Source organism: Cyrtonyx montezumae, unplaced genomic scaffold (genome assembly GCF_038088225.1).
Source record: "Cyrtonyx montezumae isolate F1298 unplaced genomic scaffold, pur_monq_1.0 scaffold_3, whole genome shotgun sequence".
Taxonomy (NCBI): Eukaryota; Metazoa; Chordata; class Aves; order Galliformes; family Odontophoridae; genus Cyrtonyx; species Cyrtonyx montezumae.
The window spans coordinates 124,056,576-124,200,754 of NW_027072034.1; the positions used below are offsets into that span (position 1 = coordinate 124,056,576).

General features: G+C 42.0%; 2 protein-coding genes across 7 annotated transcripts; both read left to right on the forward strand.

Moving 5' to 3' along the window:
• The first annotated feature begins 24,556 nt into the window (after positions 1-24,556).
• OSBPL8 (oxysterol binding protein like 8) lies at positions 24,557-100,847 on the forward strand. Of its 6 annotated transcripts, none has more exons than XM_065743260.1 (24): positions 24,557-24,569; positions 49,640-49,742; positions 54,846-54,882; positions 59,195-59,332; positions 75,595-75,665; positions 79,407-79,487; positions 80,358-80,459; positions 81,620-81,823; positions 86,398-86,482; positions 87,250-87,421; positions 89,250-89,484; positions 90,719-90,903; positions 91,687-91,768; positions 92,325-92,423; positions 92,848-92,944; positions 93,242-93,340; positions 94,680-94,777; positions 95,979-96,068; positions 96,616-96,752; positions 97,016-97,201; positions 98,720-98,807; positions 99,253-99,355; positions 99,912-100,017; positions 100,198-100,847. In XM_065743260.1, exons 2-24 carry the CDS (start codon positions 49,701-49,703, stop codon positions 100,331-100,333), a joined length of 2,673 nt encoding a protein of 890 aa, XP_065599332.1. In that variant the 5' UTR covers positions 24,557-24,569; positions 49,640-49,700; the 3' UTR covers positions 100,334-100,847. The 6 variants fall into 6 exon arrangements, with proteins under 6 accessions (XP_065599332.1, XP_065599333.1, XP_065599337.1 ...); XM_065743261.1 differs by having other exon boundaries at positions 59,198-59,332; XM_065743265.1 differs by lacking the exons at positions 24,557-24,569; positions 54,846-54,882 and having other exon boundaries at positions 49,643-49,742.
• Positions 100,848-103,629: 2,782 nt separating this feature from the next.
• Positions 103,630-105,787, forward strand: BBS10 (Bardet-Biedl syndrome 10). Its single transcript, XM_065741348.1, has 2 exons — positions 103,630-103,805; positions 103,887-105,787. Exons 1-2 carry the CDS (start codon positions 103,630-103,632, stop codon positions 105,766-105,768), a joined length of 2,058 nt encoding a protein of 685 aa, XP_065597420.1. The 3' UTR covers positions 105,769-105,787.
• Positions 105,788-144,179: the final 38,392 nt, after the last annotated feature.

The window sequence follows — 144,179 nt, forward strand, 5'->3', positions numbered from 1 at the left end:
AATAATAATTAAAACAGAACAGTACTCTTAAGCTGGGGAAAAAATCAGTGGAATCAAAATGAGCAAACTTCTTAGAATCCATATGTAATATACCATTATTTGTATATGGTAAATATTTTTTATTCAAAAAAGAAGTTACAGCATTTCATTGCAAGAATTGGGAGAAATCCAGACTGCTTATGAGAAGCTGTAGTGACTGTGTACAAACAAGAGATGAAAGATTTCAGCTTGTCATTCATGATATATTCTGAAAACATACCATGAATCATCTGCAAGTAAGCCTGATGCTGACTAAAGCCAGAAGGGGAGTGTAGCCTGAATTTCCTGCAAAGGATACAAAAAATGTGCTCAGAACTTCTACCTCTGGCTTTGGTTTACTGCTTAATATTCCTTCTATGGGTCTCAGACTAAGGATTGCTTCCTTGGATCAGTGAAAAAACTAGGGGTGCATGAACATATATTATTTTTGCTGAAAGGAAGTAGGTTTCAGGAAAGATCATTTATTTTGTAAACTGAAATAAGCCATGGAAATGTTGAGTAAACTTTAGACCACAACATCTGAAATCAAATGCGACTACATGCAGTTTGAGAAATCACCTGACAATTAAAGTTAATCACATAAGTAGCTCTGGTAAAATTGGATGAGTGAGGTGGATCTATGCTGTGCACAGAGAGAGGAGAGCCTGAGTGAGCAGAGAACAGCCCCCAGCTGTGGGAAAGTTAGCTGTCCCTGAACAGTGATACTGAAGCACCTTTGTTAACAACTTTAACAACTAATTTACTTTTTTTCTTGTATTTAAATAAAATGTACTTACTGAAGATTGAGGGAAAAAAATAATAAAAGAGCACTGTTCCAATAAAGTAATAATCTCAAAACTCAGAGTAATTATTATTTTTTTTAACTGACATTATAACTCAGAAGCAATCATTTACCCAAGTTATGGTGATTATGTTAAATGTCATTAATCATGCAATACAAAATTGTGTTTATTAATGAAGCCTGATTCTGTAAACAATGCAGACATCACTCTTGAATACTGTGTACTTAATTGGGGTCTGGTTTGAGAAGTTCCCCAGCTGACAGTGAAATAGGGCCATCATTACCCTAGATGGAACCTCACCAAGGCAGTAAACCACAAATATCTTGGCTTCTCATGCACTTAAGGGAATTGGAATTCATCTATTGAGACTGATATATGGAATATGCAAGTCAAACAAAACAAAAAGCCCTGCTTCCAAAGCCATGCCATTGGTTCTCATAATGGTCTATGACTCCAAATAAGTTCTGCTGTGTACTCTAAAGCATTTCCAGTCTGACTACTGCTGTTAAAATGGCAAGATTTTCTTCAGAATCTCATCTGCTGCTTTACTTGTTGTATTACAGACCAGATCATAAACAAAAAGCCTTGGTAAAGGAGAAAATTGGAAGAACCAGCACCACCTTACAGAGGATCTGTTAGAGAACGCTGTAAGTGTGCCTAAATAAAATTCGTCTGTTGAGAGAACAAGAAACCAATGGTACTTCCAACACATAAGGCAATAAAAGCATTGCTCATTGCCAATAGTTTGAAACTGTATGCATGTTCAAGAGGATCCAGCAGAGAGGAACTTTCTGACAGGATGGTAAAATAGCAGTTTATCTCAAGCCACAAGGGACCTCTGGAGGTCACTTGGTGAAGCTGCTGGCTCAGGAGAGATACAGTTAGATCAGGTACTGCTTAGAGTACCATCAGGTCTTGGACATCTCCAAGGGCAAAAGCCCATGATGCCCAGAGAACCTGTTCCAGCACCTGAGTTCCCTCAGCCTCAGAATGCAGCTCTGTTGAGCCCAAGGCTCAGTCCAAAGCTGAAGCTTTTGCAGGGAATGGAGCTGGTGTGACAGCCACAGCAGTGCTCCAGCTACCAGTATTCCCTTACTGAGGACTTTGCAAACAAAATTACAAATGAAGCCAGGTATTTTAATGGGGACTAAAAAAAGGAAGGCTAGAAGTGCATGGCTTTAAGAAAGTCATCTATTTGAAACCTTTGTAGCACAGAAAAGTGTAAGATTTCTGGATAGCTTAATATTTGTATGTATATAATGCTTTAATGTTAAACTATAGAGTTTATGAATATTCAAAAGCAATATACAAAATGTATACAAAATATACAATATACAAAATAATTACATTTTTTGTTTCTTATATGGTGTTTGTCATTCTCAAGACTTCAACCTAGGTCTTTTGCCTCAGTACATAGCAAGGAAAACCTTTACTAAGTGAACCAAACTCCTAATCAATCATTTCTGCAAAGGATGGGATTGCATGGGCACTCATTTCCACCAAGGCATCATGAAAATCTCAGTAATTATCACATTCTTACAGCTGTGGGATCCTTTCCTTCTGGTATACGTCTCACATGGAGCAGAGGAGATCTGCAGCAGGCAGAGACACTCCAGAGTCACCAATCCTCCTGTGCCTGCAGCAAACCTGATGATGCCAAAACTGCTATTTAGCAGCTGCTGAGGGTTAATAATTGCACAGTTCCATTGCAGTCATTCTCCTGCTGGGCCTAGGTCCTGGCAAGGTAATTCACTGACCCTGGGTGTTAACTCACTCCTGGCCCAAGGAGCTGAACGTGGTTCCCTCTGCTCTCTGCTGGTTATCCCTTGCTGCTGAGTGCTGGCCTTACAGCTGACACCAGCCTCCCCATGCCCAGCAGCTTCCTATTGACAGGACAGCCTGCCTTCTGACAGCTATGTGGAGAATGGCAGTGGTGCAAACACCACACTCTTCCCTGTGCATTAAGGACTCCATTCATCCCTCAGGGCAGACTGTGCTCAGCACGCACCTATCTGCTTCCACCTCAGGAGATGATAGCAGCCTGTGGCACAGATCCAATGCAGAGCCTGGTCCCCAGACTTGCTGTTCCCACACTGTGAGATGTAGAAGCATTCTGCAGGTCATTTCATTGTTGGTGTCTTGTTCCATTCGTTGGGGGATCATTGCAGGACAGCCCATCCCTTGCTCTCATTCCCCACGTTCTTTCCTTGGTCCAAATTTGTTCAAGAAATCACTTACTTGTCAGGTTTGTCAGGTTCTCTGAGTCTTTCATACATATTTTCTCAGAGAAGCACTGATGAAGGAGGCAAGGCCGCAGGTTTAAGCTCTTAAGGTTTAAGCTCAGGTTTAAGGGCTGCAGGGCGCAGTTGAAACGTGACACAGGGACATTCCCCAGTGAACAGAAGTGCCTTCTGGCACCATGCTTACTGCTGGCTTTTAGTTGACTGAGTTATCAGGTTGTGTTTAACAACAGTGGTGGTATTTTCAGTAGTCAGGTGGTTTCTGTAGCTACTGTTGTAGCAGAACAGTTTATGCTTGATACTGCCTGAATGAATATGAAGTTTAAATTCAACTGTTAAATTCAGCTGAAGCTGTGGGTGAAGACTAAAAGCCATCACGGTTAAAAACACAGTCTGCCAAGTCTCCAGAATTATCCCAGTTAGAAGCTCAGGAGTCACCTCATGCAGGGCAATTTCACAGAATCCCAGAATGGCTGTGGTTGGCAGGGCCACAGTGCCCACCTGCTCCAACCCCAGCTCAGCAGGGACACCCCGAGCAGGGTGCCCAGGCCCATATCCGTGTGACGGCTAAAGAGCTCCAAGGAGGAGAGGCCTTACTCTCTTTAGGCAGCCTCTGCCAGTGCCCCAGTCCCTTGCTCATCATGGCAGCCCTCCATTGGTCTCTCTCCAGTATATTCATGTCCCTCAAGTACTGGGGGCCCAGACCTACACAAAGTACTCCAGAATGCCATTTCTCTGCAAGGTTAATATTTTCCTCCAGCATAGCTTTGGTGAGAAATATCCTTTATTAGCTGCATATTTTCAAGTAAGTTTGCCATTTGGCTTTTCTTTATACCATCTTTGCTAGTTAAGTACCACTGTGTTTTACTCTGTTGAGCACACGCATCAGCTCATTCTACCTGTTGAGCTGTGCATTGGCCCAGCAGAGCCCCAGCCAGCAGTGGCAGCAACCCGAGTGCCAGACTTCACTCGGAGCCATGGACTGCCATAGGAGATACTGCCAAGCTCACACTATCTCTGTATAATTACAGCTTTTAGTGCAGTGGGGTGTGATTAGCTGGAGCTGTAACTCATTTAGTACACTGTAATTACAGCGCACTCAGCCTCACAGTCAGTTTTGACCTAGAAAGGATGCATTTCTGGGGTTATTTTTAACAAACTGTCAGCAGTGCTCATGGGTACTGCCAAGCCTCACAACAAAAACATTTGCATTTCGACAGGCACTTGACAGTCTCATTAGTGGATGCCAGCATCAAACGTGTTTGGATATCCCTGAGTACTCTGCTTGTTGCTCTCATTTGTGTGCCTCTACCTGTCATTTCAAGACTGTCTCTTTTAGAAAGAGATTCCCAGTGAAGTGAACCTCAGACAAGTGCTCTGTTGGACCACAGTCACTGCAAAGGGTTCTACTTTAAGAAATTGTATACAAAAGAGTGATTTTATGTAACTCTGGCATTGAAGTCACTTGCCGATTTTTGATCAGAGTTATCCAAAAGATAAAACACAGTAAGTGTTGGAGTATGGACAGCAGACAAGCTACGGGAGCTGCACGTGGGAAAATTTTCCTATGCTTAAAAGAGTCTTCTGGACAATCTCACTCCTCTAGGAAACGAATATTCTATGTTCAGACTAGTATGGAGTATTGGCCATGGATTTTAAATCACACATAACTGAAAACAATGGCCTGAAATACCATGAAAGCCTGGTCTGCTTTCTCTTGTTGCTTTGTATGCCTTCAGGCAGGGATGCAGATGTACTGACATGGATGGGATGGAGTTCTTCTGCAGCAGAATGTGTAACAGACATACTGCTTCTGTTTCAGAAGACACATTTCACCTTTGCTGACATCAAAAATCTCCTCTCCTTGCAAGAAGTGGTGCTAAAAATCAACTTCACTGGAGGTGACCTTGCTGTAGCTGGGTGTTCTTGGCTGGTGGGGCAATGGGGGAGCTCAGCTGCACGCCTGCATTTCTTCCAGAGTGATGCAAGGACAAGCAGCTTACACTGGAGGCAGCAAGCAGATCTTTCCTATCAAGAAGTTAACTGCTCCTTTGTGTGCCACGCTGAGCCCTCTAAGTTCTCTGAAGCTCTGCCACTGTTTATGCTTGATCCCTTTGTCCAAAGGTGTGCAGAAACCTCTTCGCAGCAGGTGGAGGTGTCTGATGTGTTAGCAGAGTACTGCCTACACCAGGCCGTGTCTGCCTCAACCCAGGGTTGCAAAGCCAAGCTGCTGCGCTTCCCTGCACAAAGAAATCAAAAGACTGCTGTCAGGCAGCCTGCCAGGGAACCTGAAGTGTGAGCCAATGACCTCCAGAGCTCCTCTTCGAGCTGCGTGTTCCTGTGCATGCTGAGCTGCCTCTCCAACTAGCCAACAGCATCGGTGCTGCTAACTGCAACAGGAAAGCACTGTGAGCCTGCTGCAGTGACATTATGATAGATGGTGGCTATGGGAGAGGTATTCACCTGCCATCCACCTGCCAACACAGTTTGCACTGTTTGCACATTGTTACACCACTCTTACATGCTCCAGTGGGAGTCTTCCTTCTAACAAAAGCGTGTTCCCCTCTAGTCCAGCGTCTGCTGTTTGAGACATTATTGACAGAGGTCCCACTAAAATGAATGAATAACTCAACAGAGAAAGTGTGAGAGGGCGAGGTGAGATATTACAAGACCAGTGAGTGTTAATTCAGACAGTGCCACCCATTAGGTGCCATTTCAATGACTTTTCTTCATCTTTCAATGACAGATGTACTCTTTGAAGAAAAATTTAAGTATGAGCTGTATCTTGGTGCAAGGTGATATACTAAAGTCAGCAGTTTTGCTGAGTGAGGTCAGCTTCTCAAATGTTTAAAACAGTTCTAGAAATGTGGTTTCTGCAGCTTAACTGCAAGGGTGACAAACTGAGACTTCTGCAGCTGCACTCAGGTCCCTCTTCGGAACGGGATGTCCTGAGTAGATAAACTCATCTCCACAAGTGTTCACAAATCTGGCAACTAGGAAACTGACAGCAAAATTAAATAAAAAAGAAAGAAATTATAAAGATAATAAAAAGATGATTTCAATTTTCTTTCTAGATCTGAACCAGCAAGCATGCAGCACGGATGAAGAAACTTAAGGTGGGAAACCAGGAAACAAGAGAAAACATGAACACACTGAGAAGAGGACTTGATTTGAATGGATACAAAGATGGGAACTCACTTCTTACCCTGTCTTTTTCTCCTTTTCTCAGTCCCCAGAATGCTGAATTTTCATCTATGCTGTGCTCCTCTTAATTGTCAAGAGAAGGTACCCAGAAGTCAAGTTAAGTGCCTGTGAGAAAAGAAAACCTGTCCTGGCATGAGGACGGAGCTGGGATTTCAGGAACAGCCCCTGCAGTATGCAAACTGGTGGCTGTCTTTTCTTCAGCCCATCTTCTCAGCACACAGCCCTCTGCTTATCCCATTTCTGAATTTCCAGCTCCCAGTGCTGAGGGCACATGTTTCTGACTTGAGGTATGTGGATCCAAGGTATTTGAAATAAGAACCAACACATAAAAATGTCCTTCCTAGCTTGTATCAGGAATGTTGTGGTGAGCAGGACTAGGGAAGTAATCTTCCCCCTGTGCTTGGCACTGGTGAGGCCTCACTTTGAGTACTGTGTTCAGTTTGGGGCACTTCAGTACAGAAAGGACACAGAGATGCTGGAGCAGGTCCAAAGAAGGGCAACAAGGCTGGTGAAGGGCTTGGAGAATATGCCCTATGAGGAAAGACTGAAAGAACTGGGGCTGTTTAATCTGGGGAAAAGGAGGCTGAGGGGAGACCTTATTGCTCTCTTCCAATATCTGAAAGGTGCTCACAGCAAGAGCAGGGTTGGTCTCTTCTCACTGGTGACAGCTGACAGGATGAGGGGAAGTGACCTCAAGTTGCACCAGGGGAGGTTCTGGTTGGATATCAGGAAAAACTTATTTGCAGAAAGGGTTGTTAAGCACTGGAATATGCTCCCCAGGGAGGTGGTTGAGTCACCATCCCTGACTGTGTTTTAAAACCATCTGGATATGATGCTCAGGGACATGATTTAGTGGAGGGTTGTTAGAGTTGGGGTAGTGAGGTTTGGTTGTGGTTGGACTTCATGATCTTGAAGGTCTTTTTGAACCTATGTTCCTATGATTCTATGACAGACTACTTATTTATGAGGGTATCAGGAGCCTTTTAAAAGAAGCAACTTTTATCTTCTTTGTCCATTCTGCCATACATAACACTGCACCAAGGCCCTCATAACATGTAACTGATGAAAGCTACTCTTTCCCCACCTGAGTGTTCCCAGGTATCATCTCAGACCATTGCAGACTGACTGCTGTATTTCCTGCAATCCTTTCTCTTGGCATGAATAAGAATTTTCCCCTAATAAAGGAAGCAAGTGACTAGTGCATCTGCCCTCATGCAAATTGTCTTCTCTTCGTCATTCCTCTGGAATAGATTCCATTTCCTCACTCAAGTTCCTCTGACTTGAGTAATGAGACATCTTATTCAATGTCTTGTCAGCTCTCTGCCTTAAGTTTTGCTTTTTAATGAGCTGAGAGTGTCAGATGATTAGCACGCTCCAGTCACTGCTGCAACTATCCATAGTTTCAAACAACAGTACTTCACTGGTGCCAATTACAGATGTTCTCCTAATTTTCTCTTCCTTGGCACAGACAGTATCCTACTACCTGCTGACTTCACAGAAAGCTCCTGTGAATCTCTCTCTCCCCAGCAGTTCCGACCCAATCATGCACTCTTCCCCAGGAGGAGTCAAACATCTCCATCACATCACTTAATCACTCCCTGATTTCCTTCACCATGAACAAAGTCATCCTTGCTCTCTGCTGCATGCAGGACTCAGCCCTGGCACTTGCTTCCCATGCTCTTCCCTGGGGAAGGGCAAGCACACATGGCATGGACACTGCTTTTCTCTGCAGAGAAGGAGGGCTTTAGCCCTGGGCTCAGAAAGCTGACACCGCAATGAGAGAATGGGACATGAAGGCTCCCTCTACCCACACAAATAAAGACTTTATTTCAAATATGAGGAAACAAAAAGACTAAAAAGCACAGGTCTTTTAGACTACAACTTGAAGTGTCTTCTAGCTTGGCTTTCCATTTCTGAGTCTTTGGTCTGCCCACAGAAACACCCTGAATTCAGAAAGGGTTAAAAGAGACAGATTTCTTGGCTGCATTAAGTGAATCATTGATTTTCTGTACTTATACTGCAATCTTCTGGGCATATCGGTTTTAGTCCTGTATCTGCACATGAATACATGGTATTTCTCCTTACTCACATCAGTGGTGTAACTGAGCTATCCATCAGTGTCACATTTGCTTATGGATCTGGTTATCACTCAGCCAAACATGTGCTCCAGGGAGGAGTCCTTTTGGCAGACACGGCTTTTCTTTACAGACTGTGCCTTGGCAGAAACTTGCTGCTAATTTAGCAATAATTGTCCCTTTCAGGCATGTGTGCTTCCAATTTATCTTTCCAAGGTATCACATCTTTCTTACTCCTTGAAACTTATGCAGGCATATAACCGAAGGTGCACAGGTAGATGGAAATAGACTAAAGGCACTTTAGAGAGTAGCATAACCACAGCATCCAGCAGATGCTGGTGATTCAAATTGGTTTCTGTGGTAGATGGAACATGGTAGATGCTTTGGGTTGATGCAAAATGTTTAGTCCCAAATAAAATGTGTGGTCATGATAGAACCCAAACAAGCAAAAAATAAATAAATAATAAAATAAAATAAAATAAAATAAAATAAAATAAAATAAAATAAAATAAAATAAAATAAAATAAAATAAAATAATACAATAAAATAAAATTGAATTAAATTGAATTTTGATTAAGTCAATTAAATTGATTTTGATTAATTTCGAATTAAATTGAGATTCCGATTAAGGTGTAGAGGGCTGGACAGGACAGGACTGTCAATACTGAACAAACATAACTTCCTCTGATGGAGTAATGTGGTCTTTAGTTTCCAGACAAGGAGAAGACATTGGTAGAAGATGGTGCTGCTAGACCTTAATGAATCTGGATCTGTTGTTTGTTAAAGCCTGGAGTGGTCACTCAGGGATCTGCCAAGAGCACTACATTGCTCTTTATTAAATTGAGTAATGTACACAAATTCTTCGCCCATCTGTACTGAACATTCAGGGATTCATACTGGATCACAGCATCATAGTTGTCATTGTAAAGCCTTTCCTCCAGGGATCAAAGAACTTCAGAGTCACTCGTGAGTAAGACCTGACAGTATTCCTCTGGCAGGAGGAAGGAAGGAAAGGTGAAGTGCAGCTTCAACAGTGAACAGGACCGCTTTGAGCTCCATCTCTCACTAAAAGCTGTGGTGGATATGCAGGTCCATTTGCCATTTCTCATGAGGACCTTTTATCAGCAGCAAACAAGACACAGCAGCTGCAGGAAAAGGTGCCATGCTTTGATATCCTTTCCCAACAGGAGCACTGCTGCTTTTGAAACCTCACTCTTGACCATGGGCTATGTGCTCCATTCTCTGCTGCATGGGGCAATGTTGTATTCCCTGGTCCAAAGGCACATATCTTTGTCCAAAGAGCTGAGCCTGGCACAAGGATCAAAGGCTGGGCAACCTCACATATAAGTTAGACACATAAACAGTACAGTTTTGGCAAGCCAGTAGCAGAACCTCATTTTTCTTCCATATATTCCTCATAGGCATAACTAGCTCAGATGCCCACTGTGAAGAGAATATGTATTTGAGAATGCTGGGGCTCTATTCAGCTTGTCTTTGTCTCCAGTTGGACCTGTGGGTTAGCAGCAAGGATGAATTTTCTTGTGGTCTCACACAGGGTACAACAGAGCGTCTAACCAGAGTGTTACATGCTAGAGTCCATTTCCACTTCTCTCTTCGTTCTTCCCTTTTCTTTCTCCACTTCCCCTTCCATCTGGGTAGTTAATTTTGTTTAGTCTTTCTGCAAAGAGCTCTACACAGAAACAGTAACGAAACTACCAGTGCCCTGTTAATTGAACTCCCTTCCTTTGTTCACTGTGCCTGGAGCACTCTGAAGTGAAGGGAGAAATTTGATGATTTTATCGATGACTGAACATTACCGGTTCCTCTACATTCATAGGTTCATAGGTACATTATGTTGGAAAGGACCTACAAGATCATCAAGAGTTTGCTGTTTCTGGTTGTTAAGGGCTCATGAGAGCACCTGTCATCTTTGTGTTTATTTTTACTAGTCCTAACTGGTCTTATATTTTAAATTACTTTCCTATTCCCTGCTCTCTGCTCTGCCTCTCAGTGTCCAGATGCTTTGAGCAACATCTTTATAGCTCTAATTTCTTGGTACTCCCTCTTCTGTTTCTCATATCCCCCTTCTTTATAATTTCTAGTACTGTTCCATTACAATTATTAGGAATTTTTCCTACTTCCCATTTTGAAAGTAGTTTTTGGTCTTTCATTGTGACACAATCACAGTTACTTTTCCTTAGGAAAATTTGTTTTTCAGCATAATAGACTCTTTCAAAGCACCTGAAAAAGCCAAATTCCTTTTCTTTTCCCACCATTAGATCGTATTGGCCTTCTCACAGCTTCAGTCTTCTTTCTCAGTGCTGTCCTTTTTCACTCCTCTCTGCCACCTCCTCATAACTCCTGGCTATTCTCCAGTTCTTGTCCCGCTGCTGGGATTGCTCCAGGAGAAGGAACACAGGAAATCCCTGTGGGACAGGCCTGTTGCTCTTGGCCCCGGTGTCAAGTACCACAAAGCCTGCATCAGACAGAAGCAGCTGCTGCAGGGCTTTTAGTCCCTGTGCTGCAGTTTGGGCAACATATGTGCTTGCCACAGATCACATTTCCTGGGAATATGGGTACCAAGCTCTGACATGTCTTTATGGAGCACATATTAGCTGAGCTACCACAGAGATTTATAACCTTTTCAAAATGCGCTATTGTCAGGAGACATGAAAATGGCACACTTCCTGACATGAGGTCATCCCCTTGCCAAATACCGACTTCCATCTCTAAAGCAGGAAGGGACTACAGAAAATTTTATTTTTAGTATGGACCAAAAACTTCCATTATTCTTGTTCTCAGAGATGTGTCTTGCTGATTTCTAAAGTACTGTTGAATTTGCTTACATTTTGGTGCTGCTTTGACAAAAGAGGAATATAAATGGCTACTTACGAACTCCTCAGATCTTTAGGCAGCACAGAACTGGTCTCTATGCCCCAGTCTGGCCACATTAAGTGCTATGCCAGCATTTCTGGTCCCTGGGTGACTAACATTAGTTTCTTGAGGCTTTGCCAACCCACCTCATGTAAGCCACTATAAGCTGTTCATGGACACAGAAACCATGGTCAGGGAGATGGAAGTGACCCTTTTGGAGCTCTCAGTATGTCCAGTGTTTGCTGTGCATTGCTGTAGGTGATATCTGCCATGTTCTGTGGTCACCAGGCTACACCAGGGTCAGGGCGTTCCCAGTGACACCGGCAGTATCCAAGGTTTTCATTCAGTGAGGCCTAAAACAGCAGAGATCCTCCAGTGAGGATCCTGAGACAGGGTAGGGGTGCCTTCCCCCTCCATTTATCCCTCTTTTCTTTCTACCAGTAGACTTTATCATCTTCTCAGAAACACACTGCCTGAAGCCTTCCCATCTTCTCATCACAATCACATAAAATCCCATCTCCTTATTTACAGGAAAAAAAAAATAATAATAATATTAGGAAATAACTGGTTGGCAGTTCAGAGATGTACCTTACTACCTGGGGAAAATAGAAGTGAGCACTCAAATAGTTCTTTCTGTTCATGGTCAACAACTTTTCCATGAAACCTTGATCTGTGAATCCCGCTGTGGCAGAGAAGAAGATCTGAAAGAGAGGAATGGCAGCTTCCTCCAGCATCCCACCACATGGCTGGCATAGGCCTTGGGAGGTAAAGCCTTAAGGAAGGGGTGCCTGGATGGAAACTATACACTACCAAAGAGCATCCACGGCCAAGAGAAATCAATTTGGGACCTCAGGGCAGAGCAAAGATCATAGGATCAATAAATATTATTTCTTCTGGGGGATATTCTTCCCAAGTCACTCCCTCTGTGAGCTCTGGGAGCTCCTTCCTTCTTCCTGCCTCCACCAGCATCCTCAGACAGAATGAGACACCCCCTCCAGTTCTTCATTCCCCCACTTGTAGAGAATGGTTGTGCTCACAGCCATAGGGCCCAGCAGGAGAAGGGCCAGCAAGCTTTCTCATCAGTGGTTATGCCCAGAGGAAACAGCAAATACACTTTCACCCTTCCTTCTTCTGGTGAAGAGCAGTAAATTGGTTTTTATTTGTTGGTTTGGCTGGTCTGGCCAGAAAGGAGATCCAAGCAAAGCCAAGGCTCTGCACTCTGCAGAGGTATAGCAGTCACAATAACAGCTCTAGGCATGCAAATATCAGGCCACAGCAGTGTCCTTCAGATTGTATGTGAGCTTCTCACTTCCCAGTATAGTCAGTATATGGCTTGGATCACAGACCAGCTCTGCATCTAACCCTATCTGCTGGGCTCTGAAGCTGTTAACTCCTGCTGTCTGCCACCTCCCATCAGCACCAGCACACAGCAGAAAGGTTCAATGTTGTTCTTGCTGTTGTGGAAAGCAGCAAAATCTTCTGTGGCATATTAGTGCTGCTGTAGGTGCAGAGGCAACAGATGGAAAATAGGTTTCGATGCTCTAAGGACATCCATGATGCTCCAGAGATTGCAGATAGCTGCAAATGTTTACAGTAAAAGCAGCAGGAAAATTATTTGGAGCCTCTTCACCTACCTAGAGCTGGCAGAGTGACTTGGCCACCTCCTACACATCACCCTTGGCAGATGGTTGAATACCTATCCATTCTGAAGTTGTTAATTCAGGGAAGAGCACGGAAAACCCTGAATTCTGCTAATCTGAAAATTTTAAACATGCACAAAAGATAGAGGGTAAGGCTCACCCAGAAACAAAAGAGCATTAATAACACCTCTACATCCATAGAGATGAATTAATTCTTCCCTACCCTCACCACATATGGCTCAGCAGAGAAACAAGAAAAATGAGAGAGCTAACTTTTAGCGACTTAATCTCTGTCCCACTGACCTTGATTTTGAAAAGAATGCACGTGCTCATGCAGAAACTGCACTGCCTTGTTCAGTCCTCTCTGACTGCCTTCTTGAAGAGTGGGAAAACGTTTTTGAATTTCCATCTGTTTTAAATTCTGCTTGCATTGAGAGAGCACAGACAGAAGCTTTGCCTTTCACTGCAGTTTCAGTGAAGTTCAAACTCAAAATGTGAAATAGTCTTCTATCAGGCACGTTTTCTTATCTGATCTCCCTAAGCTGTATGTTAAAGCTGTGTGGGAAGGTGCTTTCACCTGTATTATGGAAAAGATACGACATGTAGTGTAAACCTCAGCTACACAGACTACTGCTAGCAGACATGCCAGGTACACACTTCTTCCAACATCTTAATTTTATTATCCCAATTCCCCTAGAATTGTAGGAGTCTACAAGTGAAAAAAAAAGGTTGGAGATAGCTTTTCAGAGATTAGGATTTGGGTGATTTTTTCTTGCTGCTGCCTGACTGTAGCTGAGAAAATCCTGCCATCTGCTGGAGAAAAGAAAACCTGCTCCTATTTCCATATCTGTAATTTCATCTTCCTGCATGTCACGTGCCCTTGTCTCGTTTTTGCTTTGGTTCTCCATTTCTTTGTTTCATTACCCTATGTGCACAGCAGTTTGGCTGTGTCATTCTGTGTTGGAGTCTCAGATGTTCACTCCATCTTGAACTCCTGCTGCTGTTTCACAGACATAGCCTCACCTCATTCATAGTAAGTAGAAGTTTTGTGTGGGGACAAAAAAAGCTGACTTCATCCTACATTTGTTACTTCTTGAGGTATAAGGTGACTTGATCCAGTGTGTTTCTGAAAAGCATGCTTTTCATGCTGGCTGGAACAGGTGATGGTCATGCTAAGCCAGGTGTGCCAGCCTGGTGCTTCAACATAGTTCATATGGTGGGAAGGAAGAGCACATTATCTCTTTAGACTCAGTTTTCAAATGCTATTTATAATCAATATACTGTATAAAAGTCCAACTCTTATAGAATTCAGAAATCAAAGGTTTTTAAAAAATGTTATTCATTCTAATACATTCTGTGTGTAAAGTAAAGAAAACAAAAGCAAAGTGACCTATATTTTGAATACTGTTATTCTGCATTGGGTATAGGCAGCGACACCATCAAAAGGAACAGAATGATGTAAGGCCTAATAAGTAGCTGTCTGCATAATGAAACAGTAAAACAAAAAGGAGTGCATGAAAACACAGGAAGGTAGCAAAAGTGGCTTTGATCTTATATATTATTTACCTCTTAGAGTACATAAAACAAAACAGTAGGCTTTGCTCTGGATTCTGTGCATCTTATAACTACAATAAAAATACCAAATCATGCTAAGGGACCCGTGTCTAACAACTTCAAATCCTATTTATGAAAGGTGAAAATCATGAGCAGCTTGTTCCTTGCTGGACAGGCAGGGAAATAACAAAGGACAAGATGAGCTCTGCAATACATCCAAAGGCTCCATAGTTTGGCAGATCATTTTGTTCATAGGGCATTTTCTAAATAAAGGAAGCATGAGCTGCTAGAAAGCGAGATCTCTGCAAGGTCTTATACAAGGCCACAGCCTGGAGCAGTGGTTGTGGGGCACACCTGATGCACAGTAACAGCCATCCAGGAGTTACCATAAATTTCATCCTGACTGAAACATACTGGGCATTAGGCAGGATGTTCTTGTTATCAGTTTGCTCCTGCTGCTGTAGATTACTTTTTTGTTGTTGTTTTTATTTTTTTTCTTCAGGCAACCGAAAAAGATTATAATGCTGGAATTTGCAATGTTTGACAATCTAGTGGAAATGGGCTCTTTTGATGTGAAGCAACATATGGAGATGAAAAAACTGCTAGAAAAATATTTGTTTGCACCAAAATTAGTCCCTCAGTATGCATAAGGTAGGCTAAACAAGAGCATCATAGATTATTTTCTCAGGGAGTGTCAGAAAGTATCAGTGTGGTAAATAATTTAAAAGGCATATACCTAGTTATGAGATGCTATTGTATATGCAGGAGGACATGTGAAAGATGCAGGAAAAAAAAAAAAACAAAAAAACAAAAGCTTGGAAAATTATAATACATAGTTTTATGATGCTTGAGTAAGGATAGAAAATTAACACTAGAAACACCCCTATTAGTTCAGCTGAATCGTGATATAAATTGATTAACCCAGTGTAACACTCCTCTACAGACACCCACATTATTTAATTAGTTGTTATATATTGACTTTTTCTGAGGCTTTTTGTCCAAAAAAAAACCAAACAACAACTTAAGGATTCCTGCATAATGGTCTGCACTGGTCTTCTCAAACTGCTTCTAAAAATGGCATCAAAGTGAGAGAGGAAATGGGCTGCATTCATTTCAGAGATCATAGAATCACAGAATATCTCAAGTTGGAAGGGTCCCATAAGGATCACCAAGTCCTGGCTGCACACAGGACCACTCAAAATCCTGTATCTGAGAGTGCTGTTGAAATGCTCCTTGAAGTCCTGTAGGCCTGAGATCTCTTCAGACAGCAGCATGGTGAGCTGTGAGACTGTTTCCCCATGGCTGCATTGTCTAAGTGGTATAGAGGAGAAAGAAGGTTTAATGTGAGATGGGAAGAAAGGAACAAACCATCAAGAAACCCATAGTGTGCTAGCAAATGGTGCTTGTGCTATGCTACAGCTCAGCCTGGGTAAAGTCTGTTTGCCCACTGAGTGAGGGCACTGTGAACTGCTGGACAAGGAACACGTTCTTACAGGATATCTTCAGGAACACCCTGCTGTCAGAACAACACAGGTCTCTGAAGGACTGGGAGTTAAAAAAACAACAAACAAACAGATTTTTAATGAATAACAGTGATCTGATCTCAGCAGAGGTGAGAGACCAGAGCAACTAGATCTTTTCCTTCATTGAGAGATTTTTCCTGTCATGGGCTACTCCATTAGACAAAGGAGACAAGATTGATGTGGCAGCTGACAAGCCAAGGGCCACATTTCTCTTCCCCTGCCCTCACTGTGTGGCTCCCTGAGATACCTGGAATCTCACACTTATGCATTCAGGGCCAAACATTGCAAACACTTGTGTCATGTATGTCATAGAATGTATGTGTGCAATTCAAGACAGTCTCTACACAGTGCAACTTCAGATCAGGATTTGTGCCTGACGCAGCAAACATATCTGCTCTGGTATAAACTGTCAGTGAGTGACAGCAAGTAACCCTTCAGGGGTCGAAACAAACATATTTTAATAAGCTACATATTGTAGTAGTGATATTCTGAGACTGGAAGCCTTCATTCGGCTTCCAAATCAAATTCAGAAGGTCAGTGTCAATAAAAATGTGTAAAGATTTTTAATTAGGAAATATACCCATAAAGCAGAAATGAGAATTCTCACCTGAGAGCATGATCACCATGTACTTCATTGGGTTCACTGTTACCCACAGGCACTGTGCTTGGCCGTGCTCCATCGAAAGATGTCTTCCTCTCTCTCATGAGCTCTTTTCCTCCCAAGCCCTCACAGTTTCTGGTTAACTCTCACAATTTTCCTGTAGTCTTTTCCCTCAGACTGCATCAGCCTGTAGTGCTCCCTTCCTGCAGCTCAGCCTGTTTGAGTGCTTCCTTCACTTGATGTCTTGCAAAGCCCACAACCATTCTGTGTTTATTATAGCTATTATAGAAATCTAAGGCAAAGACTCAAATACTTGACAAGCAGCATGAAAATACCTCAATATTGCCAGCAACTAAGAAACTGCAGATTCTTTTTTTTTTTTCTGACAGGATGTTATTTATAGCAAGCAGGGAAGCACTGGGGACTGTAAGTGACTCCCGGCCAAGCAGAACGATGGTGAAATCTGTCATAATTTCTGTGCTTGCCATCATCCCCTCTCTCTGTGAAGCACAGAACAATAGGGAGTGAGGATTTCTTGCTTGGTATACCTCAGCCTTTCAAATAGTCTGTTCTCTTCCTTGACAGGAGTTTAAAATAAAACAGGCATTTCTTTCTGCAGGGGAATTGTTGGCAAAATGCTGATGTGTGTGTTTTCCTGAGTGTTGACTTCAGAGCCTTGTGCTTTTTGGCAAGAACCGGGATGAGTTTCCCTGCTACCTCCTGATGAGTTATAATGCCCAAGATGCAGAAAGAAACAGCAGACAGATGGAGCTAGTGATTTATGCATAGTCAGGAACAGAAGATAAGTGAGAGTGTTTATAGGAGCCATCTGCAAGCTTTACGTGCTGATCTTACAGTCTATTCTTTTATCTTCACTTGACACCAGCAAGAGGATCTTTAGTACACAAATGGCAGTGAGTGGAAATGTAGTAAGGTCAGTAGTAAAGAAGGTTTTAAGCTCTCTGGGAAGCATAGCACACCCCAGTTTTCTGCTGCAAGTGGAAAGTCCTGTGGAGGATGCCCCAACGTATGACACAGGCATGCTTATTCGGGCAGAGTTTTCCTATGCTTGAGAAATAGAATGATAAATCCTGTCTTACTTACCCTTTGTTTCCAAATCCTTTGACTTCGTACTTTAATCTTTCCATCAATTAAACAAAACAATAAGGATACTTTGCTTAACTCTTACAGATATTGTGAGGAGCTTTTTAAACTTTGTATCTTGCTTTTAGTGAACCCACACAGTGAATGCTGGTACACTGTTCTTCCCCAAAACTGGGTTCATAATAGCACCCCTTTTATACATGAAAAATAGAAAGGGTAAAAACAGGCCCAAGAGCTCAAGTGCCTCCTTGCTGATGTAAACAGATTTCCAACGAAATCTTAAAAGTTCCCTATCAAGCTGGGACAACCCTGATTTTGATTAAATGAGTTTCAGGAGGTCTTGTTTCCATCCACACATGGTGGTACTGAGGTGCCAACTTAGTGAGGGGAAAAATGTGCTTTTAGTGTTAGAGGCAAAGTGATTTCTGATATTTTCCTTCACCTAAGTTCAGAGCAAGGGAAGCAGCAGAAGGAAGGAAGCTTTGTGCCTCTGAGGCTTTAGGGTAGGATCACTTCCAAAGGCAAGGCATTTTGACAGCCACTCACCAGCCTTGGGGAGCGCCAGGGCTCCTTCTTCAGATGAGGGGAGATGTCTGAGGGTTTGTGAACAATGGGGAAGATGTTTCCTGGAGGCAAGTGGCACAAAGGAGGCTGAAGGGTGACCACCGAGGAGGGCAGAGTGCAGCCACCGTGCTTGGACCTCTGCCTCCCACCTAGGATGACAGAGCAACCTGGAGCAAAACAAGAGGCTGTATGGGGCAGGGAGCGTGCAGCAAAGGAAAGATGTTTCCCCAGGTGTTTGTAATGATTCTTTTCCCCCAGTACCCAAATCAGTGAGCAGAAGTCAGTGTTAAAATCCCCTGAGTGGAATGTTTTATCTGCAATGAAATGCAAATAAAAATCTTCAAACCTAACTCCCTCACCTCCTCCCTGCAGATCCTGGAAGTTCAAAGCTGCTCCGTGCCCTGCCTTCAAGTAATGCCAGCACTGGACTAATTTCACTGAGACTCACAAATGTGGTTCCTTTCCTTCCATTTGTGCAGTCCTACTGGTCTCTGCCCCTCTCTCAGGCAGGCTTTCTCTTTTCCTCACATTTGCATTCAGGTCTCATTTCCGCAGATTTTGTCCTGTATTCGTATGCTTCCATCTGCTGTTTCTTTTCATTCTGTGCTTCACAGCTATATCATTTGTGTGAAGTACTGTGGAGCTGCCAGAGCAGAGAGCATCCTCACAGTCCAGGAGCATGGAAAGTCCTGGGGAAGGGGTGGTCTTTTTTCATTCTGCCCATGTTTATATTTCAGTGTCAACACACGAGTTGCAGTTTGCTGGAGATAATCAGCTAGGCTCAGAATCAGCAATTTTTAGTGATGAATTTCTTTATTCAATTGAACTATTTGCTAAGTTAAGACCTCCATGGGAAAAAAAAAAAAAAAAAAAAAAGACCATGGAATTCTGGTTTTCAGCTTCCTGAGTGCAGTAAGGTAGAATTTGGACCCACTTGCAACTCAGTTGGCAGGGGTGGTTTAATTTCTGAGATACAGAAGGATACAGAGAGGAATCGGGTTAGAAACACGCACTACTTCACTTAAAGCTTCAATCTCAGCAGCCAGCCACAACAGGACTACATTTGTAGCTGTCATAATCAAGCTGAATGGGATTGCTTATCCAGCAATTGCTAACAGGTTTAAGAGCAGGGAGGGCCTTGACTCACTCCAAGTTATAAGCATTCTTTTCTGTCCTGAATTAGGCCACAGATGGTATTCCATCCAGTATAGTAGACATCTGTTGGAAAAACAGGAGAAAGGAGTCAACCCATGGAAAGAATCACAGAAGGACACCAAAAGCCTCGGTAAAAATCCCATTATTGAAGGAGAAGCGAATATTGCCTACTGACTCAGTTAGTGACCAGAAAATTCTCACAGCTTTGGAGGTTCCTTCCCTTCCCTACAAGTAGATCATCTCCTTCGGGAAGAGAGATTCATGACTTTAAGTATTTTTTCTCACATTCTGTGCAAGCTTCTACACTGAAGAAGCAAACAAAAGGGAGAAGTTCTTGAAGAAAAGGCTTCACCTGGAGCACCTTGTTTAAAATGTATTCACATCTTTCTCCTTTCCTGCAGAACTGGCATGAGAAGGAGGAATTATGTCAATGCAACTCCAGCAATGCTACTTATCTGTGTAGGAGTTGCTATATACCCTTGACAAAACATGCAGTATGCAGAGAGATGGAGTATGCTGGATTTACATTCCTCCCACTCTAACATTCCAAGATTTGTACTACTCAGGGTGTGGTAAGCAGTGAGGGTCTATGTGGTAAACTTAAGAACAAACGTAAGGATCAGATAGGACTCCTCGACAAGAGTAAACACCTGAGATAGATGGAAGATGTGGATGACATGGACACCCTGTGCAGAAGACAAGGCTGCATAGTCCCCCAGGTGTAATATTTAGCACCAGCTTTATTGCCTGGGAGGATATTAATCACGTAGCTACTTTTAGACAGAGGAAGAATTTCACCTAGGAACACCTGACCATTACATGTGATGGTGCAGAACCTGTGCTCTCCAACTGCAGAGTTCTGATCTGGCTTCATCAACCACTGTGTGCCCTTGGCCAGAACAAGTCAGTACTGCTACCAACCACATACAGCTGTATGGTAATTGGTAATTGCATTGGTACTTCTCGGCTTCTCTCTCTTTGTTCTCCTCCCCAAGAATCTCCTCGATATAAAGTTCCCAAAACAAACCAAGTTTCAAACCTGGGGAGCAGCTAGCCTGACAGTGCCACTTATGTCTGATACACCTGGTGTTTGCAGAGCGTCTTACAGAAGACTTGAGAAGGTCACTGCTGGAAAGGATTAATTCACACACAGGAAAGAGCTGATTTTCTGCATGAAAAGTACTTTTACATATTGCATCCATTAACCCTTTTATTTTTTTTTCACAGTAACATCTATTAATACAAAGGGTTCTGAGGAGGCTGAGTACAAAGGTAAGCAAATTGCATGGGAGGTAAAATGTGCTTTAGGTCTCCTTGCTGACAAGAACTTCTCAGCAGGATTACTGAATTTGAATCCTACTCATACAGATAAATATAATCTTATCAAGCCCAGTTCAGTGTGCGTGAGAAATGAGAGCTCCTCAACATGGAAGTTGGAAGCTAAAAAGATAATGGCACTCAGCAAGAAAATGGAAGCCACAGAGACATGTGGAGAAAGAGCTTTTCCAAGATAGCTGAAGAGCTGATACAGCAGATGTTTAAAGAGGACTTGTGAGACGAGAACACACTGACAACTGCAAAAAAAAAAAAAAAAATTAAAAAAAATGACAAACCAGATCGGGGTTAAGAATACTTGAACACTGGGGATGCAAAAGAATAAAAATATACTGCTACTTGACAGAATGCCTGAGTTGAATTAAAAACAAAAACGCTATAGTATCATGTCCTAAATAACTAAATATAACGCAAGAAGAGCAGGACTGGCATATTTCATAGAGACAAGCTTAGATCAAAAGGAAGGAAGAAAATATGTAATGGCATTATGGAGTGCCAATGCCTGTGCCAGAATGATCAGCTCTAGATGCTTACAAAAGGAAAAAAAGTGGGGAAAAAATAAATATGGATTGTTATGAATGAGTGGGGGAAATTTATGGATTACTGCGGACAAAATTTGTTTCATAAGGATAGCAGGGACAACTATGGATGAGCTGAAAACAGGAATTACCATAATGCAAAACAGAAATACTTCTGATATTTGCAATAAATATAAATATATATTTTTTTCCTACTGTCTTCTAATTTCAATTAGTACAACCATGCTGACTTTCTATCAGAAAACCGAACCGTTGCTCTGCAGCAGAACGGAGCTCTGTGAGCAACGCTGAGGCCGTCCCCTAGAGGGCAACGGAGGCTCTCTGAAAGATCTCGGAACCCGGAGGCCTAAAAGCGTTTTCGGTGAACATTAACCTACACGTCTTTTGCTATTCTGCCCGGTGTCCGATCACGGCTACTTTTTAGTTATAGCCAAACTTTTCTTAATTGTAATCAATCACATCAACCTTTGTTGTAAAAACCTTTTTAAGCTGTGAAAAACGCGTCCATTCTCTTTGAGAGAGCTAGGAAGCTGAAATTTGTAGCAAGAGCAAGGAAGAAAAGGCTTCCCTGAAAACATAAAACCACTGTTATCCTTCATATTAATGGTTCTTAATACAGGATTTTTAGTTCGTTTCTCAATGGGCTTTTTGTTTTCCTTCTGATTTTGAGAGATGTTTACCCCTACAGATGTGTCAGGAAGCTGTAATATGCCTCAAAGAATGCAAAAAGAAGTCAGGAGGTGCCAAAAGCTTCCTTGCTAAGACTGTAGAAATCTCACTTCAGACTCTGCTGCTCCTTTCAGTCATCCTCTGTTTTACTTTCCCAGTGATGCCCCACGTGGTATATGTTACCACCAGATAATATGATAACCCTCAGCAGGATTACAATGAATTATCCTCTGGTGGCTCTGCAAGTATGTTATCTGAGAACAATGCAAATTTTCTTATCTTCTTCTCTTTACAAAACCTGCTTGTGTTCCTGTGGCATCTACCACTCCTAATCACAACCCAATTGCAAAACAAAACACTCTGCCCTTCTGTTGTTCTGCTTACACTGGAGATTACTTAATCTTGTTTTCTGAGCAACAGCAGAGGATACACAAACCTAGGAAGGAGCTGTAAGGTGGCAGTGCTGTCCTAAGCTCCCAACCTCAGGTGGGGGCTGCTTCCACCAGCAGCTGAGTGTTGTGCTTGGTTTATAATGTACCCCTCTAGGTCACCATTTCGCTATTCCCCTTGCAGGATTTGGGTCAGGGTGGAAAAGCTGTAGGTAACTACAATGAAAGGCTTGCTTCAATACATTATTGCAAATTCTATTCTGTGAAACTGGGCCCTCGCTGGCGAAACCCCTACCCTGCCAACTGTGTTATCCCCTTGGGCTCCCAGCTCACCTCTGGGGAGCAACTTGCCTGTGCTGCTTCCCAACTACCTCAAACCCTAGGTTCAACCTCAAATTCTCTGCACTGTTGCTACTTCAGAGAAAATCAAAGTCATGTATCAAAGATGGAACAGAGCTTGTCCAATTTTAGACAGCAGTTTCCATCTCTTTTTTCCTCTGTCCCCAACTAAAAGCATTGGTAGCTGTGGCCTTCCTACAGGAAATTTGGTCCTTTCCTTTTCTGCTGCCTGGGGCTGTCCATTGCTTTTATAGTCTCAGGCATGCTTCCCAGAAGATCTGTTACAAGCACACGCAATGGAGACAAATGCTTTTACCACTACTCAGCATTATCAGTGGTGCCAGCCATGCATTTCTTTTGCTTGAAGTCCTAATGACTGAAATACAAACTCCTACTATTCATCAGCATTCTAGGTGCTCAAATGTGAAGGTATGTGGTAATTATCTTCTTGCTATAAAAGGTCTGTTAACGCAATTTCTGTGACATAACCCAGGTTTGCGCCACCTTGTGAAACCTATGTCAGCATTTATTCAATTCAGTTGACACCATGTGATCAGAGAACTGGGCTTCTCCATAACACACGCTGTTTTGGCGTGCAGACTGAAATACAAGAACCGTAATGCTAAGAAAGCACTCTAAGAGATGAGTAATAGGAGTTTACAGGTGACCTCCAGGAGAGGCAAAGAGTGCAGCATGGATTCACCCGGCATACTCACTACATGGACCAGCTCCTAGCTAGCTGCCTGACTGCCCAGTGTCATGTTCCTTGCACATCTGACACTGTAAACTGCCTGAGGTTGTACTGTGGGACTTCAGGCACTCTGGTTTTTTTTGTTGTTGCTGTTGGTTTTTTTTTTCTGCAGCTCTCTTAACAGGGCAGGGCAAACACTGTGATTCTGAAAGCAGCTTTAAAAGAACTGCCCTCTGCCACAAGGCCAGAGGCGAGTGAGTCACAAATTACACACCCGACCAGAACTGCCTCCTACTGCCAGGCACAGCCCGTTAGCTTGGCCACAGCCTCGTGAATTAAAGCTGTACAGAGAGAGCCTGCATGAGCACCTCTCATCAGAATTATCCCATCCCGGTGCTTCCTTTGGTGAGTTTCATTATAGCAAGCTTTGTGCAGAAAAACTCCAAATTGTTTCTGAGCATGTAAACAATCGTTCGCTGGATTCTTCAAAGTTTTGTACCTAGCTGAGGGAACAAGCAACCTTCTGTAGCCAGGGATGCATGGGTGTGTTTCTACAGACATATCTGAAAGAAAAATAAGTAGTGGTGGAAGAATGCTAGGCCTTTTAATTAACTCTGCCTATGTGGGGAACAGAGTGAAGATTCCGTGAGCGGAACATTGGCCCGAGATAATGGACTCCTGGTGACACTGACACATAATGAGGTAACAATGAAAAATAGATGGAGCTGAAGATGTACTTTCAGGCTTGGAAGCATTCATCCTTGGACAGTTTCTGCGCCAGTGTTGGGCAGCACTGCATGCACCGAACGTCTTCTGCCTGCACTGACAGCAATTCCTCTTGACATAAGTGGAAAGAGGACGCTCAGCACTTCCAAAGATCACTCAGCAGGGAATGCGCTTTAGCGGCGGCCGGACTCCATGACCTCCAGAGGTCCCTTCCAGCCGCCGCGACTCCCTGCCGCGCTCAGTAGCTCTCCGCCAGTCCTCCCTCGAACCGCCCCGCAGACGCCTCAGCCGCGTCCCCCACACACCCACCCCACTAACGGCGGCCGCGTGACGGGTCGCCACGCGCCTGCGCTGGCGGCGGATGAGGGCATCAAGCGGCGACCGGGCGCGTGCGCGCGGCGGGTGGGGCTGCAGCGGAGCGAGGGGGGCGGGGACGGCGCGGGGGCGGGGAGGGGTCCCGGTGCCGCTCCCGGCCGTAGTGGCAGAGCCGCGCCGCGTCTCCCGCCCGGACCTGCCGCGGGGACAGGTGAGCCAGCGCCGTGGCGGGGAGCGGGCGGTGGGACTGGCTGCGCGGTGCGGTGCGGACTGCGGGGTTGGCAGCCGCCCTCCCCCAACCTCTTCAGGGATGGGGGAGCGGGGCACGGAGTGCTGCTGCCCCTGGCCACGCGTGACCTCACAGAGAAGACCCCACAGAGAAGACCCCGCGCTCCGTGCTCGCGAGCTGCATCTCTGAGCTCCCTTTCAGCTTCTGCGGGTCTTGGCTGCGTTGGTCTCACGCCATTTTTTCCCCACGGCTCCTGAGCTTTGAAGCGCTTTGTTTTCTGAGCAGACAACTTTCTTGAGCACCTTTCCGAGCGCTGGCAGTCTGTTCCAGGAATGGAGCACTCATCTGCTCGCTTGTGGGCGCTGGCTTGATTTTTCCGTCTTGCTGGGGAGTTGCATAGGTGCCGTAAGCACAGTGAGTTGCTGAGACAGATACATTGCTCGTTGCATCATAAGCTGTGTGTTTTTCTTTTCCTCTGTCAAACGCGGGTAAGGGAAAGGGCTCCGTTTAAACATGCTTCCCTGTCAAATTAGTCGAAGGAACTTGTCGGGAAATGACTGTGCAGCTCTTGTGTCCACGCACAGCGGGGAACTTCTGGGGGTACTTCACGTTCTGTGCTCGAGTTCTCATCAGTGTTTGTTTAAACTTGTTAACTTCTACTCCTGGGGCTGCAGGAAAAACTGTTGGACTTGTATGCTTCTCACTGGGAACTGAACCCCGCGTGAAAGGCAGGCTGATGTGCTCGTGCTCTTTCATTAGTTCTTACCATGTTGCCTCAGGGCCTTATTCCTAAGAGAGCTGAGGTGCGGGAATTAGGAGAAATTATTATTTGAGGATGTTAAAGTTTTAGGATTGCTGCATTTTGGAGGCAGTAAATATTCTGTTGAATTGATCAAGAAGGGTGTTAGGGAATGCAGTGCACGAGGCGTCCAACTTTTTTTTGTCTGTCATCATTCTTTCAAGGAAATGCTTGTGCAGCCACCCAGTACAAGAGCTGTGCATGCTTGTGCCCTGTGGAGTTGTGCTTCTGCTTCCTCTGGTAAATCTTTGTGTGGAGCATTTTGCCAACGTTTAATCACTGTGCTGCTATTTGGCTCTCCTGTCTTCTCTGGTGGCTGTCCCACCACCTGCCTCCCTATTGTATTTCACACAACTGTTCTCTGACGCCCCTTGGATTATTTTCTGAGGGGGTTCTCCGTTCTCCCCCATGTGCTATGAAATCTTTGTCATGTTAGGCTATCTGTCAATTATTTTTTCATGTTATTCTCTTGAGCTTTTGTTTTGGAACAGAAAATAAATTTGATACAGAAAACTCATGACATCATACAGTTAACCATTCCACATGGGCCAACTGGCTTTTCCTTTTGAGCCGGCATCAAGCCTTGAGGTACTCACATTTCTCATTAAAAGCAGAACCACAGCAACTTCTAATGCACAACAGACAGGATATTTATAAAGGAAAACAGAAAAAAAGACCTTCGGAGAAGAAACAGCAAGAGCTGTTTTCTAGGAATCAGAGTAGTCAAGGCTAGGCAGTAAGCTGCCTAAAAGTGGGGATCTTTCTGAATTTGTGCTCAATGTCATTCAAGCAGTACAGACAGCTATGACTGCGTTCCCAAAATGTTACTGTGGATATCTTGGCCTGATGCAATGTTGTTTTGTTACAAAGGTCTTGCTTCCATGGCATGACCTGCTCAGGAGATGGGAACAGCTGAAAGCTTTTTGAGACGGGCCCTCACCCAGCCCCCACCATTACAGGAAGCCAAGCAGTGCAGTTTTTCATGTAGGGGATTCAATGGATTGGTGAGGAAGTAAGAAGTCCTGATGCTAAATGTCAAATGGTGCTGTACTGAGTGACCCATAATTCCCCCTCCCCCCTCCTTTCCTATTCTATGCTTGTACTGATGTTGAATTAATAAAGCTTTTTTATTTTGTTAACTATCTTTCCAGTTAACTTTTATTACAAGGCATGAAGCAATAGTTACAGTTAATAGTAGTAATAGTTAACAACACCTAGTTGATTGTCATATAGTTCAGCAGTGTATCTTTTAAAGATACAGTCTTAGAGGTGAGAAAGATTTTTCCTGAAGGCTTTGTTTCCTTTTAGAGGGGGGCTGCTTCTGGATTTAACTTGAGTCATTTCTTTTGCTGTTGTGTTGTGGATAAAGTTGATATCTCTCAGTTTAACTGAGTTTGTCAGTAGTTTGCTTCCTTCCCTCTGCTTCTGCAGCTCTTCCAGTAATGCACAGTGAAAGGCATACTGCTGGAGCCACGCTCCTTGAAAAGGTACAAGCAAATATTGATGCTAGCGTGGCTTTTACAAGTTTTTCAGCTGTTAGGTCTAATTTTAACTAGAATATATATATTTAAAAAAAATTCCTTTGAAAAATTAGCATTTACTTTCACAATCTTTGGAATTAAAGGGAAAGTTTGTTGTTACTTTATGCACTTGCTTTGAGCCTGGGCTTGAATGATCTGTGTCATTTTGGAGATGTATTTTATGAATCAATTTCTGATCAAGGAAATGTTTTCTCTACCTAAAACATCCATTGATTTAAACACAGTAAAAGCAGCTGCTTGTGCTTTCTTTATTGAAAGGAAACACTTGGCCAACTCCAGTAATAGCAAGTTGCATACTTTTCCAGTGGTTTATCTCAGTTATTTCATGTTTTGTCACTTCATGCTGTAGACTTGATGCTTGGTGTTTCAAGGGTTGACCTTCACCTTTAAGAGGAAAATTTATATGCAGTATTCAACCTTATAAGCTGAGAGATGTTTAGGAAACAGTTCTTGTTATAGGGTACTGATAAACAGCAGATCCATTAGTGAGAAGTGTTCTGCTCAAAGTAGATGGTTCTGGATTGTACACAGTTCAAATTCTGCACAATATTTTGCTGTGTTTGTTATAAAACAGTGTTTTATTCCATCTGTACTCTACAACAAGAAAATCTGTTGCAGATGTAACGTATATGGTGGCATAAAAAAAAGCCTCGTGAGAGCAACAAGAAATGTTTGACAGATGATAAGAGGCATTTGGAAACTGAGATTTTCATTTTGAGGAAGTAGCTTGGACTTCTGGTACAAGACGAATAAGTAAGCCTCGTTTTCTTCACACTCTTAGTGGCAGATGTGAGTTTTAGCTTAGCTTGCCTTTTCCCTCAATGTGCAATATTGATCCTCCATCCAGTAAAAATGTTAGCATCTATATCTTTGAAAGCTCCTGAGTATGCAGTGACTTTGACACAAAACTCAAGTGTGTGTATCTGACCTTCCTCTTTCCTAATCAACTGTTTCCATGCTCCATATCTCATCTCATGTTCTCTCAACATCTAAGCTAGAGTAAATTCACACACTGTCTGTACATTCATATATTTTCCAGTGCTGTAGTCCTGTCACCCAGTGTTTGTATTGAAGTGATTCAGATGATGTTGCTGTGGCTGTTCAGTTGAGGTGAGGGAAAGCAGCTGGTTTCTCTGTTATCTTTTCCTTGCCTGCAAACAGAAGCTGTGGTATTCTGAAGACCAGTAGATTGGTTTTTAAAAGGCTTAGAATTCAGAGTGCAGCTATGTTACTCCTAATTTAAACACAATTTTTTTTTTAAGGTCAGTTTTGTTACACATCTTAAGGAAGTGTGTTTGCTGAAGGAATTGAGCATCAGAAGAGAAGTTGGTTATAATGCTCATCGGTTTGAAACAGATAGTAAGCTGCTGGTGCAGTAAACTGAAGAAGACACTTGTCTGGGACTTGGTCTTTGTTTATCTTTCCTTAAGAATAGCTTCAGTAAATTCAGTCACATTTTTCTCCTCCCTCCCACCCCAAGTAACAATACTGGTAGATTATTTACTTGACTCCTCAAATGACAAATGGCAGAACTGGGATTTTCTTATGTACAGTAGGCTTTTTTCTAAGTACCTACATAGTGCCTCATCTCAGTAGTTGGCATATCTTACTCAGAAAGATGTTCTTTACATATCTTAGCTCTTCAAATTATCCATTAACACATAAACAGCGTGTTACTTAAAACTAGGTTATATTAAATAATAGGGGTGTCATTATTTATATGACATTTGGGCAGTGAATGTAGGTTCAGTTGCTGTCAATTTCATGAGTTGCTGAAGGTTCTTGGCACCATTTTGAAGGAGAAATATGATTCATTTTAAGAGACATGAATCACTTTTTGGAGTACACAGCAGGTTCCTTTGCATCAGCTTTTCTGTGGAAGTTTTTTTCTGATTACTGTTAGGGCATGTAGTAATAAGAATACTTTTACAGGCAAAGTGAACCCTCTCCTAGGCAAAGCATGGGCAGTGTTTGTTCAAGCACTGAGGGTTCTTTCTTGCTTTTTTTGGTTCATGTGTTCAGATTGTACGTTCTTGCAGTCTTTGCAGATTTACAAAAGTATGCGATGATGTCATAAATCTGTGATTAGATACTCATCAAGTGGTGCTGAATCAAGAAACATATGTTTATTTGAGAGCTTAGCTTCCCTCTTTCCAGCTGTGAAGTAATGGAGAACATCACGCAGTGTGGGGATTCAGTGACAGATAGAAGATCTTTACAGTGCTAGATGGCTTATTTTTTATCATTATTCCTGTGTGTTGAGCTCTGACCAATGGAGACAGCTGCTTTCAGATCTCTGTTCTCTTTGGTGCAAGCAGCAGTCAGAGAGCTCTGCGTGGTGCACATCTGCCAGAGACATCAGTGCTGTAGGACTGGTCCCTGGGGCTGAGCCTCGGGACTGTCACATCACACTGCCAAAGCCCTGGGGCCGCCGTGGTAGGTAGCAGGGCAGGAGGCCTGTTCTGTGTGAGGTGGGGTGTGCTGTGGAGAGGAGAGCAATGAGGCTCTTCTTTCAGCTTGGCCGCAAACCTTTACCCTTTGTAAAGCAAACACTGTTCTTAAGTGTGGAAAGCATAGCTAGCATATTGTGTAGGCATGGAAACATTTGGGCCAGATAAACTACCTGTCTTTGTTTTGTAGCTGTGGGGGTCAAAACTGCAGTGCTGTATTGTACCAGGGGAATGGCTTTACCATTGTTTGTTGTTGAAGGACTGCTCGGAGTGTGTGTGGCCTAAAGACAAATATTTAATGTGGCCTAGAAGATCAGCAGTCCCTGTTGTCACGTGACATTACCTTTGTCTGATTAGAGCTCCGTTGTAAGGCCTTCAATGTAAGTTTCTTATTGCATTATCAAGAGCTCTTGTGATGTTTCTCTCAGTATTTTTCCAGTAGGAAGCGATCACAAGAGCTAACTTATGTCCTGCTGAGAGCTGAGCTGGTTTAGATAAATGACTGGAGTGGTGTCATCAGCCACTAATAATGCATACTAATAATGCAGAGAAGATATACTGGTTGAAATAAATACATTATTATTCCACGACAATCATGTAATGTATGTACAGGGGTCTGCCTCTGAGTGCTAATCTTTTACTTTCCACTCATTCCCGCTCTCACATGTATGATGGAATAGGGGCAAATCATTTTCTTATTGGGTTCACTTTGTGCTTTTGTCCCTTCTAGAGACTGCACCAGTGTGCTTCCAGGCTTGTAGAAGGAACTCCCAGCAAAGGAGGATAGCAGTGCTGTCTGCTTCTTGCCCACGCTGCCATCCATGCTCTGTCTACTGAAATGGTGCAGCACTTGTGTGCGGGCTTTGCTCAGCACCCCCTGCACTGCTTTGCAAATGGTTGCTGAGCATAATGGTATCTGTGGCCCTGTGGATGGATGGGCAGGTGAAGCTCTGTTGTGCTTCAGTCCTGCTTGATAAAAAGGAGCCTATGAAGCCAGCCAGAGACACTGGAAATGGACCTTCTCTCCCATGAGTGTTGCACATGTACAGTTCCTCTTTTCTTGGAAGAGGCCATTTGATCTGTGCTCTTAACTTTTAAATCTCACTTACACATGGTAATGTTACAGAGCCACAGGACTTCTGTACAAATAAAGGCTGTGCCAGCATTGCTTCTGCCACACGTTTGCCCAGGATTGCAGTGTCTGAAGAAGCTGTGCCAGATGTGACTGCATGATATTTTCCATTTCTAAGTGAACTTCTCTAGAAAATAATATGGTCATCATGATTGTAAGCAGTAGAGGCAGCTTTTGTGGGTATTGCAGAAAACTTCAGCTTTTAAGTCTGTGTTTTATATGTTTATATTATAATATTATACATATAATATATTATTATATATATTGTGTTTTTGAGATATATATAATATCTCAGGTAGTCAGTCTGTTGACTACCCTTGATTATGGCCTGTGTAATTAAAACAACAGCAAAAAAAAACCCAACGAAACAAAACCAAACCAACTGAAAAGAAAACGAACACTGATGACACAAAGTTGAGATGAGTGGCTGATGCACCAGAAAGCTGTTCTGATGTTCAGGAGACCTGGACAGTCTGGAGAGTTGTGTGGAGAGGAAACTTACGAGGTTCATCAAGGGCAGAATGTGGAGCCCTACGCCTAGGGAAGAACAACTGTACGCATCAGTTTGGATTAGGGGCTGATCTGCTTGAAAGCTCTGCAGAGTAAGAGCTGGGTGTCCTGGTAGACAACAGGTTGGCTGTGAGTCATCGGTGTGCCCTTGGAGCCAAGAAGGCTGGTGGTATCCTGGAGGGCATTAAGAAGAGCACGATCAGCAGGTAGAGGGAGATTTTCCTCCCCTCTGCTCTGCCCTGGTGAAGCCATATCTGGAATGCTGCTTATCAGTTCAATAAAGACAGGGAGCTGCTGAGCAGAGTCCAGCAGACTGCCACAAAGATGATGAGGGGCCTGGAGAATCTTGCTTATGAGGAAAGATTGAGAGACCTGGGACTGTTTAGGATGCAGAAGAAAAGACTGAGGGAGGATCTTATCAACGATTACAAATATCCGAAGAGTGGATGCCAGGAGAAATGGGACCAGGCTCTTTTCAGTGGTGCTCAATGACAGGAAAGGAGGCAGCAGGTACTAGCACCCTAGAACACAGGATGTTCCATCACAGCATGAGAAAAATCTTTACTGTGAGGGTGACAGTGCACTGGAGGAAGGTGGCCGGAGAGGTTGTGGAGTAGTCTTTTCTAGAAATACTCAAAATCTGCGTGGACGTTTTCCTGTGTAACCTACTGTAGGGAGCCTGCAGACTACATGATCTCCAGACATCCCTTCCAACCCCCTCAGTACTGTGATTCTGTGGGGGAAAAACAAGCCCCACCCAAGCAAGTAAAACATAGTTAAGTCCATTTTTGGAGTCTGTCCAGAAGAATTATTGTCATTCATTTTGCTTGGGTTTTTTGTTAAAAGCATAGTATCAGGAAGTCTTTCCAGTAAAGATAAATAAAATTTGTGAAGTTTGAAGTCTTTGTCATCTTATTAAATAAAAGATTTAAAAAAAAAAAAGATTTTAAAAACTTTGTGCTAGATGAACTCTAGCATAGAACATAGAAAGGTCACTGTGAACTTGGTGTTGTGGAGGCCTGTTGGTGTTACTGATTTCAATATGCTGCAGCAAAACTGTTAGGTGTAGCACTGTCCACACTAAATAGTGGACATACGCATCCAGGTACTACTTCAGAAGGAAGGATTTATGCTTTGTGTACTGCCTTACTGGCCATCTTTTGCTTGGAGCAAGCTCTTGGCTTGAACAACAACAAAAAAAACTGCCTCAATTTTTTACAGTATGATAAAAAAGAAACAAGCTTATAAATGCTTTGTAATGGGAAAGGTATGCCATCTATCTTTGTACAAAACATTTTTCAAAATCTGTTAGGTAAGGTGCAACTAACACCACTGTGGGCCTGCTTTTCTGCAAACCTTAAAAGCTATGTTCTACTCTGTGGGGGTGTTACTGGACACTCAAGATTTGTTATTATTGTATCATCTGGAAGGCTAACTTAAAAAATACATATGTACTTTAAATACTTGGAAAACACTGATTTTTTTATTTTTTAATTAAGGTGTAGTCCATGTGGAAATTAAGAGTACAGTATCCAGAGGTGTTAGGATGGTAGGTGGAACATGATAAGTGAGGTAGGGTTTATCTGTTTCTAGTGTACTGTTCATAAAAATAAGGGAGTGGTCCCAAGATTGCTATTGGGGGTTGGACTCAGTGATCTCTAGAGGTCCCTTCCAACCCCTACCATTCTGTGATTAGTGTGATGAAAATGTCAGGAATTGAAAGAAGTGACACAGCATACAATTGTTACTAATCTTTGAGTAAGTGTTTGATTCAAGTCTAGATGAAACAAAATTTGTGTATGAGCTGAAGCAGAGTTGAAGTAAGTCAAAACTTAAAAAGACTTTTTGAAGACTTAACTGATATCTAGTAGGATTGAGAAGAAAAAATGCAAAGGAGAAGTTCTGTGGACACTGGTCAGGAACAGGTGTGGACTTGGTGAGAATTCAGTATTTCTATCAGGTCACTCTCTTTTCAGCTGACACTGATGTAATGGAGCACTGCGTATCAGCTACACTGCTAAAACCCGGGGCGAATGCAGTGATAATTTGCCCAGTCTGCCTGGGATTGTTATATGCACTATACAGCCAACATACGGTTATTCTGAGTATAGTAGACCAGGTTCTTTCTAAACTTTGGCAGCGTGTTACATCTTGCTATTGTGGGCTGTACGACTGAGTTACTTAGCATGCATCATAAGTTAATATAGAAGACCTTTGGGAAGGAGAGGGGCCTGTGCATCAGAGTTCTTGTATGAGGTACAGCATCAGTGCTGGTGTTCAGGCTTACATGCTTTCCAGTTCTCTAGATTCCAGTCTCTAAGACACACTGTTCTCTTATGGGGAGAAATTACAATGCTCCATCCTTCTTTGTGGCATATTGCCTTCTTTTTCTGATAGTATTCTTTGAAGTTAAGTGACAGAGGTGGCAGCAGGAGGAGGATAGAGGAGAGCTGTACAAGCCTTACCTGAGGCAGTGTGTTGGTTAATGTAGTGTGACTGCCCTCCTGACCATGCTGCTGGTAGCTGATATGCAGAATGCTTGAGGTGGATCTAGCATGCGTGTCTCTAACAGGGGAATAGCATTTGTCACTGGGGACTTGCACTTGATACAGTGGCTGCACGTACACCTGGTGTACACCTTGGCCTGAGTTGAGACGGTCGTTTTGCTTCTCCTCTCCTGCTCTGCCTGAGCAGGATGCTGAGTGGCTCCTGTGTGTTAGGAAAATACATCTGGGATTACTGGTTATTCTTGTAGTGTATGTCCTGTCTACATCCTCCTGCAGTTCCATCTGCACTGCCTGCTCTGATTTCCTTGATCACTTCTCATCTGTCTTCTGCTTCGGTCTCCTGCACAGATCATGGTTAGATGGCTGCAGGGAGATTTCTGTCTCATCTCTTGTGTCTCTGGGCACCATATGACTAATGGTGGCTTTAGCTATTTTCGGAAGGTTATAGTTTTAGAAGAGGCCACAATCGTAACCTTATATGCCCTCTGGATAGCTCAGGCACTGCGGGGGGCTACTGTTTTGGGGTGAGGGTGATTATTTTTTGTCATGTTCTTGGTTTTTATGAAGGTGGTGTTACTTGCATATGGCATAGAGACAGTGTTACATACTGTTTGCCAGTGATACTGACAGTGCCTGTGGGGCATCTGCTTAACTGTAAGGACTTGCTAAACCTGTAGAACATATTCATCATGTATGAGTGTATATGTTTACATATGTAAAGGAGCAGTGCTAGTAATGTATCAGAAACAGATATCTTTGTCAACTGACCATCATCAGTAAAGAGCTCCTGTTAGGTAGGCCTTTAAATAAGCACATCAGTAGGGGCAGGCTGCACCTGAAGTGTTTCATATTATTTGCAGCTTCCTTTGGAAATAGAGGCTTTTGTGTGGGTAAGTGAAACAGGTTTGCATAACCTCTGTGATGCAAATTGAAGACTCTGGAGATAACTCTTTGTTTTGATTAGTGTCTCTTTAAAAATCTAAATAGGGTTTGCACAGTATGCATGAAGTTGCAGTTCTAAGCCAGTTATTCTGGCTTCAAAATTTATGCTGTAATGTTACTAGATTGACCATTTTATCTGTTAGAGGCTGAAAGACTTGTGTAACAGTACATTTCTCCTGCACCAGAATTACAGTTTTTGTGATCTTTCTTTTATGATCAAATGAATATCTCATCAGTAATAAAAATGCAGTCTTTGTGATTGTGGAGAGAAGCTAATATTGCTGCAATCGTGCTTTGTAAGTTAAAGACTCCAAGCGTATCTTCCTATGAAGATGTGCTGCTTGGTGTTTGTAAAGATGGTACTGTGATTTGATATTGAATTTATACTGAACTGTCCTGACTGTGCTGCTGTGACAAGAGAGTGGATAAGTCGTAGTGCAAACAGCTATGCTACGGTGCCAGAAGTAGAAACTCTTCAGGGAAATAGATGAGTTTCAGGCTTATGATTTTTTTAAAGCAAAATGCAGAGTCTGTTTATTTAAATAACTCACAAATCTTTAAGAGGTTTAGACAAAACTTTGAAATCGTCAACCGGAAATAATGTTTTCCTTCAAAAAAGATTTTCCCATCATTAAAAAAGAAAGCCTCACTGAGGTAAAGGAGCTCCACATAACAAGCTTATGCCTGTCAAGCAAGTTGAAACAAAACAAAACAAAACAAAAGCCTACAGAATTAAAAGCAGTAAGATGCCCTATAAAATTAGAGAAAAACTGATGAAAATAAATCTTGAGTGTACAGGCACAGAATTGTAGGGGTTGGAAGGGACCTCTAGAGATCACGGAGTCCAACCCCCTGCCAAAGCAGCTCCCTAGCCCAGGTTGCACAGGTAGGCGTCCAGGCGGGTCTGGAACGTCTCCAGAGAAGGAGACTCCACCACCTCTCTGTGCAGCTGTGCCACTGCTCCGGCACTGCACTGGGAAGAAGTTCTCATGCACATTTGTGCAGAACTGCCCGTGCATCAGTTTGTGGCCATTTCCCCTTGTCCTATCACCACACACTGCTGAAAACGCCTGTGTAGTGACGGCTGCTTGAAGTATCAACTGTACCCATGTACATTTATCAAACAGTGCTCAGTGTTCTCCTCAATGCATATGAAGACTGTTTTCTTTTGACCTTAATAGTCAGTTCCTTTCAGTGTCATCAACTCCATTTGGATATCAGCCTTCAACAGGAGCACATGCTTTTATGTAAAGCAGGAAATGTATGACAGTGAAACTTGCGATGTGTGAGGTTGGTTTGTTTGTTCTTCATTTGTAGAAGACTTCTCATTTGATCACTGCCAGCCTTTCTGCTCACAGGTTACAAGTTGTGCTGCTTCACATTTAAGTTTCTGTTGAATTCAAACAAACTTTAGTACTTGTTTTTCAGGTTTTTGCATATCTTTTAAACTCCGTTCCTTAATTATTCTGTATAAAATACATTGTAGGATCTTCCCTTCTATTAGTATGTGTACAGAATTCTTTAGATCTCTAAAATTAGTATTTTCTTGTCAATTCTCATGCTGTGAATAGTTAACAATTACACAGTGATTTGTTCATCAGGTCACTGAAGAGCCAGCTCAAAAATTAAACTCCTTAATGGCTGATTCTACTTTTGGAAAAAGACCAATAACTCGTCTGCAGCATGGTCTCTTGCTATTGCTGAGTAGGAATGAGAGGCTTAGGGATCCTGAAACTTTGAGTCTTTCAGTTTTGCTTTTAACTTTAAACTTCAGGAAGGCTTTGTTGCATCTTAATAGTATAAAGGGTAACTCGATTGTTGTTCTTGAGAACTGTGGATTACAGACTGAGGGTTTTTTGTTTATTTTTCAAATCTGAATGTGGAATGTTGTATGGCAGCTGACCTTTTGTAGAAACTGTATGTACAAGAGTGTCAGTGCTGGTACTCATGGCAGAGGAAAAGGAAGCTCGAGTGACAGAGAACTGATATTTCTCCTGATGTACAGTGTCCAGAGTGATAGCTGAAACATCTGAGACTTGGCACGCAAATATGGATTGTTATTCATTGTAGACATTTTGGAGGGTTTCGAAAGAAATGCTTACAATTCCAGCTCAATGTAACACTCAATGTAATTTTGTGAGATTTAAAAAGTGTATATTATTGTTAGATTCTTGTGGGTGAATGATAAATAAACTGTTGCCTTGGAAGATATTTCTGTCTTAAATTCAGACTTGAGAAGCTTAGGTTGTCTCTCCAGGGATGAGTAGCATCTGTTGTGACTCACAGTTCTTGAAGATGTTGGGGGAAGTGTTGTAGAAGCAACCTCTTCCCTCATAAAACCTTTCCCTGAATATAGTTCAGAGTCTTCCTAGAAGTGGTGGTTGAATTTGTCTCTTTATCTCTGAAGTCTGGGAGGGAGAAAGGGAGGGAAATGAAGTGTGACCTGTTTCTTAGTTTGCTTGTTTCCTTTTGTTTTGTTTTGTTGTTGTTGTTGTTGTTTTCATTATTGGACTGAACTGCTCTTTGCTTCCATGTCCCTTCACTTTTTTGAAGCTCATGCCATATTTGTTGTGAGGTGTGTGAGGTCACCTTTCAAAGAAAGTGACTGCTACCAGGAGGTTCAGCATAACAAGATGGTGACCAATGGGCCAGAGTCAACCGACGGAGCTGGACAGTTCATTGCAAAACACAAGAGTTTACTGGGAAGGCCACTGTGTTCTGGGAAGTCTGTGCCATAATTCCAGGGACACTGTACTCCTGTTACCATGATGTGGCAGCCTTCAATACAGAATGGCATGGAAAAAAATTGTGATGTTACTCAATGAGCAGAATTTCATACCTGGCTTGAAATCCTATAATATGAATTTTGAGCTCACGACTTGAAGGGTGGAAAGCAGGAAATGAAAATGATTTGTTTTTCAAGCAAATCTACAGAGTGCTTTTGCTCTTCACCTGTGATAGTGTTTGTATTTTGACATGCAAAGTAACATTTGGTCAGGTCTATCATCTCTGAAATGCTTTTGTAGGTGTTCAGTCATTGGTCTGTGATAAGCTTTTATTTGCTTTGTTATTTAGGGATATAACTATAATCTTTGAATCCCTTCATTATTTGGGGATGTGGTAATAGAACAACACACAGGCTGCTCAAACTGCAACAAAACTGAAATGTTCCTTAAGCTACAGCTGGAGATGCACAAGCATCTGAATTTCATGGCAAGTCAACATGTTTGTTTTATGCAGCCCAATGCTATCCATGCTTTTCATCTAGGAAAGAAGCAGTCAGAAAAATGAAAATTCCAGGTCCATTTGCCTGCCATGATGTTCTGCTCATTTAAAACTGTCAGCCTCAGAAGGGCCATTTCAGTGGTGTAAATCTTAAGTATCTTTCCTTGTCAATACTCAGTCCACAAGACAGAATGAGTAAGGGTGCCCTGCTGAGGGAGAACCAAGTCTAAACTCAGTGTGCTGTGTGAGCTGAGAGCAAGCCATGGCTGCTCTTGATACAACATTACAGATAAGCACAAAAAGGCAAAATCAAACCTTGTAACACACTTAACTCATCTCTCCTTTGTTTCTTTGCCTATTTTTTTTTTCTGTTAAACCTTAGTTTTGATGTGTCTGGAGAATTGTAGCCCTGTATCTACCTTAAGTGTTCCAGGGTTTTAATGGAGATTTGAGCAGTTTTTCAGTTATTTGAAAACGTGATGTAGTTAAGACTTTTCCTTAAACAGCCAACAAATCCTTGATGCTAAGGAGACAATTGTACTTGCTATATTTTTATGGAATGCAGTATGCCATTTTCTAGTCCCAAAGTGTATAGACTACTTAACATTTTAATTGGTTTTCAAGATGAATTCAGCTTCAATGTTCAAGGCCGAACACAGGGTTATGAAGGTTAATTATACTTATCAGCTTTTGCAAACAGTCAGTCTCATTATATATGATGTATTGGCACAGAGCTCATGGTGTGGGGGATGGCAGGTGGCTTTTATTACTGAGTACTCTAGTGTTTGTCTTGTTAGGTGGTTTGAGTGGGTAAATGTCTTGGTTATCTTACAGTCGGTGCTTTAAATGGCATTAAATGTCCAAATGGCTCTGCACTTACAGTCTGGAATTTATGAAGTTAATAGCATTCCTAGGGTTGCCAGATTGTGATTCCATATTGCATGTGTGTAACGGATAATCTAAAGAAATTCCATGAGGAATAAAAGCTTGATCTATGAACATTAAAGACCTTCTGAAACCTATTCTGGTAACGTAAAACATGACGTTGCATTAAGAACTACTGATTTATCTTTTTTTTTTTTTCCCCAACTTGTGATCAATAGGAGGAGAGGGCACCTCTCTTCCTGCAGAGTAAAGGAAGGAAATACTTTGTCATAGGAAAAGTGACACATCTGCAAACATGCCACTTTCATTAAGATGAATATTATACCTTTTCATGACAAGTTGGGGGAAAAAGAAAGCATGTTCATTATGAGACATCTCAGAGAATTCGGAGTACATCTGCTGAACTCAACTGGTTTGTATTTCTGACCACTGATTCCGAACACTCAGTCTGGGCTCTCAGTGAAGGAGCAAGAATGCAGGATGCTAGAATTTTTTAGTTGTCCCTTTTGGCATAGCTCATGGTTGGAAACATCTAGTTCCAGATATGTAGCTGCTTCTGCAGGAAATCTATAAACTGCTATATTCAGTTTTTCTTCTTCTGGCATCTCAGTGCTGTGTTTGAAAATAAATGTCAGACATTGTATACGCCCAAGGAAATGGAAGGTCAGCTATGCCTAATTTGGGACAAACGTTTCTTGTTATGTCTCTGACACCTGAATTGTTCCTACCTAGATTAATTTGCATGATGGAGAATGGAAATTAGTGTTTTATTCTTTTCCTAGATGCTAGACTTCAGAATACATGTGTGAGTGCCCTTCAAGGAAATATAAAGTGTAATGTGACACCTCAGGTGTAGTTAACTGCTATGGCAGAGATACAGGTATCGGATTGCTTTAAGCTAATATTATCTTGGTAGTTAAGCTCTTGTTATCTCAGTATTGGGTGCAATTTTGTATATAAAACTGAACAATAGCATGCTATTAGAAATTAGATTAAGAACTGATGAAAACAGGTTTTGCTGGAGCTCACAAGCATTGCAGTCTTCTGTCTGGGTGCTAACCCTATTAATCCATTTTATGGCAGAACAAATTCTCACTATTGGAGTAGACTAGATGGAAGGGAGGAAGGAGGTACCTTCTCCATTCAAGATTCCTTTGCCTCTGAATGGAATAAACATTTCCTCTTGTTTATTTGTTTGATTCTCTGGAGCATTTTGAAGAACTTCCAAGGATGTGTCAAGGCTTCATTTTCCTTCATGCATCATGAAACAACCTTGCAACTGTGTGTGGGCTGTAAAGAGATAGAACCCTATTATCCCAATCATGGCACACGCTTTGTTTTCTTCTTGAATGTGTTTAATATCTTCTGCATAAGCCCCTGAATGAGCACATTGAATGTATTCTGATAATGTCCTGAAGTTGTTGCTGAGAGTCTTGGTATCTCCTCCTAGTACTGGGGGCAGAAAATATTCTGCTTTTCAGAATTGGGTAGCTTTGGGAACAATTGCATTTAACTTCTGTGCTTGAGGATTGGCTTTGAGCTGTGAAAGACTTGCATTCTACCTTCACCTCTGGCAAAAGCTCTTTTTATGTAAGTTGCTTATTTATTGTAAACAATATGAGCGGTTGCCTGGCTTACGGGAATATCAGAGTTGATTTCTGAGGGCTGTAAATTGCAGGTACTTTGTTACTTGATTATGCTTGTGTCTCTTCCATTGCTGCTTTCAGGGAAGACTCTGTACTTCTCGTCACCTAAAGAAATTCCACAGGGAAGCAGACAATTTGGTGGGTAGAAATGGATAGGGAAACAGAAGGTCTGTCCAAAAAGTAAGAGCTGGGTAACTTGACAAGGTCTAGAATGCCACAGTGTGGTGAGCAACTGCAACACTTAATTTGAATATACTGTTATTACTGTTAGCATTGTTACTTTCCCTTGCTTTTCTGACCCATTGAACTGTCTTTATCTCAGCCCCTGAGTTTTTCTGTCTCTCCCTCATCCCACGGTGAACAGCTGTGTGGTGCTGAGCTGCCTACTGGGTTAAACCACAAAACCAGGTTATGTTGTGTAAGTGCTGTTAGTTCACACAGTCACTAAAAGATGTATGAAATTCCTGAAGCACTTCCAAATCAAAGTTGCTCAGTAGTTTCAGAAAGACAAACTTGAATGTTCAGCACTAAAAGCATTAGTCCTTGCTAAACCCGTACACAGGCAAATATTTGTTCATGACTTAAAAAATAATAAAGAAACAAACCCACAACAGAAAATAAAACTGAAGAACTCTATGGCTGCAAACAGATAGGATAGCACTGACATACACAAGTCCAGAAGTTAGGTGCATCAATTTATTTTAATTAAGCAAAGAAAAAAAAACTTGGCATAAACAACGGAAATCTAAATTAGACTTTCTAAATCTTTTTAATAAACCATGATGTGTAAGCAAGATGCTATCACTGCTTGTTTGAACTGCTGCTACTTTTAAGTTACAATTTCTAGGGCTTTTCCTTTTGCTGCGCACTTCTCTGACCTTTTGCTCTTCCATTCTGTTGTAGGTACTACCTTCTAGTACTGGCTTAAAAAAACCCAAAGGAAGGCCATCTCTTATGTCACTGACTCCATTTTAGTATCAAGAAAAGACAGCTGCTGAGATATGGAAAAGTGAATTGTACCAGAGAGCATTAGGTTCCTGTTTGAAAACACTCACCGTGTTTAATCCTGCAGATCATCCCTCTCATGAAAACCTCGGTCGTAATGTAGCTGTACTGCAGCTGTGCGCAGCTCAGCTGAGATCAGTGTTGAGGCTAAAAGCATGGAAGAGGGCTTGTATCTTTCATTGAAGAAAGTGTCTCAGTTTAGATCTGAAGTTAGTATCAGAGCTGATCTTAACTGAAGTTTCTTTATGGTTCCTAAAAGCAGCATCCAGAGAAGAGATTTCAATTCTTAGCTGTTAAGCAAAGTCCTTGGGTATGGAAAGGTGGTTCTGTACTGGTAGGTCATTGGTAGCTCTGGATAAGGGAAGATGGATGATCTGTTTCAGTCTCTATATTAATGCTATTCCTTGACAGTGCTTACCAATGAGGGGAGAAGAAGAAAAGAAGCTTTACCGTTGTTAGACTTTTGGAAGCCTCTAGTCCAGTTACATTCTAAACGAGTGTAACTAGATGATTACATTGCACTCTTCTTGGGCATGTGCTGTTGAGTCAGCTCTGCACCATTTTGAGAGGTTTTTCACTACATGGAACCACCCACCCATCCCTTCACCTCCTTTTTGTAAAGCTTAGTTCCCTTTTAAAAGGGACAAAAATATATTAAATAAAAAAATAAGTGTTACAGTGGATTTGTCATCCTTTTCAGTTCTGGGAAGTGGCAAAATACACAGTGCAGAGGAAAGATCAAAACTTTATAGTGACTCAATTTTGTAGTAATATTGTTCATTTTCAGAATTTTGTTCTTTTTGCTGTAATGTGCATTAAAATGATTCTTTTCCCTCAACTCTCATGTTAGTCAATAATTACCATTCATATTGCTTTGAACTTGAGAAGCCCTGTTACATTTGGATCAAATTGAATTTGTTAGGGTACAGATATAGAACAAAGAAATAGTTTCTGCTCTAAGGAGCTTACGGTCAAACATTGATGACTGTTAGTAAGGAGATAAGTAAGAAAAGTTAAAATTGGTATTTTTTGGTTAGTTACTCTTGTTACTGGGAAGGACCTCATGTATATATGAACGTACAATACTGTAATTAATTTCTTGTTGATTCCTTCTGCATTTATGTTCTTTGGAAAGGATGTGTGTATGTTTGGGGGTTTTCTGTTACTTTTTAAGTTGGGTATGTTTAGCACATTCTGAGCTTTGGCTTTCATGGCTGGGTGATACTTCTGACTGTGGTATTAATCTGTATTTACTTTATTTGCATTCTCTCTGTTTCTGTTGTCAGGAGTGTACTGAGACGGATTTGATTGTCTTTGTTTTCTTGCAAGGAGAACTGCTGTTCTGTTTTTTAAGGTATCTGAAACTCCTGCAAAGATGGATGATGGACTGTAGGTGAGAAAAGGGGATGATTCTCCTTAAGCAGAGAATTGTGTAAAAGCTTGGATGCAGATGTGGAAAACTATTCTTGTCCATTCTCCGGCAGTTCAGATTTTTTTAAACATAAATGGTATTGCATTGTAAATAATACGTGTTCTAATGTCTGAAATAGTTGCTTGGTACTTGCATTAAAACTGTAAATTTTCTCTTAGAAAGCAAAATACATTGTATGAATGTCTGACCAATTATGCTTTCTGAAATTGATACAAACTGGAATCCTGCTTGAGTTTCCTTGAGTCAGCTCAGAGAGAAGTGATGCTGGCATCAGCTGTGATAGCTTTCATTATAGTCCTGATGATAACTATTCCTTCAAGCAAAGGCACTGCCACTTCAGAAATACTGAAACCTCAGTTTAAGCTGTCGTGTTTTACTTCATTTCCACTAGGTAAACAGCACTCATCTAGTCACACTTCATCGTTCAATTGGCAACTCACTGTTCAGTGATGTGATTCCTTGCAATTAAGTGCCTGTAATCTCAGAATAGCTTTCTTTGAAGCTTTATTCCCTTCGAAGTTGATGGTATTCTAGACCTCCACGTGACCCGTAAAATAGCTGTGTTTCTATGATTGTGTTGTAACTGAGATGTTTATAGGGTTTCATCACTGAAAATAGTATTCTCCTTCATTTGAAGTATTACAACAGACTGTCAGCATCCCTTTGTTTAGGCTTTTTCAGGCCTTATATTTAATATGATTAGTTTTCATAGGCTTTGACCAGTAGGTGTCCATTTTTCTAATGCTTTGGCTCTGTACCTGACAGTAATGTCTATCGAGGGAAAACAAAAAAGATTATATATATGTCCTTTTAGAAGAAACAAAGTTGGATTTTGTTTTGGAAAGTTCCACGCAAAGGAAACTCTGATCTGTCTCAGTTTATCAGAACAGCAACTGATACCACTTTGGCATCAGAAATGGAAGGAAATGTTCTGTCCCCTGTCCATCTTGTCTGTGGAAACATCTCTGCTGTCTTACTTTTCTTTTTTTATTTCAGGAAAACCTTTCAAAAAAGCACTACTTTTTGTTTTTCTTTGGCTTGACTCCATTTGTTTCCTCACTAGTTTGCATCCAGTGTTGGACAGGTCCATAGCTGTAAGCATAGCCTGTGTCTTTTCAAAGCAGTGTGGCAGAGGAGCTCTATGCTGCTGCCATGCTGGATGTACAAGCAGAGAGGCATGTACAAAATCACTTGCCCTAGCTCTGTTGAAGTCATCTGCCTGTCAAGCAGTGTTGTAACATGGCTGGGGTGTGCTGGGAGCACCTCCTGCATATGCAGGCCACTCTGGAAGCAGCTGCTGGAGAGGCCTGGTGGAGGACTGGTTAGCTTGGAGACTAGATCAGCTGTGACCACAGGGGCTGTCCTGCTGCAGCCTCGTACCTGTGTCAAAAACGGGGATACAAAGATGTGAGAAGTGCCAGCTGGCCTCAGCAGAGCACAGGGAATATTAGTGAGAGTGTCTTGGCTTCTCATACAAGCCTTTAACAAGATGAATGTGAGTAGGGTAGCTAGTGTGTGTGTGGCATTAGCAGTAACTTTACAGTTGAGAATGAGAATTTCTAACAAAGAAGAAGGGCAGGATTCCCTAAAATTAAAATGATTGATATTGTCACTCTTCTAAAACGTTTTCTAGATTGTCATCTTTGGACAGCAGAAACACAAGGCCACTGTGCCCCAGGGCAGGGTTCTGAAAGGAAAAACAGCTTGAAAGGTGTCTAACCACTTTGTCACAGTGCATCTTTGTTTTCTTTCACGCGAAGACTGTCCTTGAGCAATGTAATCTCTTTTAAACAATGCTAGTGGTGATAGAACTGTACTTCTGTAAGGTCAGTTTGGCATCCGCTTGGTTGTTTTCGTGCTGCAGCATCTTCAGATATAAAAGTCAAATAGTAGATTTGCCTATGTAACGTGTGATTCAGTCTTCTTTCCCTACATCATCACAACAAAGTAGGACAACTCTGAGTATTTTGTGAAGCTTCATAGATGTTCTCTGTTTCAATTTTTGTAAATGAAAATTAGTAATATTGCCTCTCGTGTTCAAAAGCTGGAGTTAGCCCTCCATAAAACTGGTGTGTGGAGGCAGTGGGACTAATGCTCTGATACCTGGGCACCCTTACGCAAAGAAATACTGTTAAGACTGACCAATCCTTTGAGTCTTGGGAGCAGTCCTGCAAAATGTGCATCATGAAGACTGGGACAGGCTGGGGAGCTTTCAAGTGTACTTGAATGGTAAAAGGGTTCCAGAATTCCCAACATAAGCTCTGAGAGGGTGTTAGCTTTTTTTTACCAGAACAGGGTTGCCCATGGGACGCCTGTTTAAAGAGTAATTCATTAAAGTTGCAGTGGCTGTTCAGAAGCCTGGTATCCTTTTCTTGGCATTCATTGCCATCTACCACTAACATAGTATAGCTGAACTATCAGAACTATGCATCTTCTTTCCAAGTTTTTTCTAGGTGAGAATTCAAGTCTTTCTTAAGTGTTTCACGCTTCTTGTTTTGTTTCCTCCTGAAAACAGCAGTAGAGAAACAGAGGAAAGAGCTTTCTTTGCACATGAGTTGTTTATTCAGGAAATGAGAAGGCAGGTGGTGAAATGTACTCTTTTGAAATGCTTCCTTCCACTGTGCATTTGTTGACTTGAAGTCTTACATGACCACAATATATGTGTGGGGGCACATGTGAGGTATTTGTTGAATTTGGTGTTTAAACTTTGAGGATTTAAATGTTGTGATTCAGAGCTAACCATGCAGTTATTTGGGTACAACTTCCCCTGTATCATCACTAGCTTTGTCAAGCATTTGTATTCAGCCTGACTTTACAGTAAGGGCGCAGAACTAGTGGGTTTATTCAGCTCTCAAATTTCTCTCTTACAGAACTGCAGAGTAAAACCTCTCCCTAGTTCTTGCAAGTTCTTGTTAGCGAGCATAATACGCTTACTTTGGTAGCTGAAGAAAATGTGATTTATTTTTTTTTAACAAGGTCTTCTGCTAACTTATGACCTTTCTGGACAGATGCCATTTTTACCAGTAACTCAGCTTCAGTTTCTGCTTTCTTGGAACTGGTCTCAGCAAACATGCAGTCCTTGGCATGCAGTGACACTGTGCTATGTGCAAGGAGCTGGCCTGATCTGAAGCTTGTTAATAGGGCATACTCAGAGTGTGTATTTGTGAACTGAAAGAGCTGGTGTGTGATCTTGTACTGCATCCAGGGTGCTGTATTTCTTATGGTGCACTGAACTGGGAGATGAACATCTTCTGAGTTTGGTGTTCTTGCATGTCTCCTGCTGGACCAGGAGTGAAAGTACCTTTTCTCTGTCATATGGCTCCTGAATGACACTTGAAATGTTTGAGAGCCTTAGTTTGATTACCCTAGTTACATTTAGGATTTAGACTTCTCAAATTTCTTAAAACTCATCCTATTCCTATTAGCTCTTAATTTTTAAGGAACTTATTATTTTTAAGAGCACCTATACCTTTCTCAAAGGTACTGTTTTAAGCTTTCATCCACACTTTATTGAACTGAACCCACTGATAACCACAGCTGAGAACTGCTTTCATGGGGGTACCTGGTGATCCTGGTGGACACTGAATTGACTGTGAGGGAGCAACGTGCCATTGTCACAAAGGAGAATGATGCTCTGGGCTGCAATAGAGTACTGCCAACAGGTCGAGAGAGGTGATTATTCCCCACCACTCATAACTGAGGCCATACTTGAAGTGCTGTGTCCAGCTCTGGGCTCCCTGGTACAGAAGAGGCATAGACATACTGGAGGGAGTTCTGCGAAGGGCCTCAGAGGAGGGAAAAACTGGAAGAATTGTAACTGTTCAGCCGAAGAAGACCTCTTCTCTTAGTAATCCTGAAAGGAAGATGCAAAGAGGATGGTTTTTCAAGGGTGCCCAGTACCAGGACAAGAGCCAACTGTGGAAGCTGCACAGAGAGGCTGTGGAGTCTCCTCCTTGGAGATCTTCAAAAGCTGCATGGACCATGGGCACCCTGCTGTGGGTGTCCCTGCTGAGCAGGGGTTTGAGCAGATGGACCCAGTGATTCCCTGTACACGGAGTGTTCCTCAGGTGGTACTGTGACTGCAGAAAAGACTTAGGTCAATTCTTACCCTTCCCGATGCCAGCACGAAGAGTTAGGTTTCATTTTTGCTAGTGTGCCTGTCTGTGTTTATTGCCGCACTGATCCTTGAAGTCAAGTAATTACACCTATGTCATCGTAACAAAATTTAGAGTATACTGTTAGCTGATAACCATCTTGGGCATTTAAAGTGCAGTAACTTATTCTAGACCTTAAAGAAGGCAGGTGTCCAACAGATTAGCAGGTCTGTTTTGAGGTCAGAGCCCTGGAGGATGCTTCCCCCTTGGGCAGGCCAGAGCAGCGTGCAGTATCCATTTCAGCATGCACTGGCTGCAGCCCATTAGCAGGTCACAGATGGGGCTGTGTGCTTGTCTACGAGTTACCGTGTTGGAGTGTAAACTGTGATACTACAGCAGATCAAAGCAGCACAGCACAAATGGGATATCTAATGACTGCAGGTGACAGTACTTAAGGACGCAGCTAAAACCTACCTAAATCATACAGCATGCAGAGATTCAAAGAACTTGGTCCGTTGATGAAACAGCAAGAAAACACTGGAAATTAAATTGAGGTGTTAGCATGATAGGCTGTTGCTTCTGTGCTGAGTAGGATCTCCCTTTTGCTTGAAATGTATGCTTTTGAGCAAATCACCTTAGATTATTTTCACAATTGGAGAGAAATAGCTTTATTTTATAGCTTGATTTATCTGTAACAGCTGCTTTAAATTGAGGAATACCTTTCTGAGTGCCTGTGTGTCTGTTGTTTATAAAAGAGATGGAATTAGCTGGGCTTTCATCATATATTTATGTTGAAACAATTTAAATGAGCTCTTCTGGATGTTTAATCCCTTAAGAGGTGTGATTACAGAATAGGGACATCTGTAAATTAAAAAACCCAAGGCAGCCAACCAGACAGACAAACAGATTTCTAGAGTTTGTGTTACATGACAAGAACATCAAAAGCATATCATAAAGGCTTCCCAAAAGTTAAGAAGCTGGTGATGAAACAACACGGGGGAGTGCAGTCTTCAAACAGTTTTGCACCTGCTCTGTTCTTGTGACTGCTCTAATGTGAGCAGGCAGAGCCTTCCCTCCCCTGCAACCCATGTGTGGTGTGCTGGGCTCTGCTGGATTGTCTGCTGCCTGGCCACCACAAAAAGCAGTGAATGCCAGTAAGTGGACATTAGTGTAGGTGTCATGGGTACCACCCTTGGGGCTGAAATGAAGGAATATGAAGAAGTGGCTGCGGTTTTGTGGACTGATGGAACCAGAATGCACCAATAAAAATAAGTCAAAACTATCTGGTAAAAATAGAGATCTGTTTAAAACAGCTTTAGGGTGAGTGTTCCTGTGTCAGGAAAGATCTGTTTATTTGGATAACTGAGCAAGTTGTGCAACTCAGACAGATGACTAACTGCTTTAGGTATCAGTGTGTACATCTGTTTGCAGTGTCACTGCTTTTTCATCCTGTTTAAGAGTGCTTAGTGTTTCCGTAAATTGAATGTGTGTGCAGCCATCCTGGTGCTGCTGAATAGCCTGCTAATAATAGGGCCCCAAACGGGTGTGGGGTGAAGAGATGAAAAGGATCAGCCTGCAGGAGTGTGAAGCAGTTGTGCCTTGGTGGTCAGCACCCCGACTGCCACTGGGGAGGTGGCACTGCTGTGCCTGCTGCTCCTGGAAGTAAAACTGTTGGGGTAAATTCTGCCCATGGTAGCGCTGTCTTTTCACCTCAGTAATGACAGTTAATTCCTTATAGTAATCTCCCTTCCAATGGATAGTGTTTCTAATCTAAATGAAAGCATTCAGGCATATACTTCCAGGTAACATCATCTCAGTACTTGCCGAGGTACTTGAACAAGATCATCTTTGGTTCTTGTGCTGAATCATAGAGAACAATAACCTCTGCAATTTCTTTAGTACAACAGCAGACTATGACTTTGTTTAAACAAAGTTATCACTTTCTGTGATAACAAGAGGGCAGGCGGTGTGAGCATGCTTTGAGGCTGCTGGGACAGCTGGTTGTTCTCCCATGGGATGCTGCCTTCCTCTGTTCTGCATGGACTGGCTTGCAGCCCTCACTTCTGCTTCTGTCTGCTGGCTGAGGCCGTGGAAAAACAAGCAGAGCCATGGGTGGAAGTGTGCATCTCTTCGCTCATCCCATCTTTGAACCCACTAAGCACATGGTTCAAGTCCTCCCACTGAGTTGTTTCCCAAGTGTTTTCTTGTCTCACTGTTGACTTCAAATGTGCTGTGAGTACTGAGGTTTTTTATAACTTTTGTTCTCTTTCAGAGAAGTCAGTAGGAAGTATCAAGAGAATGAAGTATTGTTTGCCAGAGTGCAGGGCAGTGACCATGAGCTGAATGCCCTGATATGCCACAGAGGGGCTGGTTGGCTTGAATAACTTAATTTCTCTGTTGTGGTTTCAGGAAGTAAAACATGGATTTTTCTGAAGTTAGATTGAGAAGCTCTTTGTTTCTGCTATTCCAGAATAGCTTTTACATACCCAAGCAGCTTGTTTGTGTGTGTGCGTGCAGGGCAGGAGTGGTGTGCTGCTGCTGAGGTCTTGAGCAACGGAAAAATACAGGGGAGAAATGAAGGCTTTCCCTCTATCTAGATATTATTATTTTTCTTCTGTTTTTCCAACTCTTCTTCCTTTATTGCAAGTGTGCTTAGACAGTGAGTGTATGTGGAATAGCTTTTGTTTTGTCCATTGTATCAGAAACTGACCTCTCCCTTCACTCCTAGAAGGCTGAGTTTTATAGGTAGTTGTTCATTTTGCAAGGAACCACAGTTCAGAGTGCATACAGTAGAAGACTCTTTGTTCTCTTAAGAGAGAATATGAGAGATTTTTAATGGATTTCAGACACAGGACATTACTTTTTTGGTTTGTTTTCTCTCCAGGACACTGAGTAGCAGCATGGAAGAACTGTAGCTGAAGGAGAGACAGACACACTCTTTCAGCATGGAGACTGTCCTGGTTGATGGGGAGCTTGACAGAAGTTCAGTGAGTAGCTTCAACGTGGTTTCATGTATGCAAATGAAAGCAAAGATGGTGGGTTTTTTTTTTTGTTTGTTTGTTTTTCTGAGGAAAAGAGTTAAACAACTTGAATTGTTTCTGTTGGAAGTTGACACTTTTCTGGTAAATGCACTTGGTATTATGTCCTATCGACTATAATATGGTGGATTCTTTTGGCAAGAGGGCTGGATATCAAGAAACGTTTGGTTCTTGGATTTGATACTTAGTGCATCTGAATCCCAAGAGAAAAATATTCCTGTCTTACTCGTTAACACTTTACTAATTACTTACTATGAACAAAAGGAAAAATAAAGTATTTGTTGATGGAATGAGGGGCAGAAGAGATACGAAGAGAGGTAATGATACATTTTCAGGTTCATTTTAGGTATAAAAATTGGAAACCTGTGCAGATTATAAATTTTCTGAAGTAGTGAATCTCTCAACTCTCTTTCTAAGCACAAGTTAAAAGCAGGAAGAGCTGGTGGGTACTGTGACACTTTGTCATCATCGGTCTGTCATAATTATTTAAGAACTTATTTTTTCCTCAAGCTATGTTACATGGAAGCACTCTAGTAACTGAAGTGGGATATGATTTTTTTCCTTCCAAAGTTGCATTCCAAAAGGCAAAATCGGGCTCTGTAAATTGAGGTGAATGTCAAGTTTAACACATCATTAGCAACAAGCCTTTTAATTTTTTTTTAATGATAGTACAACTTCCACATTCAGCTATTAATTTGATAATATAAATGCAGTAATAAAATACTTGTGATTTTGAGACAGTCGTTTTAAAATTATCGTGCAGTGCACTTAGGAAAAAACACCTTTTTTTAAGTTAAAAAGTTCCCTGAATTTTGCAGGACAAATATATGCACATCCCATGCACAATGCACTTTGAGTATCAGCTGACAACTTTCTAATAGCTTATTTTATTTTTTAAAAATGCCATCAATTCAATTGCTGTGCTCCTTATTTCTTAATTTGAAAAAAGAATCACAGTGAAGTTGAAGGTACTTGAAATTTGCTACTTCTGTTTTTGTGACAGTGCTTCATAAAAGCGTGTTTTTTTAAAGAGGTGTCTTCAAGTGAGGCTGTGTACATTTTACTACACAGAAATCTGAAGTTGGGCAGATGGAGCACAAAATGGGATAAAAGTGATCATTTCATATCACACCTTCCATATAAGCCTGAAGCCTGAGTTCTACCATGAAGTAGTTCAAGTCAGTAGTAAATATTTGTTCTAGAGTGTTTATGTAGAATGTGCTTGATTTGAAGCAAAACTGTTTGCTGCATTGGAAGCTAATAGACTACATCTGAAATCAGGAATATGTACTTCTATGATTTTATTTATTTTCAGTAACAAGCCTCATTTTGAGATTGTTTTTTCCTGATTTTTAGCTTCAATCTGTTGATTCATGTTGTTAAGTTCCATTTGTCTTATTGACAACTTGAGTTGTGAACATTTTGCTACGGAATTTAAGTCCTTTGAAGCATTACTAGAAGCTACTTGAAAAGCTGATTTTAAAAGTTGCAGCTCTCTAATCCAGTTTGAGTTGTTTTTGTGGGATTTTTTTTGTTGTTGTTTGTTTCCTTTTACTTGCATATAAAATTAAAACAGAGGAGATCACAGAACTCAAACTGTGAGCTTGTCTTTCCAGAATCCAGTCTAAGGAGAAAAGTGGTTCATGAAATGTTTATCTTAGGTAGTTACTGTGTCTGTACACAAATGTCACGACAACTCAGCAAACTTTTTTCACAATCTTGATGCGTAGAGCAAAAATACTATGATTACTTTGGTTTGACTTGTTGGTTGAGAACTGTTTTCACATATTTTAATGAAAAAAAAAAAAAACAACCAAGCTTAATTAGCACAGAATACATCAAATATTTCATGGGAATATTTGTTGTAAAGATTATTTTTATTATTGAATAATATATTTAAATATATTTGAACAACTTTGAAATCAACTACTTTTTTACCCAGGTATGTATTTTATAAGTTGCTTTGGTATAAAGATGTACAGTCAGCCTTTATTTAAGTGTGTCAGCAGGTGTCAAACTACCTTCTTTATTTCCCCACAAATCATTGTTGGTTGGTCCTTCTTTACTGATGAGCTCCGCTGGCTGTTTTAGTGGTCCTGAATTGAACTGCAACATGATTGATACTAGATATTTATATGTAATAAAGTCTACTTCCTGGAAATATCTGTCTTCAGCAGGATAGAAGCTCTAATTTGGCTTTAAAATATGCATTCAAACTCATTTGAGAATTTAGTTGTAAGTTTAGATTGTAAGTCTAGTAAATATTTTTAACAAATTGATCTCTTATAGTATGAGACTGAGGCACACTAGCATGACTTTTGCTTTTGCTTAATCTTCAACAGGAAAAGGATTTTGTTTTATAGGACAAGTTGACAGATGTAATTTTAGGCTTAGTGGCAGTTATTATAAGCTTTGTCCCTGAGAAATGAATGTCTAAAAATAATGCTTTTCTGAAGAACAGAGGAAGCTTTTGTATGAAAACAGTATTATTGCTGCTGTTGTGAGAGGTGGACTGTGGTACTGTTTTTCATTCCTTGGTCTTAAATAGCTAGAATGTTACTGGGAGGAGGGCTGAGGGTAGAAACATTTTTAATGAATAGCCTCTGCAGAAACTAGCTAAATCATTTAATGTGGAGAACCTCCCTTGGCAGAAGATTTACTCTGTAACTGAAGCCTGTCATCAGTTAAGTAAATGTGAAAATACAGTGGGCTGTGTCTCTGGAAATAAGTATATGTTGATTTCTCTGAATTCTGTGTATTTGAAATAAAAATCGTGGGAGAGGAGGAACAGGAGTGCCCTGAGGTTGTTCTTTTCAAAGCAGTGACTATGGTAGTAAAAGGATCGTTTTTGTTTCCTGATGGATTTAAATTGCTGATCTGCAGGGATAGGAATTGCAAATCGTTGAGGTGTAGTAGGCTACTGGAAAATAAAGAGATCTTCTTGACTGAAATAATCCCATTTCAGTATTTTAACGTCTCACATCTTGTTCAGAAACTTATTGCTCTGGTTTTAGGTAAATGCACAGGACCAGCTCTGTCTAATGAAGGGGACGCTGACCAGTGAGGAACGTGGTTTGATGTGTACACAGAATGTTTATTGGGGAAGATCAGGGACAGAGTTAGCCAGGCTTGTGTTTCAGTCCCTGGCATGGGAGCTGTTTGTACCAGTGCATAGGATTAACCAGGCAATGCTAAAATATTTACACAAAAGTCCCTGCATCATCTCGGGTGACCGGTTGCCCTGCTGTGTGGTGTCATGTTGTGTCTTGGTCAAACTGCTTGAGAAGCAGGCAGTGAGACAGAACCCTCTGCTGTGCTTTTTCTCTGTGTTTCTTCAACGCGTAAGTATGCGCTGTTAGCAGCCATGCTGTCTGAGCAGCAGAAACTTCTCATCTGTGTCTGTTAATAATTTATTTTTCTACTATTATTTTCTTGCTTTGTAGTGTGAAATAAAGCAGTCCAGCACTGAGCATTGGCGCTTCAAGGCCTTCAGTCAGCTGCCGGATCTGTTACTGTAGGCTCTTTTTCCTTGCTCTCTTGTCAGTAATTTTCTTCAATATGCAAACGGCATAGGGGAACAGAATCCAATCACAAGTTTTCTCCTGGTCTGCAGTGTGTTGCTAAAAAGCTGTACATTAAAAACTGTTGAATTCTTGACTGCATTTCACATGCTAGTGCTTAAACCTGTCTGGTAAGTTCATGGGTTCTTTTAGGATTGTTTCCCTCTGACCTAAAGTGTCTGACAAGGGACAGAAGGCTGTTTACCAGGTGCACTTTTATTTCAGCTTCTCTTGTTCAGTCACATACATTTCCATGAAATGCAGCATTGTGAAAGAAGTGTTCACTCATCTTTCCAATGATTTGTCCTGCAGTTCCAGAGTTCTTGTTGCAGTATTTTACATTTGCTTGTCACTGCATGTTGCAATGATGATTTAATGCCCCTTACCAGCTGTGAGGTGATAAAAGTCTGTGTTTTAAGATGAGGAGTGTAAGATGAGTCTCCTGCTTGCGAAGATTTTCACTTTTTTCAAATTTGCTGTTAATTAGTCCTGGTAACAAAGAGGCAAAACTGAACGCTCTTTAAAGCAGGGTAAAGATTTTTCTCCTTTATGGAAATGGAGCAGAAGGTTTTTGTCTGAGATATAGAATAATAAGTACAGCTTTTTTGGATTTATTTTGGTGTTAGAAAGGAAATGGCATTAATTGCTGATCTTCATGCTGTCACCTCTTTTTTCTTTTTTTTTTGTGCATCTCAAAGGTAGTGAACCTTTTGAGTCATGGATGGAACTTACCTTATGTCTGTACACTGCTGAGTACAGTGGGATCTTAAGCCCATTGTGGCTTTGGGTAGTATAAGAGATTCCAGTTCCAGTATGAGAAAGGTGTTTGTGAGTGACTGTTCTCCTGTAGTAGCCATATTTGATGTATCTCAATGGGAAGAAGATACTTTTTTAATGCAAATCAGTTCTTTGGATATATTTTGATACAAAATGTGGCTTCTAGGCTGATGCTTGCCTGCTGTAGCCATTAAGCTTGGATATTGCTTTAGTGCTTTTGTGCTTATATGCACACTAATGATCATTTAAGAGTTTTATTATTTCTGAAACACCCGTCTGAAACGGGACCATTTTTGGAAATAAGTCTCATGTTATTTCAACTTCCTTTGGAGTGCTAGCCTTCTGAAAACATTTCAGCTGGAAATTTGTTAGTGTATGTTATATATCAAGTCATAGGAGTGGTGGGAGATTCCACTCAGAGTTAGCAGCTTGGGCAGTTGCTAATCATGCACACTAACCATACACAGTGATGGCTTCTAATGACTTCTTTATTAGTATATTTGTCAGTTTCATTGCTTAAACTTTTCTAAGCTGCTAAGGCTCTCTTGAGATCTTGCCCTTGGCATTGAGGTGCATGTTGTATTTTAGCCATGAACTAACTCAGTTTTCATTGTCCTTCTTCTTTCCCGCTGCTGCTGCTTTTGTGCACTTGCTTCTTCCTGGCCTGGATCTTTTTGTTTGCTGTTCTTCGTTCTTCAATTGTATGTGTACACAGCATCATGGTGATAACAAAGACTCTCATGGACCATCAAGTAAGTGAACTCACCTTTATTACAGTACTTTGGACACACGTGCAAAATAGGTAGCCTCTTTCTTTGTAAATAAGCCCCTAGGCTAAACGTTTGCTTTTCTTCTGTCTTCAAATCCAGAAAATGCAGTGGAAAATATACTGTTTTGAAAAAAAAATCCTTATAAAGTTACTGTAATGTTGATAATAAAGACATGGAAATAGTGGTTAAGAAAAAAAAAAAGATTTTTGCACTTTTCTGGTTTTGGTGCTGTATGGTTCATTTAATTTTGATAAATTATTTCAGTAAATCATCAGAAATCAACTGTAATAGTCAATTGCTGACTGTGCTGTTTCAGTAGAGTGTTGTGTTTATAAGCATGCAGTCAAAGATTGACTCATGCTGTTGATTCATGTGCATCAGTGTCCTTGTACGGTTGGCAGAGTAATTTTGCCTGGGATTTAGAGTTTGTCTATGTGAGGAAGGGAGAGGTGCAGGCATGAGTTTTCTCCTTCATAAGAAATCTGTGCAGAAGTGATGACTTCAGTCAGGTTTTGTGTGCTGCCTATTTATTCCCATACCGGGTAGATATTTTCTCTTTATGAAGAATACATTTTGATGGGGCATGTTCTTACTATGAAAATGATATATAATCGGTGAAATATTTATTTTATTGGCAGTGGAAATAATTCTTTTAGCATCTGACTATTTGTTTTTCTAATTAATACATGCTTCTCCTTTCTTTAATAATAAATGTACAAAATGAATTTATTTGAGGTTTTTAACTCCTGCAGAGTTAATGTACAGGCTGTTGCTAGCCTCTTATCTGAATTAATGGCATCCACAGCTTCTGTGTCTTCTGTGAGTTGTAGATAGGAGGTACAAAAAGTCTCCCAGATTTGGATTGCAAAAAACTCATAATCTAATATAAAAATGGGCAACTTGCTCTAAGTGTACCTTCTTGAGCGAGGGGGGTGGAACAAATGAGCTGCTGAGATCCCTCCCAACCTTAAATACTTTGTGATTCTTTGAAAAAATGTCAGATGTCTGTGCTCTATGAATGTTTGATCTGAAAATCTAACATTTACTAGAGTGTACTCATGTGCATGGGTAGGGTTCCTGAGGCCTCTTTTTCCCACATTCTGAAGTTATTTTTCAAGTTGGTTTTTTTTTGTTGTTTTTTTTTTTCCATGAAAGAAGTAAATAATACTTTTAATTTACCAACTTATTTTCCTGATTTTCTGTATGTAGAGCTACTTTTGCTACTTAGTAAAGGCTAATGCAGAACTGAATTTGAATAAACCTTTTCCTGTATCTCATGTCCTTGTACTGTTTCCAACTGTGTAGGCACTTTTATATGCTCATTATGGAACAGAAGAATTGGCAATCTACCGCTGCAGTTATTTCTTTTCATAACTTCATCTGATGAAATAAATTGGCTGTAAGGACCTCGATTTGTACTGCTTTTGTTTCATAAATCTTAATGACAATCTATAATTAGTAATTTGGTGGCTAGTAGTGAGAAATAGTATGAATTATTATCTAGTAGTTCTATTGGTATTCAAATGTGCCCTTCAAAGATCCACAGAGGCTTTGATGTTTACTACTTCATGTTTCTTTTCTAAAATAGCATTCTGGTTAGTTTCAAGGGGTATATTAATGTGAGTTTAAGCCCATTCAGGTGAAGGATAGGATGAACTAAGATCTTCTCTCTCTTGGTTGAGTGCTCTGAAGCCTGAGTGGAAGTCTAAAAATACGTAACTGCTTTGAGGCCATTGAGTGGAAGAAATGGTTGGTAGTGCTGTTGTATCTTACCTAACGTGCATGCTGAGTATGTATCTACTAAATCCATTTCACAAGATGCAAAGATGACATCTGAAACCTAAGAATTAAGTGACGTGTTCCCCAGGAACATTAGGAAAATCAGATTTTGGATGTCTGTGCCATAAAGACCTGATGAGGAAGCTAAGACCTCACTCTCTAGAAAGTGTGAGTGCTTTGAAGAATAGTCAGAAGCTGTGTGTGGGTTTTGAGACTTAGAGCTGTTCATTAGTTGGCCAAGATTTCACTGTGGGTCCATGTGGACAAACAAGTTTAAAACTAGAAGTTTCAGTTTGGTATTTTGGGCAAATGAGAAGTAACACGTTTGACTAGGAACATCATTTATTCATTCATGTTTAACTTCTGTTTCACAAGAGAGTGAGACATTAGAGTAAATGACCATTGCTCTCTTTCTGAGAGAGAAACTTAGTTTATTTTGTGAATATACTGTAATTCCAGGATAAAATCATTTCTGAGTTCAAAAGAATTAGAGATTAGCCATAGAACCATCAAGCATAGTCAGTAAATGGATAATTTAAGTATATGCCATAAATTTTTATGGCGTTCATAAAATCAATCAGTCAGAAACCATAAACAGCAGCCAAAGAGCCTCTCTAAATTGCTGTGCTATTAATATGTATTAATAAGATCTTTTTCTGAAGAGGGAATATTTACTTCCAAGTGTTAGGTGTTTGATCTGATGGCATCTTAAAAACTGAGGTTCATTACATGCGTAACTTCTCCTCTCTCATTCCCAAATACTTTTTCCTTTCCTTTGAAATAGTTTCCTTTGTTTCTGTCTATGGTTCCAGAGCTCTGACCATAAGATGCTTAAGGTTTATATTTATGTAGATTGCCAACCATAGGATCATAGAATATCCTCAGTTGAAAGGGACCCACAAGGATCATTGAGTCTATTTCTTGGCTCCACACAGGACTGGCATCTTAAAAAGTTAGGTCATTAGTTGATCTTCTATATAAAAAGGATGAAATCTCCTTAGTGATCTTACTCACTGTCCCATCCTTCAGGTAGCAACTGCTAGCTTTACAGATTGAATTTCTGAAAAGCCCACTTGATTTGAGAAATGTAGCCTAAAGCTCCAGGCGTGTGCACAAGATGTTATATACTGGGCAATGCGTAACCTTTCCTTCTTAAGGAAGGAGCATTTCTGGCAGTGCTGACAGTCTTTGCAAGGCCCAAACTGAGTCTGCAGGCTGACAGAGGAGCATGATTTAATGGGGAATTTGAAGCTTGCTATGGGTGTTGCTGAGTTAACATCATGGAATTCAGTTCATGCTTTTGTACAACTTGAGTGCAGAGCTTGCTGGCATATTAAACTACAGGCAAATATCATCTGAAAAATTATGGCATCTTGAAAGTAAAAAAAAAATTATTGTAAAAACCTTTGTAAAAGTTTGAAAAGGGATGCACTTGAACTCTGAGCTAGGAAAATGAGCATTTTGCTTCCCTTTCCATCTCCTCAGTTTTCTTGAGCAGCAGTCATGATATAATTTATTTGGAGTAGAGCTTTAGATGGTATACATCTGCTGTTGAAAAACATTACAAGTGGGTAGCTTAGAATCCCTACATTCACCATACTGCCTTGTGTTTTTTTTTAGGCTTTGCTCAAAAAGCACATTTGAATTACTGTAATAATAGTAGTAATGAAGCTAAGAAGAGTGCCTCAATACCAGCGGGTTCTATCTAGAAAATTGAAGTTATTTTTTTTTACTAGATATTCTACTGAACTTTTAAAACTATTTTGAGCAAAGCTTGGGAACTTTTCAAAGTGAGCAGCATTATAAGTTAAAATCTTTTAGGCAAATGTTGCTTAGTAAGCATCTTCTGTTTTCTTCTAATCTCTTTTTGTCCATACATCTCATTCCAAAGAACAGATGTTACTGAGTCAGCCATTCTTTCCTTATCAGAAAACTTACAGTTCAGTTATGTGCAGCTTAGGGATAAGTACGAACATCATAGACAGGATGGCTGCCTAGCTGCAAATAGCTGGAAGAGATCAAACAAGTCATTTTCAAACTGGTAAGGTTCAAGGAGGGGAGCTGCTCCACTTTATACCTTTCCCTTGATATATTCTCTACGTGATCTTTATTAATAAAGATTCATTTATTTGATGTTTATATATATATACATTCATCTCAGCTTTCTGGGATTCCTGTATAGCTTGACCTGGCAAGTTGTTTCCTGGGTCAACTCTCTTGTGACTAGTTAAACCAAGTGGAAAAAAAAGGAAAAAATGTGGCAAAGTATTCAGTAGTAGCCTGCAGCTTTCATACATCTATTGGTTTTTGTTTTCATCTTCTGATTCATATCTCAGACCAGTCTTTCTGGCTTTTTTCTGCCATCCCCTCCCAAGTAAATCTGTGGTTTGAAATCTTAGTTTTATAGAAAGAAGTATTTCACAAGACAGCATTTAATCCTTGTTTCATAAAAAGCATTGAAGTTGTTGATATGAATCTATGCACACGCACAGTGAGCATCCTTTTTGTATTTCAGCAGTGGTAACAAACAGCGATGAATCGCAGCTTTTAACTCCAGGAAAAATGAGCCAGCGCCAGGGGAAAGAAGCTTATTTTACTCCAACCAAAGAGTTACTCCAGCCATCTATCAGCCCAGCAACTGCTCACAGCCATGGTAAGACAAACCTGTTGGTTTTTTTTACAGAGGTTTTGAAGAACTTGAATTACATTACCCATTTAAAACATTAGTTCGAAAACACTGCCCTCCACAGAAAAGAAGGAAGAAAGTGTATTAAAGTATTGCAGGTAATTTCTTTTTTCCCTACATGTTTGTCTGAAACAGAAAACAATTACCACATGGTAATGAAGTATGCTGTGACTTGTGAGAGAGCTGCCCACATGATGGAAAATTATTATCTGTGTATAACCCTGTAATTTATGGTCACATTAATGTCTCCGGTATGTAGAACTATTACCATATGCTGTCTAAGCCAGGAGCCCTTGTTCATTAACAGTTACTTCTATTGATAGATCCTTCTTTGGAAAGGTAAAAATCTTAATGCTGCCTGCCAGTCTTCAGCCCTTTCTCTGCTTTGCTTAACCTGTTAAAAATAAACTCTCAGTAAATCTGTGGGAAGTGAGTGGATCCACAGTGAAACATATCAGTAGACCTGATGTGCTGATTGTTTAAAAGCAAAAATAAAAAGCAAGCTGCGGTTGCTCTCCTTGTACTTACTTGGATTTGAAACTGTTTGTCTTACTGGCTAGAATATGATTATAAATGTTTGTGGTGATGCATACAGTATTTTTTTTTAATTGATACTCTGATCTTGTCAGCCTTGCTAATCAGCTATGGTTGCTCTAGTTCTCAACATGTCATGTTTCTGAGTTGGCTAGGTACAGGCCTCCCAAAGTCCTGTAATGTGATTTGTCCAAGTAATGATGTTAATCTGTCATAGTAATAAAGCCAGATTCTGAGGCATCTTTGAATCATTTTCCTGTTTTCCCATTCAACATCATTGAGATAAGAGGGGAAGTGCTTTTAAATCAAATATAGTTGTTACTATGTTGAATCTATTAGTCTGTTATTGTATTTTAAGAATTACAGTAGTATTTTTAGTGCTATGCATAGCTAGCTCTGGTACCTTTTCTAAAAGCTGCTGTTACCTTACTGGGACACTGCTTCGTGTTTTCTGGCTTGCACTGTGCTCAGCCTGGAAATATTTATGCAGCATATATATATGTAACGTCTTCACAATGTTTATTATGTTGTTCAAATAAATGTTGTGCTATTCTGTGTACTATGTCATATCTCTTACTTGAAAAGTGATGTAGTCATTTAAGTTTATTTAAATATTATGATACATGCTTTCTTTTACTGTATTATACAGCCATGATTATGGGTGATGAGGATATACAGAAATACAGATGTTTAGATGCAGTGTTTACAGGCATTTCTTAAAAACTAAACAGAGGTATGTCTGGTTGCTGGCACCTGAATGCACCCTTAATCTAGCAGTCTGAAAGGCAACTAGGCACAGCACAGACGAGAATTGGAACTGAAAAATGTATGATATAGTCTGCAAGGATCTGGTTGATATATGTAAAGGGAAGCTGTGATTGTGGGTATTTTGGCTTCTGCCACTGGACAGTTTGTCACCATTACCTAAGTTATAATTTCTACTGCCTGAATAAAACAGTTTTCATGGCAAATCTAGTTTTGTATCAAACCTGTGATTAAAAATGAATGAGTTGAAGCTGCTAGTGGAGATACTGGTGTTAGTGGGCAAAGAGGAACAAGTCAACAAACACGGTGTGTGTCAAATTCTTTGGCCAACCAGGAACAGACTAGGGAGAGGCAGAACCTGGTGCCTGTCCTTGCCACATCTTCTGGAACAAGTTTAATTTGTGTCTTCTGCTCGTGTCTTAAGACCCTAATGGTAACTACCACAAGTATAATTAAAATAGCTGAGAAGTTGAATCTTAATATAAGGAAGCAGAGGTAAAGATTTAAATATTCAGGTATTTTTAGCTATTTGGAACGAAGAATGAACAATATAATGTACCATTGTGAAGCTAAGTGGTTTTATATATTTCAAGTACTCTTATGTATAAATATTTATAAAAACTTAAGTGAATGTAGCTCTTGATTTCAGAAAGTTTCTATTTTCCTACACTAGGTTTCTTATTGTAAAATACTTCTTTCTTCTCATTCCTTTCCAATGCAGATCTGTCTTGCTAAGCTGATCTTGGGATTTATGCCTGCATGATCTCATCAGTTTAAACAGAAACTTCAGAGTTTTAGTGCTGAAAGGTTAAGTCAGCTCTATATTGGTCCTGAGGCTGACTTGTCATTTTAATTAACCATCCTTTCCTAATATCTACCACATTAACCCTGTCTCTAACTTGTCAGTGCTGTATATGGAAATGTTGGGGTTTTTGCTTTTTTTGCCCAAGTGTCAGTGCAATAGAAAGGAATCTTTGATAAAATTATTTTATTACAGTTAAAAATGAGCATCAAAAATACTGAGTCCAGGACTGCATCTTCAAAAACTGTAAATCAGAATGCGCTTTCTGATGTAAGCTGTTTATGTTGTTACACAAATTATCCCTGCTAAATTGGATTCTTGTAAATCTTGTTAACTCAGACTTACATCAGCATACCCCTTTATTTCTGTTTGATAAAGTGGATTGATATAGAAATACTGATCTTCTAAAATATATGAAAAAATCAGAAGCCTCCTCAGGAAGGGGACATCTTCCAACTTGTAAACATGCAGTTAAAACATTGCAAACTTCTTATGAAAATAAAATATCTTCTTAACTGATAAGCTGTTCTTGTACCAAAGAAAAATTTAATCAAGGTAGCAATATTAAGCATTCTATAATAAGGTGTTTGAAAATGTCAGACTTTTTTTTTACATATTTTGTATTGTCTCTGTGGCTTTATTTAATAAGAGCTGTGTTGTTGCTTTTTTTGTACCACTGAGTGTCTGTTGAAAGGCATGTGTGATGAAAAGAAATGCTTTTTGGTTTTGAACATGCTGTTAGCATACATGTGTGTTTATTGACTCAGTAAACGGTCTCTGAGTTTAAAAGTGTGAAGAAGTGAAAATCCACCAAGCAGAATACAAAATTCACCACATCCAGTATTTTACCATTCTAGATTTTTGTGAATTTCAACTCTTGCAGCTTGAACAACTTTGAACAACTTGCAGGCTGCAATAAAGGGAGCATCATCCAGACTTGAACAAGAGCAAATACCAGTGGTGCTTTTGTTGACAATATTCTAACTGATATTTTACGGCTGTCGACTCAGCAGATGATGCACTAGGATTTTGGAGCTCTGATTTCTTTATTTCACATGAAGAACAGTGACCTGTGCAGACATGCTTCCTGGCTCAATTTAATTGCATCAGCACTCAGTATTTCTATCTTTGTAGAAGGCATCAGTGAGTGAAGATGTGAGTAGTATCTGGGGAAAGTGTGTTACCATGATAAAGATTGCAGAGATATTTTACAATAATGTAAATCTTTGTGTTAGATGAACAGCTTCCTGCTCTTTTTTAAACTCTGCTGCCTCCTACATATTTCCTGGAGTGTGTAATATTGCAAAGAAGTTGTTTCGGTTTGCTGATTAAGAGCGAGCGAGAAAAGAGAGATAGCTCTTTGTGTTGGGTTTTAAGGGCTTGGTTGTTTTAATGTGTTAAGCTGACATACTGCATGACTAAGTGAATGCTTGTCACATCAGGATAAGCCCTGGACACAGGTGTCCACAAGGAGCTTGAGCTGAGCTAAGAAGCAGGATCTGCTCCTCACTTCTAGTACAGTAGTAGTAGCTGTTAATTCATTTTGTACAAGGATGAATGTGTATTCTCTCTAAATGAGAAACAGAGTGGCTTAGGTGCAGGGAGATCTGTTGGCAGCAGAAACAGAACGTTTGTGCTGCAAGTAATGGTGATGATTGTGATGAATAGAAAGGAGAAGTTGATGCTGCTTTTGTGGGAGAGTAAGAGCATTTTTGGCTGTGCAGAGCTTGTGCTTAAGTACTGTTTACTCTGTAGTAAATATCTAAAAGATGTGGTAGGATTTTAATATGTAGGAAGCTTTTGAGAAAAAAATTGGAGAGAAAATACAAATTTCACTATTTTTACATGAGAGTGAAGATGGTAAATGCAAAATAAATGTTTTCAAGCATCAGCTGCTGAAAGACACTTGGTAACTCCTGGAGGGATGAGATGCCTTTGGAATTATCCTGACCAAGGGAACATAAGACTGACACACATTACTCTTGTACCTGGGCAGCTGGCAAGTCTACAGTGGCTCACTGTAAATCCATATGATTTGCAGCTTTTAAAGCCATTTGTTTTCAGGTGTTTGGCTCAGCTGTCAACATGACTACATGGCAAGAAATGCATGGCACTCCTGACTCGTGATCCCATGGAGGTGACCGTTGTGTCTCCCTGGCGGGGTAGCATGCAGGAGGCTCTTGAAATGTAGCATGTGTTCTCTCTTAATAGTTGTACCAGGGGAAAGAATTATTGCAATTGAGTGGAAGGGAAGGTACAGCTCTGTTTAATTCACTAGCAACTGTTTCTGAGATGGACACTTAGTTTTGGACCTTTGGCCGGGCTTGTGAGAGCCAGTTCACATAAGTGCACAGTGCTGAAGCAGCAGCAGAAGCAGTCTCTTGCTGGAGTTGGAGAGAAAAGACCTCCGTGCCTTTATCTCCAGGCATAGGGCATTATCAGAACACAGGTTTTGGACTGGATGACCTCCAGAGGTCTCCTTCCAACCTCTATCATTCCAGGACTCTAAATTCTAATCTGTGACTAAATGCCAGCTTCTGCTTTTCTCTCAGCCAGCATTTTCAAAGTGTTAATATTGCTTTTTGACTGATGCTTGCAGATGATCGATCTTGCTGATCTTTCTGGTTCCAAATCAAATTGTTTTCTGGGCATTTGGGTTACATCTAATGTTTGATAATGATTTCTGGTTTTCTTCTAATGTTTCCTTCAACTTTTCTGCTGTATATCCAGGCAGACTTAATCATGCAAATAACTTGATACAATTTCCTGTTTCACTCTGCCGTACCTGTCCTTTGAACAGAGAAACCAACGAATGACTAAATAATTGATTATAGTATGAGCAACTTACTACCAAGCATTCCATGAGAGGTTATTTTGTTTGTTTTTAAACTCAGTTCATGCTCACTGAAAACTGACTCAGCACTAACAAGGAAGCTGCTAGTGGCTGGGTGAGACTCCTTTTGGTTTTTTTTTTTCTGTTTGTCTGTATTTGTTTTAACAGTTCCATATTAGCACTAACTTCTAAAGTCAGGCACCTTCTCTTTAGCATAAGTATAGCTAACATCTTAGAAATGTTCTCTATTGTCACACAGTAGTTCTGTCTAAAATCTTGCAACCTTAGTACTTTGATTGCCTTGGTTTCTCTTGCTGTACTCTTGGAAGATATTTTGTCTTACTTCGTCCTTTGATGCTGAAGATATTTTGTAATCTGGAGTGTATGGAAACCACGTGGACTGGTGGTTTTTCAGGTTGTTCTGGATCCGTATATGTTGTATTGCTGCAGGCAGGCACAGCTAGCTGGCTTCAGTGACATGAGTGGTCATCTTTCAGCTTTGTAGTGCAGGTGAAGTCTGCAGAACTGTTCTACAGACTTGGAACAGCTTCACTGATAATTGTGTCAAAGAAAATGTGAATATGGTTCTGCTCACGGTAAAGAGAGAAGGAGTTTGGCCCTATGTAATTTATTTTCAGCTTGTTTTGACAAACTGAATTTCTTGTGAGGTCAAATGTGTTTAGCTGTGTGTGATTAGTCTTCTGAATCTATTATCTTGATGTCCTGCTTTCTCACTGTAATGCACGCTCTGGCACATTCCTCTGCAAGTCAGTGTGTATTTATTAAAACCTGCCATTTCTGAAATGCTTCTCCACCCAGCATTTGTGGCTCGGGTAAATTATGTGTGCTCTTTTCTCTGTGGGCTGTAGCTCTGAGAAAGAATGGTGCTGGGTTTGAAGGGCACAGTAGGGCTGATTAATATGAAACTTCTCAAACAAGTTCTTTTTCTTCATGTAAATCTCAGCAAAGCTGTTGTACTTGAACTTGAACTGTGACCTTGAATTTTCTAAGTGCTGAGATGAAAAGTGCTGAAACCTGAGCAGTGAGTGAGCAAGGCTATTTGCTTTGGGTGGGAGGAGCCCAGCAGGAGCCTTAGCAAGCGATGAGGTGGAGGCAAGTGCCGTTGCCAGCAAGGCACTGGGAGTCTTGGTGCTATTTCATAAACCATTCTTAGACATGCCTCTGGAATTACTCCTCAGCTAGACTGCATTTGACCTGGGAACAGTAGAGAGCTGAAGAAGATTTGGTGAAACAAACTTGTCACTGTAAACTACCAGCACAAGGTGTAGCCTCATTGTTCAGATGTCATTTTTGTGAATCAAGTACTGGTATCTGAAGGCAAGTACTTTTTTTTTTTTTTTTTAATTAAAAAAATCACTTTTGCTTAAAATCTACATGCAAAAATCATGGATAAAACTTACTTGTAGGTATGGCAGGTAGCAGTTTGCTTTTACTATTTTCTGCATACTGTACAGAATGTACATATAGTACGTGTAGAAAATGATTTATGACCTTTTCATTTGCTGGACTGGGAGGAGAATCCTGCTGGAAACATCACATTGTTGAGATGTCAGAGCAGATTATTGTCAGACTTGAAGAGTGAATGTAAAAGGCTTCTATCTGCTCTGCTACGCTATCAGTTTTCCTTTCTCTTTCTCCTCCCTTCAGCTTTTACAGAGTTTGGTTTTAAGAAGACTTTTGGGCTTCACTTGCACAACTCTAAGAGAAAATATTTTTTACATTGCATCTGTAGAGGTACTCATAGTTCTGTTATTACAGCAGTATCAATTTGTTTAATATCTTCATTTTAAGTTACTAAAATCTGTGTAAAAATAATTGCTTGCAGTTCCTCAGTAGGAGGGTTTAGAATATGGTTTGATTTTTAGAGTTTGTTTTTCATGGTTGGCAGTTCATACCTGTATAACTCCAAGAAGATTTTTTTTGTAAGTCTGTGCGTTATTTCAACTGTGAATATTTATTGTTTGGATACATATTTTAAAACAATAACCATGCTTTATCAGAAGTGCTGGTGTGTTGTTGGAGCTGCATGCACTGCCTATTTGCTTTTTTGAGTATGTGTGCCAAGATTTAAATTTTGCCCAGGTCAGTATACTGAAAGAATGCCTTAAGCACAGGATTACAATGTAGTTTGCAGCCAGCATTTATTAGCAAAGAAGCTCTGATTGAGTAGCTGATAGGAGAAATATATTCTGTCCTCCAGGAAATGTGAACAACAGATAAGTCTTCCTTCTCTGAAAAGCTGTTCAATAGGTTATGATTGAGAATGGATTTTTTGTTTTCTTTGTTTTTTCCTTGAGTTAGATGAACTAAGTATTACAGTCACAGTCTTCCTCTTCTTTCTGCTGATGTGGCTATTACATGAAACAGAAACCAGATGTTTTCTCCCCTTAAGTCTGCTTTTGTGAAATACTTAGCTCTTGCATGCATCTGAATACATTTAGACCAGAGTGTGGCTATTTTCCTGTTTATATAGACAGTGATATATATCTACTGTCTGCTGTTGTACTCTATTTGGAAATGTTTAGAAATTCTGTAAACTTTGAAGTTTTGTACTTTAGTGGATTTTCTAAGCGTACCATTTGTTAAGGCACTGTAAACTGAATATGTTGAAAGAATAGAAGACTTCCTGGGATGTTAGTCTCATGAATTATGCTAATTCTGTTTTTTATTGAGAGATTGGCTCATTCTGTATTAATTCATTTGTAGGCTGGGAACAGGATTAAAAGGGTGGAATTTTTACAGCCCTGACACAAACTGTTCTACAACTGCATGTGAAAGTGAGATATGCAGATGACTTGATGAGAGGGAGATGAACTTCTTTTTTCCTGCTCTCCTTTGTAGTAGTGAGATGGTCATCTTTTGACAAAAGGCTCAGGGTCTGCCTCTCCTGTGCTGCTGCTGGATTAATGGAAAAGGTGCTTAGTAGCAGCTTCCTCAGATGGGATGTATCTTCAGAGAGAAGAGATGCAGCTGTAATGTTATCACAATTGGAAGTCTAGCCAAAGATTTTAGTTTTGCTTCTAAATGGAGGAAAAGGCATAAGAAGGAGAAAGGTTTTAGGCTGTGCTCTGTTACAGCTTGGTGTCATGAAACAATGCCAAGGGACTTGAGAGAATGTGGCTAGAAATGAAGGATAAACCTTCCAGATTGTATCATTTTTTCAAGCCCCTGGATATCTGGCCAGTTCTCAGTAAAATGAACGTGATGTCTAGTTTCTCCCTTCAGCGTGCCCACAAATTTTTCTCTTCTCATGAAAAGCGAAGGTTACGTGTCATGTTTTGTTTTTCTTTAATTGCTAAATATACTGGAATATTTTTCTGGTAAGAGGCATGAGGAAATTCTAGCAGTTCATAGCATCCTGGAAGCCGCTATGCTTCATAATCAGAAAAGTTAATTTTCAGTGATTTCTGTATGTATTTTAGCATATATATTCATAGGTGCAAATACACGTACATTCTCCACAGTTTAGACCTTTCATAGAGTTATTTTTCAATCTACTGTATTATCTTAAACCCAGTGTGAACTGAAATTGCTTGTCTGCAAATCCTACGTTTCTTCACATGAGCAGCCAGACTATACAATATTATTTAATAATTAATGAAATTCACATTACCACTAATTTGATTTAGGGGGTCCGTTTCACTTTTTAAGAAGAGAAGTCCTCCTGTACAAAGTAAGGGAGCACACAAGACTTCATTTCAAGGCTAATTTTAATGTTTTATTTTTCTTCTTTCCATCTAGCAAAGCAGGTTTCAAAATATAGTTTGTCAGAAATGTGCTGAGATTCCATCAGAGTCAGGTGATGGAAGAAGGGAATTGGTAGGGGCACGTATGGAACAGGGCAAAGGGACAGCCAATGAAATGGCTGAAAGAGTGCATGAAGGAGGTTGGGGAGAGCTTATCTGACTTCATTCTGCTACCAGCATTGAACAGTTGGAATCATCTGATTCCTAGTCTTGAAGAACAGTTTACTGGGATCATTTTCTGTGTTTGAAATTTAGGACGATTAGTTTGAGTGTTGAATTCATTGCACAAAATACTCTGGCTGTTGCAAGTAAAAATAAAAAACCTTTTTGTAGAGCTTATAATGTGCAGGAGTCAGGCAGTTTGCATAAATAAATGTGGCAGACTTAGAGAAGAATATGCTATCACCTCACCTTTTAAATAAAAATAAGAACTGAAGATATAATAGCTGCAATAATCAGCTGGTGAAAACTACTAGGTAAGTGCCTGAACAGGGAAGTTCAGCATGCCTGCATAAAGCAAACATTGGCTCCCTTTTTAGGTTTCTATTGCGTACTGAAATATCAAATAGGGAAGCCACATTAGCTTCTAAGTGCAGTGCAAGTTTAGGACTTGGAAGACTAACATCATGAAGATTTGATTTAATGAATCCTTAAAAGCTAAATAGTGGCTGTTTTAGTGCTCTTAGAAAGCAGAAATGAATGGGACCAAAGCTGAGATGTAACAAAAAAAAAAAAAAAAGATGTTCTGTATTTATGGAGAAGAAAAGCTGAAACACAGCTGTTCACCTTTAAATGTTCTAATGGCTTTGACGAGAACAGTATAATATTGCTTGGCTTGCTGCTGATTTGGCAGCCTCTGTCTCTTCGCTGCATTTTTCACGTATGCCCTTCGTTTGTTTTTTTCCTTTTGTATCTTACTCATCAGAATATGAGGTAGAAGGCTGTTACTGCAACACTCTTGTTCCAGCCAGCTAATGCTAACCAGCTTTCACAGAGAATATAATCCTTATACAAACATCTTAACTCATGAAGGAAGAGGGTGCACTGCGACGTAGGTTTTCCTCATGTGCTGGGATTTCATCTGTGTTTTCTGCAAGAGCTGATGGCCGAAAACTTGTCCGGAATGCTTCATTTGGAGGATATAATGAACTGTCACCTGCTTCACCAGGTTTGTTGTTCTTAAAATGTACAGAAGAGAATGTAATTTCCGCTTCAGATTTTTCAGCTTGAATGAAAGTAGTCTGCTGAGATGGTAGAAATTGTTAACAGAAATCAGAATATTGTTTGTGTGCATTGAAGTAACAGCTCTTTGTAGTAGCAAGAGTTGCTGCACTCAGGCAAGCAAGCAAGGTAGCTTATCCTACAGCAGATATCTGTTTAAAAGTAATTTTTTTTACTTGATGCTTCATGGAGTATTTTGGTTTGTTTGGTTGAGCTTTTATGGCTAAAGTTCTGTACTGTGATTTATGAATCCCTTTCTTGAAGTACATGTAGTGACGAGATAGAATGAGTTAAGGCTAGAACAGCAAGCATGCTAAACTCTGTACTGCAAGACTTCTTTTAAGAAATTCAGCACCAGAAAGGGCTTGAATCTCTTTTTCCTCAGATTTGTTGTCTCCTGAAAATCAGTAAAGGAATACTGAAGTGAATTTCTAGAGGTTTGTTGTCCGTTGTGTGTCCTGCTGATATATAAAGGCGCTTGAATTTCAGTAGTTTGCTTCATGAAACTTTGATCCTTGGGAACACAAGGTCACCTATTTCTGAAAAGCAGCGCTGCAAAAATTGTACATTCTTAATGGAATTATTCTGCACGTGTGATTTGTCTTGAGCCTCCACACATGCGCAGTTTGTTGTGGGGCCAGAATGTTGGGGAGGAAAAAAGTACTTTTCTCTTCTTATTGTGTACCTTCTGAAGAGCATCTCACTCAATTTGTAAGCTCTTCCCTTAAAGCAGTGAAAAAGAGTCAGGGTGCAGAGCATGCGGGAGGCTGTGGGCTGGTGATTTCTGAGCTCTCTGCACCGCTGGCTTGCAGAATTGCTGGAGCGGCATGCTGTGCTGCTGGTGGGTGGGCACTGCTTTAGGATACCACGTTCTGTCGCCCTCCTGTCTTACCACAGAAAATATCCCTTCTGTCTGCATCAGAAAATGGTCAGTCTTCTACTGGGAGCCTTGTTAAAGCTGCTCTGGAAGTGAAGGTCTCAAACCTCGAAAGCATGGAGTAGTTGGCAGCTGGGTAGAACTTCCCTGCCTTCAAAACACATTCACGTAGTCTAGAAATAACTGAAAAACGGATCAGGTTCCTATTTCCTTTTTGTATAGGATTGTTTGTTAAAGCTGATCACTGTCTGTAGGTGACAGTGAATGACTGTATAACATCATTTGATTTTTTAGTAGATAAAAACAGCACATAACTAAAATATTTTTTCTGTCTTTGAATGTTTCATATATCTGAATAATTTAAATAAAATCAGTATACTGGGAGGTACACTGTCAGTTCGGTTGAAACAAGAAGTTTTTGCTTGTCTAAAAGATGCTTACGTAAGGACTTCTTTGGTCACTGTTGTGTTATTCAAAAGAAAATACAACTCTGAGAAGATACGTTAAAGGACTTTTCTTACTCTTCTAATTTCTTCAATTTCAAAATCCATGGAGAAATCTGAATTAGATAACATGGAATGGTGTTCTTAATGCCAACGGTTGTCAGCAAGCTTGTGAAATTCACTCAGTTAAAAACGCTGTTGTCTCCTATGTTCAAATCTTAAAAGATTCTTTTCTTTTTCTCTGCCTTGTTTGTTAAATAATTCTAGTGCTTCTGTCTCCCAGATATTGTAACTCACTTTGTCCTTGTAGAAGCAAATCCATTTTCAGCTCAGTTACTTTTTTCAGGACTGCACATTCACACCAGTAATCAGATCAGTCTGTTTCTTGCTATTCATTTGCAAGTCAGTAATATTGTTGCTTGGCTTGCTGTTTGTGATCTTTTCATCCGCTCTCTTGCTTTTTTTTAACTTGTTCTTCTGGCTGTTGGGAACAAAATCAAACAAACAAACAAAAAAACCCCAACCTTCCTGTCAGTAGTTTTTTCTTAGATTTTCAATAAAATAATTCAGTATCAAGTAACGTTTATTTTATTGTTCTTTCTCACTGAGGTATCCTAATTGCAGATGATAATTGCTGAGAGATACAATTCCAGTACTTGAAATGCAGAAGACGTTGCGTGGTCGTTCTGCTTTTTTCCCTGCTTTGCTCAAGATTGGTTAAGGGGCAGATTGTAGTGTGACTTCAAAAACCAACGCACGCTGTGCTTCAAAACTGAAATATCTTAACCAAACACGTTTGTTTTAAATGTACCCTGCCACAGACCTCATACTAAAGATTCTTGAACGCTAATCTCACATCATTTCTACTCATAATTTTGTGCCAAGGATGGTATTTTGGAACCTTAAATATCACCTAGTTACAGTATCCCTGCCAATTACTGATTGGTTTTGTTGCAAAGATGACTTGCATGTATGAAGATGTGGTTGTTCAAGTTGTGTGCAGTTGTTAGCCTCCTCTCACATCTCTCTGAAAATTCATTGTAAGTTTTCATCTAGGCTTATGCTTGCAAGTTTTAGAAGGACTTGCCATGTGCCCCCAGTACAGTTGTAGTCCCAGCAAGTTTCCCTTGGAGTCTGAAATCAGATCATGAACTGTAGCTTGCTTGGTTTTGAATCAGCTTTCAGAATATGAAGCCGGTGGTGTTAACAAAAATAAGATTGCAATGGGAGAAATTTATTAAGACAGTATTGCTCTGGACAGTTTCTACTATCCAAAACTGCTTTAGAGGCTACAGCAGAGAAACTTAGGATTAAAAAAATATATAACTACAAATGCCTTGAAAAATACTGGATACTCAGTCTGCATCTCTGAAGGCTGATTCGGACTGTGCTTGCTTGCTTTACCCTGGCAGTTTTGTCTGAAGATTGCTTTCTTTAAATAGAAAATGGTAGACAAACGCAGAGGATTTAACACAGAGGAAGTGATGGAAGAGGACTTAATCACCTAAGTTCTGCATCATGAAAGGTGATTGAAGGTTACTGTATTAAAGTGTTACTGTTTGAATTATAGGATTGGAAGCAGTGAGAAAATGAAAAATTAAGGTGAAAACCATTGGTGATAATTACTGAAAAACTTGAAACACGTTATTTTTATTTGAAACTACCTCTAGTCTCTCCTACCCTTGACAGTCTGTGCTCCAAACAGTGACTTCAGTGACTTCTTGAGTTGTTTAATACCAAGAAGTACAACTTTTGGTACCTCTGAGTCTAACAATAACACAAAGCATCATTTCTTGTCTCTGCTGTTGTCTTTGTCAGAAATCCGTAGAGAAACTTGTCGTTCATAACCCCTAGCAGGAAGGGGGAAAACTGCATCTTATTTTTGATTTTATGCATATAATTGTTTTGATGGTGTTGTTTCCTTGAACAAATATTTCCATGTCAGAGTGTATATTGTCCTCAGTTAGGACCCATGCGTAGCTTTTGGTGATGTTTCAGTACAAACTTTCCTGAAGATATTAGTCTCATACTAATGTCAGAAGAATCAGGACTACTTGGGGCCTGGAACTCCTCTCCAGTCTGAGGCAGCTGGGCTTGTTCAGCCTGGAGAAGACAAGGTTCTAGGGAGACCTTATTGCAGCCTTCCAAGACCTATGGGAAAGATGGGATGGGACTTTTACAAGGACATTTAGGAACGGGACAAGAGGTAATGGTTTTAAACTAAAAGAGGGCAGATTGAGATCAGATAGAGGGAAGAAATTCTTGGCTATTAGAGTGGTAAGGCAGTGGGACAGGCTGCCTGGGGAAGCTGTGGGTGCTCCATCCTTGGAGGCATTCAAGGCCAGGTTGGATGGGGCCCTGGGCAGCCTGATCCACTGGCTGGCAAGCCTCCCCTCATTGTAATAAAGATGCACTGGCAAAAGCAGTGTTACTCCGAGGAACACTGTCTGAAATAACACTCAAATAATGTTTGTTGTTTTGTTTTGTGTGGTTTTTTTTTCGTTTTGTTTTGGTTTTTTAAGTCATGCAAGTTGTCTTATGGCAGAAAGGCTGTCTGTGCTCTGTGTTGGCTCATTGCTTCCACTGAGAGAGGGGCAACAAGGATAGTGTAGGATATGGATCCCACTGCTTGGCTTTTTGTTACAAACTGAGACAGCATACTGCAAAGCAACCTAGAGCCTGCAGTGCTGGGACTTCAGCAGCTGGATTCACTAGCAACCTCCCCAGCCATCATTTCGCTGTTTGCGTGACTGAGAGGGAGTACAGTGGCATATTGCAAAGCAGTGAATGCATACACTTCTTGGGCAGTGGGAGTGAGAAAGTGCAATTCAGGAAGATAGCTTTGGTCTTTCTGCCTTTATTTGTACTTGGTCATACCGATGGAAAGCTTGTATACAAAAATAAGAATGTGTGTGTTAGATAAGGATGCGCAAAGTCCTTAAGCTGTTGTGCTTCAGAAAGAGAGCTTCTCTTCCGTAATCCCAACCCTGACGTAGCACTTCCTTTCACTTTTGTGTCTGTGTTTAAATAGATAAATGGAACACAGACAGTGATTAAAATATCCCTGCATTACCTTTTCAGCCAAACTTAGTTCCTAACTAGCAATTTCTTTTGGCTGTGGGTTGAGAAGACGTCATTACTGTGATTGTAGTGCGCGCTTGACTGTCTGACTGGCATAAAATCTAACTTCTCACTGAATTTAGGTCTGTCCTCTAAGACTTGAGGTCACCTTTGCTTTCTTACAGCACTGGTCCCATAGAAAATGTGCTTTCATATTTGATCTAATGTATGAAATGTGGCTTCCAGCTTTTGGATCCTGACGTGTCTATCTTTTTGCCTATTTTGTCTTAATCTTCTGCATGCTTAGGTGCTTCTTCTCTGTGATCAAATAGCCTGCTGCATTATACTTTTTTTTTTAGCTGAACAAATCTCTCACAGGTGTGTTAGGAGGATTTCATAAGGAAGGGCTTCTTAATGAACTGTGTGCAGAAAAGCTTCTGTAAGGGTGTGTGAACTTTCATTTGGGCAGACATAAAATGACATAGTGTTGTATTGCAGTTTATAATTTTTTTTTTTTAAATCTGCTCTTCAAAATGCAAAAGGCAATAAATCAGAAATCAAGAAGAAAAAAATAGAGCTACTAAGCAAGGTGGGAATCTCGGATTTCTCACGTAATCAGAAGATTGACCTAATGTCTCTAATAACTCAGAGAGACTTCCTATGATGTGTATTTGTGATAGATGAATCAGTGCTGTCTTAAACTTCTGGGTTTAGTGTAAGTTGTGGAAGGATGAAAATACTATTTAAAAAAGAAAAAATAAAATCCCACATAAAATACTCAACACAGCTACAGAGACGTGATAAAAGTTCTTTTAAACCTACACACACATCCACAACTCAGCTGAAGAATGTGAAGCCCAACTGTTTCTCTGGTCAACGATGTAACGTTAGGGGTGTAAGTACCCGTTTGTTTGTCAAAACATGGGGCTGAAATTGTAGCCAGGGCTCAAGGCAGCATCTGTCTGTCCGTCCATGTGCCATTTCTCCAGGGGTGTGGTGCCCTCTGGTGGGCCGGGCTGCATGGCACTGTTGTAGAATCAGAATCATCAAGGTTGGAAAAGACCTCCGAGATCATCCAGTCCTACCGTCTGCCTACCACCATTGTTTCCTGACTAAATCACGTCCATCAGTACTACATCTAAACATTTCTTGAACATGCTTTTTGCCATTTCTTTTTGCTGTTTTTTTCCTGATGTTCGTTGATGCCCTATGTCTGGAGGGCTTGTCAGTGATGGCATCGTAACTAAAATAAATGCATTGAGGTATTTGTTTTATTCTAGTTTATAGGTGCCTATGCTGGAGCCAACTTCTTCAGAGAAAACAAATCACTGAGATGTTGGCTCATTTTGTTCTTTGGATGCTGTGAAAGTGTGGGGTTCACACTGCAAATCATTCACAGAAGAATAATGTGGAATTTGGTGACTTAATATAAAGCCATGTAGTTACATCTGTGCAATGTGAAGTCTGAAGTATAAATTCAAGGCAAAAGTGTGCCATCTGTTTGTTTTCACTTGTTATATGGGTTTTAACCATTGTTTCTGGCTAAAGGAATGAACAAACCAATCCCAGCTTTACTTAGTGTTCTGCTGTGTGCATGCCTGTGTGTGCAAATAGGGGAGACTGAGGACATGAAAGGACAAAAATTTGCTTATCATGTTTTCAGCTGGTCAGGTCTCTGAATTGGGTGCAGCACCATCCAAATACAGCGAACTGTTCTCACTTCTCAATGGGTACTAAATTAGACTATGTTATGGTAACTGATATGTTTTCAACTTACACAGTGAACTAATATATATTATCTGTTTGAAAATCTAGTTTGCTTGCACTTTTCAATGGTGAATACTATTTGCAAATTTATTTCAAAGGCTAGCTCACATTAAATATAGTGCATTCAAATCACTTGCAACAATGCTGTCTTTTCTTTAAGGTTTTGACAAAGGGAAGGATGATGCCTCACAAAGCAAAGAGGATACAGCACATTCTATGTCCAAAAGCAAGGTAAGGAAAGCTGCCTCTGTCTGGCTTAAATTTATGTCAGTATGCAAAGGAGTTGAGTGCCTGCTTAAACAAATGTATGAGACCTTCATGCAAATTTGTAATCATCGTATTATAGTGATGATAGAATCTTTTTTGTCGCTGTGAGAGCACACAGAGCTGGGAGACAGCATTCACCAAAAATATAACATCTTGAGATGGCTGAAGTTTAAAGAGAAAGAAAACTTGAACTGCTTGAGCAACCAAGAAGACTGTTGTTGTGTAGTGATCCCATTTTTTTTCTTCTCTCCAGGGCTTTGTTCTTATCAAGTATATTTACATGAACTGTTTGCAGTAGCATTAGAATTCAGAGTAAAATGTTGTTTTCTTCTGGTCCTGAATGTAGTATGAACCATTTGTGTAAAAAGTCATTGTAGTAATGCAGAGAAAAATCTGCCTTATCTATTTATTCCTTTCCTAAATCCTTTTAAATCAACATATAACATTTATAGAAGCATTACATTCTAAGACATCATATAGGCTGTTCCAGTGCCTTCTTTAAAAATTATTATAACTTTTGGAGTTCCTGGCTTGTCAAAGCATTGAATTTCCATCTAGTGGTCTGTATATGTTTAGAATGTGGAATTACAGAAAAATACTTTTAATCAGGTGTCTCGTAGAACTGATGTCTTTTATCTTCATTGAAACTTTAAAGAGCAGAAAGATTCCATTTTGTGGAGAAGAAAGTTCTGTCTGGTTTAATTGCTGAATTGAGTAGCTATATTAAATTGCTTCTCTTATTTAAGCGTCACCACTAGCAAGATTGTAAGGCTTTATTTAAGTGATCCAATTGCATGGCTGTGTGGGGAGGGCAGTGGGGCAGCAGCCAGGAGCACAGTGCCATCACACCTGGACAGGGTGAGGAGAGTGGAGCTGGTAGTGCAGGCCAGGCTCAGCTTACAGCACCAATCTATGCCAAGCCAGGGGCTGAAATGCATGGGTCGGCTGCTGGGTCAGTCATGTGCACAACTAGGCACAGCTGTAAACTGGTTTGGGCTGGGACCAGGGGCTGGGAGCCAAGCATACATCCATCTCCGGGCTGAGGTGAGGAAGCAGCCTGCTTCTCAGTGCACTCCCACACATTACTTTTGTCAGCACTCTGATCCAAGGTTCCCTGAGCTGCCCCAGGCATAGGCAGCCACAGCTTGAGAAGAAGGGGGAGTGCCCTCCAGGCCTTCAAAGAAGTTTTTCTGCAGTGTTTCATATGTCTGAGTCTTCAAGAGAAATAAGACAAACGCTGAACAAAATCAAACTGATTGTGGTAGTATCCCCTACCTAAATGGTGTAATTAGAATTGCATTCTGGAAGGAGCAGGTCAGTGTCTGTGGTTGGTACAATTCCACGATGTCACTGCTTAGCATCCGCTGGAGCCACCATCTTCCATCAAATCTGGAGTCGCAAAACTGTGTCTGTAAGCTTTATTGTATCCTGATTAGGGAGATCAAGGAAGCGTACTTAATCGACTGGCTTATTTCTGGACAAAGTATTTTTTGTTGGTCCAGAAACCTCTAAATCATATGTTTTTTATTTTTTACTTTTCCTTTTGTGATTTTATGCAATTCAGGAGGAGACAGATATTCCTCCTTCTCTCAATATATATAGATCTTTATCCTTATTTTTGCCGTGGAACTTCTTATGACCAGTGGCTATTTTATACCCCACTAATAAACTTCAGGCTAGCAGAAATTGGTTACTGGCTGTCCCAGCTATGGAGGGGAAGTAGCAATCCTTTTTTCTAACTAAACAGATTTTTTCTTGTAAATTTTGATCTTATCCATCTGTGTGCAGATGAGAAGGTCATTAGATTAAAAATACCTTCATCACCGTTCTGTCCATAATGTGTTGGACAGGCAAGTACTGACTTTCCCTCAGTGTCATATTAGTGAACTTTATAACTGAGAAAATGAGTCTTTGTAACCTGGGATATTTACTGGTTTGGGCTTTTGTAAGTGTGGACTTTAGATTGCATTAGCTTTCTGCTAGTGAGCAACTGGAATATTTATGACTGTTTTACTTGTGTTACTGCATTATACCTTGCATAACGACTTCATTACCTTTTATGTGACAGTGATAAGCATTTTTCCTTTATCTTGTTATTATGTTTAAAGTACTGACTTTCCTTTAACTTCTAGACTGGAATTAAATTTCAAGATGCATACTTAAATTTTCAGAACACACTGACATTTAAGAGCATGCTTTAATATAAAATGAGATGACCTTCCCTCTTTCAAGATGTATATGGAAGTTAAGGAATGTTTACGTACTGCTGACATGATTTTGATTTAAAATTACTTTCTGCCATTTGTTGCATGTGTTTTTGTCAATAGCTGTTCTTAATATCTCTATCAAACTGTACTCCTATGAACTGTTAGCTTTGAATCAAAGCAAAGTAGGATCCACGTTGAATTTTTTTGCTTCATTTGTAAATCTTTATTGTTTATTCATTTGGTTTGTGTGACACACGCTAAGAGAAAGAACAGTGCAGTAAGTTTTCTCAGAAATTGCATGTTTTTACTGTCATTTTATAGCATTCCAAAGTAGGAATCCAGTGAATAAACTGTGTGCTGTAGTCTGAGGCTTGGAAAGACCAGTCAGAAATGTTGAACAGCTGGAAAAGCAGTTCAGAGAAACCTGCCCTTGCATTTACACATTTGAGGAAGTTGTTTTTTTTTTTTATTTTATTTCTTTGTTTGTTTGCTTGTTTATTTATTTATTGATGTGACAGAAACTTTGGGCCCATCAGGTTTATATTTCCTTGCACAAATAAATGTAACTATGTAATTTATCTGATATTTACGTACAGTGCGATACCTAGACAGTGTTTTCTGAGTTGGAATAGGAATGGTGAGTGACAACTCAGTGTGCTCTTCTTGTTTTACAAAAGGAGCTGTGTAACCCAGGGTGAATCCTTGGTGGCTCTAGCTCCCTTACACTTAGTGGGCAACAGATGCCAAGAAATAAACTTTAAACCTTATGGGGGAGGGGCAGAAATCACGTGGTGCTGAGGCAGCGTATTGTCCTGCTTGAATGAGGACTTGGGTTTTATAAACAAACCTGAGTCGTCTTCTGCCTATTGCCATGGTGAGCAAGATTGGTCTCTGAGATTATTTGCAGAGTAACGAGAGCGTGGCATTAGGAGGAAGCAGAAGAACAAGAGCCAGCAGTGGCCAGTAGTACTCTGGTAACTTGCAGAGCATTGAATTCTAGGTTGAAGAAGCCCTGTTTTCCTTCATGGGTCACGGGGTAAGTGCCTCTCTAGCAGTCAATTTGGAGGAACTGTCCCGTTAGGGAGATGTTGAGATTTACATGTCAGACCCAGGAATGTCTCCTGAGTTTTAAGTACCAGGATTCTCCTAAAACCTTCTTTCTCTGCTCAAGTAATGCCTACCTAGTGAAGACTGTGACATGTCAAGTAACAGGATACATAGCCTAAATATTTACTCTCAGCTACTGATAAATATTTACTTCAGCTTCTGGAGGTTTCTCAGACTTATTCCCCACAAAACCTTGATGGAGAAAAGATTCCATTAATAGATGGTGAACAGTTACTGTTACAAGCCTTGTATTATTAGGTGGGAGAAACAGCAGAGAAGAGAATTGGAATGGGGAACTTAGAAACATAGCTATACACTTCATATACTAGAACAGTAATATGGCCTCACATCTATTATTATTTATTTATTCTATTTGTTTTGTTAATTTCAGTCTGAATCCAAGCTTTTCAATGGCTCTGAGAAAGACATCTCTTTATCTTCAAGCAAACTTACCAAAAAGGAATCTCTCAAGGTGAATTACTGTCTAAGTAACTTCTCATGGAATATAAATGCTCACGAAGTTTTACCATATTCCTCTGATGAGAAATGCCAATCCGTAAGGAGACTTCTGTGGAATATCCAAGTTTTGTGAGAATTGGTGTTGCTGGTTCTCTGGTTTTCCAGTCTTACTGTACTAAGTATGGGCTTGTATAATGTAGTCTTTGAGAATACATAAGATTATAGGATAACTGAGAAGCTTATAGGATAATTCAGCTTGGCAAAGACCTGCATAGACCTGCGATGAAAGAACAAAATGAAATGACAAAGCTATGGTTTACATGCTTTACCTTTATTGGTTTTTTACTGACTTTTTTACTCCTCTGTTGTCGCAAGGCCAAACTTATTCTGTTTGGTAAATACTATGTCAGGGGAAACAAAACACTGTTTGCCACCACAAGAAGAATGTATATTACTGTGAATTTTTACTGGGAGGGAAAGTGACGGATAAAAATTGATCACATAAAGTGCCAATGGAAGTCTGAATCTAGCCCTAAATTTGGACTTGTACTGTACACCAGGAAAGGAAGGGTATTTTTGTTTGTTTTGGTTCATTCCATCTTGTCTTATTTCATGATTCTAAAAGGAGCTTCACAGTTCTCAGTATTAAAAATAAATTGTAGAAGAGTCTGAAGTTGTTATTTTTGGTAGCAGCTTTTGAAACAATATTAAGTAGTCATTGACACCTGGGATTCAAATGCTGTTTTAAAACTGCTAATCTCCATCTTTCTTTCAAATAGAATTTAGCAGGTTTTGCCTCGCTTTGTATTAGTAGATGGCTTTTTGTGCTGTGATTACTTGCTTATGTCTGTGGCATTATAAATATTTTTATTATTATTCGCAGGTTCAAAAGAAAAATTATAGAGAAGAAAAGAAGAGAGCTACGAAAGAATTGCTCAGCACAATCACAGACCCGTCAGTTATTGTTATGGCTGACTGGCTGAAGGTCAGAATCTAAACGTGAAACCTAAGTTGAAGATTTAGCAGCTGCCTTCTGCTTTCTGACCAGAATAGAAAAGGCTCAGCAACTAAGGTTGCTGTTAATGTTTTTCTACCAACAGCAGATACTAATTGCATCCCAGCGTCCTTGTGCTCGCTTCCTTGGGGAATTAATGGAGGAATCTAACTCCCACTTATTGCACTCACCTTAGTCACACGCATCTTGCATGTGCAGCCATTAGATTCACAGGAGTTGGCTTTATGATTTCAATCTTGTCCTTTTTATTTTGCACTTTGAATTGAAGCTCTGTGATGGTTGTTACCAACTGTGAAAGTAGTTCGGTCATATTAGGTATATGAGTATATTTATTTGTATTTCTTGTAATTTTCCTTTCCTCTCAAGAACTAATACTTGTACAGAAGGTGAAAAATGAATTTATTAAAGATGGCAGCCATACTCATAATTCCTTGAACATGCAACATATTACTTGGAAATCCTGTTTTTATATTTCGCTCCAAACAATAGCTTGTCTAGGTAAAGTTTCTCAGGTTTTTGCTAGGTCAACGTCACCAGGTTAAAACATTGCTTACAAGATGTGCTGGCATTTAGTCCTACAAACAGATGAACCTAAATCCTGAGGTGATGAGATGATGCAACCAGTTTAATCAGATGTGCAGAATCAGGGACTTGAAAGGGTTTTATATAGCACATGTGTGTTGACATTAACATTTCCTTGTGAGAGATTTTATCTAAGAAATTCAGATCTAATTTAAATCATTTATTTTGTGAATATCCTGTTTTTCTTACCAGATGTCTGTCCTGTTTTCTAAAGAACTGTTTCAAAAGATTATCCTGCCTTCACACTAGTAATAAAATATGTTCCACATAGAACAGTTCATGAAGTTTCAGATGACTCTTTGTATTTCACGTCTTGATATGTGTATATTCTTCTGTAAAATAAGTACTTGTTGAGAGAGAGTAAAAGAACTAGTACTTAAAGTATGCTTTTTTACTGTATTTGATAAACAGGGGTGAGCTTGAATAGACTTTGTTTTATTGGAATTAAAAAAAACAAACTTTTTTTAAACTTTGATTTCTGTTTTGTTGAAGGGGATGATTTTAGTACTGAGTTCACTGGGGTGTAACTGTAACTGTTTGTCTTCTAGATTCGGGGTACCTTGAAAAGCTGGACCAAATTGTGGTGTGTACTGAAACCAGGAGTGTTGCTTGTTTACAAAACACCCAAGAACGGCCAATGGGTGGGAACAGTGCTCCTGAATGCCTGTGAACTCATTGAGAGACCTTCTAAAAAAGATGGCTTTTGTTTCAAACTTTTTCATCCTTTGGAGCAGTCCATATGGGCTATAAAGGTTAGTGGTAGCATGTATGGTTCTTAAGGATGGCAAGTATTACCCAACTATGAGTAAAGACAACCACAACAGAAAAAGAATATTTGCTTTTTTCTGGTGTATGTACTTAAATAACTTATGATGTGCCAAAGTATGCCATAAAGAGGTTAATGCCCTCACTGGTTGTTATGTAAGTGGAAGGAATGAATATGTAACAGTGCATTCTACATCAGGCTAATCTAGGAAATTAGGGAGGAAATTGACTGAAAAAGATGAAAGTATTCAGATACATTATAAACATTGATTGGCTTCCAGCTCTATATTCATGTAATATCAGCCTAGTTCCATTTGCTTGTGATAGCAGAAATTCAGATAGCTTCCTTGTACAATAATAGCATATATTGCAAATTGTAGTCTTTGGTTTTGGCTGAAATCTTACAAAGATAAACTTTTCTCTTCGGTTCTGATGTGTACTTGCTTTGGCAAACGTGGCATAATATTGTTAGCAGCTCTTAGCTGCGGGTGTTGCAAGACGTGGTGTGTTCTGCACAGAAAAGGGTTATTTCAAGTTTTGGTAGTTTATATTTTAATGTTCACTGTTAGTCATTAGTTACTGAACCAACTATTGTAGTCCTTGTTCTCTGTTTACATATGGAGAGGGTGCGGAAGCACAGCACGAGTGAATATGTTTACCTCCTGAAATACTTCAGGTGAAATTGCTGTACAATATTAGAATCCTGGTCGTTAATTAATTGTGCTCTCTGCAACATACATCTCAATACAAGTACTGATTGTGAGATTGTACTCTGTGAGATTTATGTTAATGCCAACGTGGTGCTGTCACATCTGGATAATATGCTGCAATGTTTTTGTTTCTTCCTTATCTCAGGGTGGGAAGTAAGTCAGCTAGTATTACCCCCTGGTATTTGTGATATTCTTGCTGAACTACTGTCATTGTTGGTACTATCTGAATCTTCCCAACTTGGGTCAAATTGTTTGTAGTACCTTTTGAATAATTTTATTTCAGTATTGCTTAGCAGGATTTTTCACTAAGTAATTGTGGTCTCACATTAGCAGAGCACAAACTTCTTATATTTTTTCACAACAACAGAGTTTGGTGTTAATGTGGTTTAATTATTAATGATCTTGTGTACGTACGTTGCAAAGTGGTGGCCTGCCTGCAGAAGATCACAAATCAATCTTTTATTTCTTTATTGTTTGGCAATGAGAAATGGATCTGTTTGTTTTTTTAACTAGATATTTAGAATTTAGACGACATGCCCCTCCAGATTTTTACTTTTTTAAGGTAGGTCAAATTTTGAACCTGAACAAATTGATATTGTCCATTTTAAATGTGCTGAAAGCTGGAGTGGCGTTTGTTCATTTTGGTATGGCTATTTGCAATTGAGAATTACTGGACTTAATTAGATGAGAGGCCTTGAAGTTTGAAACTATCTTCTGCCTTGTTTTCCTGGTCAATTATAACTTCCTAGTAACAATTTTATTACTGTAAGGTAAATTTTCATGAGCATAAATGGCAATTGACTGATTTACAGAGTAGATAATCCAGAACAAGGTTGAAGTCTAAGGCAAAATGAGTTGCATTTGCCGTCAGTGTAGGAAGATGACATTGCAAGAAATATTTACATGGAGATAAGCACTGCAGGACATTGTCTTGCTTGAATGCACTTTCTGTCATGTGTCCTTCTGGCAGCTTGCAAATTCTCATCTACAATAGTTTGCAGCCAGTCACTTAACATGCTCCCTTAAGCCTATTGCTGTGGTCTTTGATGTTCCTTTGCACTCTAAGGTACATAATCATAGAATGGCCTGGGTTGAAAAGGACCTCAAAGACGATCTAGTTTCAACCCCCTCTGCCATGGGCAGGGTTGCCAGCCACTAGGCCAGGCTGCCCTGAGCCACATCCAGCCCTGAATACTTGATTCACTGAACCTTGTTCTTTCTTCGTCACATGCCCAATCCTGATGCTGTCTCAGTTTTTTTAAGATGTTAACTAGAAAAGTTACCACAAATAACTTTTCATGAACAGCTTTAGTGAAGTGTGACTGCTTATCTGATTTGTTGTTTTCTATGAATATTTGTGGCACTTGAGTTTTGTTGGCACGAATATTCTGTAGAATGTAAACTTCAAAGTTTTTTAATCTAGTGGAGTTTTTAACTTGCCCACTACCTTATGTTCCAGTAGTTGTACAGTCAGTTTAAATGCAGTCATCTAACAAGTGACAACTAACTAACGTCTGTCTTGGGCACTAATACACTGAACATTGATTTTGAAGTCATAATGGCTGATAGCAAAGAAAAATATCAAGTGCTTTTGGAACAGTAATCAATTAAAAATCCACGTGCAGTTATTTCAAAATAAATCAACCTGCTTAAATCTTCAGTCAAATGATTAACTCTGTTTTAGTCAGTACACTGTGCAGCCACCCAGTGAAGTGTAGCTTTCTGACACACACACACACACACACACACACACACACACACACACACACACACAAGCAAACCTTCATTTCTTTTCTTTACATCTGTTAGGATACAAAGTAATGCATCCTGTATGCCCTCAGCTAACCTTAGAGTTCTCATGGGAGGAGTGCTGCCCTTGTATCCCTGTAATCTGGCAATTTTGAGGACTTGGGATAGCTGAGGCATTTGCTTGGTGTGTGTGTGCCCGTGGTGCCACAGCACAGTACCATCCCCCTCGTGCAGTGCCCAGTGGTCTCTCCCAGCCCTCATCTCCCCAGTGGTGCAGTGAAATCCCTCCCTTGCATCCCCCAGTGTGCCAGACCCTTAGTGACCCACCCTCAAAACCAGGAGTGCTCTGCATGGGACTCTCATGGGTCTTGTTAGCTCCAGTCCTCAAATGCCACCTGCATCTCTCCAGTCACTGGAGGAGTCTGTAACATGGAATTTCAATTTTAACACCCAAGTGGCTTCCACTTATCTATTCAGAAGTTTGTGAACATTTTTTACACCAGCACTAGCTTGTGTGTATGGGTATTTAAGCACCACCAAGACTCCTTGTTACCTGCCTCTCACCCTCAGAAATGTTCTGGCTGTTTCATATGCTTGCTTCTAAAATATCTGCCATTATCTGCTTTTGCTCAAAACTTCTGCTGGCTTTCAAATTCCCTCTTCCAAGCCTTGTACTGGTTTTCCATTAGGCTTCTGTGGGGAAATTAGTGAAGACCAAACTGTGTTAACTCATGAATTAGGCAGGCTTAACCCAGCTTCCAACAATAGCTTCAAGTGTGTTTAATACAGCCCTCTTTGCGCCTATCAGTTACCTTAATGTTCCCGTGGGTCAATGTTTTTGAAGGGACTTTAAAATGACAGCTTAGTACTTTATTCCAAAGCAAAGCTTGGCAGAAATGGAAGAGTCTTTTGGATTTATTTGTTGTTGTTTTTTTAATTCCACATGTGAAAGAACTTCATAATGAGAATTGAACTTTGTTGTTTAATGGCCTCTATGTTTCTTCTGGTTGAAGTCAGTATCTTGGTGTCCTGCTGATTCTCTTTGTAGAAGGACTTAAGCATCTGAATGTCTTTTATGGACTTAGCTATCGTCCTTATCATTTTATTTTATTTTTAAACACCAAGTCTGCAGTTAGGCACCTAAATATTTTTGAGGGATTGACTGAATTTTAGGTGATAGAGAGGTTGAAGTGAGAGGTAGGGAGACAAGAAGAGTGGGTTCCTGTAGCGAGGCATGGTGTTCATGTGGGAGCATTTATCTCCATTTTGTTTAAATATTGATCAACTCATGTCATCTGATGACACCAGATGCCATGCAGTTCTGAAGCATAGGATGCAGTTGAGATTCAAGCATGTTCTTGTGTAAAAGAATCATAAAGTGGGAGAGGCTTCTGCTCTCTCCAGTAGTTCAGCTTGCTCTTCTGTCTGTAAGGTTTCTGAACCAAAGCGTCTTCTTAGGAATTTAGAGAATCTACTCTTATCAAGAGAGGATGAGGATCAGAGGGGAAGAGTTAGTTGCTTTACAAATATGAAGATTTCTGCTAGACAGCTTTTGTTGTAGATCAGCCCTCTTAAACAGTCCTTACACATATCTTTTGTTTTCAAACTTCCCTCTTCATCTGAAATACAGAGTTGAAGAGAAGGAACTCATCCCTCCTGATCTCTCCGTGTTCCTCTTCAATACCTCAGATGTGAGAGTAACTCCCCTCCTAGCATTCATTTTGATGCTTTAGTCTTTTGTTTGTAAGTGGCATCAGCAGAGCACTTCTAAGCTACTGTACCAAGTTTGATTTACCAAAAGCAAACAAAATACATCTCTAAAACCAAAAAAGACAAAAATCCCAAAAGCACCAAAAATTATTTGAATCCTAAAGACCGTTCTCTTGAAAAGAAAGGGGTCGAATTGGAAACTGTACTTAGAATGATGTCTTTGAAGAAGAAATCCAGTAAAAGAGGGCTGTCCATCTTTCCATTCATATCTTCATTAGATGTTGCTGAGTGACAGTAAATAGCCTGGCAGTGTGTCAGCTTGTTATATGAATGGTGAACTCGAAAACTGAATTAAAATATATGATGCTGTTGCTTGTTTTGTATATTTCAAGGGTCCAAAAGGTGAAGCCGTTGGTTCTATAACTCAGCCGCTACCCAGCAGTTATTTGATCATCCGAGCTGCTTCAGAATCAGATGGTAAATAGACAATTCAGTATTTTTCCACCATGACAGCAGTCATTAGAAAGAGATTGCTTCAGTTGTCTCACTGTCTATTGCAGCACTGTGGTTGCAGTTCCATGCTTGTAAAGGATCTTCCTTTACTTGGTACATTCAATTGTGTTGGCACTAGCAGCTTTTCATATTTATTCAAGGATAATATTGGATTGAAGAAATTTTTTTTTAGCTCCTTGACGCTAGTTCCTCTTTTAAATGCTAATGTGGACTCTTTCTAATGAAAGCATTTGTGTATTTTAAAATGCAGCAGTTTTGTAGAGTTCTAGTAGTAGAAATTCCTTGAAAATGCACATTTTTAATACCATCACTTAGAGGAGGTGGTGGTTAATACTGATGCAACCATCTTGAGAGGTTACAAAATGAAAACAAAATTTAGTACTACTATTTAGCCTTCTTAGTAGCTGCTTTCCTTCTTTGGATTAATTAAGGCCTTGAAGACTTTCAAAGTAGGACTCCTATTTTCCTTCAAATGATTATATAAATTATTTTTAAACATAATGTATTGAAGAGAAATAGAATTCACATTTTTGGGTTATTTATTCTCATCACAATTACATAGCATTCAAAAGTGGAGCATGTCTGCAAGCACCTTCAGAGGAATTCAGTAGGTACAGCCTTGATGGAGCCATATTGGCATTAAGGAAGAAATGCTAGAACACACTCTGAGTCATTTACCTTGCTCGGCCTACCCAGCGACATCTCTAGTCTAATAATAAATTTGTCTGTAGGCAGGTGTTGGATGGATGCATTGGAGCTGGCTTTGAAATGTTCAAGTCTACTTAAACGTACAATGATTAGAGAAGGTAAAGAGCATGAATTGAATTCTTCAGTCGACAGTGCTCATGTCTCTCTCTATGGCCTGCTTCGTGCTAACAATTTAAGCAGTGGAGAAAACTTACCGTAAGTAAATTAATTATAGACCTGATTGTTTTTCTGGCAGAACCATGTAGTAATAACTTCTCCTAAGTTATTGGAGTTCTCCAAAGAGAGGATCTCTCTTTGCAGTTCTATTTGCTTCTAAGTTCTCTCTGTATGACTTAATTGCACTGTGTTTTTATATGTGGATATAATGAAAAAAAATATGGTTTTTTTTTACTTCATTTTCTGAGCAAAGCAGATACAGAGGGCAGCTTGGCCCAAGCAACTCAAAGTTGAGTATTACACCAGTAAGTTTAAAGTTAAACTATTACAGTTTAATTTTTTTTGGTTTCTTGAAGTTGGTCTCTCTTGTTTGTTTCACCTGAAAAGAAGTTTAGTTTATGTTGCAAAAGTATGTGTATATGAATTTAAGTTGCTTTTCTTCAGTTAAAGTATAAATAAAGCCAAAGCTATTTAAATGGTTTTAATATGTCTCAAGTTTGAATCATCAAATTGATTGGTAATGCTTTAGTCAGCCTATGAAATTAAACAGTGCAATAGTTGAAGTCACCTGTTACTAACAGGTGTCAAATTTCTGAGTGTCCTTGAGTAACTCCCTGTTCATTTCAGTAAAAGCTCTCATCCAAATTTTTGTGAGCGCAGTCTGTCCTGAAAATATATTAAACAAGGGTGGTGAATGAATGTACTTTCCAACACTTCCAGTTGTGGCATCAGAGTGCATTAGAAAGGTATAAAAGGTTTAGCCCTTTGTTTGAAGTAATTGAGTCTGAAGCTTGGGCTTTGCACAGTTTTTCTCACTAATCTTCCACCAGTTCAGTATACTTTCAGGTTGACATAAATGTATTTTGAATAATCCCTCACGTACATGAAGACAGCTCCCCATGTCTGCTCTCAGTGGGCAGGACTTTTATACTGCTGTAGTTATGGCAGAAGTATAGGCTTGCATAGGGCAAAATCCTTTTCTTGCTGACATAGATAGTCTGAGATGCACTGAGAAAAGGCATACTACTGCCTCCAGTCCAGATTCAAGGCTCTATCCAGATGACCAAACAATGTTTTGTCCAGGTACAGTTTTGCTCCTTCCACGGTCTTAAGGAAGCAGTAAAACTGCTGTGTACAGTTCAGCTGGAGATCTGTAGTTGTGAATAACAATTGAATATCATCAACTGGCCCAGATTACCATCACAGCAATTAGCTACAACTGTTAAGTCTAATTAAGAGTAATGGTTTAATTAAGTAGATCTTTGGGTGTAGAGAATCATAAGAGTATTAAGTGTGTTTGTCTGAGAATAAAAACTGTAGGCATAGTTTTAAAGGGGTTGGCAGAAGAGGGAGAAAATGTGAAAACAATTTTTACTTCAGCTGAGAGCTAAAGCCTTCTATGTTTTTTGATGATGTTGCAGCCCTTGGTCATTCTGGGAATGGGTACAACTGTGTAACCTGGAGGAGGAAGCGTGATGGGTAGTTAATAAGGAGTTTAAAATCAGTATTTATTTACACTGCCTTAATGTGGGAGAGGAAATGATGTTCCCTGCCTACTAATTAGTGAAGTATCTCATATGTTATGGAATTAACTTTGTTTCTTCATCCTTGGTATAGAGTCTCTTCCTCACCTCATTAACCATAGTTAAAGAATATAATAGTTAAATGCACCAAATGTACTTTGCATTTATATTTAACAGTTCAGTGACAGCACTGCATCCTGTATATTTCCAAGGACGCTTTGCTGCTAGATCATGGCTCATGTTGGCTCTCGATTTATTGTGGGTTTTATTGGTGAACATTTTGGTTTGGAAACATTAAATTACTGTGTGAAGCTGAAGATTCATTTAGCTTTTATCTTTTGTAGGTTAAATGACAGTGAAATTGAGAGGCATCACTTTAAAGACCAAGATATGTACTCTGACAAATCTGATAAGGAAAATGATCATGAACATGATGAGTCTGATAATGATGGGTTGGGGAAAAGTGAAGAAAGTGATAGCGACACGTCAGAGCGACAGGATGACTCTTATGTTGATCCAGAGCCAATTGATATCAAAGAAACAACTTACTTAGAGCAAAGTCATGAAGAACTTGGAGAGGTAAAAGTACTTCTTATGTAGTGAGGGGGTCACTTTGCTGAATGTTGAGGTGATGTCTTAGAGGATGCACTACATCTGACACCGGCATTACATGACTGACTCTCATGTTTTCAATAATTTTGAGGGGAAAAATTGTGTCCATCCATGTTCTGCTCTGCTACACCAATTCTGTGCTTCTGAGAGATAAGTTTGTTTAAAGATAATGATCTCTGTTAAAGATGATTTGGGGTATTTCTCAGGGAGAATGCACTTATTTTGAAAGGACCACCTGCAGCAGAAATTGACCTTGTCTGCCTTTCTTCTTGTTACTAACTGTATTTTTTTTATTAAATTGTTTTTGTTTACAAGTAAAAATTTTTCAAGTTAAAGATTTTATACAAACTGACACCTCTTTTTCTACTGCAAGAGAGAAGTTAAGCAGCCCTGAGGTTTGCAGAATTCTGTGGAAGACTTGATATGTTTTCAGTGTTCAGCTTGTATTCCATTACGATGCCCAAAGTTACTGTTCCATTTCTGCAGGTTCTCTTTCACCCCTACACAGCCAAATGTGAAGAGGGATTTGTATGTATTACTTGCTGTAATAATACCAAAAATCTTTGAAACAGAAAAGATGATAAAATTTGTTGACACTCTCCTCTTTTTCTCAAGTGCTAACTATGAGGGTTTTTTTGTTAGCTTGATTTTTATATACCTGCTGGACATGAGCACTTTGTTGCTTTCCAGGATTGGTTCTAGAATAACCAACAGCTCAAGGAAAGTTGAGGAGTTCAAGTTGGCAATAAGCTCTTATTGTATGAATTTTAAAACAGTTCTGGAAAGAGGGATGCTTTTCCTATAGACCTTGTTTGTTGTTTCAGGAACTGTAAGAAAGAATATCTCCCCTTTCCTTTTCCCAAAAGGGGAATATTGGGGCTCATAGATTCATAGATACGTTAGGTTGGAAAGGACCTACAAGATCATCTAGTCCAACCATCCTCCTATCACCATCCCTACCCACTAAACTACTAAATCAAATGTTCTTCTGTTTTAGGGTTGATAAAAAGAAATGCAGTTTTTAATGCTGGGTATTAAGTATGGTATTGTACATTAAATATGTATTAGGGAAATTTTTTACCTCCTCTTCTCCATTTTGAGTATACATTTTTTAATTCTTACTGCATCATCAGAATGTGTTGAAACTGTTTGATATTTAATTTCTTTCTCCTTTCTGTAAGCAGTTTTTTATTTATTGTAGGCAGGGGAGGCTGCTCAGACAGAAGTAGTATCAGAAGAAAACAAAAGTTTAATCTGGACACTTCTGAAGCAAGTCCGTCCAGGAATGGACTTATCCAAGGTTGTACTGCCTACGTTTATCTTGGAACCTCGTTCCTTCCTTGACAAGCTATCTGATTACTACTACCATGCAGACTTCCTATCCGAGTGAGTCAATCTTATCAATGGTTTTCTTTCCTTGTATCTTTCTAAGCTAAAATAAGAAACCAGTAAGATACTGAAATGTTGTTTGGTCTCATTCACTTGAACAGCAGAATAGAATACATAGCCTGAATACTTGTCTGACAGTGTATGAGTCATCAAATATTCTTGCATTCTGAAAATTATCAGCCTAAAACCTCAACTAGTGTTTCTTGAAGTCTGTCCCATCTTAGTATTTTAATGGCAACTGTGCTGCAAACATTTCTGTTGCAGCTTTTAGGAAATGCTTAAAATATTTCTCAAGACTTCACAAAATTACTATTTTTTTCCTTTTTCTTCTTTTGGATGCACACTTACAGTGGTAGAACAGCAGGAGTTAGACTTCTTAAAAATTACTAAATGCCATCCTGATTTACAATGTGCTTACCTGCTCAAAAAGAGCTAATGAATTCAAACCTGTAAATTGAGATATTATTCAACTGTGCGTGAGCATGCCAGTTCTCTAGAGTGATCTCTTTTGTAAATAGGAGAACTTTTTTTTTTTGGGGGGGGGGTAGAACAGGATTAAGTGTTTCGAAGGCCAAACTCCATTTTGGAAATAGCAATTCTGATTTTTTTTCCATGTTCAGAGGATTCTGAAAGCTTAATTTGATGCAATCAGGCTGAAAGTTTTACAGTACTGAGAATCACAGAACTTCTGTTCAAGTCGGCTCCTAGATATAAGAAATATAACAACTGGTAGTGTCTTGTAATTGAAACAATACTGACATTCGATCTGTGCTTTCACAGAGCTGCTCTTGAGGAGAATGCTTACAACCGCATGAAAAAAGTAGTAAAGTGGTATTTGTCTGGATTCTACAAAAAGCCAAAGGTGTCTTTTTACTTATTATTTTGTCTTTGTTGAAGAAGTTGTGTCTAGTTTGAGAGCTTAGGAATGTGCTGAAGATTTTGTTTAATTATATTGTTAAGTAGTTTCTCCAAAGCAAGGTTAAGTTTTCACTATTTGTGTATATTTATCACAAATCTTTTTGGTCCCTAGCCCTGTGTGAAGTAGGCTGCTACTTTTTCCCCTTGAAGCAGAAATGTAATTAAACATTTTTACACAGAGTTGAGCGATTTCTTTGTTTATCATTCTTCAGTGATTGCACTGTGTATTTGGAGGAGTAATATTTCCACTACTTCAATTAGCTTTAAACTCCATATGCTTTATAAACATCAAGATGGGAAATAGTGTTTAAAGAAGACACAACTTACTGCTTCGTGAGTGTAACATTCAAATGATGAAACTGAGGCAGTGTGCTTTAGCATATGTATTACGCTTGCGTGCTTTTTTTTCCTCTCTCTGTGTTTTGGTGACAGACTGATGGAATATTCTGTGAGTTGTGTGTGTGCACTGTATGGTTACTGTCTGTTTTGTTTCTGTTCAGGGACTAAAAAAGCCGTACAATCCTATACTTGGTGAGACTTTCCGCTGCATGTGGATTCATCCGAGGACGAATAGCAAGACTTTCTACATTGCAGAACAGGTAGCTGCCATAACCAGTACATAAGAAAAATAAATGTGCTAGATATACAATATGGCACTACTAGAAAATGTATTTGTACGTATGTGTAAGTATCCTAAAAACTCTCCGGATAAGCGTAGTTCTTAGAAAGACAAAGGTATTCCTGGCATTTTTGTTCTGTCTTCCTCCTGTAAAAGTCAGGTGCTAGTCTTTGTAACTCTTGTAGTTCAGTAAAAATGTTTGTTCGATCTTTATGTCTAAAGATAAAGGACAGGGTTTTTAGACACACAGTTATGGTGGTCCTGTGTGGAGCCAGGAGCTGGACTAGATCCCCATGAGTTCCTTCTAACATGGGATATTCTATGATCTCATATATTAATTCTGTTCTGTGTATCTTGCATTTGTCATTCTGTCATTTGTATGATGTTGGATGTTTTTTCAACAGGTATCTCATCATCCCCCAATATCTGCCTTCTACGTTAGCAACCGCAAGGACGGTTTTTGCCTTAGTGGTAGCATTCTGGCCAAATCAAAATTCTATGGTAAGCAATGTTTTGGGAGCTTGGGGGACGTTCTTGGGGTTTTTGTGGCTTTGCTTTTATTGAGGAGTGTAAAATCAGCGCAAGTGGGCCATGCTTTGATGAAGAAGAAAGGCTTCTAGAAGAATTGGGGTTTGGATCATTGTGTTATGCTTGCCTTAGAAAGTTTTTACTACTGATCTTCAGATAGGATCGATTTCAGTGCCAAATATGATGATCTTATTTCTGTCTCTTGGTTATTAGGAAATATTGTCTGTTGTCTTGCAGGGTGTGAAATGTGTTTCTCTGTTTGAATTTCAGGGAATTCATTATCTGCCATACTGGATGGGGAAGGACGGCTAACATTTCTAAATAGGGGAGAAGATTATGTAATGACTATGCCATATGCTCATTGTAAAGGTACAGTTTCTTATTCTAAATATACTGTCATTGAATTTAAGCTTGTCACCTGAGTAAATTCTTCTGAACGCAGGCAGCATTGGTGGTTCTAGGATTCCGTATACTTTACCAGGATAAAAAGTATTATTCAAGCAATCACCTGGTTTGGGCACAGCAAATTTTGTTTTTCCATAAATGTTAAAAATGTTTATATGGCTATCTGTCATTACGTGACAGTGATTTATTGCTTGAATAGCTTTCTTTTCTGGAGAATGTTTTGGAGCTTCTCCAATATTTTCCTATTGGAAATATAAAAGTCAGTGTACTCTCTATACCTCATGTAATTTGTAAACTATGACCTTTTTTCTTTAGTTTCACTATGGGGAAACTAATCAGTAGCTCCTTTCTGGAAGGCTGGTAGTTGTACAAAATACACTGCAACGTTGCTGGGGTCTGCACTTCCATATTCTCTGGCAGAATTCTATTTCAGAACCCTTATAGTCAGCAACTGTATGACTTTCTTAGAGATGTGTGACAGATGAGTTAGCAGAATTATGTAACTTGACATGAGTTTGGTAGGCTCTTCTTTCCATTTTTTTCTGGACATTTTTAATATTGTCAGATTTTATGTTACTTTTTATATGGCTTTGGTGACAGAAATGATGCTTAACAAGTAAAAAGTGCCTAACATATATGTACATACTAACCAAACAGTAAGAAATAGAACAGCTAGTGATACTGATAATGAGGGGAGGAAGGTAGAAGAATATGCAGGGAGGGGGAATGTACCTGCTGGAAAACAGGTTTCCACAGGCATACATTATATATAAAATATACTCAGTATATTTTATATATAATGAATATATATGAGTATATTATATATATATATACTCATATATATTCATTATATATAAAATAAACTCAAATGCTGGGTCACAGGGGAAAGACTGTGACTGTAGAAAGTATACTACAGATTGTCAACCTTTTTGCTTCCAGAAATCTTTGGAGAGGTGATCAGTGTTGTTGTATATTGGTTGTACGATTGTTTTCACTGTACCTACTGTATCTGTTTGAGCGAAGCTTTTCCTGCTTTGTCATAAAGTTGTTTTGCCATTGATAGATCATTTTTCCTGCTAAAGTTATTCATTTGGATGTACTTGTTTCTGTTTGGATTATCTTATTGAGCGGAAAGATCATGCTGATGGTTAGGAAAGGTCATCTAAAGAGAAAATAGGCAGAGCTGTTGCTTTCTTTTTGTCCTGTGGAACAAGCGTGTTTAGCCCAGGAATTGTGCCCAAAGAATTTAGTTTTTTTATCTTGCCCAGTAATAAATGTTCATGTTGGCTTTTCCTTTTTGCAGGAATTCTTTATGGCACAATGACCCTGGAGCTCGGGGGGACAGTTAACATCACTTGTGAAAAAACTGGCTACAGTGCAGCAATTGAATTCAAACTAAAGGTTAGTAAATGCTGTGAGCAGGCATGAGGATGAGCATCGTAATATTAAAATATGTGTATTATCAGATCATACCCTAGCTAGATCTAATTTATTTTTCTTTAATATAGAATTGTCTTTGGAAACTGAGGAATTTTCATATTGCCACGTATTCAGCTGTGTGTGTCTAGCAAATAGTGATTAGAGAAAAAAGAAAAAACAGGAAAGAAAGAGGAATTATATTGTTCTCTGTTTGTTTAATGTGTTCTTCTGGGTCCAAAAGTCTTGACCAAAACTTAGGGCTCCATCTTAATCTCTACTCATAAGGATGTTTCCACTGCAGTGCTTGCATATTCCTTGTTGTACCAACCTTAAGGACAACTTTGCTGGAGAGGTGACAGGAGGAAGCAACACTGTCTCATTTCCAGCAATGGCAACTATATGTGTCTGGGAAGGTGTGCAAGAACAGGGATTAGTGATCTAACTATCAGCAACTCAAGCATTTTGTATCTTGCTGAGAGTATTTATATCCCATGGAGATTTTTCATTCTCTGGAAACTTCTGAGTGTCTTTTTAAACTTCTGGAGAACCCTTGAATAACCCAAACTCAGGTTCCCCTCTTCCATCCTGCATAAAAATTAAGTTGTTCTTGGCACTTGAAACAAAGGTTACAGAAGGCTAATATTCTCATCAGTTTAATGTCCAGCATTAAAAAGCAGTGGAGAACGTGAGGAGAGAAACTCTTCAGCTAAGGTTGTAAGGAAAAATGGAAAGTTAGGAGGCTATATCAATTGAAGCTTTACCTCTTCAGCCTGCAAGATACGTGTGCAGACTATCAAAAAAGCTGAAGAAAATTTCTTGCTATCTTTTTTTCTTGTTTCTTTTTCAAGTGTTAACCTCTAGTGACAGAGTCCTTGGCAAAGTGGTGAGATTAGTATAGCAAATGACAACTTCCTTCAAAATATCATCAAATCACTTACATATCATCATGTTTTCTACAGCATTTGCCCTTTTCAGATTTCTTAGCCAAACCTAAGCTTTTGAGAAAATACAGAGAACAATTTGTTTTGTGGCATTATTGGGCAGAAGTTGTAATATTGGAAGTATTCAGGGCTGCTTACATCCAATTTCATGAATGTGTTTTATTTCTTAACACTCAACATATATGCAAATATAATGTTATTAGAATAAATATGGAAGCATTTCTTTTCATTTTATTTTGCAGCCATTTTTAGGTAACAATGACAGTGTTAATCAAATATCAGGGAAAATTAAGCTTGGCAAAGAAGTTCTGGCTATTTTGGAGGGCCATTGGGTAAGTAGTGAGTGCTGTGTAAATTCTGAGTTAGAACAAGTGAAAATAGCACCTAGTTAGAAAAAAAAAGGCTCATAAAAAACAGGAGTTGAGTAAATGCCACTTTCAGTGAAGTGTCTTTTTGTAGTTAAACAGTCCTCAAGAATGTCTTTAGAGCCAACACACTCGTCCTGTTAAATATGTTTGAGTAGTCCTGATGAGAATACTTTTGGCTTTGTAAAATATTTTAATATACACATTAATCCTTTGAGGAATTGATATGGCACCAGCATGAAATACTTATCTGTTTTAGTTATGAGGTGACACTGGCACTGCTGCTTGGCAGTGATGGTCCCATTTCCTCTCTGTTCTGAGTTAGAACCAGTGCAGAATGTAGAAATAGAGTTTTGAAATCAGTGTATGTAATTATTCTTGACTGTGTGTCTGAAATATATGGTTTTTTGTTTGTTTGTTTTTGCAAAAATAGTCATTATTCCTTCATTTTGCATTATTTTTTGCACTATTTGAGATGATTACAGTTGGGATCACTACATTATGTTTGTTACAGGACAGTGAAGTTACTATTAGGGACAAGAAGACGGATGTTTTGGAGACGTTCTGGAACCCAACGTCCGATATCAGGCAGCGTAGATTACCTAGATACACTGTGAAGTTTGAAGAGCAAGATGAATTTGAGTCAGAGAAGTAAGTTCACTTTAGAAGCACATGTAATTATTCTGACAGAACAGAACTCACTATCTTCTCCAAAATATGACATTAGCCAGTGGCTGATGGTTTTGTTCCTTCCTGTGTTCGCTGATACTGACCTGTAAAACAAGGAAGCACTACTGTTAAATACAAGCTCACTACTTAGAAGCCTTAAGACCTCTACTAAGCCTGTAATTAGGGAAATGTTTTCAACTGTTTTTGTAACCAGGTTGTTACTCTTGATATTGCTCGTTTGTCAGGCTTTGGCAACAGGTAACTAAAGCAATAAATAATAAAGACCAAACAGAAGCTACACAAGAGAAATATGTTCTGGAGGAAGCCCAGAGAAAGAGTGCCAAAGAGAGGAAACTTAAGGGTGAAGAGTGGACGTGCAAGCTGTTTGATCAGGATTCAGTCACGGGAGAATGGCACTACAGATACGCTGAGTGAGTGCTGGAATGCTTATAACACAACTGCTTTGGTTAAATGCTTGATAGTGTCTCTGATCCTCCTGTGCTTTCAGGAGCAAAAGAACTGAATTAGCTGTGTTCGAACTCGTGAAATATGCAGTGCTACTTGATACTCCTATTGATGTGTTTTAACAAAAATGTGCAGTTTTTTAGCTGAATTGGTTATCTCTTCACCAAAGAGACAGTGATAATATGTAATTTTGAAAATGCAGTGATTACTAAAGCAGGAAACTTATGTTTCATGCAGTTATTCCAATGGACTTCTTTGTTTTGTTATATTTTTATTTCCTACTTCTGGTTATGTGCCTTCACAGATTTGTACTTCATTCCATAGTTTTCTTGGGCATGGCACTTTGGAATGCATTCTGTGTATTTTCTGTGTCCTTGAAGTCTTGCGATTCAAGGATGTGCCACAGAAGTGTTACCCTGTGTTAGAAAGCAGTCTATGTTGTCAGCTGTCACTGGAAGAAATTCCTGATTCCTTTGTGAATATGAGGCTAGCTCACCACCTGGTCCATGTGGAGAGCAGAGTATTTTGTGCTTACTGTGAAAGATGTGTTGAGTGAACTGCAGCATGTGTTAAGGTATCTAAATTACATATCTGGATTGCAGTTTTGAAAGACCTTTGGGAGAGGAATGCCTTGTTCTTATCCATGTACCTTAGAAGACATTAAACTCATGCTATGTTAAGCTAAGAAGTAAATGCAGGTGTATGTTTGCAACATCTGAAACAGCTGCAAAAATTTTAAAAGACACACAAAAAGAAGTGAAAGAAAACCCATGCTTAATCTGCACTCGTTAAAGCTGTGCATAATAAGGATCTTCATGCAGCTGACTTGCAGTTTCTGTCATGGAAATGTCTGTCTTTGCCTTTGGCTACTTGTCATTCTCTAATGAGCCATGTCTTTTGCTTGGTTTTTTTTCATTTTGAATCGACTTTGTATTTGGAAAAGCACTCTTAAAAATCTGAATGAACGAACTGAACATTGCTCATTACTGCCTCTTGAAACCATTCCTGGTTGCCATTAGCCACTTTGGAATGGAAGTCGTTTTGAGGCAGCTGCTTCTTAATCTCTTTTTCCTAGGCGTGCTGAAACACAGATAAGAATGCTTGACCTTGCTCTTCTAGAAGAATGAAAAAGAAAATAAAACCTGGCATAGTAATAAATTTAAAAAAAAACAAACTGATTTCCCCATAGTTCTAGAGTAATAACTGAGTTGTGAAGAAAACATCTTGATATTTAACAAATATGAATCTCAGCCTGGATGATTGCAGAATTATATTAATAAAATGGCTTCTACTTTTGCCAGCTGACAGAGGGTTTGACCTGGACATTAAGTTCATTTTTGGATCTTGTGGCTTTTCAAGCTACAGCTAGGCTATGTGCGGACTTTGGATCACTTGTTGCCTCTACATACCGAATGGTTTCTGAGCAGTAAGCTATTTCTTATTTAAACTTTGTGGCATTAATTGTTTGTATTCATTTTGTCTAGTACCAGGCCATGGGACCCTTTGAATGATATGATTCAGTTTGAAAAAGATGGCACAATCCAAACAAAAGTCCGGCATCGGACACCAATGGTATGTTCTGGTTTTGTTAGTAGGTGCAGCAAACTCCAGGCACTCGTGTGAACTGTATGTGTATGAAGGTCCTCATAGCATGGCGGGGTCAGAGAATACTGTCAGTTGTAGATTATGTAAATATATATATAAAATATATAAATATATATAAAAATATATATAAAAATGTAGATTACCCAGTCCATAGTCTTCACTTCTGTGATGCATCCTGAGTGGTAGAGATGACTTAATTGAGTAAGAACGTAAACTGATGCAAACTCGAATCCAACAATTTAATAAAGTCTTCCTTAAATGGGAAGATGCACAAACTTTGGGTTGTGCTTACGTTGAAAATCTTGACTTGGAATTCGGTGACATACTGTGCTTTTAGGAGATGCTGACAAAATGTGCTGCTTTGCCATAGTTCCAGTTCTGTGGAAATCATACACAAGTTTTTCACTTGTAGGTTAGTGTTCCAAAAATCAAGCGAAAACCAGCCAGCCAGAAGAAAGGGGAGTGTGGTTTCTCCTCCCCTGAGCCTGATAATCAGGATTCCTCTGGAAGTGAAGGTAGGAAAAGATGTTTACCTGTAAACGTGTTTGTATTACAAAGTAAGACATGTTTTAGACAGCACTTCAGCGTGAAGCACATTCTGGGGGAAAAACGACAACATGAGGAGCAGGATGACTTGATATTAATTGCAGATTTCCCTGTTCTCTTAAATATCAGTACGTAGTATCAGGTGAGCTTCAGTGCTGCATCTGTGTAAAATCTGAAGAAGCAAATTGTGTTTGGGTACTCTTTTCTTTCTTAGAACTCTTTTCCTTCTTACAACAAGATGAATTGTTTTAATTTGTACATCAGCATGTTGTGATAGGGGCAGGTTTTTGTTGTTGAGCCTGCTTGCCAAAATTAAACAATACATTGAGAGTTTTAAGGTATTCCTAAAGCTTAACTTGCTTTCCTTCTGTGCTACAGTAACTTTGTAATAAGGCTTTAGTTTTCAATAGAAACTCACTTAGAAAACTTCCTCCTCGATAATGACCATCCTGCAAAAATACTTTGTTCCATTTTGAACTAAGGACTTCCTTCTGTGAATTACACCCATCTTTTCCATTTTTCTAGCACAACTTATGAAGCATAATACAAGAATAAGGAAAAAGGGGGCAGACTTTGGTGAACTGCAGAGTGCCATCGAGTCTATAAAGGAAATGCAGGAAGACATTAAGAGGTAGCACTCAATAATACGGTTTTAAATGATGAAGAGAATACTAACTGTCCAGCCTCTTTTGGAGGCTGGTGTATGTCTTTCTGCTTTTAAAATTTTGTGTTCTGTGGGGAGCCCCAGCAAACTAGGAAGTGCCCTGTTGTCTAGATAGCGATTTACACGATATTATTCTTCATCTTACAGGGACATAATGGCTCTGCGAAGTCGAGTCACTTCTAATTCACCACCTGTGGACAACCAGTTTTTGCAGCTGAAGCACTATGTCTTCGTTTTCCTCCTGGTTCTGCTACAGCTTATCATCAATTTCTTGTTCACATAGGAAGTGTGAACAAGAGCCTTTCTGAACTGGAACGGTCAAACTCTTACTGGGGACCATATTTTAAGTTGGACTTTAAATGATGCAATATGATCTAAAAGAGCCTTGTAGCAACAACTTGCAGAACTTTTTGCCTCAGAGTCCGTGGTTCAGAGTCATCCTCCCGTCTACCCAGTTGAAGTGAGAATCGTGTAAGTGCCAGTACACTCTTGCTCCTGGTGTGTGCCTCTGTCTCAGACATACAGCATCGGCCTTGTGTTTTCTATTCCTTCACATGCTGTACTGATGAATCCTCACCACAGAATAGAGAAATTGAACATTCAGAGGTCAGGCACTGTAGGTAGGACCTGATGCCAGTTTTGGTAGTGTAATAAACAAGCAGACTTTGTTACATTTAAACTTAGTAACTTTTAAAGTAGCCAGGCTCACCAACATTTTTTTTTTTTTTGTAAACGGTGTTGGGTGTTTGGATGTGAACTTTTATTTAAGGTCAAATGAATACATTATTATACAAAGGTCACAAGTGTTAGGAACTAGCAAGTGCAAAGCTGAAGTCTCTGGGAATTCTGCAATTGCACGTCCTTGATTTGTTTGGAAGTCTGACAGGTTTTGTCCCAAACTACTGTAGCAGCTTATAAGCAGACTTCTTTATTTTATAGTTTTAAAACTTGGGGTTCGTCACGAAAACATTCCTGCATCTGCTGTACAGAGCGTGTTTTTAATAGCACAGCACCTGGGAGGTACTGTCTTTGTACAATCACACTCATGAATTTCAAATACTGAGAGTTTAGGGTTTGTTTTTTAAGTCCTGACAAATGTCCAGTCCTGAATTTGTATTGGTGTATGGCTGCATCTCAGTAAGAAGACAGACTACTGCTGCCAGGACTCATGCTTATTTCTGGAACAAAATGTGAAGGTGCAGAGCTATGCTCAGTGCACAGCTGGAGTTGAGTTTCCCAAGGGAGAGATTGTGTGGAACAGTTTGGTTGGAAGAACATGCATGTACAGAACTTGCAACATTTCAGCTAAAAAATGTGATACCAGTGTTTATCTGGTGAATCCTTCCAGCAGTCAAGCCTTTCCATGTGTATGTATCCAGTCAAAAAGTGGCCCTAGCATTGTAAAGCTGCTTTCAGCATGCCAGATAAGGCAGTGGGAGGATGGGAGACACAACACAAATTATAGCCAAGTTTGTTTTCAGTGGATGCTCTCAGAAACCACATGGAAAGCTCTTTGTAGCTGCCATGGCCTTGGGCAGCCTCAGTAACTGCAGGTGGTCTCACATTCTGTTCTGTCATCAGTCTTGTCCAGTGTTTGGTTAAAATTCTACTTACTTGGTCAAGCTCATTTGTTCCCATGGCTGACATCTTCACAGCACCTCACTTTCTGTTTTATCTTACCCCTTCTTTGGACCTCGGCTGTGTGAAAGTTCACTGCTTAAGCAGTCACATCAGCCTGTTTCTTACAGCTTTGTACTAGCATAGCTTGCTCTGGAATCACTTTTTGGAATGTGGACTCCATTGTCTACAGCTGATGCAGTGGAATTTGTGAATACAAAAAGTTTCTCACTGTTAAGTTTCATGTCCCTAAGTTACGTCTCCAACCGAAGCTGAAGCTGTTTGCCATATATAGAATGACATAAGAAAAAACAAAGTACTGTAGTATTTATTTAATCTGCTCAGCATGGCATGGGAGCATTCTTTACAGTGTTCAGATGTCACAGCTTCATCTGTCTTAACGATCCATTACAAGTCCCTAAGCATACTCTGTGTGTGGGAGTAATATAAAAGGAAATGAGTGAGGTAAAAATAAAATCAGAATTTGAGCAATAACTTTAATCCCCTAAAATAGCTCTGCTAAATTTGTGGTGCTGAAACTCTTGACTGATAAGTTACAAGCTTTTTATCTGCCTTGTAAATGGAAACGTCCTTCTGCTCTTTTGATTTTAATCCTTCTGTGTAAGATCAGTCACTACCACAGGCTGGGTGTATTTCTGCATGAGCTGTACGTGGATTTGACCCACACTGACTGGCAGCACGGTGTTGGGCAGCATCAGACTAAACAAATGCTCCATATCTGAAATTCAGGTTCAGCTCAAGACAAGTACGAGTTGAACAGGGTGAGACCAAATGCCTGTGTTCCTTTTCAACTTGTTTTTAGAGGCTACTGCTGTTGTAAATGTGGTTTTAGTCATGGTGCGGGAAGGAAAGGCTATACGATGTGTTTTGTATGATGTTCTCCCATGCAAACAGGATGGCATCGTTTCCTGCCTGATGCGTGCAGTGCAGCTGGCCATGGGCCTGCTGCAGCAGGGCTTGTCCCTGGCACATCATGGTTGTTTACCCCCAGCAGGTGACTGATCTTGGATCTGACACAGCTCATGCTGAGCTGGGCGTGAGTTACAGAACGGGCTGTGCAGCTTGCAGATGTGTGAGGGCTGTGCTGCCTGGTTTTTAATGTCTAAACAGCACTTGTGTTCACATTTGATTTAAAGATCCCAAGGGGGTGTTTGTTTTTGTTTTGTTTTTTTTTTCCTTGTACAGGAAATACCGTCAGAAATTGTTGCCATGTGGTTTTCTTGTTTTGTTTTCCAACGCACTCGAAGCCTTTAATTTGCCATTGGGTACGACTGCCCATGTGAGCTGTCCCAGGCCGCTGCCTCAGCAGCGTGTGGTGCCGTGTGTTTCACAGGTGGATGTCTTTTAAAGAGAAGGCATTGCTTTGAGAGCAAAGCCAGCTTTCCCCCGTTTGATCCTGTCGAGAAATTGTCCTACAGGTCTTCCTACAAATGTGATGATGATGGCTTCTTTCTTTCCTCTTTCTTTGCCACCCTCCTGTGCCTTCGGGATTCCCTTTACTTTATGATGTTATTATTCTGCCGGCCTGGTGTTTATGGAGCAGGCTCTGGGTTCTGCGTGTCATGTATTTTGTAGAAGGCTGTTTCTTCACCGCTGTACATGTAAATAAGGGATGAGAGGGGTTTCATTGGTTTCTAAGGGTCTGCTCCGATTGCTGACAACTGAGCAGACTCGAGCTTTGTGAACAGTGCCTTCCCGAGGGGTTTCATGCTGTTCCCAGACACCGTTTGTCGAGTTCGTGCCATATGTAACACCCGACCTTTCGCGAAGGCTTGCGTGTTTGAAAGTAGCTCCCTTGCCGCGTCCGACCCTCCGGTTACAAATAAAAACCTCAACTACACGCCCGGAGCCCGCCTCGCCAGCACTGAGTCGGGGCGGGGTGGGAGGGGGAGGGGAGGGGAGAGGCGTGCCGTCGCGCATGCGCCGTAGCGGGCGGTCGGCATGGCGGCGCGGCCCGCCGTGGAGCAGGAGGCGGCGGCGCTGGCGGACGCGGTGCGCGGCGCTCTGGGGCCGCGGGGCGGGCGGGCGCTGCTGCTGCAGCCCGACGGGCGGGCGCTGCCGACGCGGGACGGCCGGCGCCTGCTGGAAGCGCTCAGCCTGCAGCCGCCCGCGGCCAGGTACGGCGGCGGGAGGGGCGGGGATGGGCGAAGGGGGGCGGGGGCGGACGGGCGGCGCCTAACGGCCCCGCGTGCCCGCAGGGCGATGGCGGCCCGCGCGTGCCGCCTGCAGGGCGCGACGGGGGACGGCGCCAAGACGTTCGTGCTGCTGCTGGCCGCCGTGCTGAGCGAGGCGCGGGACGGCTCCCTGCGGCGGGCGCTGCCGGCCTTCGAGCGGCGGGTGCTGCGGCGCGCCGTGGCGCGGGGCTTGCGGCCGCGCGTGCTCGGCGCCTTCTCCGCGGGCGGGACGGAGGCGGAGCTGGGGGAGGCGGCGCTGCAGGCGCTGCTGGAGCCGTACCTGCGGGGCAGGCTGGGCCCGGGCGGGCGGCGCCGTTTGGCGCTGCTGGGCCGCGAGCTGTGCGTGCGCTGCGGGGCGTGCCGGCAGCCCGCGCTGCGCCTGCTCGGCCGCCGCTTCCCGCAGCTGCACGCGGCCGCCGCCGGGCTGCCCCTCGGCCGCTCCGCCGTGCTGCCCGGCGTGCTGCTGCGCCGGGATTTCGCCGCTTATTGCCCGGACGGTGCTGGGCCGCTCGCCGTGCTGGTTATCCGCTGCCTGCGGCCCGCGCTCGCCGCTCCCGGGACGGAGTGCGAGGTGCGCTCCGAGCGGCGGCACCGCGCCGCGCTGCGGTGGTGCGCCGGGGCGGCCGAGGCCGCCGTAGAGCGACTGCGGAGCGGCGGAGTGGGGCTGCTGCTGTCCAGCGTGAAGCAGCACGAGGAGGTGATCTACTACGCTAAGCTACGCGGCGTGTCCGTGGTGGAGTGCCTGTCGTCGGAAGAAGTGGCCCTTATCTCTGAGCTCACGGGGCTCTCGCCCTATGAGCCCGCCGCTGACGATGGCGCGCAGGGGGAGATCGCGGAGGCTGTGGCAGTAACCTTCTGCCGGCCCCTGCTGCTCGGGTCCCAGCGGTACGTGCACGTCAACTTCAGCACCGCGGGCGCCTTCCAGCCGCACTGCCTGGTTCTGTGCGCGCCCGTCCAGGCCCTCAACGAGCAGCGTGCTGCCGCGCTGCACGGCGCCTTCACCATGCTGCTGCAGCTCTTCAGGGCGCTGGATCACGAGTGCGGAGCTGAGGGTGAGAGCCACAGCGGTGCCTCAGGTGTTGGGAGCAGGTGTCGGCCAGCTGCTGACATGCAGCTCGGATCAGAAAGCGTTGCTTGGGACGGCGGTCAGGTTTCTGAGCATCAGCTGGAAACATGCGGGGGTGAAACAGCACAAGGTTCAGAACTCGCTTTGCAAGAAAGCAAACATCCAGGTTGTACGCAGCCAGCCTCAGCTCCTGTCCCACACAGCAAGGGGCCGAATGCCTGCACCCATGGGGCTGACTCAGCGGGGACACACAAACTGCACGCACTGTGTGAGTGTGCAGATGGGATCCATGACAGCCACCCAGGGTGTCTAGCAGTGTGCAGTCACAGCAATTACAGCACTGCTGTCACACCAGGCAGTGCCAGCTCCGCTACCCCCTGTGAGCACCTAGGTGTGGGTAAAGGCCTGGAGAAGGCTGGCTGCAGTGTTGCACGGGGTTGTTCCAGCTCTATCCTAGAAGCAGGATCAGTTCTGCCCGTAGGAGGTTACTTTGAAATCCTGTTGCATTATTATATTCAGCACTATGCTATGCAGGTTCAGCAGTCAGCAATTAAAGTCATATCTAATGTAGTTGCTGATGCTCTGTTAAGTATTCCGAAGGCTTTATACGGAACAGGACGGAACGGTTTTACCAAATTTTATCTCGAAACTACAGAAGCTCTCAGGAAGAATCAGCCCCTGCCTGTGAGTGAGGAAGGCTTGGAGTCAGTGTATTGCAAATACCAGCTGGTAACTTCAGTCCTTCATTGTGCTGCAGAGCTTCTCAATATTGATTTAATCATTGGTGTAAAGCGGCCACCGCAGAAAATTGAGGATAACGACTCGGATGATGATTTCTGAAGTCGTAAATAAAAATGTTGATAATGCGTTTCCCTGTGTCTTCTTTTTGAATGATTTCAAATTTCAGTGCTAGAGGCTGAGAGATCTTCTAGGTCCACAGACCTAACGCCCTTCTTAGAAGTAGAGGAAGAAGAATGCTGCCAGTTGGGGTCTGTGTAAATCTGTTCCCCTGCAGCTCAGGGGCACCGTGCAGAGCACATCTCCACGTGCAGCCATGGAGGAGCATGCAGCGCAGCAGGATGAGGCCTCAAGGAGGCACAGGCCATGGATACACCCCTGCAGGAGCACACTGAGCCGGAGCTACAGTCTGTGGAAAGGTGCTCACGGTGGGGCAGGAGGGCTGGGGGGAATGTGGGGGATGTGGGGTGGGGCAGATGTCTTGTTGTTGTTTTCCCTGTCCTACTTTGTTATTAATTGGCAGGAAATTAAATTAATCTTCCCCAAGTCTCTTTTGTGCATGGCATCTTCCCCAAGCCAAGTCTGCTGTGTCCATGGCAGTGATTAGTGAGCAGTCTCCCTCCCTATCACCCCATGGTGTTTTTACCACTGCGTTTTCTACCGCATCCTGCTGAGAGAGGTCACGAGGGAGCGCCCCCACGTTCACTAAAGAGATTTACTTAAGGAAGAGCAAGGAAGAGTATTCTTCTAATAGAATCTTTTCTGGCACGTGCAGAAGAGCGGAGGACTAAAGAAGGGAGGGAAGGAGAGAACTTTAGCAAGTCTTGATATTTAGCTCTCCTTTCTTCAACCTCTAGCCAGGCTGTCACATGTGAAATACATCAGTATTTCAGAGGTGCCCAGCCCAGCCACAAGGGAGGGACATCAGGTGTAAAGAAGGTGATGCTGTTTGTCATGTGGCAGGTTCACATATGAAGGCAGGCAGCTCTTTCTTTTTTTTCTTAAATAAGAGAGCTTCTAAAACCAATGTGTTAAGAGTAGGAAGCATGCACAGTGACATTGGATACACATAGCAGTAGCTCTTGAGAATAGGGGCAAGCAGATGTTATTCTTCGCTTGCACACATCTTTGTGACTGTGCTAGAACTGCATTCACTTCACCCTGTGCTAGATTTGCTTTTTGTCATGCAGCAAATCTGCTTTTAACCACAGAATTATTTTTATTTTTATTTTTATTTATTTTTATTTTTATTTTTATTAGTAGATTTAATTCTATCAGCGCTTAGGTTAATCTGTCTCCTCACAGAATCGCAGAACTGTAGGGGTTGGAAGGGACCTCCAGAGATCACGGAGTCCAACCCCCTGCCACAGCAGCTCCCTAGCCCAGGTTGCACAGGTAGGCGTCCAGGCGGGTCTGGAACATCTCCAGAGAAGGAGACTCCACCACCTCTCTGTGCAGCTGTGCCACTGCTCCGTCACTGCACTGGGAAGGAGTTCCCACACACATTTGTGTGAACTTCCTATGCGTCAGCTTGTGGCCATTTCCCCTTGTTCAATCACCACACACTGCTGAGAAGAGTCCAGCCTCGTCCTTTTGCCTCCCATTCGTTAGATATTTATAGACGTGGGTCAGATCCCCTCCGAGTCTTCTTTTTTCAAGGCTGAGCAGACCCAGGTCTCTCATCCTTTCCTCACAGGAGAGGTGTTCCATGCCCTTTATCATCTTTGCAGCCCTCTGCTGGACTCTTGAGGAGATCCCTGTCTTTTTTGTACTGGGGAGCCCAGAACTGGACACAGTACTCCAGATGAGGCCTCACCAGGGCAGAGTAGAGGGGGAGGATCACCTCCCTCAACCTTCTGGCCACACTATTCTTAATGTGCCTGAGGATCCCATTGGCCTTCTTAGCCACCAGGGCACACTGCTGGCTCATGGTCAACCTGTCATCCACCAGGACACCCAGGTCCCTCTCCTCAGAGCTCCTCTCCAGCAGCTCATCCCCCAACCTGTACCAGTGCATGCGGTTATTCCTCCCTAGGTGCAAGACTCTACACTTGCTCTTGTTAAACCTCATCTGGTTCCTTTCTGCCCAACTCTCCAGCCTGTCCAGGTCTCACTGAATGGCAGCACAGCCTTCTGACATGTCAACCATTCCTTCCAGCTTTGTATCAACAGCAAACTTGCTGAGGGTGAACTCTATCCCCTCATCAAGGTCATGAATGAAGATGTTGAACAGGACTGGACTTCTTCAGGGTTCTTTTTATCTCAGGCAGGAAAGTACTTCAGTATTAAAGTGAAGAGATGTTTGCAATTGAATTTTGTTTAGGGAGTAGCTAAATATTTCAGTCATGCTTAAGAACAGCTATCAAGCGTGAGCTTTGTTTACTATGTCATTTATCTCAGCATTACTATTAATGAACAAATCAAGCAAGTAATCTCAGAATTTGTAAACATCAGTTTTGGATGTGTGTTGGCTGCAATTAACACAATTACATTTTTGCAGTAGCGTTTTGTGTGAGGCAGCATTTGTGTCCTGCAAGTGAAGCTAGAAATAGAGATTATACAGATTGCTTCTCTGTGAGAATGTCAAACCAATAGTTGCTTTCAGGAATAAGAATTTTAGTGTTAGAGTTCCAAAGCTGAAAATTATAAAAGTGAGGATGTAGTACAGTTAATACACAGCAGCTTCTTCTTTATGACGTGATTCAGTGGAGGATGAGACTTTGGAAGCAATTCTTATGCCTGCAATAGATAGGAAGACAGGAGGTGAGCTCTGCCTTCTGTTTAAAAACACTTCTGGCAATAAGAGGAACAAATTAAAGCATTTACAGAATGTTCTGTTTTACAGAACAGAATTTCTAACCTGTTCATGTTTTGGATTTCCAGTAAAACAGTTCAGCATGGTGATCTTCCTTCGCAGAGCTATCATGACCTACTTTCAGGGGGTGTCTCTATTTTCCAGACCAAGCATTTGATTAACTACCCTGAAATGTAAAATGCAGGGCGAACACATGGCAGGGATTTCTCTGGGTACATGTGAGAAGGCAGCTCCAGATGAGAGATATGCCTGTTGAGATTTCACCATTGGAATTGATATGTGCCTGGCAGAGTGTGTGAGGATTATGTTTAGGCTTCTGAAGCAATGAAAGCCATTGGAGAAACTGCTGGATTATATTTGTGAGGCAAATAAACTGCACAGAGCCATCTCCTAAAACTGGGAATACTCTGAGACTCTTAATTACCAGTGTATAGAAAAAACGTACAGAATAGCTACATATCGTTGCAGAAAATACAATGTTATCAACGTTGGCCCTTGTTGCCAAGTATGATTAGCTCTCAATTAGTGGGGCAGCTGTGGGCCCCTGCTGCAGGATGCCCTCTCCCTGGCATGCTGGAGGCAGCTCTGCATGGCTTTCCTGGTGCAGCTGGCTCCACAAAGCCCGTAGCCACCCTGCGACCAGAGCATTTACAGCTCCCAGAACACAGCAGAGGGCAGCCTATTCAGTTTCCTGACTGATGACTTTGTGCATGTGAAACCTTTCTTCCTAACTTACACACCTCAAAAGAACGGTGCAGAACTGTGATGCTTTAAGGTCAGTTCTTGGTAAAAAGTACTGGTACTTCCCATAACGAAAGTCGATTTTCTGCATTTGTAATTCAGCCTGAATAACCTCCTTGTCCGAAATTTCCCCACACTGTACAAGGAGTGACTGCTTCCTGCTGACACATGGAGAATTTTGGCCGAGTGCTTCAATTCTTTTGGAAAGGGAGTTAGAAAAAACAAACAAACAAAAAACCAAACAAACAAAACACCTTCACTTTGCTTTCATTTTGTCTGGTCCTTTATTTGAGCTTCTCTTCTGTCCCCTTGCTGGGAAGACAGTTCTCCTGTTTCTTCTCTGCTGGGAGAGCTGAAGAGAGATATGAGCCAGGCAGCTCCGAATCCAAATCTTCCTGTCCTGGGTCTGATATCAGGTGCTGCAGGGCTGTTTCCTTGCCTGATTCATGTGGGGCTGAAAAATACAAAAGCTGCTCAGTCGTATCCAGGAAGGGTCCTGCTGTGCCAAAGTTACACGCAGTATTGTGCAGTTTGCTGGAGTGCTTATCTCTGTGGATGAGTTTGGCCAACTCAGCAAATCTCGCATGCTGTGATGTGGGTAAGTGGGGAGGTTTGGGAATTATCGGTGCTTGTAATAATACAGCAAGTGCAGGAAATCATAATCTGAGGCATTTTTATCACCCTGTAAAATTAGAGGCACTTTCTAAGCCTTGTTAGTTAGTAGGAAGTGCTGACAGCATCACTGTATCTTAGGAGTCCATTCTATTTCAGAAGGTTGCCACCTTGGCTGCAGTCCTAAGTGCTGCAGAAGATATCTGGCTTGGATCTATGAAAAGGAGCCAGTCAGTAAACAAGCAGGAAGGGGGAACTTTTCTCCTCCTGTGTCGCTGGGTCATTGCTTCTACTCTTTGATTACAGAGGTGAAGAGACATTTTGATACAGCCGTCATTGCGTGGATGTGTGGGTGGGGAGAGGGAGGAACCAGAATGAGAGAAGGCAGCAGATAGTAACACCCAGTTCAAAGGGAACAAGAGGGAAGGATGAAAAGTGATGAATGAGCTGTCATTTGGAAAGAAGAATGTAGGGTCTGGTGTACACAAATAGGAGAAAGCAGCCACAGCTTCCACACTGCCTTCCCTGGGTATGCAATAGGAAGGGGAAGATGCTCTGTTCTTTAAGAGTGGCAAATGGGGAAAAAAAAAATCCCTGAAATAATTTTCTCCTGTGCTGGAGTATGCAAATAGCTGCCTTGGAATGCCTTGGGAGGAGCCCTGCTGACAGCCTGTCCACACAGACCCTGCCAATCTGGGCCATAACCTTATGACAGCCTGCAAGAACAGCTCAGAGGTCTGATACTGAAGATCAAGGAGTCACAGGGTGGGTGCCAAAAGGGCTGGGTGTGTGTTAGATTTGTTGAGATAGAACAGCCTGTCCTCACCGGGGTGGTTTTTGATCCTTAGGCACTTACAGACACACGCTGAGGCCACCAGTAAAATGTAGTGGCAGAGAGTTCCTGGCCTGAACTCGTGTGTCTGCATGTGGCTGGGAGCACTGGGCAGGCTCATGTGCAGCATGTAGCACAGGGATGCCATGGGAAGGCGTGGAAGCTGCTGGATTTACTGCTTGGGAAATAATTATACAAATTTGTATTGAAGTCATGAATCATCTGATAAATTTGCCACTAGCTACACCTCAGATAATTAATCTAAATTCACTGTTAAGCATAGAAAGCATGCCTAGGACCTTTAAGCTTATTGTACATATTGAAATATAACAAGAGCTCAGTGCTTTTAGTCTCCTTATAGAATTATAGGACAATAAATCAGCTTTCTTACAACGTTCTGAGTTCTCATTTGAGTGAAACATTTTGAAAGAAAAGATTATTCTGAAAATCACAGTTTTCTGGGAACTCATATACCAATCCCTCTTATGGATAGTGTTTATTTAATAGCTGATCATGAAAAGAGGTCCAGTGGTTCATCCCCACTGAGAACAGAAGAGTTCTGTGTCCGTGTATTCAGACCCAAACCTCTGATCCAAATGTATTCAAGTGACTTTAAGCCAAAGATACAGAACTTACAGACAGCACACCAGATACTTTATCATATGTTTTATAGGATCACAGAATGGCTGGGGTTAGAAGGGATCTCGCAGATCACCTAGTTCCAACCTCCCTGCCATGAGCAGAGTTGCCAACCACTAGGTCAGGCTGCCCAGGATTATATATATTTATTATTATGTTATATATTTGTACAATCTGTTTCTGATCAACAGGTGTCATTGTTTTTCACATTAAGATGAAAGGTGATGAAAAAAACTATTGACAAGATCATAATTTGTTACCTTGCTTTGCATTAAACTCACCTGTGTCCTAACTGCTCGCTCTGTGGCATCTGCAGGGTACCACAAACATGACCAGTATCTCACTTTTAACACTATATTTTGATTCAGAACTGCTGACTTTGGCTGTGCCATTTCAATTGCAAAGATCAAATTGTAACAAAAGCACCTCAGAATACTTTGGGAATCTGAATTCACTGTGGAAAACAGTGAATTTTGTCTTCTGGAGCCTTATAGCAATGTATGCCTAAAGTCAGAACTGGGTTGCAGAGCAGCAGCATCTGCAATGCTGTGTGCAGCACCTCGGCAGATGTAAATCTTCCCAGCTGTTTTACCTTTACATTTTGGCACTGCTCTGTACCAAAGTCTGAATCTGTGTGGAAATGCAGGGAAACACATTTCTCATCACCATGCCCTCTGGGTTGCTGCTGTCAGAAGGAGTGGGTGTTACAATCAGAAGACAGAATAAATGCTGCTGCTTTGAAATGCTGCCTCTACAGCTCCCAGTGTTACCGCACTTGTCATCGTGAGCTTTCTAAATGCTTTTCTTTTCAGCTTCCAATAAATTCGTTCCACTCACAGAAACTAGCACCCACATCCATAGCAAGATGTGTGTGTGTGTGTGTGTGTGCACCCTTCTCAGTTTCCATATTGTGACAGTCGTGTTTTCCCCACATGGCTTTCCTTCCTTGGGCTGTTTTGCAGTGCCATGTAACCACGCCCGGGTGCAGTGCCTGAGACTTTGTCAGGAAGTGTTATCTGGAGGCCTGTATTTACAGCTCCAGATGTGCTTCACAGGTTCCTGTCTCTGCTGAATTATTTGTCTTCTGCTCCTCATTAGCTGGGCCCACAAAAGGGTGTTCCTGAGGTGCTCAGTCCGTTCCTGTCACGCTGCTCCATCTGACAGCTGGGGGCTGGCACAGTGCTGTGCCTGCAGGGAGAGCCACCCTGGGCCCAGCCCACACAGAGCAGGTTTGGCTGTCACCGTGTGTGTCACCAGCCCTGTCAGAGGGCACTGCGTGTTCAGCTGTGTCCATGCAACGCGGTGTGATTGTGGGAACTGAGCACTTAAAGTCAGGAACCTTCTACTGGGTTGTACGTGTCATGTAATTCCTAGATCTGCTCATCTTAATCATCGACAAATGTAAAGACACCTTGAGGTTCTGCTTTGAGTGCTCAACTTTGACAGTCCTCATGAAACAACCTACGTTTTGGAGGACGTATCTGCCATCAGAATGTGTCTAACATTTACGTATTTCTCATTTATCTCTGGAATTCTGCTGCTTTCCTCTAATCTCCTCCTGGGGATTGAGAAAAATAATGTTTTTACCGATAACGGGTCTGACCCATACCTCTGGCTCAGAGTAATACCACGTACTTATCTGGGATTGTCATTTGGAGGATTTCAATTTCAACGCATCAGCTCTAACATATGCAAGAGAAAGAAGCGATTTTATTCAGATTTTGTTCCAAAATCATCCTTCGCGTTCAACCTTCAGGTTTGTTCTGTTTTGCTGGTTTGGAGCTTTTTTTGTATTGAAGTTGACCAGGGGACAGCTGTATAATCCCTAGTTCATGGGCTGCTCCTTCTATAGCAGTCCTGCGTGTTTATTCATAGAGTCATAGAACCATGGGATCACTTGAGTTGGAAAGGACCTTTAAAGGCAATCCAGTCCAACTCCCCTGCAGTAAACAGGGACACCTACAGCCTCAGCAGGTTGCTCAGGGCCTGGTCCAGCCTGACCCTGAGTCTCTGTAGGACGGGGCTTCCACCACCCCTCTGGGTGGTCTGTTCCAGTGCTTCACCACCCTCACTGTAAAAGCCTTCTTCCCGATATCCACTCTATCCGTTCATGGGAAGGAATATTTTAGGTGTAGTTGTGCTGCCGTGGTGATCTGACTTTGAACTTTGATTTCTGTAGATCCCTTGCCAGAGCATCCTCACAGCAAGTGAAAGGACAGAGAGCTATGACTTGAATTGAAAAGCTGACTATTTACCCTGAAGGTAATGTGGGAAAGTCGGGAGGGAACAGAATCATCTGCCATTAGCAACCAAAACCACAGAGTTCTGTTAAAAAAAAAACAGGTTGGTGCACATTGTTGCTCATAGAACAACCAACAGACATTGGTTAAAATCCTGCTGCTGCAAAGGAGGTTTCCTGGAGAACCACACCAGTACGTCACCGGGTGATAGTCAGCATCAGAGCGCTGGTGGAACTGGGAGAGGGGGGAAGGAATTTGTGGCTTTGCCAGGCTCAGGAGGGACAGAGAAGTCTCCTGCCCTGGTTGCACAGGGATAGAAAGCTGTCTGGCCTCACTGTGTGTTGGAAGGGGTCATTCACTGGTTTGTCCTCACAAGTAGAAATCAACCACCAGAGCACACGTGGAAGAGATTTCAGTCCCAGTGACTCAACTCCCAAACAAAAAGGGGACCTCTTTTGGTTTCATGTTTGTTTATTTTCTTCATGCAAAATATTCCATGGAGGGCAGATTCCTGATGGAGAGAAGTGAGGATTCAGATTTATAAGGCGAAGGGCAATTGGGAAGGGCTGCTCCTGGACTTGATAAAGCTGACCAAATGCTCACATTGACTCAACACAGTCAGAGATGGGCTATGGGAGCTGGGGTGAGGCCGCTGGGGTGGTCTTTTCCCACAAAGGGCAGGGTGCTCTCTGGTGCTGCCGGCAGTGAGGCTCAGTCCTGCCATACTGCCAGGGCTGCAGCAACCAGAGCTGGCAGGTACACATAGGATGGGGTGGGATGGGATGGGGGAGCAGGTCACGCAGCCAGAGATGAGCTCGCTTCTTCCTGCAGAGCATAAGCCAGGAGAGGCTTCACTCGCTGGGGACTGCCCAGCAGCCAGCATCACAGAAGAGGCACGCTGCTGTAATCTGTAGCTGTGTGTAAATACGCTGTGTCCCCCGAGCTGAATCTGTCTGCTTCTCTGTGTGAGTTGTGTGGAGCTTTCATTCAGTGTTTTAACTTGTTCCGAGCTGCTGTCCTGCTGCAGCTGGTGGGGGGAAGAAACGCGGCAGGGGCCGCTAATTAAAAGTAATGGTCATCCTGGAGAAGGCAATAGTAGAAGCTGAAGCTCTCTTCATTTGCTAATGCTGTAAGGGTTGGCAGCTCCTTGTATTGAAGGTGGCCCACTAAATCCACCACCCTTTTTTTTTTTTAGACAAACAATCCATCAGAATGGCAAATTACCCCTGGAAGCCTCAGCATTGTGCTACTGAGTTCCTCTAGAAGCAACAGTGAAAAGCACAGCCTATTTGCTAATTGTTTTACTCCAGTGCCTTTTGCTGATACTGAGAGCTTAGAGGAGCTTGGTAGTGATTTCAATTACTCGGGTATAAATCCAAAAAATGACAGTGGATTTGGGCCAGATTTACATAACTGTAAATGAGATTTTAAGAAATGTCTGCGTAGTTCCCTTTCAGGCTCTATATCTAAATGTCTTAATTAGCCTCTTGATTCAAGGGTCTAATTTCCAGCGCGGTTAATGAATTGCACTTCTACATGGTGGCTAAGTTATCTTGCCAGTTTTTAGGGAATATTCTAAGGACTCTTTATGAGAAAAAAGAGCCTCGAAGTTCTCCAGCTTTGTTTTTCCAAGCCCAAGGACTAAATATAGTGTACATTCCCCAGAAAATGTGAGTGATGGGGATTAGTAATTCATGAGTGATGTGGCCCATTTACAGCCTTAACAGCACAGAGCTCACTGTGGCATGGAGAGGATCAAACAAAACAACTCGATTGACTTTCATGCATTTAAAACAATGAGAAATAAAGGCTTAATCTGGGCTAAAACTGCAAATGCTCCCTGCCTTTAGTTAACAGTGATGAAAATACTGAATAATGGCTAAGAATTAAGCTGTAAAGTGAATTTTAAAAGGCAGAAGGGTAATGAATTAAAGCTTCAAAGTGTTAAAAGTTGGGGTTGAAAATGAATTTGTATTGTGTGATAAATCTGTCATCTGCTGGAAGAAGAAAAGTCCTCCCCAGACCCATGGTTGTTTCTGATTGCTGTGTTGTGAGTCCCTTTTTGAGGGGTGGTAGAGGTAGTAGGTGGTTACCATGAGCAAGTGCTTTGAGTCTTAGATATTTATCAACAACTCATTGTTTCCACACCCTTCTCTTTTATGTGAGATAGACCTCAGGGTTTCCTATGGGAGAGATGCCCCTGTGCAGTAAGCTGGGCCCCTGGGGGGGGTGTGCAGAACAGAGCCCGGAGCGAGGTGACCGTGCTGCAGCCACCTCTGTGCAGTGCTGTTGGTGCAGCCCTCCTGCAGCACCAGCAAAGGAACGGTGAGCTTCAAATGTCCTCACACTATCGAGTAACCTTCAGATGCCGGGCGTGCTTCCACCACAAGCCTGGTTTTTGTTGGTGTTCCTTTCTTTTTTTTTTGCTGTGTTGTCCTAAAGTAACTCGGTTGCTTGCCTGAGACTTGCTGTGCTTTCCAGAGGAGGTAATGAGCAGTCCCTGTGAATTATCCAACAAAAGGACTCCTACTCACGGTCTTAAAATATTGCCTGTTATATCTTCTGATTGGGAAGGAGAAAGTGGCCCTTCCCTTAATTGCAGTCCTTTTTTTTGTTCTCCCCATCTCTTAGAGCACAGCTTGATATGTGAGCCTGCCTCTGTGTGTTTGTTCACCCCGGCCTTTTTCTAATGCCTTGGGAAAGGCAAAGCTGCTCCAGATGCACCCTCCATAGCTGTGAGTAGGAGGAGGCATTTGTTTGCTGCTTTCTGTTCTCTTGCAGAACTAACCCCACTCATTGCTGGCACAAGGTTTGCAACAATGGCTGCAAGCCTCGCTGCGTGCCTCCGCTTTGCTTCAGGAATACATCAGCCACAGCAGACATTTGCTGCCAGGTGCACTCCCAGACCTCAGGTATCATCTGCAGGCACAAGATTTGGCAGCAGTTCAGTAAGCAGCCCTCACTGGTGTAGTGCTCAGAGTGGGTTGGTATGGAGCAGCAGGGCAGAGTACATTGGGTTCTTCTTCAGTCTCTTGAATCACACCCAGCCACTTCTGGCTAGAAGTATTTCTCTCTCCATCTTTTTCTTCACTGCAAAAAGGGAGGCATTCTTAATAGCTGTTAGCCATCCAAACCTCAAATGTAGTAAAGTGTATTTGCCTTGTGGTTTGTAGCATTTTAATCTGTTGGATCCAGTGATGTTCATGCAAATTAAAAAGGCAGCTGTTCTAGTGTGGTTTGTGTATCAAGTGCAGACACATAAACTTTGGAAAAAAAAAACCCTTCATTTTGTTTCAGGCTATTTGGGAAAAATCTTTTTGTTCATAGAATCATAGATTGGTTGGAAAAGTCCCACTAAATCATGCCCCTAAGTACCACCATCTACCGTTTCCATAAACACCTCCCGGGATGGTTACAGATGGCTCTGTAACCCAACACATGGTAGAGAGCTTCTTGTTAGTAATCAAACTCTTATTTTTTAAATCACGATTACTCATTTATTCCAAGCTTTTTGTCACCTCCTGACTGTCTTGAGCAGGTACTTTCATTCACTCATTCTCCCCAACTTTTAATTAAAGATGTCTGTAGATCCTCCACTTTCTCACCATGTCTGAAGAAGGATTAATCCTTCATTAAGTATTTTTCAGTCACTACCACTGGCTTTATCCTGCTCTTACCCTGGATCAGTCCGGCCATGTGGTTTCTGAACCATTTTCCTTCTGCGCTTCCACAGCCCCCTGAAATAACAAGTTCATCAGCTGAGTGAAGGCCCAGCTCCTCCATTTCATCTTCACCCCATTGCCAGGCCACTCAGCGTGCCCTCAGTCCTTCAGGGATTTTGTAGACCTCACTCCCTAGCAGGAGAGCCTAGTCTTTCTCACGCTAAGCTCTTTTCTCCTTGTCCCTAACACTGGTTTCCTTCTGACTGTCGCCCACTCCTAGGCTGGCTCATTTGCTTTGCTGCAATAAGGAAGCCTGATAAAACCCTGATGTGAAAGCATGGTACCCAGGGCCCCACCACCAGGCAGCACTTGATTTCACCCCTCAGGAATCAGCCTGTGGTTACCAGCAAGGAGGCCTGTCCCTTTTGGAGCCGGGCCACACACCGGTTTCTTCCAGGGAAAAATAAATCTTTGAGGCTAATTAATAGCTCCCTTACACTGGCATAAATCTGCTGCAGCCATTAGAGCAGAGAAGCGATCTGAAAGGACAAGCAGGTGTCTTGCTCTGAGGGAGGAGAAAGTCTCTGGAGATTATTTGCTTTGTTTTGAGTCGTTCCCATATGGTTTTAAATTAATATATTTTTTGTGTGTGTGTGTCAAATAAATGAAGACTTCCAGGTCAAATTGGCTCTGTGTGAATGAATCTCTGTCTTGATTTTTTGCCCTCATCTTTAAGAAATGTTTTAGGATGAGCAATATTGCCCCTATTGAACAAAAGTAAAATAAGGAAGAAAATAAAGTGAGATGTGTAGATCTCACCACCCATTTCTGGCTGAAGCAACTGTAAGCAGCTATCTCAGGTGTGTGGCTTTCCCCTAAGAACCCCCTGTAAAGCAGGCATTTCCCTGCTGCATGCTTTGGGTGTCCACTTGTGTGCAGGCAGCCTTTCCCATTACAGGTTGAAGGGGCAGGATCTCTTGCATGGGGCCAGAGGGGACAATTTGGGCTGGTCTGTGTGCCGTGAGGAGGCTCTGGGCCGTGTCCCACAGGATTGCCTTGAGGCTGGCAGCAGGGCAGCACCAGGCAGTGCTGCTCAGGAGCCCAACTCCATCACCCAGTGTGTCCTGCAGGAGCACTGAGCAGGCAGAGGAAGCTGGGGAAGAGAAGCTGCATTGGCTTCATTATTCTTTTTAGTTTTGTACTTTTTTTCCTCTTTTCATTTTCTGTCTTGTGTATGCTTGGCTCTCCTTTTCTCTCTTCTCTTTATCTCTCTTGGCCTTGGATGACGAGCAGATATTATGCTCTGGGAACTCGTCCACAGTAATGATTTTTTCATCTTATGAAAGTGAATCTGGAATATAGCTGTAGGAGAGCACAGCCAGCAAGAACACATGCTCTGAAACCCCTTAGGAATGGCCTCACAGCAGCCAATTATCTCAGTGGTGCAACAGCAGTGGCACAAGGGCGTGGTGTGCAAGCACACCTACCTGTGTGTGACAGATTCGCTCAGTGTCCTTGACTGTGGTGAGCAGCCACAGGGGCTGGGAGAAGCCTGGTCACTGGTAGCACAGAGAGGATGCAAATATGGAAGGTCAGCAGGGGCAGGAGTTGTGCCCCATGAGAACAAGACAGGCTTGGATGGGGATGCCCTGTTGCTAGCACAATGGGTTGTTTCAGGCAGGAAACAAAGCACTGGGAGGAGTGCTGCGTAGTCACTGGGGGATTGCCAGCCTTGTGGCTCTAGTGTTGGGCAGGTGGGTACTGCAGACTGTTAGGGAAGGGTGTGCAGTGTGGGGAGCTGTCATCCTGGATCCTCTTTGGGTGATGGAGACACCAGTAGGCACGGATGGTGGCTTCAGGCTTCCTAACTCCTTCCTCGCCTTGCTAGCAGAGGATGTCACTGCACCATGTTAGTAGTGAAATGTCAGCAGGGGCCCAGCCTGGCTGCCTGCAGCTCAGGAGCTATTCACCAGCAGCTTTGATTCCAACCAAGATGGACTTCGGCTGGCCCTGAGCGACCGCAGAATAGATGCCAGTATACTTCTGGATAGATGTACAGAGCAGCTAACCACTCATCTAGGGGAATGATCCAGGGAAACATCATAGCTCTGCTGCCTCTTGTGCAGTGCCAGTGTGTCTGTGATAGTCTGCGGGCAGCCTTGCAGCCTCCTGGGCCTTTGGGCTTTCAGCCTCCACTTTCTGTAGCCAGATCATGCTCTGAGTGGGGCTCATTGGCCTTGGCAGCTGAATTTCTGGGCTCAGAGGTTGCCTAGGACAGCCACAGATGAGTAGAAACAGCAGCCATTCTGTCCATCATGGGGTGGGGTGTGCAGCGCAGGGACCTTTTGCAGAGCTCTGGAGCTGGAGTGAAGCCATTTAGGAGGCATTTGGGCAATAGGAAGCTCAGTGCACCTGGGTCGCTCTGCTTGGCAGAGAGAGGCCCCCCCAGCTCAGAAGTCCCAGCCTGTGCCCACTGAGCAGGCAGCAAGTGGCCTGGGACTGCAGGGAGAGGTCCCTGTTGTGGAGCACTGGGCATGAGGAAGCAGGCTGGCAAGTCCTGGGGCACAAAAGCTCCTCAGTTCTTTCCAAGTGCATCATTTGGTCTAATAAAAGAGATGAGCTCTCCTGCAGACCATGCCTCTCTATCCCTAGACTGGCAGCAGCGAGGCTGTACTTGGCACTGCAGCGCAGAAATATAGTGGGAAGCAAAAATGTGCAAACACCCACTGGTGAGGACCAGGTGGGACAGAGGGGAATGCCACTGTAAGAAATTAAAGGGGAATAAAATCCCGTATGCCTGCGCCTTCCCCCTGCTGCCTGGGAGAGATGGCAGTCAAAAGAGAAGGGCACTCACTGTGCCCTGCTCCTGCTCTTGTTTTGATGGCTTTGAACAACAACCGGTGCTTATTTTTGTCCCCATTAGTGACTCTGTTCCTGCTCTGAGGTAAGCAGTGTTAAGCCTGAACAACGGGGACATCCCCATCCAATCCTGTTTTGTCCTCTTGGACCAGCACACACCTGCAGTCACGCCCTGCCCGGTAGACGCTGCTGTTGCTTGGAGATGTGTAGCTGTGTTTTGTGCTGCTGTGAGGCAGTCAGGTGCAGAGCAAAGTGATCGTGAGGGCAAACATGAGCAGACATGTCTCACCTTGGGCGGCTCTGGGTCAGGACCGTGGTTACTGCAGACTGATCTCCTCCGCCCACTAGAATGAAACGCAGTCAAATGTTGGCCACTGTCACTCAAATGCATTTTCAGTGCATGATGTCAGTCTTCCTCCTTGTTCAGTGAGAACTATTAAGGCAAGTGACTGCTAGTTAAAATCATTCCTTAGATGAAAAAATGTGCTCTGCTTCTCCCACTGAGGTGGGGCCTGGAGGCAGCAGGAGCTTGGAGCACCACAGAGAGGATGAAGGTGTGGGGACAGGCAGCCAGGGCATGGCAGCGAGCCCCACAGGTAGCACAGGACAGGGTGGGCTGGTCCAGCCAGGGCCCTGGGCTCTGACTGTCTCCATGGGAGCTGCTGCTTCTTGGGGGGAAGGGACCAAAATATTCACTCTGAGTCACTCTGCACTGAGGAATGTTGTTACCGTTGCTGGCTGGCCCATGCAGAACTGGCTGGTGTGTCTGAGCACGTCTATAAGGGTTTCCGACTAGGATCTGTATGCAAATATTCAAACAACGATCAAGGTTTCTGCTGCACTCCCTGCTCGTTGGAAAGCAGGTTGAATGCTGGAATTTTTCCAGCAGCGCTCTCAGCATTTTGCTGACATGAAAGCAATGCAAAAAAAAAAAAAATGCATTTTCAAGGACACTTGAATGAAGTGCATCAGGCTGTGTCATCCTGCCACTGAAATTCCCCAGATGGAATAAATTAAGACTTCTTTTACAGGGTGACTGCCAGAAGTCTCTCCACATCAGCTCTGAGTGAAGTTGGGGCTATTTGCTTGGAACACGTATACAGGGTGGGTTTGATCGTGTTCAGATCACACTCACCTCCAGCAGAAGTGCTTGGTTTGCAGTGTTTTGTCCTGATACAAGCAAGCAGAAGTGTTACACAGAGGATCAATGACCTGACAAACCAGCAGGGACATCACGGATGTGACATTCAGAAAATACTCCAAGCAGAGATCCAGCAGCAGCAGCTGCAGCAGCTGCATTTGCACACCTCCAATTAAAGCAGTGCAGAGCTGTCACCTGCTGACAGGAGCTGGAGCACTGTGCTGCTGTCCCCCTGAGCATGGGACATGTGGTGGCTGGTGACAGCAGGACAGTTTTGACTGGCACGAGCTGTCAGGTGCTGGCACTGAATGGCAGTGCTGGGGATTCACGAGGGTAGGAAATGGGGGCCAGAACAGGGCAAGCTCCTGGCATCATCTCTGTGTTTCCTCGCTGTTGTCTATTAGAAACAACCAATCTCTTTCACCTCTTGTATCAAAGCAAAGTTTCATTAACAGTGGCTCCTGCCCTACATGCCACAGTTGCTCTGTGTGGATGCTTCAGTAGAATTGCCCCAGGAAGGAGGCGAGGTTACTGCAAGGTTTGCATTGCATGGTTCTCCTGCTGCAGCCTGGTAACAGCCTGCAGCAATGAGGCCTGAGAAATACCTCTTGTGTGCATCTTGAAAAGGAGCTGCTTACAGCAGAGTATTGAGCGTGGTGCTGGAGCAGCCTGCAGCCAAGTGAGGCCTCTCTCCTGTCACAGCTGCGGTTTTGCACTGAGGTGGAAGCAGAGAATCATAGAATGGTTTGGATTTGGAGGAACCCAAAGGTCAGGTTCCCAAGGTGTCATCGAACCTCGTCTTGAACACCTCCAGGGATGGGGCATCCACAGCTTGTCTGGGCAGCCTGTATCCATGCCTCAGAGTGAAGATTTCCTTCATAATATCTAATCTGCATCCACTCTCTTTTAGTTTAAAGCCATTACTTCTTCCCCTGTCACTACACTCCCTGGCAAAGTCTGTCTCCAGCTTTCCTTTAGGCCCTCTTTGGGTACTGAAGGCTGCAAAGAAGTCTCCCTAGAGCCTTGAAGACTGAACAAGTCCAGCCTGTCCCCATAGGAGCGGTGCTCCAGCCCTCTGATCATGGTTGTGCCTCTCCTCTGGATCCTTTCCAACATCTCCGCGTCCTTTCTGTGCTGGGGGCCCTAGGTCTGGATGCAGTACTCCAGATGGGGACTCAGAGGGCAGAGCAGATGGGGACAATCCCCTCCCCCTCCCTGTTGGCCACCCCTCTTTTGATGCAGCTCATGACACGGGGGTTGGGTGAGGACTTCCCCCGGCTCTCCTCCCAAGCACCAGGGACTTGAAGAAATGCACCCTCTTTCTCCCATCGTGTTTTCCACACTTCTGTACATGACAGCTACATTTGCTGTAGCCTGAAATGTCTCTTTAAAGGCATGGGATCTATCAGCACGGTGTCAGTTTATTCTGGTTAAAAATAAAAGAACTAAACGTGGGATTTCTTGAGCAGCTGTGGTAGCATGTACAACACAGACCCAGCCCCTTGCTACTGCTGCCTGTGCTGGCACCACTCTCCCATTGGCAGTGCCTGCAGTGAGCAGCGTGCCCACGTTGGCTGCTGTCTGGGACTCCGAGGCAATGTATCATCAGGGGCATCAGACACTCTTCTAAAATTGGTTCAGACTATTAAAGGAAGGGCAAAGACAGGGAGAGAAATGGGAAAATGTCAAGTTGGTGACATGTTCATTCAGCTCTTCTTTCTCTACAAATTGTCTAAAAAAAAAAAAAAAGAAAAGAAGTGTATAACTGAACTTAAAAGAGACTGCTGTAAAAAAAGCCATGCTGAGACCATGAGCAATGATTCACCCAGGGGGTGAGCATGCAGCAACCAGCTCTGAGGACAACGAACACCTCTGGTTGTTATTGGGCTATCTCTGGGTCCATAACAGAGGGGTGTTCAGGCAATAACCCTACCCCAAGGAGTCTGTGAGCTGAGCAGGAATGGGGACAGAGATGTCCACATGGCTGTTTCCTCAGCCTGACATAGAGTGCATTGATCCCCCTATGCTCTTCCTCAGCAGTTATTTCTCCAGAGGCAAACTCAGCTGCCAAATGAGAATGAATAAATGTTACCCTGAGTGGAATATTTTCTAGCTCTTAAAGGCGTACTCCTGCAGCTTTCACTTCCACAAAGGCAGCGGGATTAGCTGTGTGTCAGAGCAGTGCTGGGCCCCTCCTGTTGCAGCATCAATGGAAAAGCAGGCACTGAGCAATTCGTGCTAAGACCAGCACTCAAAGAGTGCAAACATATTGTCTGGAAGATGGGTTATCCTGCACAATGTGTTTTGTTAAAGGGTTGTAGAACAGAAGGGGTAGCTGTGAGGACTGCATGAGTGTAGAGCAGAATGGGTAAAGAAGAGGGAGGCTGTGAGGAGCTGGCATGGAAAGCTGTGCTGTGCAGGCAAGCGTGCCATGTGTGTGAGATGAGGAAGCGCCAGCACACGCACTCTGTTCCTTTTTGTCACATCATTTATTCATCAGTAAGTGCTGTTCAGCATCTCCCTCCTAGTTTTGTGGGAATTACCTTATAGCACCTCCAGACTGCTTAAGTAACACTTGTTTCTGCCAGAAAGGTGGCAAGGAACCGGGCTGTGGGGAAGGCTCATGCTGTCCCCTGCCATGCTGCTCCCACTTGGCACCATCCATCTCCAGAGGCACATCCCTCCCAGTGCTGCTGCAGGATGATGGTCCTCCATGAGCCACCCACCTCACAGCCCTCGTTGGAGAGCCCTGGCCTTGCTGACCTCCCTGGCAATGCTGCCAGCTCCTCAGCCATGAGCATCCTCCTTCACCTCCCCTGCTTCTGAGGCTGCACTGTACCTGGTCGCCTTCAGCCAGCCTGCCCCAGCAGAAACCTCCAGGAAATTCCTCGTCAGGCACTTAGTCCTCATTTTCCATTTCTCTCTATTCACTAAATGAAAACACCAGCAAAGTTAGCTTCCTCAGCAAAGGAGGAAGAAAAAGGAAGAAAGGCCAACGGGGAGATGGACTTGTTCGGTCTGGAGAAGAGAAGGCTCTCAAGAGACCTCACTGCAGCCTTCCACTGCTTGAAGGAAGTTTATACAGAGGAGAGAGTCTGACTTTTTACACGTGCAGATGGAGATAGGACAAGGGGGATGGTTTTAAACCAAAAGAGGGGAGATTTAGAAAATACATTCCTTGGTTGAAATGCTCATGAATAAAGCTTATAGTATGGTATTAATCACAGGAAATTGTCTAATATCCGTGCAACTTTTTATTTAATTACCAAGCATGACGTTTCAAAATGTACATTCTTGTGTGGTTTTTCTGACCTCAGTGGATCTGAATCACTGACAGCAGCAGGGAAGGAAAGCAAGACAATGGAGGAGCACCTGTGGTGGAGCTCTCCTGCTTCAGAAATGCAAAAAGGAACAAAACACTGGAAAATGTGCAAAGCAGCTTTCATAGAGTGAACTGTTCTCCACCAGGAAAGAGCTTCAAGCTTACGAAGGGCTCAGGACTCACAATCTAATAGGGATGCATGGACCAAACTGGGATCAAAAGCCTTCTAGTTCTGTGAAATATCTCCCCCAACAGATAAAGGCTTTGCATTTAACCTCATGTTTGATCAGTGTAGCTGTGGTCTTAACACTCACGTCCTCCTAGCCTGAAAGGCAACATGGGGTGGAGGTGACAGGAGTGGATGAATCCCTGCCCTCTCCTTCAACTCCCTGTGCTTTCCCCAGAGCTGGCTGTAGGACAGGGCCATCCCAGAGGCCAGCATCAGTGGCCAGCTGCCCCTCCTGGGGCTGTCCCCTCCTGGAGATCACGCCTGTCAACTCTGCCCTTGGAGTCAGAAGATAAACTGAAAATGCAGCGACAGCAGATAACTTCTGCAAATTACAGAGCTGGCAAACATGTCAAAAGCATTTTGTTATTGAATTTTCACTTGAAATTATTGATCCAAATGGGACTTAACTTGCCCCTTATTAAGGGCTAAGGGCAAACTTAATATTTAGGTCTTCATTTGCCCACGAGTCAGACAGAGTTTGTGAGTAGTAACTGTATGCAGCACTCTCCTACATCATGCATTATTAAAACCCCAAAGCTGAAGGAACAAAAAATGGATGGGGCTTGTTCACAGCTCCTCTTGCAGCTCCAGGGCAGGACCTCTGCATCTTCACATCTCTGCATCACTGTATCACTGTGTATGAGCATCACCGCACTGTCACATCTCGGCATCTCCACATTTTTGCATCTCAGCAACTCTACCCCAGCCTAAGTTCCTAGCACCCTGCCCTGGTCCCTCCCACCTGCCTGGCTCCAGAGGTGCCAGCTGAGCCTAAGCCTGCACGCTTGGTGGTACAAACCCATGCTACCTGACATGCCTATGCATGCACAGAGAGGACCTGCAGAGCCAAATGACAAAAAATGAAGTGAGAAGTTCACACCAAGCGTGATCTAGCTTTGGGTAGAGACCAAGCAGGTCCTTTGCTGTGGACAAAACCAGTTCCAGTAAAACTAGGTTCATTCTCCTGTCATGGGATCACAGAAAGTTGAAGTTGGAAGGGTCCTCTGGAGATCCAATCGCTGCTCAAGCAGGGACAGCCAGAGCAGTTTGTCCAGGACTTCGTCCTACCTCTGCCTCCTGATCCTCTCTGCTTTGTTACCGACACATATCAAAGAGGGGAGGCAGTCATTGCCTTCTCTGGCTTTGATGTCTGGAGGGAGGCTGAGGGAGGCTAACGGGAAGCCAGCACCACTGCAGCCACAGGTGGTGTTTTTCCTTTGTCAAAGTCCTTCAGAACAGAAGATAAGGCTGTGGAACAGCTGAAGCCAAGTGGCAGCTCACCAGAAATCCCTTCTCCTTGTGGCCAATGCTCACACCTACAGAGCACGAGCCAAGCCCTGCCACCTGAGCAACCCAGAGCATCCCTCACTGCACCATGAGCATTCATGGAGAACCACTATCCCGCAGAGGGGTGTGCAGTAACTGCTTCCACCTCCAGGTTTCACCCCTGCTGTCAGTAAGGTGCCAAGGCTGGAAATCCAGCCCCACTAAAGGTGGGCACCCAGCTGGCATTGGCCAGCTCACCCTGAAGCAGGTGGCCAGGAGCAATCCCCCACAGAAGGGGACAGGTGTAAAACACAGCTGTGATGTCCCCGTTGTGAGCCCAGCCAAAACACACTGCCTTTAGCAGCTGAGGGAAAACAAGCAACTGGTGCAGCCTTTCCCACACGTGTTTAATGGAAAGGCACGGATTCAACCTCTGTAATATATTTTCTTGTAGCTCTTTTAAACAAACAACCAAGTACGTCCAAAAAACCCTCCTGTTTTGCACTGACAGCTTTCCATACGCTCAGCAGGAGAAGGAATGTGCCATCTCAGCCACTCACTGATTACTGCTGTGACAATTTTTTGCAGACTCATGTCTCATCATACCAATTTACATTTCTGCCATTACTGCAGCCCACCAGATCTGTCTCTGTCAGCATGCAGCCCCTAATTGTGCTCCCCTTTTCAAAATGCTGCCAAGGGTAACTGCCCTCAAACACATCACGGATCACATAAAGCATAAAAACAGTTTACTGGGAGAGGCTTTGGCTGCTGAACACAACATGAATGTCAATCTGGAGATATATCGTCTCCCATGGCAAAGCAGTGAGACATCCACCAAAGACTGCAGTTCTTCTGGAAGTGGAAAGATACCTTCAGCAACACACGTGGGATTTTATCTCCTTTTTCTACTGTCCCCAGTGACACCAAAGCACGTACCCTTGCACCCACCCCCTCTGGAGGAGGGAGGTGCTGAAGTCTGGTTGCTCTGTGGGACGTGTGGAGGTTGGTGGCCCTGCCTGTGGTATGGGGGTTGGAACTTGAGGATCCTTAGTGTCCCTTCCAACCCAAGTCATTCTATGATTCTATGATCTTGTCCTCATGGTTGGATGTTTTCTCTCCCCACTTCTAACTTTTTAGGTCATCATGGCACATGCACGCTCACTAGCCATTTGGGGTGGGACACATCTTGTCCTGGGGTTACATGACACAGCAGAGCAGAGCCAGCAGCTTCTGGCTCCCAGGAGAGCTGGTCCTTCAGAGGCAGGCCCTCCTGAAATGCAGTTTCCTTGGCAGAATGTTGTCACCTCCTCTGAGGTCTCTCACCAGAATCACACCCTAGGAACATCTGCACCTCTGGTTTGCCTGTCTGGCAAATTCCATCTTGAAAACAGCAGTGTCGCAGCCTGCCATCATCACCTGCTGTCTCACCAGAACTTGCTGTCCTGTTTGCAGTCTTCGTATGAATACTGATGTCATTCATCTTAATGTAAAACACAGCATTCCCCGCGATTCTATGCTACAGGAATGTTGTCAGAAATCAAGAAGAGCGTAACATGGAAGCTGCTTCAGAAAAGCTGCTCCTGGCCGCCCTGTGACCCTTCTCTGTGGAGTACAGCACAAGTTAAACGCTCACATTTCTGGAGCACTTCGGCTCTGATGTGGCCTTCTCAAAGTGCCCCATTCCCCCCATTTGGAGTACTGGGGGGCTGCTTTTTCTCTTGATATCACAGGGTACATAAAAGCCACTCGGAGAATTTGCAAAAGGTGTGTTTTGATCCATGGTTGAAGTTCAGTTGTACAGCACAACCACGTCTCTCCCTGCACTGGCCAAGGCACAGCTCCCCACAAGTGGCATCTGTGCCATCCTTGCCCTCCCAGCCCTCTCTCTACTACATGTATTTTCCTTGATAGCTTAACTAGAGCTTTCTCTCCATATGTGAGAGTCTACTTTGGGGAGAAGAGTAATAGATTCAATCTGAATCAGTTTCCACAGTGCAATGGTTTCTTTTTCGGAGTATTGTTCCCCTTGAAAAACCCCATTTTCTGCTGTTTCTGCATACCTGCAGCAGGGGCAAACTCAGTACACCAGGACCTGCTCCAGGCATCTCTGCCCTCACAGGAAGTCTGTACCAGGAGGTTCCTGCTGGAGATGTGTAAGAGCCCATGTGTTTTGCCTCATACAACAGATCACCAGCTATTTGCCATCACTTCAATGAAAAAAAAATCATGAAATAATATCTGGAAGGGCACTGGGGGCAGAAATTGCTCTTGTTGGCTAGAGAAACTTATTTTGCCAGCAGCCAGATTCTGCCCTGTTAAAGAGATGTGGAGCTAAAAATAAGCACGCGGCCCATTAACCTTCAAGTGCCTCGTAGCAATTGCCTGGGGAAAAAGACAGGAGAGCTGGGTAGAGCCTGAAACAATAATTAACTGTGAATAGAGGCTGGAAGAAAAACAAGGATGATGTGGGAATTACAGAAAATGTCTTTTCCCAGAGAGGCTCTGCCCATCATCCTCCTGAGCTCAGGTGTATCTCCCCATCAGAAGCTTGCAGCAGGAATGGCTTCCTCTGAGCAAAAGATTTTTAGAACAAGTCCTCCTTTGCTGTTCTGATTTGAGTGGGTAATGGCCTGTGCTTTGGCCAGCAGCTGGGTTTCTTTGCCTTTAGCCTGATGATACACCTGGGATGTATTGCAGAGGGAATACTTCCATTGCAGTGGGAAGGGTGACCTGAAGCCCTCTTAAGGGCATGGAGAAGACGTGAACTTAATGGGTTTGGAACCACTAGTCTGTGCTGCACTCAATCACAAAAACTAGCATAGTTTGGGGAAAAAAGAGAAGGTGCATGGAGGTGTGGCATTGTCCTCTGCATCCAGAGCCCACACAGCCTGGAAACATCATAGGGAGAGATTTTATGTTCGGAGTCTGTCACGCTTCATTCTACTCAGCCCAGGTCTTAAATGTGTTAAGCAGAAACTGGATTTTCTAATTAAAAAACAGCAAAATAGCTCTTTGTAAAGGAAGAATGATTTGCCTTTTTTTTTTTAACTAAAATGAAATTTTAATTGCATCTGTGCAACTCAAGGAAATTTTCAAATAATCAGGGAGTTTTTGTTCACCATTTTGTGGACTGTTCATGAATCAGCATCTCTTTTAGATGTATCTGGCATCTAGTGAAAAATAATTCATGACTATGATCATTTCATTAAAAGGTGTTTGGGAGGATTTACTCTCAACGTTATTGTAAGATCAAATCTCCTACAAACCCCACAGTGACTTCCACATTCTTCTAACAACTGGAGTGCCCATGCTTTAATAAAGCAAACAGAAAAGCCTGTGCTGGTCTCCACCGCACGTAAGAAGTGCAACTAATTTTTTTACTTTCAGAAGGGAGAGTCACCCCAGGGCTGCTGCACCTCTCCAGTAGGACAACAGCTCTGTTCTTTTACCACCCATGTCATCAGAGGGGTGTTGTTCAGTCCTGTCAGAAAGACAGTCAACTTTTATTTGCTGTGGCATGATGTCTCTTCCCAGCAAAACAAGCTTCGCTCCATCTTCTGACACTTCCCCACTGCCCGCAGGTGCTCAGGGCCACAGGGGAGGGAGCAGGGCCCAGGTCTGCCCAGTGCTCCCTGCTTTGCCATGGCCTTGCAACATGGAGTGGTGCTCCCACTGCTACATCTTGGTTTTGCTTGCTTTTCTTTGCCTTTGTTTCACAACAGGTGTGTGTTTTTACCAACCTGAAAGTCTAGGGGCATCAAGCAAGTGACGTATTCAGACTGAAATACAGGAATCCTGGTGACTGAAAAGATTTCTATTTCTGTTCATCTTGTTGGAAGTGATTCCTTTGAAAACATTAAAAGACGTGCATTTGAGTTGAGTGTAGACACTCATTTCTTAGGGTGCAATCCACTTTCATTTAACACAAGTATGGGAGAAGCCTTACTTGGGGCAAGCTCCTTCCCATCCCATTCCGTCCCATCCCATCATGTTTTAACGGTGCAGCAGCTTCCTGGCAATAACTGAGGCAGACCCCCAGGATAACCCAGCCTAAACTTGGCTGTCAATAAACATCAGCTGGACTTCGGGACAGGAAGGCAGATGTATGGCTGCCCATGGAAATACTGCTGCAGGCCAGCTGGTGAGCCAGGTCACCACAATCACTGAGATCACTGCAAATGCACTGAGATCACCACTGTAGCAGTGACATTAATTATTTATGTTTTTCTGGGACTACTTCAGGTAATCTTAGAAATATTTCTGCAGTGAATATTTGTTAAATTATGCATGGTGTTTATTTTCATTCTCCTGCAGCTCTGCTGTCTTTCATGAATATGAAAAAGAGGAACCCAGAGAGCTGCCTTTCTTTTGATAACAAAATTTTCCAGAGCAATCAGCCCAATTGCACAAACCTATGTCCATGTACTTCAGCAGGACTTCTTTAGTGGCTGAGGATTACCCATGCCAAAAGGGGACTGACCCTCTGATGGGGAGTGAAAGGAGGGCACCACAATCGACCCATGTGGTGACTGTGGCATGGGAGGCACGGGGTCCATGCTGCCCATGGGGGCTGTGTGTGCCTGAACACCCAATCACATCAAACAACGGTGTAACTGAATTAATGGTGATACCTCAAAGCGATGGCAAGGTTCCAGGAGAAACAGGCTCCTGGGAGTCAAAGCTGATGTATGGACCATCATGATCCAGCACTGCTTTGCTAATTTAGGGACAAAGCTGGCACTTCAGACTCAACAGATGAAGGAGCATGGTCACAGCCAGAAATGAGGAATCTGCCACCAGTACACTTTTCTCCTGTTTTCCAAGAAAAACTGGTACAGACACATCTTCAGTCCATCTCTGGTCCCCAGTAACCTGGCTGAACATTCCCAAATTTGCTTACTATGGGGAACTTACCTGGTTTCCAATGCATGGAGGGGCAACATCACTCCAGGACTGCACACAGGTACTGCAATCTACTGTCATAATCAGAATTTTCATCTGTTATGAGAGATAGACAGAACAGCAACTGGATTTCCTGTAGCTCATGTAGATCCAAGACTGCTGGATATTTAACCCTGATGTAAAAATCTGGCTTTTCCCCAGTCATGCCCATACTGACATGGAGGATATGTCAGCCAAAGTGAGATCCAAAATCTGAGGCTGAGATTCTTATAAACTCCAATCCCACTTGTTGATTTGGGTCAAAGCTAGAAATCCTTTTATTGTTATATCCTTTCTTCTTTTAATTCTCAGTTTTCTAAAAACAAGTGTAACAACTGGCTGAAGAATGAAAAATCTTGCTGTAGTTTGGTATATATATATTTTTTGTTTTGAAAGAAATACAGTTCTCCAACAGCTTCCTGCAAAAAATATTTAAATAAGCAAGCATTTCAATTGATACTTGCAGTTCAAAGATTCAAACATGGTAAATTCACCCTTCAAACCCATTAAGGGGCACCAAACAAAAATACTAAGTAGGTAATACCTCCCCCCAAAACGTAAATAGAATTTTTGGAATACTTCTTCATATTGAATGCCAACAGTCATCCGTGCAGAGGAATGTGCCTGTTTAGCAAAACTTTCCTGCAGTCAGCAGAGCGACATTGACACAGCTGAGCTGCGGGCTGTGGGCTGGGAGCCACTCGAGCATATGTGGCTCAGAGTGAAACAGGCACTTCCAGGTCATGCTGCATCTCCTCCCAGAGCAGCTGGCTGAAATAGATCAGATGGACTGCAGCTCCCAGAATACCTGTTCCTTTCAGCTAGTCTGGATGAATCACAGAACAGAATCACAGAACTATAGGGGTTGTTGCAGTAGGCGATGTGCGAACTCATCGCCTACTGCAAGAGGGGTTGGAAGGGACCTCCAGAGATCATGGAGTCCAACCCCCTGCCAAAGCAGCTCCCTAGCCCAGGTTGCACAGGTAGGCGTCCAGGCGGGTCTGGAATGACTCCAGAGGAGACTACACCACCTCTCTGTGCAGCTATGCCAGAACAGACGGTTTCTTCAAATCTATAATTTGTTGTCAATATTAATGCACCAAACAGGTATTTTCCTGAAGAAATCTTCCTTCTGTGAAAGCATTATAGAAAGATACTGGAGCCTAGATTGCTAACACTGTGTCAACAACCTTAATATATTGAGTTCATCATTATTTACCATTCAGACTCCATAGCTTCACTGAATGCAAATATATTTACTAATGTTCTTATAAACAGAGATGAAGGATTTGCACATTCCAGCTGTGAACATCCTGGGAGAAGAAACAAGGACTCCATCTGCTATCATGTTTGTCTGGCTGAATAAACCAAACGGTAATTTAAAGGAATATTGCATAAAGAAAGGGGCTTTTGTCTTTTGGAAAAAATCCAAGTTATTGGTCAGCTTTCTGTGCTCTTCTAGCCCACTTAGAGTTGCTGTGAGGCAGGGTAATTACATTGATCTCTGTGTTCTCACTGTACTTGTTTTTTGGTCCAATTGTATCTTTGCCAAGTCCAACAGCATGTTGCAGCATGCCTGTCCAGACACACAGCTGACCCCTACCCAAGGCAACCAAGGCAGTGCTGCAGAGGCACTGAGCTAGCACAGCCCATGGCACTTAGCTAAAAGCATCACATAATCATGGAATCATTTGAGATGGAAGAGACTCTTAAGGTCATCCAACCCAATGTTCCTGCAATGAACAGGGATACCTACAGCTATATCAGGTGCTCAGAGCCTGGTCTTGAGTGTCCCCAGGGACAGGGCTTCCACCACCTCTCTGGGTGGTCTGTTCCAGTGCACCACCACCCTTATTGTAAAAAAAAAACACTCCATACATCCACTCTACATCTCCCCTCTTTTTGTTTGGAATCATTTCCTCTCGTCCAGTCACAACAGACCCTGCTAAAGGGTCTGTTACTTTCTCACTTATATCCCCTCTTCAGACACTGAAAGGCCGCTATCAGGTCTCCTGAAGCCTTCTTTTATCCAGGCTGAACAGCCCCAGCACTCTCAGCCTGTCCTCACAGGGAGGTGTTCCATCCCTTGGATCATTTATGTGGTCCTTCTCTAGATGCACTCCAGCAGGTCCATGTCTCTCCTGTACTGAGAGTCCACATGTGGACACAGTAGTCCAGGTGACATCTCACCAGCACAGAGTAGAAGGGCAGGATCACCTTATTTGCCCTATTGATCATGCTTCTTTTGATGAAGCCCAGGACTCAGTAGGCTTTCTAGGCTGCAAGGGCAACATTGCTGGTTCTTGTCCAACTTCCCATCCACCAGTGCCCCCATGTCCTTTTCAGAAGGGTTGTGCTCTATTCTTATATCCCCCATGTTGTACTGATAGTGACAGTTGCCATAACACAGCTGCAAGACCTTGCACTTGGCTTTATCAAAGCTCATGAGATTCTTCTGGGCTCACTGCTTGAGCCTGTCTAGGTCTCCTGTCCCTCACAGTGAGATATTTTAACCCACTGCTGTCAGGTGAAGGAAGCAGATCCATACCCAGTTTAGCTCCTGCATGGAAGTGGCAGGAGGCTGCACTTGTGAATGGGAACTGTTGAATCTCAGCTTGAGCCACTGATTGATCACCTGAGGAGAGCACTGAGTCAGCCCCAGGTGCACAGGAGAACAGGTAAAGGCAATGCATCTGTGTGACTGGAATGGGTGGAGTCTGGCTCCACCTCTCCCAGACCCCATTTAAGGGCTGATCACCACTGGGGAAGGATCTTTTTCTGGAGATTGCTCCTTTGGGGTTTCCTGTTGCGAGCATAGGATGCAGGTAAGCATTTTTCTTTATTTTGATTGCCTCTTTTCTGTTTTGATAATCTTTCTAATTATACCATCTATAAAATATGTCAGCTAACCATTTGGTGTTATTCATTTTGTTAACTTCACACCTTACGACTTGCAATGTGCTTCCTGATGACCTCTGTCAGGAGCTGATGGTTTCTTGTGCTAGAGAAACATTAGAAGAATCTGGAAGAGGAGTTGGCTGCTGGCAAAGAAAATTGGCACAAGGAAATGAGACTCAGCAGTGAAAGAGAACAGTGTGCTGCTGGGGCCTTGTTTGTCTTATCCCTGGCAGCCTCACATCAGGTTAACCCTTGCAGTCTCCAATGAGTCATGTACAAGGGTGTAAAGAAGCCTTCAAGTTTCTTCTTGCTTCTGTCTGTTCTAAACTGAGTATTTGCATTACAAAGCAAACACTTCGTTCTGCAATTTGAACTCTCTTAGGAAGTACATAGGTAGCAATTTAACAACTGAGCTTAAGAATCACCCAACAGGCACTGCCAGTACTCAGGAGGCAATGATATTTAAGCATGTGAAGGGAAGATAGCTGCTTCCTTGTCAAATTGCAGGGATGGAATTAAAAGTTCAGGAAATCTGTTTTTGATTACAAAATCAAGAACTAAGTCCTGACATGTCCCTTCCTAACATCAGGAAAGCCTAGTTTGCCTTGCAGGCACTGGGAAGGTAATGAAGCATGGATCTGTCACCCCTTGGGATGTTTTCATTTCTCATTCTCTTCCAGGAATGTAGCAGTCCCATTAGGAGGAATAAAAATTACTGCCCACCAGTTCACCCTGTCCTTTGGAAAGCTGCATCCCTGCTTCCATGGGCAGCCTAAGCACTGCCATCAGGGCTGTGCTTCAGAAGCTGCAAAGCAGGAGCAACCTGCAGCCAGTGTTTGTGCTGCTGCATGGAGGGCACCTGGAAAGACTGACAAGAATTCAGGTATCAGTGGCTGCCATAATCCTTTCTTGGCAGGAACAACAGGCAAATGACATAATAGCTCTTCATCTGGAATATCTATGAACCTGAAAATGGTGCTGAATTGATTTCCTCAAATAACACCTTCATCAGGCTGCATTTCTTAAACCAGTGCATCAGAACGAGAGTATTTCTGTGCTAACTCAACTTCTTTATTTGTTCCCTGAGCTCATAAAAAAAAAAAAAAGATCCTGAGAGTGACAGGGCTGAAGGTGTGGGGACCACTAATGGATTTCTGTCTGGTATCATTAAAATATTAAGTAATGCACTGTGTATTGATGTCCTCTAATAATGTTTCTATTATGAATATAATAAGTGACAGATGATGAAGCAAACTGCTGCAGGCTTTTGATGAACACAAAGCAGGTCCTTGTTTACCCAAATGTAAGCAGGGGCTGTGATCTTGCTGAGGAACAGCCTCTGGCACCCCTGCAGATCTCTGTGCCTGGCACTGGGGATGCCTTGCTATGCGAAGTGGGAAGGAGCACTGGGTTTCTTCCTTTATTAGAGGAGCTGTTCAGGTGTCACAGCAGTGGGGTTGTTAGAGTAATTAGGAAAACAAGAATTTCCAGGTCTTACTATGAGCAAGAGAAGGACAGCAGGAAAATAGGGCTGTGGGAAGGAAGCTCTGATAGAACAACGTGACAACAGGGCCTTCTGAAAATAGTACTAAGGCTGGCTGGGGAAGACCAAACTCCCCAGTCTTGGTCACCCATATAGCTGTCTCCTGACTCAGAGTCCTGTTGAAGCAGAAGCATGTGCTGTCCTCAGGTTTCATCTCCCAGCCCACTGTACAGCTGCCTGTATGATCTGCCATCAGCTGCAGGCCATGGGGCTTCATGCTTGACCCAGCTCACACCTCCTGGTGAGCTGGCCTGACTCAAGAACTTAATCTGTTACATAGGAGGGGTCCCAGTGCTTGTGGCACGGTCCAGCACAGGTTTTTCCTCCAGGGTGGTAGTGAACAGCATGTCAGGGAGCTGAGGGATCACGTGGGAGCCTGATGAACTGCCAGCACAGTTGGGAGACAATGGGAGGAGAGGCAGAGCAGCCACACTGCCTGAGTGAGGTTTGGGTCATTTCATTTGTTTAAATGACCCCAAAAAATTGTTTAAAATCAGCATTGATGAGATCGCACTTACTTTGTCTATAGAGAAAAGGTGTTTTATTTATCAAACTATGTTTTATGCAAACTAATCAATAAATGATGTTTTGATAGTAAGTTTCTAAGCAAGCAGCATCCCTGCAGTCTGATGTTAGCAGGGCCATTTATGTGATTCGCAGCCTTGTACTCAGCCCAAAACCCATCTGTCATCCTGTCTGTAATTTAGTCTTGCTCTGAAGATGAAACATCTCTTCAAAATTCATCACGGTTAGTGAAATGAAAATAGCTATGTTTCTATTCAGTCTCTTTTAATACTTTGGCTCTTTCCCCTGTTCTGAGAGCATAATACCCACCAGGAAAAGCTATTTCAACAAACAACTCTTGATTCTCTGGTGTTCAGTTAGGACAGGCCTCTGCTATTTCTCTTTTCTCTCCTGTGACCAGATGAAACACTTGATTTTAGTATGTTTTTCTACAGATTTGAAGTTTCTCTTCAGCACTTTTAGCCTGACTAAAAGTGGAGCTAGATGGTTACATGGGAATGATTTTTACTGAAAGGCTCTTTGTAATTGAGAAAAATAAAATAAAATCAGTGCTTATTCAAGAAAGGATCCTTCCTTTGCTCTCACTCCTGGGAACGTTATGAAATAATAATAGAGTAATCCTATCCATCGGCCTACATGTTGCTTATCAGCCTTGGTGAAGCTCTGCGTTTTCAGTAGGGATTTGAAGACAAAAGTGGGTACAGGTTTGGCTGGATTGGAGTAGGAGAACATGCCTCTTCTCCTTCCATCTGTTTATCTTTACCTGCTGTTTTCTGGCTAATCTCTGCAAACCATCAGCTCTTGGTTCACTCTCTCAGCAGCCCCACTCCACTGCCCGCTCTTGCACCAACCCATTGCTGCCTCTATCCCTCTGCCTCCTGCAAGCTTCAGCTGCCTTTCTCTCTTGCTGGTGCAGCCTTGGAGAGTTTCTTTGCCAAGTTTTGTCAAGGTTGTACAGGCGCTCTTGAGTACAACTGGAAACAGAACTTGATTGTGCTGTCCTCAAGGTCCTGCTTTTATTTATTATTAGACTTTGCGAACTGTTTGGCTGCAGTGTTTGAAATGTGAACACATGCTAGCTCCACCTCAGCTGAGGTGGAATTCCAAATGGAAATCTACTGATCAAAGCCCCTATCCATTTCAACTGGGTTAGGATTTCACTTAGGTGTCTCTTTGAAATACCAACTTTGGTACCAAATCCTTGCCTCACACCTCAGGGGAAGTCAGTCCTTGGGTAAGGTCACTGGCACTTTCCACCCCACCCATTCTGTTGTGCTTCTCAAATTGTTTGGACAATACGCAAGAGTATGAAGATGACCTTTGTCTTCAACTGGTGTCCTGTAGAGAGTCTTTGACTCAACATATCACTGGGTTGTGGCATAGGGCAATCCCACATAAAAGCAACACGTAAGCGCAAGTTTAAGTGTTAAAGAATATGACATTTTTTGAAGGTGTCTTTCACAACCTGTGTCTGTGTGTATGGGAGCACGGTGCCAGCAGAGGACAAGACCTGCTCCCCCCATGCCACCAACCCCTCCACAGCTGCAGGCAGCACCCTGCACACCACTGTGCCTCAGAACCTTCCCTGTTTGTGCAGTGGGCACTGTGCTCCCCCAAGCTAGGTGAGAATTTTGCTACATTCCACTTAGCTCTGTAGCTGCGACGGTTTGGAAAGATCTGGGTCAGAATGAAAGGCAAAGCAGTTTTGCAGGCAAAGCACTATTTTTCTTTTTCCACAATGCACTTGTAAAAATGAGACAGAACATGCAGCTAGTGAAAGCCCCCATGCTGTCCTCAGCAGGGGCACACAGACCCAGGAAATGTCTGCCCTTCTAGGACACTGCAGCTCTGAGCCACCCCAAGAGGGGAGGATGCAGAGACCCACGTACTTTTCCCAGCACACCTGGTTTCCTCAGACCCCCTGAGTTTCTTTCCTGTTGGTAGGAATGAAGCTGCTGTAGCACAACTCCTCACCAGGTCCTTTGGCTGCTTCTGATGCTGGACAGTCACAGATCTGCATTAGCCAAGGGTTGCTGGCCTGAATGTACCATCTGCGTACCTTGTTCCCACAGTTCCTCTCCACTTCTATGTCCTATTTCCTTCTCCTACCCAGTGTCAGCAGCTTTTGCAGATTATGCAGCTACTGAAAGAATGTTGGCCTATTTTATTTTTGTCAATATGAAGATAGAGGCAATGTTTATTATCTGAACTGCTGCAATGCTGTCTGAGAGGTCTGTGGGAAGGAAGACCTGGAGGGTCTCATTTTTTTTTGTACTCATACAGAGACATAAAAAGGGAAGAATAAATCGTGGGAAGCAAGGGCACAGCATGAACTAAAACATATGTTTGCTTGCTAAAGGTCCAAATCTTAACCATGCAAGACACAAAGAAATAAATAACAAGCTTGGGATGTTTTGTACAATGGAGCTGCATTAGAACTGGGCTCCTCACAACAGCCCAGAAAAAAAATGGGCCAAGGCAGCACTTCATGAGGCTGCTAGTCTGGGGGGTAAGATCAACTAAGGACATACTGATCAGGATCCTGACTTTGCAGGTCAGGTCCAACTCTTGGAAATACAGGCAAGGAACATGACACCTGGCTGACTCATCTGCACCTGGGATGAGCCAAAGATAAAACACCTATTTATCAAGAAAGGACAATTTCTCTTTCCCCATTCTCCCAGGGGAAGCACGGGTAATTCTGTAGGGAACACGGTTACCTGTGGGCTCATGGGTATGGGTGGGCCCTGATGCTTCTGCCTGTGAACTCTGAGCTGAAGGCTGCAGTGCTGAGCAAATCGGCCACTAGTATAAGAAACATAAGAGTTTACCTTCCAGGAAAAAGGAGATTTTTAGAACTGAGGTCCAAGAGGAACAGGTAACTCATCAAAATATTTTCATCAAAAGGTTTTTAGCTCATATGCTGTACTCCTTCAAGCAGCCCACATTTTGCCCTTCCTATTTGCTTGCTTGCCAGGTGGTATTAGTTGTTAAAAGACCTTGCCTCCTAGGTTTTCTGTGCCAACTAAGCTGCTGCCCAGAATAGCAATACTCTTGCTCATTCTTGATATATCAAAATATATTTTTCTCTTTGGATAAAAGCAATTTCTGAAAAATAGTCATTTACATTCTTAGCAAAAATGAGTATTTTCCTCGCACAGACCAGAACAGACTGCAATCTCCTATTCCTACTTCTATTTTCATTTTTGCATATTGCATATCTTTATGTAGCATTCATAGGCACAGCACCAGAATGTCAAAATGAAAGTCTGGTTTGTAATTTAAGACAGTGTTTTGCTCATTACTTACTCTTGAGAGCAGTTTACAGACAGTTTTCCTGGAAATTCATTAACAGTGCAAGAATCTTTGAGTCCATCTTCCCAAGAACTGTTTCTCACGGTTCATGTTCTGACCCTCTGTCCACCAACCACCAAAGTCAACCCAACTTTTAAAAGTCACTCTTTCAGGACAGCTATTAAGAAATCAAATGGCCTTTATACATTCAAATATAACCTCTTGGGAACAAAAGACAAAACAAACCTACTTTTCCTCCCTCAGAATAAGAAACCTCCTAAGCTATGCAATGTGTTATTGAGTGAAACAGTTTGGGAGATTGGATGATATCTCACTAGAAAAATCTTTAAGGAATACCATAAAATAATTTAACAAGCCGATTAACCACAGCATGTGGCATTCTGTCTATCTTTAATTCATTTGCAATCACTTCCACAAGTTTATATCAGAAATCCACTGTCGGAACAAGCACTGGAGATGTGTCACAGGGCAGCATCCTGCCAGCTGTGTTGTTGTGTTTCACAGCACAACATGCAGGAGCAGAACTAGGCACCTCTGTAAGGTAGCAAGGATTAGAATAAGCTGCAGCATGGATTCCTTCTACAGTATGATAAGGAAAAAAAGAAGCAAACAAACCTAAAAAGGTGGACTCTTTCTAAAACCAAACTGTCTCGCTTCAGCAATGTTGGAACCGTGTCAAACGTTTCAGCCCCATCTGCACAGTCTGCTATTCCTGTGCCCCTCAGTGTCTCCTCCTCAATACTTTGAATGAGTGCTGCACTTCTTTCATTCTCATATGCTCCTGTTGTAATTCTTGTGTGAGTGTAGAATAAGACACAACAGCAGTGGTTTTGACATGAGATGCAAATTGCTGGGGAGAAAACAAAATTCCATCTTTTCCACAGCTGTTCTGTGGTGCCATCAGGTATCAGCACACTTGGGGCAGAGCAGCAGGGCTCAGTGAGCTACAGCAGGCCAAGCTGGCAGGAAGCAGTCTAGTCACTACAACATGGCACTTGGTTTGCATGAATTTGTCCTGCTGAGAAGCATGTGTTATATATGAAGCCAAGACATGACAAAAAAAGAGTGGTAGGGTGGCTCTGAATGCCTTCTCACTTTGGAAACTCACCACCACATCAAGGTGGCAAAATTCAGTCTCAGGGTGGAGCTTTGGCGTGGATTATTGCTTTCTCACCCTCCTCCCCAATATGCCTCCATCCCTGGAGGTGTTCAAAAATGTGTAGATGTTGTACTGAGGGACATGGTTTAGTTGGGAAATATTGGTGAAAGGTGGTTGGTTGGATTGAATGATCTCAAAGGTCTTTTCCAACTTTGGTGATTCTCTGATTCTATTCCTTTTTGGCCAGAAAAACTGCAGCAGGAAGCAGTCCTCACTTAATCCAAGATGCACTTTGCAAATGTCTAATGCATATGGTGCCCTACCACCTGTAAACTTTCCCACCATATTCCTACACAGTAGTGATGAAAATGGAGCAGCCTTCAGAAAAACAGAGTCTGAGTTTCCAATGCTGCCAGTCTGGCACCTCTTCTGAGCTCTAAATTCTCCTGAGGATGTAAGTAGGGGTGGTGAGTGGGAGAGCTAAATGCAAAACTGGTATCTTTACTTCCCATCAAAATGCTAAAATTAAATCCTTTTTAGTAAAAACTTCCATTCAAGAGTAGTTTCAAATATGAGAGACAAGTATGTTGTTACTAACAGAATAATTTATCAGGTTGGGTTTTTTGTTTTTTTGTTTTTTGTTTTTTTTTTAAGTAGAGAAAACCGGCAAATAAATTCTAGGATAATATGTCTGTTTAATTCAAATATAGCATTCCAGAAGTATTTTCTCCCTCTCTCTCTTTTTATCTTGTAAGATGTGACTGGGATGCTTCCATCCAAACGTTTGGCAAGTTATAAGTAAACAGATCGTGATGCTGCAAAAATGTTCTTTCCTCTTTGAGAGTATGTATAGAAACAACAGTGTAAGAGGGAATGGGAACAGAATGATCTCTACAGTTGCTGCTAGGGCTGCCTGCTCAGAGTTGGAAGCATGTTTTTTTAATGCAATATCCAATCTTGGTCACTGAATGGATGAAATGAAGCAAAAAAGGAAGATAGAGTTTTCTCACTTATAACAATTAATAATTTATAGCTACAGCATGCAATGTGTGGTAGTGTGCTTGCACAAGTAGGGGCACATGATGCTTGTACATGGTGAAAAGGTTCTTACCTGGGAGTCCTCCTGCCGCTGTGCTTCTTCTGGGTCTGACCATTGCCTGGATAAGGACAGCAGAACCAAACGATTCACCTTTTACTCCTCCTTGCCAGAGAGGATTTTTCCCAATGTTTATTTGGAATCAGACCTCGTAAGACCTACTGAGTCTGAGAAATCTTAGCCATTACAGTCTAGATGAAGGAAAGGTGGGAGAAAGGAAATTTAATCATCCCCATTAGAGAGACAAAGTACAAAAGCCCAGAAGAATGCAGAGCACGCAAAATTAAATCTTGACTATTCGAGTCCTGCCCCGCTGCTAAAATACCCACTCAGTCTTTCTCTCTGCTAAAGCTCTGACTTTTACTCTCAGCTTTAAGACTCCACAACTAAAATCTGCCAAGGTTTTGTGGTGTATGTGTTTGTGAACAGATATGTGCCTTGAGCAGAGAAAAGAGAGAGTAGGAGGCAGATAAGGAATTCAAAATAAAATGCTAATGTATGTCATTGCCATCAAAAGTGCACAGTTACAATATCAGATCTACACATTACATTTTCCTGCATGATACAGGAATTTGAAGGAGGATTTCTGAACCAGCACAATTAACACTGAGCTCAAGGAGCTTGGTTTCCTAGGGACTCACTGTAACTGCAGACACTCATTGAAGGCTGTTTCAAAACACAATCATTCACAAGCACTCTTCTACTTGGGATGTTGCCTTACCTTATCTAAGGGATGGCTCTTTCCCTGGTCTTGCTCATGTGTCCTTGAACCTGGTTCACAAAGCTGGTAGGAACTCTATTGCTTTTTTTGTTCTCCTCTTTGCTTTCGACTAAGCTGAAATTCACCAGTGACTTACAGAGTGGAGTGGGAGTAATGGCATAGGCAAGAGACAGACTGGTAGGCAGGCTGACAGAAAGTATGAGCTCATAAGGATGATTTCCTTCAGAAAAAAGCTAAGGGTGTCTGGATTATTTCCCTAACACTAGAGATCCCACAAATGAAGATTTAGAATAATTCACATGAATATCACACCTAAGAAACGATATACCATAGTTTCACATAGCCCCTTTTTCTTCCTTTTTCTTCTTTCTCCTTTCTCCCTCCCTTCCTTTCCTGAAAGGAATTAAAAGCAAAAGTCTTTACTGCTTAGAGCTATTTGTTGCTTCTCCAGATAACTGTTACTTCTGCAGCTCATCTTGCTGAAGTTTCCTCCTATAAGAATGGATCAATTGTGCAAGCTACTTGCAGTGTGGATCCCACTGCTTTCTAATGTGGGGATATGTGGATATAGAGATATAAAAAAAGGAACATAAACAAAACCTGGAAGTCAAAGAAATTTCCCTGCGCTCAGTTTTCAGAAAATTTATAGCTGTGGACAATTACATAACAGAACCTTTTTCCATTGACAAGGTATAAAAAAGAACTAAAGAAACATAAGTGAATAGCAAAAGCAAGTGACCTGTAAGAGTTAAAAGGAAGAACTTGCTCAGTGTGATGATATCCTGATTTTAAGGACTAAATGCCCATTTTATTTCAGTTGCTCCAGTTTTTTTCTTAAATAGTTCTATTGCAAATCCTTATTCTTACCTTTCTTTATTTCTCATATAAGGCCATGAATTCAATTATATAATTAGGAAACTTTTGATTTCCTTATCCTTTCCAGGAAAAGGATGCTCCTTTGAGCAGAAGCAAGTACCGCATCTCCTTCCCAAAACCCTTACTCCTGTCAACTGTTTTTAAAATTAAAATCTGAAATATTTAGAGACTTGGCTTTCTAACCCTGCTGAAATCAAATTAAATAAAAATACATATTGAATAGTATCTAAATTCAAAGTGAAGGCAACTCATCCTCTCCTACTCCTCAAAAGCAAGTTACATGTTTGCCTTGAGTGCCTAGGAGGGCATTTGCCCCAGATGAAACTCTGATTTCCCTGAGGCTTTGGGCTGAGGGAGTCTTCAGGCCATGAATACCCCCTCCCGAACTGCTGTGTTGCTCTGGGCAGAAGAAGGAGGGTTTGGGATGTGAGCATTCCCCCAGAGAGTCTCTGTTGCTGAGTTGTGAATGATTAAACATTCGCATGGAAGATCCTTCCTGCACCAGGAGTCAATGCCTTGAGCTGCTCACCCCACCACGAGTCCTGTCCGCAGCAAGGCCTAGTGGCTCAATGGATCACATAAAGTCTTTCTACACTGACAACAGTAGGCCTCATTTGCTTTTGCTCATCAGCAGGTTAGTGACTTTTTTTTAGTGCCTTCATCAGTTGCCGGGTATAACCTGTAAGAAGCAAAAATTTAAGCTACTAAAAAGAGGATCTGTTAGTTTTTTGTTTGTTTGTTTGTCATGATGTTTGAACGAGTTGTAATCCAGCTAAAAAACATGAGGTTATTTGAGCGGGTTTATAGCTTCATGGAGGGGTTTATTTAGCAAGAATAAAGAGAGTGGCCCCTCCTCCTCCCCTCTGTTTGGAATCTGCAAATCACTAATCCTGAGAGTTTTGAAGGAGGTGTAAAAAGCAGCCTGGGGGAAGGGAAGGGACTTCTCACATTTATTTGATCAACCCTTGTAATGCTCCATTCAGATAACATCTTCCTCCAAGTCACTGCACAAATATTAATTTTCCCCTAATCTCTGAATAGAAAATGTGACACATCTTAGCAATTGGAAGGGATAACTGTTTGACAGACTTCTGTCTTTTAAAGCCTTCTTGAAGTTTTAATGAGGATTTTGACCCAG

Excerpts from the sequence above, each read along its gene's own strand:
- OSBPL8 (XM_065743260.1), top strand. The coding sequence starts at position 49,701 with ATGGAGACTGTCCTGGTTGATGGGGAGCTTGACAGAAGTTCA. Across the intron at positions 86,483-87,249 it reads AGCTGCTTCAGAATCAGATG|GCAGGTGTTGGATGGATGCA; the intron begins GTAAATAGACAA and ends ATTTGTCTGTAG. Across the intron at positions 97,202-98,719 it reads TGGCACTACAGATACGCTGA|TACCAGGCCATGGGACCCTT; the intron begins GTGAGTGCTGGA and ends CATTTTGTCTAG.
- BBS10 (XM_065741348.1), top strand. The coding sequence starts at position 103,630 with ATGGCGGCGCGGCCCGCCGTGGAGCAGGAGGCGGCGGCGCTGGCGGAC. Across the intron at positions 103,806-103,886 it reads CTGCAGCCGCCCGCGGCCAG|GGCGATGGCGGCCCGCGCGT; the intron begins GTACGGCGGCGG and ends GCGTGCCCGCAG.